Below are 144,179 nucleotides of genomic sequence, written 5' to 3'. Positions count from 1 at the left end.
TCTGGTCCTGGGCTTTTTTTAGTTGGGAGACTATTAATGACTGCTTCTATTTCTTTGGGGGATATAGGGCTGTTTAGATCATTAACCTGATCTTGATTCAACTTTGGTACCTGGTATCTGTCTAGGAACTTCTCCATTTCATCCAGGTTCTCCAGTTTTGTTGAGTATAGCCTTTGGTAGAAGGATCTAATGGTGTTTTGGATGTCTTCAGGATCTGTTGTTATGTCTCCTTTTTCATTTCTGATTTTGTTAATTAGGATGCTTTCCCTGTGCCCTCTAGTGAGTCTGGCTAAGGGTTTATCTATCTTGTTGATTTTCTCAAAGAACCAGCTCCTTGATTGGTTGATTCTTTGAATAGTTTTTCTTGTTTCCACTTGGTTGATTTCACCCCTGAGTTTGATTATTTCCTGCCGTCTACTCCTCTTGGGTGAATTTGCTTCCTTTTGTTCTAGTGCTTTTAGGTGTGTTGTCAAGCTGCTAATGTGTGCTCTCTCTAGTTTCCTTTTGGAGGCACTCAGAGCTATGAGTTTTCCTCTTAGAAATGCTTTCATTGCGTCCCATAAGTTTGGGTATGTTGTGGCTTCATTTTCATTGAACTCTAAAAAGTCCTTAATTTCTTTCTTTATTCCTTCCTTGACCAAGGTATCATTGAGAAGAGTGTTGTTCAGTTTCCACGTGAAGGTTGGCTTTCTATTATTTATTTTGTTATTGAAGATCAGCCTTAGTCCATGGTGATCTGATAGGATTCATGGGACAATTTCAATATTTTTGTATCTGTTGAGGCCTGCTTTGTGACCAATTATGTGATCAATTTTGGAGAAGGTACCATGAGGTGCTGAGAAGAAGGTATATCCTTTTGTTTTAGGATAGAATGTTCTGTAGATATCTGCCAGATCCATTTGATTCATAATTTCTGTTAGTTTCACTGTGTCCCTGTTTAGTTTCTGTTTCCATGATCTGTCCATTGGTGAAAGTGGTGTGTTGAAGTCTCCCACTATTATTGTATGAGGTGCAATGTGTGCTTTGAGATTTACTAAAGTTTCTTTAATGAATGTGGCTGCCTTTGTATTTGGAGCATAGATATTCAGGATTGATAGTTCCTCTTGGAGGATTTTACCTTTGATGAGTATGAAGTGTCCCTCCCTGTCTTTTTTAATGACTTTGGGTTGGAAGTCAATCTTATCAGATATTAGAATGGCTACTCCAGCTTGTTTCTTCGTGCCATTTGCTTGGAAAATTGTTTTCCAGCCTTTCATTCTGAGGTAGTGTCTATCCTTTTCTCTGAGATGAGTTTCCTGTAAGCAGCAAAATGTTGGGTCTTGTTTGTGTAGCCAGTTTGTTAGTCTATGTCTTTTTATCGGGGAGTTGAGTCCATTGATATTAAGAGATATTAAGGAAAAGTAATTGTTGTTTCCTGTTATTATTGTTGTTAAAGTTGGCATTTTGTTCTTGTGGCTGTCTTCTTTTAGGTTTGTTGAGGGATTACCTTCTTGTTGTTTCTAGGGCGTGGTTCCTGTCCTTGTATTGGTTTTTTTCTGTTATTATCCTTTGAAGGGCTGGATTCGTGGAGAGATAATGTGTGAATTTGGTTTTGTCGTGGAATACTTTGGTTTCTCCATCTATGTTAATTGAGAGTTTGGCTGGGTATAGTAGCCTGGGCTGGAATTTGTGTTCTTTTAGTGTCTGTATAACATCCGTCCAGGATCTTCTGGCCTTCATAGTCTCTGGTGAAAAATCTGGTGTAATTCTGATAGGCTTGCCTTTATATGTTACTTGGCCTTTTTCTCTTACTGCTTTTAGTATTCTATCTTTATTTAGAGTATTTGTTGTTCTGATTATAATGTGTCGGGAGGTATTTCTTTTCTGGTCCAGTCTATTTGGAGTTCTGTAGGCTTCTTGTATGTTCATTGGCATCTCTTTCTTTAGATTTGGGAAGTTTTCTTCTATAATTTTGTTGAAGATGTTTGCTGGTCCTTTGAGTTGAAAATCTTCATTCTCATCCACTCCTATTATCCGTAGGTTTGGTCTTCTCATTGGGTCCTGTATTTCTTGGCTGTTTTGAGTTAGGATCTTTTTGCATTTTACATTTTCCTTGATTGTTGTGCCGATGTTCTCTATGGAATCTTCTGCACCTGAGATTCTCTCTTCCACCTCTTGTATTCTGTTGCTGATGCTCGTATCTATGGTTCCAGATTTCTTTCCTAGGGTTTCTATCTCCAGTGTTGCCTCCTTTTGGGTTTTCTTTATTGTGTCTACTTCCCTTTTTAGGTCTAGTATGGTTTTGTTCATTTCCATCATCTGTTTGGATGTGTTTTCCTGTTTTTCTGTAAGGACTTCTACCTGTTTGATTATGTTATCCTGTTTTTCTTTAAGGATTTGTAACTCTTTAGCAGTGTTCTCCTGCAATTCTTTAAGGGATTTTTGTGCTTCCTCTTTATTGTCTTCTGCCTGTTTAGCAGTGTTCTCCTGCATTTCTTTAAGTGTGTTATTAAAGTCCTTCTTGAAGTCCTCTATCATCATCAGGAGATATGCTTTTAAATCCGTGTCTAGCTTTTCCGGTGTGTTTGGGTGCCCTGGACTGGGCGAAGTGGGGGTGCTGGGTTCTGATGATGGTGAGTGGTCTTGGTCTCTGTTTGTAAGATTATTATGTTTACCTTTCGCCATCTGGTAATCTCTGGGGTTAGTTGTTATCGTTGTCACTGTTTAAAGATTGGAGCAGAAGCTGTGTTCCACTCACCAGCAGTCCCAAAATCCTGCGGCGGGGGTCGTGGGTAGCTGGCGGGTGTCAGGCAACCCTGCTCTCCCGCTACCCCGGCGCTGATCCGGCCGGATGAGGCCTAGGGCCCTACTCAGGCTAGTTTCTGCTTCCCTAACTAATGCAGTCTCAGGTCCCACGCAATTGGATTGGAGCAGAAGCTGTGCTCCACTCACCAGAAGTCTTAAGATCCTGTGGCAGGTGTTGTGGGTAGCTGGCGAGTGTCAGCGGACCCTGCGCCCCAGCTGCCCCGGTGCTTTTCTGACCGGAAGAGGGTTGTGGCCCTATGTAGTTCGGATTTCTCTCTCCCCAACCAGAGCAGTCTCAGGTCCCGCGTGATTGGACTGGAGCAGAAGCTGTGTTCCACTCACCAGCAGTCCCAAAATCCTGCGGCGGGGGTCGTGGGTAGCTGGCGGGTGTCAGGCAACCCTGGGCTCCCGCTACCCTGGCGCTGATCCGGCCGGATGAGGCCTGTGGCCCTACTCAGGCCGGTTTCTGCTTCCCTAACTAATGCAGTCTCAGGTCCCGAGCACTTGGATTGGAGCAGAAGCTGTGCTCCACTCACCAGAAGTCTTAAGCTCCTGTTGCGGGTGTTGTGGGTAGCTGGCGAGTGTCAGCCGACCCTGCGCCCCAGCTGCCCCGGTGCTTTTCTGACCGGAAGAGGGTTGTGGCCCTATGTAGGCCGGATTTCTCTCTCCCCAACCAGAGCAGTCTCAGGTCCCGCGTGATTGGACTGGAGCAGAAGCTGTGTTCCACTCACCAGCAGTCCCAAAATCCTGTGGCGGGGGTCGGGTTTGGGTTTTGTCAAATGCTTTTCTCTGCATCTAACGAGATGATCATGTGGTTTTTGTCCTTGAGTTTGTTTATATACTGGATTACGTTGATGGATTTCCGTATATTGAACCATCCCTGCATCCCTAGAATTAAACCTATTTGGTCATGATGGATGATTGTTTTGTTGTGTTCTTGGATTTGGTCACCGAGAACTTTATTGAGGATTTTTGCATCGATATTCATAAGGGAAAGTGGTCTGAAATACTCTATCTTTTTGGGTCTTTCTGTGGTTTAGGTATCAGAGTAATTGTGGCTTCATAGAATGAATTGGGTAGAGTACCTTCTGCTTCTATTTTGTGGAATAGTTTGTGAAGAACTGGTATTATATCTCCTTTGAAGGTCTGATAGAACTCTGCACTAAACCCATCTGGTCCTGGGCTTTTTTTGGTTGGGAGACTATTATTGACTGCTTCTATTTCTTTAGGGGATATAGGACTGTTTAGAACATTAACCTGATCCTGATTCAACTTTGGTACCTGGTATCTGTCTAGAAACTTGTCCATTTCATCCAGGTTCTCCAGTTTTGATGAGTATAGCCTTTTGTAGAAGGATCTGATGGTGTTTTGGATTTCTTCAGGATCTGTTGTTATGTCTCACTTTTCATTTCTGATTTTGTTAATTAGGATGCTGTCCCTATGCCCTCTAGTGAGTTTGGCTAAGGGTTTATCTATCTTGTTGATTTTCTCAACGAACCAGCTCCTCGATTGGTTGATTCTTTGAATAGTTCTTCTTGTTTCCACTTTGTTGATTTCACCCCTGAGTTTGATTATTTCCTGGGGTCTACTCCTTTTCGTGAATTTGCTTCCTTTTTTTTCTAGAGCTTTTAGGTGTGTTGTCAAGCTGGTAGTGTGTGCTCTCTCTAGCTTCTTTTTGGAGGCACTCAGAGCTATGAGTTTTCCTCTTAGAAATGCTTTCATTGTGTCCCATAAGTTTGGGTTTGTTGCGGCTTCATTTTCATTAAACTCTAAAATGTCTTTAACTTCTTTCTTTATTCCTTCCTTGACCAAGGTATCATTGAGAAGAGTGTTGTTCAGTTTCCACATGAATGTTGGCTTTCTATTATTTATGTTGTTATTGAAGATCAGCCTTAGTCCATGGTGATCTGATAGGATGCATGGGACAATTTCAATATTTTTGTATGTGTGGAGGCTTGTTTTGTGAACAATTATGTGGTCAGTTTTGGAGAAGGTACCATGAGGTGCTGAGAAGAAAGTATATCCTTTTGTTTTTGGATAAAATGTTCTGTAGATATCTGTTAGATCCATTTGTTTCATAACTTTTGTTAGTTTCACTGTGTCCCTGTTTAATTTCTGTTTCCAAGATCTGTCTATTGATGAAGGTGGTGTGTCGAAGTCTCCCACTATTACTGTGTGAGGTGCAATGTGTGCTTTGAGCTTTACTTAAGTTTCTTTAATGAATGTGGCTGCCCTTGCATTTGGAGCATAGATATTTAGAATTGAGAGTTCCTCTTGGAATATTTTACCTTTGATGAGTTTGAAGTGTCCCTCCTTGTCTTTTTTTTGATAACTTTGGGTTGGAAGTCGATTTTATTAGATAAAAGAATGGCTACTCCAGCTTGTTTTTTGGGACCATTTGTTTGGAAAATTGTTTTCCAGCCTTTCACTCTGAGGTAGTGTCTGTCTTTTCCCCTGAGATGGGTTTCCTGTAAGCAGCAAAACGTTGGGTCCTGTTTGTGTAGCCAGACTGTTAGTCTATGTGTTTTTATTGGGGAATTGAGTCCACTGATATTAAGAGATATTAAGGAAAAGTAATTGTTGCTTCCTATTATTTTTGTTGTTAGAGTTGGCATTCTGTTCTTTTGGCTGTCTTCTTTTAGGTTTGTTGAAGGATTACTTTCTTGCTTTTTCTAGGGCGTGGTTTCCATCCGTGTATTTTTTTTTTCTTCTGTTATTATCCTTTGAAGGGCTGACTTCGTGGAAAGATAATGTGTGAATTTGGAATGTATGATAATTGAGAGTTTCACTGGGTATAGTAGCCTGGGCTGGCATTTGTGTTCTCCTACTGTCTGTATAACATCTGTCCAGGATCTTCTGGCTTTCATAGTCTCTAGTCAAAAGTCTGGTGTAATTCTGATAGGCCTGCTTTTATATGTTACTTGACCCTTTTCCCTTACTGCTTTTAATATTCTATCTTTATTAGTGCATTTGTTGTTCTGATTATTATGTGTTGGGAGGAATTTCTTTTCCTGTCCAGTCTATTTGGAGTTCTGTAGGCTTCTTGTATGTTCACGGGCATCTCTTTCTTTAGGTTTGGGAAGTTTTCTTCTATAATTTTGTTGAAGATATTTGCTGGCCCTTTGAGTTGAAAATCTTCATTCTCATCTACTCCTATTATCCGTAGGTATGGTCTTCTCATTGTTTCCTGGATTTCCTGGATGTTTTGAGTTAGGATCTTTTTGCATTTTTTTGATTGTTGTGTTCTATTGAATCTTCTGCACCTGAGATTCTCTCTTCCATCTCTTGTATTCTGTAGCTGATGTTCTTGCATCTATGTTTCCTGATTTCTTTCCTAGTGTTTCTAACTCCAGAGTTGTCTCTCTTTGGGTTTTCTTTATTGGTTCTACTTCCCTTTTTAGGTCTTGGATGGTTTTGTTCAATTCCATCACCTGTTTGGTTGTGTTTTCCTGTAATTCTTTAAGGACTTCTACCTCTTTAGCAGTGTTCTCCTGTATTTCTTTAAGTGAATTATTAAAGTCCTCTATCAGCACTATGAGTTATGATTTTAAATCTGAGTCTTGCTTTTTGGGTGTGTTGGGGTATCCAGGACTCACTGAAGTGGGAGTGCTGGGTTCAGATGATGGTGAGTGGTCTTGGTTTCTGTTAGTAAGATTTTTATGTTTACCTTGCCTTTAGCCATCTGGTAATCTCTGGAGTTAGTTGTTATAGTTTTCTCTGGCTGGAGCTTGTTCCTCTTGTGATTCTGTTAGTCTCTGTCAGTAGTCCTGGGAGTCCAGCTCTCTCCTGAGTCTCAGTGGTCAGAGTACTCTCTGCAGGCAAGCTCTCCTCTTGTATGGAAGGTGCACAGATGTCTGGCATTCAGACCTGCCTCCTGGATGAAGATGAGTGCCTGAAACAGTGCCTGTCCCAGAAGGTGTTGTTGCCTCTGCAGTCTGTGAGCTGACCTGCGCAGACTGGTCTCTGAGGGACCCAGGGCACAAGATGGCTCCTGCACCTGCTCCTGGCATTCAGAGCCCTCCAGGTCTGACACCTCTCCTCTGGTGGGGAAGGTGCCTGGATGTTTGGAGTACAAAACGGGGGTCAGTCCCAGAAGCTGTGTTGCTTCTGTCTGTTCCAGAAGCTGTGTCACTTCTGCAGACCGCACCCTCACCTGCACAGACTGGTCTCTGAGGGACTGGGGGCACAAGATTTGATGCAGTTTTAAAAATTATAATCAATAATTTGGATTCTTATTAATGTTACAAGTTTATAATCATCTTTATATGATTTATTCTTCCTGAATGAGAATTTTATTTGAAATTTTTTCCCAAGGGAGTGGATTTGTTCACAGACTTAATCTCATTTTTATTCTACAGAGGACAACAAAAGATCTGTAAAAGTTTTGATGTTTATTGTTCTCTTTTAAAACTTTTAAAACTTGTTTTTGTTGTTGTTTTTTAGGACAATTTTTTATTAGATATTTTCTTCATTTACATTTCAAATGCTATCCCCTTTCCTAGTTTTCTCTCTGAAATAAAACTTTTAAACTTTTAAAACTTTTAAACTTTTAAAACTAGTGCTTTCAAATGTAGCAGGAGGCACAGAGTTTTACACTGGGAACACACAGTTTAACAGCTGTAGTCATGTGACCAGAAGATAGTCATGACAAATTCTGCAGGTTGCCTTTCAACTCTATTTGACCTGTCCCTCCATACACCTTCCCTATGAATAGGTGATGATCACACAGAGAATGCAGTTTAACTGCAGCCACCATGATTCACAAGCTCACAGACTCAGCTGTTCATAACCCTAGCACTAGGTACACAGTAAACACAGATGATGTGTTATATTGTGGTGTGTTTGTGTTTAGTTAACTGCAATCTTTTACTGCTCAATAGTTGATTATTCCAAGGTGACTGCTTTTAGCATACAGGTACTTCTAATAATGTTGCCCCACAACCTTACTGTATTATCCTACTAGGTCCTTCCAGTGATGTCTTCTAAAGTCCTTATTTTGATGTCCTCCCAGGTACTTGTGGAAAACTTGTTGAAATTCACTGCTTGATGAGGCTCTGCATAGTTCATTTCTCCTGGTCTGGACTTCAGAATCTCAAGAAAGCCATGTAAATAGGGTCTGTACATTATAAGCCAATTCTGTGTGACAATGTCTAAGGGTGTTGGTGTGACACCCCATTCCAATGGCAAACTTCCTAGTGAGTGGACTTGCAAAAGGAAGTGAGAGTAACCTATGTCACTACAGGCAGAATTGAAATATTGTTGAAGTGTTACTAAGTACAGTCAGGAGTGTGCCTCATTGAGTTTTACATTGACATTGTTGGACACAGTTTTGACCCTGCTGGTGTGTTTTAGAAAGGGCTTCATTTTCATGGAGACTCATAGGATTCCAAACAGAGGCTGACTCCTCATGTCCAATCTCTCCCGTGTTCTTGATGTCTTTTGTTGGGGGATAACAAACTTTCCTAGTGTAAGGCTCTGACATCCCTTGAAGGAATCAAATGAAGTTACACATTTTCAAAACTTCCCTGTCTCAAACATAGGCAAGTGTGTTTTCTCCTCTAAAGTATGTTCTTAATAATAACAATAAAAAGATCCAGGAACTATTTCTTGAGAAAATAATTAAAATAGAAATGAAAGGGTGTTAATTTTGGAAAAAGATCTAGAGGCCAGTTTTAAATAGTACTTACATGCTGGAAGTAAAGAGACTAGATTGGGAGGTCTGGGGCAAGATGCTTCTCTGTTCTCATACTTCTTTGTCCGTGTTCCACCATAGTGGTCTTTTAGCAACATGCAGTGTTGTTCTTAAAAATTGTGCTGGAGTTTGTGATGGCTACAAATTAGAGCACTGCCCTCTGTGGCAATCTTGTTAGAAGCAGAAGAACTTCATATCTGAAACACTTAAATGAGCATTGTGATACAGACAATAAACCCTATAGGCTTAAAGGGGACAGACCACTCCATAATAGAAGTGGGGATTAGGATTTGGGAGTTGAAATGGGTAGACCAATGAGCTAGAAATCAGCTAAGACTCATAGGAAAAGCAAGTATCAAGAAATCCATCCCCAGGACAACTGGAAATCTCATGTCCAACTGAGCAACACGCTATATCTTCCTGCACAGAGAAAGCCTTTTCCAAAATGAAAATTCGAAGTAGCATGAATAGTTGGGATGAAATGTAGTTTTCAGAACAGAGCACCCAGTGTGTTTGCAGTGATTATGCATGGACATTCAGGGCAATGGCAGAGGTCTTCAGAGGTGGCAGCAGTGGTGGGCTTGGGCCAGGGGCAGGGATACTACTATAAAGAATAGGAGGCTCTTCAAGTGAAAGCCATGTTGATTGCTATGGTGTATGTCCTTAAAGGTACTGTGTCCTTTAAGTCCAGATAGAAAAAGTAAGATTTGTTTCCTGACATTGAGGAGTGACTATGACATCACTAAGACAAGATACATACAGAGCAGGTAAGCATCAGTCAAGTCAGTTTTGAATTGGTTGACCTGTGGCTGGACACTTTGTTGGCAGGAACAAAGTAGGTAGCTAAGGAGCCATTTGAGAGAAGATTTCAAATTTACCATTTGAGAGAAGATTCTCACATTACCTTGTAGCATCTTGGGTATATGTAAAAGAGGGAGAGTTCAAGAAGGAGGTAACGACAGAAATTTGGATGAGATGACCTCTGGGAGACAGTCTGGTTTAAGCCATCTGTAGGGAATGATTGGGAGACTGTGTGAGAGAAATTCTTTGAGAATTTACAGAGAGTCAATGGGTCGGGTCAGAGTTGCAATGGATAACACATCTGACTACAGATCAGACGAATTTATAGACAACTAGAGCTGATCCTGTGCTGGGGTTGAGATGCAAGGACCTGGCTGTTTGGAGAGGGATTTGTTCAGACATGATGGCAGGGAGGTATGTCTGAGAGTAAATTGTCTTAGAGAGGGATGCTGAGGAAAGACTTGGAACTGTTGGCATAATATGCTGCAGTAGTCACAGCCAGGTGGGGAAATGTATATGTGGCTAGCTTGAGCTCTGCTTTTTAAATACCCAGGAAGATTGTGTGTGATGGTTTGTATATTCTTGGACCAGGGAGTGGCACCATTTGGAGGTGTGGCCTTGTTGGAATATGTGTGACCTGGTTGGAGTAGGTATGTCACTGTGGGTGTGGTCTTAAGACCCTCACCCTTGTTGCCTGGAAATTAGTCTTCCACTAGCAGCCTTTGGATGAAGATGTAGAACTCTCAGCTCTACCTGTGTGATGTCTTCCTGGATGCTGCCGTGCTCCCATCTTGATGATAATGGACTGAACTTCTGAACCTACCTGTAAGCCAGCCCCAAATTTGTTTTTAAATAAGACTTGCCTTGGTCATGGTGTCTGCTCACAGCAGTAAAACCCTAACTAAGACATTGTGTATCCTTCATGGTGTATACAATGTGTGGATAATAAATTCAGCAACTCCTCCCAAGGGAAATAACAGGGCATTCACACTTGGCCTCATGTGTAGAAGGGACAGGCTCTTGTTGAAGCATGAGGAAGACCAGATGGAGTGGGCAGAGAAGAAAACTGGAGAAGGAAACACAGAAACCAGAACTGAGCTGGCTCCAGTTTGGAGCTATTATGACAGGTTCCTGAGATTAAAGTGTGGAAAGATGGCAGAATAAACAGATGAGAAGCAGCAAGTGCTTGGTGGTTAAGAAAACCAGATGGATATGCTTGTCCAGTGAATAGGAGACTGACAGCTAAAACCATAGCAAGCTGGAATGATCAAGTCAGTTAGCATGTTTGCCAGGTAGCAGTGTGGGACTGTACACAAACACACACACAGACATACACAGACACACACACACAGACCAACACACAGCACACGCAGACAGACAGACAGACAGACAGACACATGTGTGCACACACAGGCTTTGGTAATGATAGTTTGCATGAAATATAACTCTCTTCACTGAGCTTGGGTATGTGTAAAGCTACATACCTCTCATGATAAGACTTAGAACCCTTCCATTGTCTCAAATTCTCCCCTGTTCCTCTGCAGTCAGCTGTAGCAGTAGTTCATTTCTTTATTGCTGAGGGACATTTCATTGCACTGTGGATGATATTTGTTTATTTATCAGCTGACAGACACTTGGGTTCTTTCCAGTTTGGAGCTATTATGAAAAATGCTATATGAGCACTCACATAACTATTTTCATGTGGACATATTTCCTCATTTTTCTTGGGTACATGCCTGGAAGTGGAATTGATGAGTCTGTTGGTAAGTGTGTGTATAACTTAATAAGAAATTGCCAAAATGGCTTCCATTTCCTACATACAACAGTGATGCATTCTTCACTTAGGTGAGCTTTAGGTCTATAAATTTTATCAATCCATAAAGAGCAATTTTGTGGCTCCATTGGGTTTTATCTATTGGTTGCCCATGACCCACTCCACTGGCTTCTGTACTAAATTATCTTTTTCCTTTTTACATTGTCTTTTCTTATATTCTAAAAGCAGATTCTGTATTATCAACCACTGACTTTCTTCTTTTTTCTTTTTAAAGTTTTTTTTTTTTACTTTATTAAACAAAAGTTTTAATTTATTCTTCTCTCATGCATTGCATCCATAAGGTAGGTTTCCCTCCCTCTGCCCCTCTCAGTTCATCCCTCTCCATCCACTCCTTTTCCATTTCTCTTTAGAAAAGGGCAGGTCTCCCATGGGTATCAACCAAACATGCCATGTTAAGTTGCAGTAAGACTAGGCAGTAACCCTCGTATTAAGGTGGTAAGAGGCAAAGCACTCAGAGGAAACTGGTCCCAAAAGTAGTCGAGAGTCAGAGATAGCCTCTGCCACTACTAGGAGTCCCATAAGAGGACAAATGTGCACAACAATAACATACATGCAGAGGTCAGACCCATGCAGGCACCTGATTGTTGGTTCAGTTTCTGTGAGCCTAGAGGTAGTTGGTTCTGTGGGCCTGTATTGTTGTCCTTGACCTCTCTGAATCCTACAATCCATCCTCTTTTGTAGAATTCCCATGTCATTAAAGAGGCTGGGTGAAGCCCCTCTAATGATGATCGTATGAGGCTCCTGTCTATGAGTATAGCAGAATATTTGGGATCATTTCATGGACTTTTTTTGTGCTGGCCATGTTTGGTTCTATCCTAGGTGTCGGTGCTAGAGTGTTCCTGGCCCTCTAGGTAGTGTCAGGTGTAGGTTTCCTCTCATGGCATGGATCTCAAACTGAACCAGCCATTGGTTGGCCACTCCCATAATTTCTGTGCCACTCTTAACCCAGAACATCTTGTAGGGAGGAGAGATTGTAGGTTGAAGGTTTTGTGGTTTGGTTGGTGTCCCCATCCCTCCACTGGAAGTCCTGCATGGTTATTGGAGATGACAGGTTCAGGCTCATATCCCTTCACCCCCAGACCCCCCACTATAAGGAATCTAAGCTAGGGTCACTCTCACGGTTTCTATTGTACTACATTTCTAGCTTGTCTCTGAGATGTCCCCCAATTTCAGTTGTCTTTCTCAGTATTTTCTCATTTCATACTTTTCTCACCTGACACCCCCTGTTCTTGTCCCCACCCAACCCAAGTCCACTGGCAACATCTATTCTATTTTGTCATCCCAGAGACATTCATGAGTCTCCCTTTGAGCCCTTTTTGTTATTCAGCTTCTCTGGGTCTGTGAATCATAGCATGGTTGTCCTGTACTTTATGGCTACTCTCCACTTATAAATGAGTACACACCATGTGTGTCTTTCTGGGTCTAGGTTATCTCACTGAGGATGTTTGTTTGTTTATTTGTTTGTTTTTAACATCCATTTGCCTGAAAATTTCATGATGCTAATTGTTTTTAATAGCTGAGTAATACTCCACTGTATACATGTACCATATTTTATTTATAAATTCTTTGGTTGAGGGATATCTAAGTTGTTTCCAGTTTATGGCTATTACAGCTGTAGGAGATCTTTGGTGGAATCTTTGGAGTCACTTATGTATACTCCATGTCTTCTACAAATAACAGTACTTTGACTCTTAGACTTCTTCCTTTCCAATTTATATCACCCCCCCCCAATTTCCGTCAGTTGTTTTATTGTTCTAGCTAAAACTTCAAGTACTATATTGAATAGATATGGAGAGAGTGGAGTACCATGTCTTCTTCCTGATTTTAGTGGAAATACTTTGACTTTCTCCCTATTTACTTTGATGTTGGCTATAGGCTTTATTTATGTTGTCTTTATTATATTTAGGTATGTCCCTGTATCCCCCATCTCTTCAAGACTTTTATCATGAAGAAGTGTTGAATTTTGTCAAAGACCTTTTCAGCATTTAATGAGATGATCATGCGGTTTCTCTTTCAGTTTGTGTGTATATTGGATTACCTTGACAGATTTTCATAACGTGGTAGATTACCTGCAGCTCTTGGATGAAGCCCACTTGATTATGGTAGACAATCTTTTTTACTGTGTTTTTTTAATATAGTTTGTGAGTATTTTATTGAGTAATTTTTGCATTAATGTTCATGAGGGAAATTGGTCTGTAATTCTCTTTCTTTGTTGAGTCTTTCTGTGGTTTGGCATTAGGCTGACTGTAGGCCTGTGAAATGAATCTGGCAATGTTTCTTCAGTTTTTGTTTCTATTTTGTGTAATAATTTGAAGGGTATTGGTATTAGGTCTTTGATAGTCTCTACATTAAACCATCTGGCCCTGGGCTTTTGTTGTTGTTGTCGTTGGGAGATTTTTGATGACTTCTTCTATTTTCTTAGGGGCTATAGGACTATTTAGCTTGTTTATCTGATCTTGATTTAACTTTGGTAAGTGATTTTTATCAAGACAATTTTACATTTCTTTTAGATTTTCAAATTTTGTGGAGTAGAGGTGTTGTGGTAAATCTCCTCCAATATGCTCCCAGCAATGAAAACACAACACAGTTAATATGATTACATGCTGTGTGCCTAGATTGGGCAGATCTACCTCTACAGATCTTCCACAGCTTATGAGGCCTCTTAGAACCTGCAGTTTCTCCAGGCCATGTGTTTCTGCTCTACTTTTCTTCATCTTACACCTCCTCTGCATCCTCTCCCTCTTCCATTTTCTCCTCCTTCTCTCTCCTTTACCTTCTGCTCCAACTTTCCTTTTATCTGCCCAATCATCAGCTCTCTCTTTTTTTTTTTTTTAACAAATTAAGGTGGGAAGCAGGTTTACAGTGCTGACTCATTCCTTGTTTGAAGCCACTCACAGGAGAAAGGAATTAACATCAAATAAAATTAGCCCCAGAGCTATCCACAACATAGAGGTTTTTGAAATATGACCTAATGAGTCCTTGGATTTCCTCAGTGTCTGTTGTGTCCCCCTTTTCATCTCTGATTTGGATAATTTGGATATTTCCTTTATGTCTTTTAGTTAGCTTGGGTAAGTGTTTGTCTACCTTGTTGATTTTCTCAAAGAACCAACTCGTTTCATTGATTCATTTTATTGTTCTCTTAATCTCTAGTTTATTGATTTCAACCCTCAGTTTGACTATTTTCAGCTGTCTACTTCTCTTGGGTGTGTTTGCTTCTTTTTGCTCTAGAGTTTTCAGATGTGCTTTAAGTTGCTAGTAGGAGGTCCTTCTATTTTCTTTATGAAGGCATTTAGTGCTATGAATTTTCCTCTTGGCACTGCTTTCATTGTATCCCAAAGGAATGTTTGTGTCTCAGGTATGTACCTTCATTTTCATTGAGTTTTAGGAAGGTTTTCATTTCTTTCTTCATTTCTGCCTTGACCCAGTGGTCATTCTGTAGAAAGTTGTTCAGTTTCCCCAAGTTGGTAAGCTTTCTGTTTTTATTAAAATCTTCCTTTCATCCATGTTGTCTGACATGATGTGGATGGTCCTTTCAGTTTTCTTGAATCCATTGAGACTTGCTTTGTGACTGAATATGTGGACAGTTTGGAGAAAGTTGTGTGAAGTGCTGAAGAGAAGGTATATTCCTTTATGTTTGGGCAGAATGTACTGTAGATTTCTCTTAGGTCCATTTGGGTCATAATGCCTGCTAGATCCATTATATCTTTGTTTAGTTTTTGTCTGGATGACCTTTCCATTGATGATAGTGGAGTGTTATTAATGTATGGGGTTCAACGTATGATTATTTAAACTTTAGTAATGTTTGACAATTGTGCGTGCTTTTGCTTGGGGCATAGATGTTTAGAAGTGAAACATCATCTTGGTGGATTTTTCCTTTGATGAGTATGAAGCATCCTTCTCCAGCTTTTGTTGTTAATTTTGATTGGAAGTCTACCTTGTTAATATTAGAATGGTTACTCCGGATTACTTCTTTCATCCATTTGTTTGGAAAAATCTTTTCCAATCCTTTACTCTGAAGTATTATTTATCTTTAATGTTGAGATGTGTTTCTTGTATACAGCAGAATAATGGATACTATTTTCACATCCATTCTGTTAGCCATTATCTTTTTATTGGGGAGTTGAATCTGTTGATATTGAGAGATACTAATGACCAATGATTGTTAATTTCTCTGGGTTTGTTTTTATTTATTTATTTTTTTGGTGTGTGTGTGTGTGTGCACACACACACACACACACACATGCTCTCTCTCTCTCTCTCTCTCCTTTTTTTGGTTTTGCTGGTGTGAGACTATTTCCTGTGTTTTCATATATGTAGTTAAGCTTTCTTGAGATGGAGTTTTCATTCTAGTACTTTCTGTAAGGGTGAATTTGTGAATAGATATTGTTTAAATTTGTTTTGTCACGGAATATTTTTTTCTATTCATCTATAGTGATTGAAACTTTTGCTGGGTATAGTAGACTATAGGGGGGCATCTGTGGTCTCTTAGACTCTTCAAGCCATATGACCATGCTTTTCTGGCTTTTAGAGTCTCCATTGACAAGTCAGGTGTAATTCTAGTAGGGTTGCCTTTATGTTATTTAGCCCTTTCCATAGCAGTCGCCCCGCCCCCACCAGGGGTATTCTTTACTTTTAAATTCTCTTTATTTTGTTTTTTGTTTTGGGACAGTATTTTGTTTTATTTTTTTCCAATTTTTTATTAGGTATTTTCTTCATTTACATTCCAAATGATATCCTGAAAGTTTCCTATACACTCCCCCAAACCTCCTCCCCACTCCCCTACACACCCACTCCCACTTCTTGGCCCTGGTGGTCCCCTATACTGGAACATATAAAGTTTGCAAGACCAAGGGGCCTTTCTTCCCAATGATGGCCGACTAGGCCATCTTCTGCTACATATGCAGCTAGAGACACGAGCTCTGGGGGGTACTGGTTAGTTCATATTGTTGTTCCACCTATAGGGTTGCAGACCCCTTCAGCTCCTTGGGTACTTTCTCTAGCTCCTCCATGGGGGGGCCCTGTGTTCCATCCAATAGATGACTGTGAGCATCGGCTTCTGTATTTGCCAGGCACTGGCATAACCTCACTCAAGACAGCTATATCAGGGTCCTTTCAGCAAAATCTTGCTGGCATATGCAATAGTGTCTGGGTTTGGTGGCTGATTATGGGATGGATCCCTGGGTGTGGCAGTCTCTGGATGGTCCATCCTTTTGTCTCAGCTTCAAACTTTGTCTCTGTAACTCCTTCCAGGGGTGTTTTGTTTCCAATTCTAAGAAGGGGTGAAGTGTCCACACTTTGGACTTCTTTCTTCTTGAGTTTCATGTGTTTTTCAAATTGTATCTTGGGTATTCTAAGTTTCTGGGCTAATATCCACTTATTGGTGAGTGCATATCATGTGAGTTCTTTTGTGATTGGGTTACCTCCCTCAGGATGATACCCTCCAGATCCATCCATTTGCCTAAGAATTTCATAAATTCATTGTTTTTAATAGCTGAGTAGTACCCCATTGTGTAAATGTACCACATTTTCTGTATCCATTACTCTGTTGAGGGACATCTGGGTTCTTTCCAGCTTCTGCCTATTATAAATAAGGCTGCTATGAACATAGTGGAGCATGTGTTTCATTAGCAGTTGGAACATCTTCTGGGTATATGCCCAGAAGAGGTATTGCTAGATCCTCTGGTAGTACTATGGCAAATTTTCTGAGGAACCACCGGACTCATTTCCAGAGTGGTTGTACAAGCTTGTAATCCCACCAACAATGGAGGAGTGTTCCTCTTTCTCCACATCCTCACCAGCATTTGCTGTCACCTGAATTTTTGATCTTAGCCATTCTGACTGGTGTGAGGTGGAATCTCAAGGTTGTTTTGATTTACATTTCCCTGATGATTAAGGATGTTGAACATTTTTTCAGGTGCTTCTCAGCCATTCAATATTCCTCAGCTGAGAATTCTTTGTTTAGCTCTGTGCTCCATTCTTTAATGGGGTTATTTGATTTTCTGGAGTCCATCTTCTTGAGTTATACACACACACACACACACACATATATGATATTATTCCCCTATCTGATTTAGGATAGGTAAAGATCCTTTCCCAATCGGTTGGCGGCCTTTTTGTCTTATTGACAGCATCTTTTGCCTTAGAGAAGCTTTGCAATTTTATGAGGTCCCATTTGTCAATTTTCGATCTTACAGCACAAGCCATTGCTGTTCTATTCAGGAATTTCCCCCCTGTGCCAATATCTTCTGACCTAAAGCTGTACTACATAGGAATTATAATAAAAACTGCATGGTACTGGTATAGTGACAGACAGGAAGACCAATGGAATAGAATTAAAGACTCAGAAATGCACCCACACACCTATGGTCACTTGATCTTTGACAAAGGATCTAAAACCATCCAGTGGAAAAATGACAGCATTTTCAACAAATGGTGCTGGCACAACTGGCAGTTATCATGTAGAAGAGTGTGAATTGATCCATTCTTATCTCCTTGTACTAAGGTCAAGTCTAAGTGGATCAAGGAACTCCACATAAAACCAGAGACACTGAAACTTATAGAGGAGAAAGTGGGGAAAAGCCTCCATAGCAGCGTTTTAATATTCTTTCTTTGTTCTGTATATTTAGTGTTTTTATTATGATGTGGTGGGGAGATTTTCTTTTCTGGTCCAATCTATTTGGTGTTCTATAGGTGTATTAGTCAGGATTCTCTAGAGTCACAGAATTTATAGATAGATTCTATATAGTAAAGGGATTTATTGATGACTTAACATTCTGCAGTCCAATTCCCAACAATGGTTCGGAAGTAGCTGTTAATGGAAGTCCAAGGATCTAGCGGTTGCTCAGTCCCACAGGGTAAGCAGGCAAAAGAGCGAGAGTGAGACTCCCTTCTTCCAATGTCCTTATATGGTCTCCAGCAGAAAGTGTAGCCCAGATTAAAGGTGTGTGCCACCACACTTTTAATCCCAGATGACCTTAAACTTGAAAAATCTCCTTGTCTTAATCTTCTGGAATCCATAGTCACTATGCCTCAAGATCTCCATACCAAGATCCAAGTCAGAAACTTTTATCTCCCAGCCTCCAGATAAGGGTCACTGGTGAGCCTTCCAATTATGGATTGTAGTTCATTCCAAATATAGTCAAGTTGACAACCAGGAATAGCCAGTACAATAGGTCTCTTGGACCTTTATATTTATGTCTTTAAGACTAGGAAATTTTGTCCTGTGATTTTGTTACTAATGTTTTCTGAATTTTTGAGGTAGGATTCTCCTCCTTCTTCAATTCCTGTTATTCTTTGGTTTGGTCTTTTCATGATGTCCGTGATTTCCTGGATGTTTTGTGTTAGGAATTTTTAGATTTAACATTATCTTTGACCAATATGTCAGTTTCTTCTATCATATCTTCTATTCCTGAGATGTGCTCTTCCATCTCTTGTATTATTTTGGTGACACTTGCACTCATAGTTTCTGTTTACTTACCTAGATTTTCCATCTACAGAATTCCTTCAATTAGTATTTTCTTTATTGCTTCTATTTTCATTTCCAGGTCTTAAACAGTTTTATTCTTTTTTGTTGCCTGTTTGCTTTTTCTTGGGTTTGTTTATTTATTTATTTAGGGATTTATTAATTTCCTCCCATTGTCTATTTGTTTTTTCCTGGATTACTTTAAGAGATTTATTCATTTTTCTCTTTGAGAACCTCTACCATCTTCATAAATTTGGTTTGAAGGTTGCCTTTTTGTGCCTCAGCTGTGTTGGAATATTCAGAGGCTTTTGTAGTAGGATAGTGGGTCTCTGGTGGTGCCATTTTGCCCTGCCTGTTGTTTATTGTGTTTTATGCTGTCATCTATGCATCTGGGTTTGGAATAATTATAAGTCTAGGTGCAGATTTCTGAGTTTATCTTTGTTGGATGGATTTTTCCCCCATAACTGATCATCTGGTCTGAGTAGCCTCTGGTTCTGGTGACCCAAGAGTCCTCAGGTCCTGTAGGTGTCCCCACTGGGGTTTTGGGTGCCAGTATTGCCTCTTGGATTCTGAAGTTCTGTATACCTTTGTAGCTTTCAGTAGAGCAGGGGACTTCTGCAAGAACTATGAGTTGGGATTTGGAGGTGGGCAGTGCTGGTGGGTATGCTAGGCAGGCTCTAATGGGTATGGGGCTGTGGGCAAGGTCTCCTGGGGTTCCAGGTACAGGTATGGTCTTTTGTAGAGCAGTGGGCTCTGCCAGAGTTGTGGGCAATGTCCCACTTTTTAATGTAAGTTCTTAGTGGTGAGTTTCTCTCTGAATACCCCCTTAGCTGTATCTTACATGTTTTGCTCTGTTGTGTTTCCATTTTCACTTGGTTTAGGGTATATTTTTCTTAGGACTCATCCTTTCACTCCTGCTCATTTATATTGCATGATGTTCAAATATTTTCCCCTTTTCAATTCAAAAACAGATTCTACTGTGGTTAGAGAATATACTTTTAATCATTTCAGTCTTCTGAATATAGTGAAACTTAATTTATGTGCTACCATGAGGCTCATTCTACTGAACACTCTGCGTGTGTTTGAGAAGAATGTGGATTTTCTATTGTCTGTAGATCACAAGCTGTTTTTCTTTTTCCTTTTTCTTTCTTGTGGTTCTTGTGATAGAACCCGATCTTCTCCTATGCCAGGAAAGCCCTGAGCAGGGAGCTCCCCTTCCCACCAGCTCTGGTAGCCCTGTTTAAGTCTTCTACATCCTCACTGGTTTTCTGTTAGCTCAGTTTATAAATCATGCAGTAAAGAACTGTGAAGTATCTGCCTATAATTCTTTGTCTATTTCTTCTTGTATTTGACTGTCTGAGGTTATATATGTGTGTGTCTAATTTATTGTTTGTGTTAATAGTGCTATATCACTATATTTGTCTTGGGTGTTCTTGAACATGATGGCACTATGCAGCATACCTCTTTCTCTGGAATAATACTGCTCATTTCAACACTCTTTGCTTTTCATAGAGCCCTTTCAAGTCTTCCATTGTACTTAGTCTGTATATCCTTTCACCATGTTCTCTCTTTTTTTTTGTATCTTTGAATTTATGATGCAGTGTACATACTTATGAAGACAACATAGAATAAGATCTTTATTTTACATCCAGTCTAGAAACCTCTGCCTTCTGAATGGAGTGGCTAGTAAGTCAGTATTTACTGTATTTACTGACGTGGCTGAATCCACATCTGCCACTCTTCTCTGCAGTTCTCACCAGTTTTTGTGTTAAATATTTAAGAAGAACATTTTACCACTGGTTTTTATGCTATTTATTTGTCTGTTATTCTGTGGTTATTATAGGGCTCAAATAGGTTATTCCCAACATATCACAATATTTTGAAAATTAATGTCAAAATTCTGCGGGTAAAAATAAGCACTTTATATGAGTAGAACTTCATTTTGTCTTCCTTCCTCTATGTTAGTGTTGACATATAAATGTACATACTCATCAAGTATCCTTTGTCTGTGTTTAACCTCTACATGTATGTAACACTGGAGTTGAATGTATGTTCACTTCATGTAAATACAAAAAAAACATGTCATTCATGATCACATACTCTAAAATTTTCTAATATTTACTTTCAATGCTGTTTTAAAGGAGTTAAGAGAGAAAATACATGGCCATATATATTATATACCTACTTCCCATTTCTAGTTTATTTTTAATTTTTCTGTGGATATAACTCATTCTCCTTAAGCCTGAGCCATCCCCTTACCATGATCCACAGTGAAGCTCCAGCTCCAGAAAGCTGTATCAGCCTTATCCAACTCTGTGACTGAATGGTATGTTAGCTGGAAATAGAAATGCTAAGCTACTGTTTTTCACCAAATTTGAGAAGTTTAATATATCATTTCTTTAAGTATTGTCCCTTTTTTTGCACTCTGCCTCCCTGTTGCATGCTTACCTGTGTTTAGTCTTTTTCTGTCCTCTGTGTGGACTATTCCCCCTTGATGTGTCTTCAAGTCCCCTGATGAAGTTCTTCTGCCGCCTGCTGTCATCTGTGAGCTCACCTAGTGAACTGAGTGTTTATTTCACTCACTGTACTTTCAGCCCTAGCGTTTCTGCTTGGTTCTATTGATAATTTTCCACTTTTGCCTGTTTCCTGTTTATTCTCTTAAGCATGGCACATTTTTTTCCTGTATTACTTTGAACCTGTGCCTATTTCAGTTTTTTAAATGTTGTCTGTAAAATTTTATTTCTTGTCCCTTGTGACTCCTTTTATCTTGATTATTTTTTAAGTTTCCCTAAGGGTAAGCTATATTTTATTTTATTTCTACATATGTTATAATTTGAATTTGAAAAATAGACAACCTAGACAATACAGTGAAAGAACTGGGGTCTGGTTTATTCTTCTGAGTGCAAAATGAACTTTTCTGAAATCAGTCTACACAGTATCTCTCTTTACTGCATGGTAACTAATTATTTCTGTTTAGGGTTTTGCCTTTTGCTTTTGGTCTGGATTCCTGACCTCTCAGTATCTGTGTGGTTTGAAAATGGACTAAAAATCTGGGTGGATCTTACGCTGTGATTGGTAAGGCTTCTGCCCTCTATTACATGGAGTGTGTGAGCTGAACTCAAGGACACAGCAGCTTCACAAGCTCTCATGCTTGATGCTTTCACAAGCCTTGGATTTCGCACATGCCATTTACCACCAGCCACTGATCTGGTGTTTTCTGGACATATCCTGAAGGTATGCCTACTTTTCTGGCTGAGGAGGCTGGTGTTATGGCAGTGTGGTGGCACTCCTACTCACGACAAAGCTTACTTTCCATGTTTGAAAGAGAAGAGGGAGAATATGGGTTCATTTTTACAAACCTATAGGTTTCTAGTCTAATTGCAAATCCTAACCTAAATCTATACATCATTTTTGCCATTTTTAAGGAAATATGAAAATGAACTCTGGTGCAACTTGATTTAGAGTGAGGCTGCATCTTATAAACTCCTGAGAAGTTAAACATATCATAGGTTAAAATGCATCTGGTTTTCCTAAGCTACTGAGGACCATAGCTTAACCCCACAATGTACTGGGAGCTGCATCTGATTGTCACTGTCCAGCAGTTTCAGAGTATCTGTTATGGTTAGGATCTTATATTTCCACTCATAGCTTATGTGTTAATGGCTTGACCTCCAGCTGATGGTAGTTTAGGATATGGAGCCCAGTAGAAAACATTAGACCAGTGGCGCTGTGCACTTGCTCTACTGTTTCTCGGCTACCTTGAGGTGAGCAGTCTCCTCCAATATGTGCTCTTACCATCATGCCCTAAGTTCTCACAGGCCCACAAGCAAAGAGGTATGGAAACCTCTGAAACAATGAGCCAAAATTAATCCTTTCTCCTGATCAGTTGATCTCCTCAGGAGCTTTGTCACCATGACTACCGTAAATTTGAATCATTGTACTTTGGAACGCTGTATGGGGAAAGGAGATGCCTTAACAAATACCAGTGCCTTCCTTAATCTTCTGTTTTGGTTGCCATTGTAATGAAAACAAAGTTGTATTATAAAAAAATCCTGTCAATTTAATATGAGAGAAGTTTTCCTCTATCTGTACAAATAACAACAACAATAACAACAAAAACCTGCCTTGTGGTGGTTTGAATGAAAATGTTGAATGCTGTTGAAGCCTCTGAGCTGGCCACCTACAGCTGCCTCCTGCCCTCTGCTCTGTCTTCTGTGCATTCACAGTTAATCTTATTACAGGGTTCTTTCAGTTGCACAACCATAAATCCCCTTGAACTAGCTTAATTTAAGGAAGAGGGACATTTTAAGGATCAATGCCAAAGACAGGAAATGAGAGAGATCTGAGACTCCTGTGAGCCGGAAGTGGGGTCAAGTGGTCAAAAGTCTGAGTGATGCCTGGCTGAGCTGTTACGTCTTTATCACATCCTCTCTTTTGACAGACTGGTTTCTCTGCTTAAGGCTGAAGGTCTGTCTCTAGGATCTGGCTCTAGCACCATCACAGTGGCTGGTTTCTTTCTGGAGTCATTGGCTCAAGTTTCTAAGCACTAATGTGGCTCAAGACAAGTCCTGTGCAACAGGTAATCCTTTAGGTGTACTGGAAGGTGGGGATGACAGAATCTGTTGTTTCATGGTACCATATATGAAAGAGCCTCAGACCAAAGCAATGGGCTGATGGTTATGGTCATCTCTAATACACACCCAGGACTTATATGGTGGTAGCATTCATTCCCATGTATATACTATGGTGTGCCCATGCTGTCTCCAATATCATTTCATATACTATATACATATACTATATACATATACTATGATGTACTCATGGTGTCTCTAATGTAATATGCTACTTCCCCTCTGTACTCCATCCATGTAGCCTAGTCTCTTTTGACTATTTCAGGACACTAGCATTTATTACCAGTAGTTCAGCTGTCTGCATGTATCAGCCCTTTGCCTCCTTCAGATCTTCCCTTAAAGATGATATTCCTTAAGACCCACCTCAAGGATCCTATCCCATATACAATGTAGGGGAAGAAAAGGGCATATTCACACTTCAGGGCCAATTTTTCCCCAAATGCATAGGTGCAATCTGACTTTCTGACTACAGGAACAGGGTCAGACAAAGTCCTAGTGAGGAACACTTGGTGTTGTCAAAAGTTTCAAGGCCAGTTAGGACTGAGGTTCATAAACTAGAGGGACAATGAAGAATCAATGACACAAGAACAGGTGAGAATAAGATATTGGTGGAGAAACTAGGAAATCTAAATGGAGCCCAGAGTTTTCCTGAAAGAGTTGGTACACTGGATCCTTAGTAGCACAAATGTGCCATCTTATAACATCTTATAAGTTGTTAAACACAGGGGATGCTGAGGAAAGCTTCTCCATGCCATCTGGTGGCTTTTCTATAAATGTCAAATATTTTGTGCAATAAAGAAAAAGCAGGCTTCCATCCCCTTCACATTCCCTCAGCAACTCCTTGATTAGTTGTTCTCCATTCCATTCATCACAGTCTGGAACACTAGAATATTTAGACCATATAGTAGGGTCTTGTTTGGTTTGCTGGGTCCCTGGACCGGGATCTATAGCACTTGGTAAGCACAGGTGATCGGGAGTTAGTCAAGAGTCCAGTCCGTAAGTGATGGAATAGTTAGTCTTAATTGCCAATCTGACTAGATTTACATTCACCATGGAAACACACCTCTGAGAATGTCTGTCAGGGTGCTTCCGAAGAAGTTTAACTTGTGAAAGAAAACCCTCCTTTAGTGTGGATAGCACCATCTGTGGTCCAGGTCTTAGACTGAATAAAGCTAGCTGAACACTGGCACTTATGTTCTGTGCATCCTGATTGTGAATGTACCTGTGCTGTGATCTGAAACAGAGACCCCATCCTTCTTGTGACTTTCTTCAGGTATTTTGCCATAGCAATAAGAAGGTAATATAGTTGACATCAAGGCTTTTGGCTTGCACACTTCTGTCTAGCAGTGTATTCTCCTGGCCTGTGCCAGGGAAGAAGCTGCCATCAGCCCTGTGAAGTCTGGGCTGACTGCTTGGCATGGTCAAGTGTAGCCACCTACACCTCCCTCCTCACATGCATATTCAGTTCCATCTCCTTTGGCTTCCAGATGAGACATGGCCTCCATATGACCCTACTCCCCAAACAAAGATAGTTTCTATTCTATGTACTCCCTGGTGTCCAGGCCTATGCCTCTGCGAGCTCCTAAAAAATATTATTCTCAGGTTGGCGCAATATTTCTTGTTTTCAGAAATGATGTGATGAGAGGCACCCTGTGATTGCTCACCAGCAATGGCTCATCCAGTATGGATGAGGTCAGAGGATGACTACAAATGGAAAGAGTAAGAGTAAGAAGAACCTGATTGCAAAGTCGCTTACCCCATTGTGAGCCCTTGTGTAGGCTTCAGAGACTGTGTGTGGAAGACTGAGGTCATCTCGTCAAGTGGCTTGGATGTTCTGGATGTTAAAAGTTAAAAACAAAAAGTTAATTACACAGTAAAAACAGGTGAAGACAGAAGAATCTAGAAGAACATTTTGAAGACAGGAGACACACTGTGAAAGAACTGGGATACTGTTACCCAAAGCAGAGTCACTAGGTAAAAGAAATGTCTTAGATAGAGTGCTTCTTTCAACAAGAATCCATGGATTGTTAGCCCTCCTTCCAAAGGCAGCAGAAAGGAAGCTGGCTGGAAGCAACAGAACTTGCAGTCCTGCACTGAGGTCCTGACTATGTGGTCAAGTCTTCCCAGAGCATCACATTCTTGCAGTAGGCCTACCATGACAGTATATGGCTTATTCCTTCATTATAAGAGTTATTCCAGAACTCAAGAGTCCTGCCAGGAGTTCTCATGAGCAGCAGAGGTGAGGACATTCTCTTGCTCAATCATGTCAAATCTTGAATGGACCCCAGGGATCTGAGGTTTTGGGCTCTGGCCTATGCTCTCTTGAGCCCAGGAGAAAGCACTGGAGAAAGAACCTGCCATTTGAACTTCTCATAAGCCGTGGACTACTGGTGTTGAAAGGGCACAGAAACTGCATATGGGCAATTGAAGCTGAGAAGGTCAAGTGAACGCCACACCTTAGCTTCCCAGTTCTTGGTACACGCCCCCCCCCCCCCCCCCGCCCAAACGAATCTTTGAGCATAGCATTCTTTGGGCTGTTTGATCATGATAGTTTAGGAAGTCTGCAGGCTCACAGACCCTTCTGGCAAGATAGCAGTAGCCAGAAGACTCAGTTTTATGTAATATGTTATATTTGAGTGTGAAGGCTGACATGTATGGAGATGATGGTGGGGAATGGTGTGGAGAGAAAAGAAGGGCTAGAAAGAGCAGTGGTGAAAATTGTATAAATGGTTCCCCAAGAGACAGAAACGAAGGACTTCTAGGGTATTTGGGGGAGGAGCCTAAGAGCAGCTTGAGCCCTGTGGTTGAATGTTTGCCATTCTCTGCTTTCTCATGGAGTAGTCACTTTCGAGAACATCTGCTGCTTTACATCTTGGAGAAGATTCTTCCCAGAGTCCTAAACTCCTAGTTTGTCTCTGTTGGTCTCAGGCATTATCAGCACTGCTAACTTCCCTGTAGCAGCAATCAACTCCAGCCTGATCCTGCTTACTGATTTTCAAGTTGAAGGCCATACCTGGAAAATGAGGTGGTCTGAATAGATCTGACACAATGGCTCATGATCTCATCTCAAACCATCGTTACATGAAGGTTACATTTGAGATCATTGGTGGAAGCCAGCTTTGTGTCTTCTTGTTTGTTGCTTGTGATTCACTTAGAGTCTTTTGAAGTCACAGCCTATAGAGAACCATCCAGGGGGTGTCCATGGATGTGGAGTGCAGATATCAAGCAGCTGGACTTTGTCACCAGAAGTGGTATGTGATGTGGTTATTATCACAAGGAATGTCTTTGTGATGAATGTGGGAATTCTCAAGTAGAAAAATGTATAGAATTGTCCACTACCCTCCTCCCAATTGAAACCTGCTTCAGGGGTAATCTCCTTTCCATAGAACTGTTTTTCAAAAACATTCTTCCTTGTGCAAAGCTCACTGTCCACACTGCTGATGGACAAGTATGTGCTGGCAGAGCCATTTCTATTAAAGTAGTAGGAACACAGGTAGAGGAGAATCACTCAGAATTGTGTGGTGTGGAGTGTGGGCTGCCTCATTTGAGCCACCAAGCTCTTTAAGGATGAGGAAACTGCACCACGGAACTCTCACTTGCCTGAAACAGACCAGTTGGAGTATTCTTTTGAGTGCTCTCTGCCTCTTTAAAAAGCAAAAACAAAAAACAAAAAACCAACCCAGCAGAAGTTTAGATGGTTAGGACTTGGAGAAGATACGTGTCCATCGGGGTATGTGTCTGTGTGTATATTTGTGAATGAGTGCCTAGTCTCTACTTTCTCTGTGTTGTATCTGTGTGTAACCATGTGTACCTTTGTGTATCTTTGTATGTACAGTATCTGGGTGTGTGTCTGAGTCACTGAGTCTGTGTTTGTGACTTTGCTGGAGTGCATTTCTATGTGTATATCCAACTACGAGTTTGTATGTACTCTGTCTGGTTTGTGTGTCTGTGTATTTGTATCTTGTCTGTCTACACTTCTATGTGTAGGTGTGTGTATATTTCATGTACAACTGTATGTTCTTGTGTGCACCTCTATGTGTGCCTTTGGGGGGTATATTTGTGTGCTTCTCTGTGTCTGATTTGTGTGTCTGTCTCTGTGTGCGTCTCAACACTTTTCTTCCTAGACATTTGGCAGTCACTCTCTGAGAAGACTCACTCTCTGGTAAGTGTGTCGCAGACAGATCCACCTGCTGCGGGGGTGTTTTTGTAAAGGGAGTTCAGCTTACCTCTTGGTTTTCCTTTGCTTAATTGCAGGTGATGATTCAAAAAAGGCTTCACCTGCTTTTGCCTGGCTTTCATCTTTGCAGACAAAGCAGGCTGGGTTGGGCCTTGATCAGGGCGTGCTCAGGACCGGTATTAAAGGGGCTGGATCAGCCTCAGGCTTTTAAGGGTTTTGGGTTAAACTGATGAGCATGTATAATAAATTGAAGCTTTGTTGTTTGGCAGATTTTTTTGTATTTGTTATTCTTTTATCAGCTCAGAGACTCAGGGTTGGGGGAGGTCCTCTCTTCCCACATTCAGTTTTGCTGTGGATTTGTCATTGACTGGGAGAGGCTCTGATAGTACAAACACCTTTGTTATGCTACCGTTTCTTACAAAAGAGCCCTAAATCCTAGGATCTAAGTATTTTGATCTCCAGAGTTTAAAGTAACAGCAGAGTACACAGAGCAAGCTGGACTAAGGATGCATCTCCCAGTGGCCACTAGGGCTCAGTCTTGCCAATGGCATTTCCTATGGCTTGGGGGTGATACTGGTAACTGCTTTGTATTGGACATGAGGTAGAGGGTATTTATTTATTTCTGCCTAGAATATTCTCTTGTGGGTTTGTCTCCTTGGAAATCTTTTCTACTCAGAGTAAACCAAAGAATTTATGAAGATTGTACACTGTTCCTGAACCATATGCCCTGGAAACAAACACCTTAGAAAAAGTAAAATAGATACTATCATTGAAATGTCATACAACTCAGTTGATGACACTCTACTTCTGCTCTGTGGCAATGGGGCATCCAGAATATGAAGTTATGTTTTATGTGTTGTTTGTGTGCTAGAGAGAGAGAGTGTGTGTGTGTGTGGGGGGTCCATGTGAGTATTGATTACTCATTTCATGTGGAAGGAAGAGGTGTTTTATTAATTCTTTTTCTCTGTCCGATAGGTATTCTGCTAGGGTACAAAGGAAGTCACCGAGCATACAGGAAGGTTGTGTTGACTGTTCTCAGCCTTTACTCCTGTATGGGAGGAGGTGATTGGACTCTGCCTGTACACGCTAAAAATGCCCTACTCTGTTTAATTCTTTGTAAACACATTGGTGCTCCCCTCTCCTTGAAGGGCTCCCTCCCACAGTTTCATTCACTGCTGTGCCCAGGCTAATCACATCTCTTGGAAATAATACGAGAAAGTTATGCTGTTTTACTCCATCAGATTTAATAAGTCTGGATGCTTTCCAAGGACTAGGCATTAATCACATTTAAACCCAGGCCTTGATAGTTCATCCACCCAGAGTATTCGTGTCAGAAACATAAAACAATCTGCTTTAATGCCCACCATCCTCTTCAAATTGAACACTTGTCTCAGGTTAATAAAACCTGCTTTGTACCCAGGCTGGGGGTGGGGATTTTTTTTTTACACCATCTAAAACATTTCATGAGGATTTTTTTCCTTTCCTTTCCTACCTCAGTTTTAAAGCTTCATAGTAGTTTATAAAATATTACGCAATAGGATAAGCTTAGGATAGGAAGGAATTAATTATACAGTGGAGATATTCTCTCAGAGATTGGCTTGTATTGAGAAGGTGGAGAGAGCATGGTCCTGACCCAATAGAGTTCTTTGTCTCAGTGTTTCCATTCCTGAGAACAGTACAGTGGCCCACTTTCCAGTAGGCAGATGTTTTGTGATTGGTTGTATACCTTGCCATGATCAGCAGTTCCAGTCAGAGGGAGGTAGACAACAACAGAAGCAGAAAAACAGATCTGTGTGCCTTTTGGGATCTGAAATAGCTCCTTAAAAGGAGACTGGGCTGCTTCTCCATCCCAGGAGTCTCTGTCTGTCTGTCTGTCTGTCTCTCTCTCTCCCTTGTTTTTCTTGTTATTGTCATTTGTTTGGATGTCTTCTTGTAGTAGAGTTACTTTAATATTTAATGAAAGTGATAAAAGCTTTCATTTGTTGGCATTTAGCTAGAGGCTTCTGTGTTATGAAGACAAGATTACTTACTCAGGTAGATAGGAGACAGCAAAAAACATGCCCATGTAGATGATGACCATGGGATTGGCACTGACTGCTAAATTGCTCCAGATTCATGGCATTGAATATGGTCACTGCAGGTGCCTGCCAGGGGCCAAGACAGAGCTGCTGCTACTCTGTGTATCAGGCTCTAACTTCTCTGGGCAACAGAGGAAAAATTCTGCCAGTCATTCCTGACACAGGGGGTTTGAACTTCAGACTTTAGAATGTGGCTCATGTTAGGGAGTAAGCCATACGAAGTGCAGAGCAGAACTGTCCCATGATACATTGCAGATAGTGAATCCAAAGGAGTTCTGGGAGTCACAATGATGGGCTGAGGATCCCAGGCATTGGAGAATGAACAAGGGAGAAAAAGCTGGCCCTTACCCATCTGACTCCAAAGTCTCTGCCTTTCCACTCTGGTTCTCTTGATTCTTTATAGCCTCATTCAATGTTGAATACAAGGACTGAAAAACACACAAACACACACACACACACAGACACACACACACACATACATATTAAAACAACACAATGCACAAACATGGAAAAATACAACAGGAAAAAGGCAGGTCTTAGATTCAGTCTGCATGTGCTTACATTTGTACAAATTCAGTGCTTACCTAGCACAGTCCTCCTAGTCAGCAAACTAGTAGAGCCTTAGTAGCATGACTCACAGGCTGAGTTAATGTTGGAAGAGAGGACTGTGTTTCCTGGGTCATTCACTGTTTTGTAGGGGAAGTACAGTCTTTCCTGGAAAAGGTCTTAATTCACATGACATCAGACTATGAAGTAAGTGGCATTGTGTGATTCATTCCTCAAGCATTAACTCAAGAAGTGCTCCAGGAATTCCTGCTCTGAGCAACCAGTTTTGCAGATAAGTAGACTGAAGGGTGAGCACACAAGTTTGCATTCTCACAGAGTTTGCCTTCCGCCATGAGGTGGGAAGGTAGCAACCTCTAGTTTAGAGATAGTAGTTACCACTGACAGGTGCTGGGATGGAATGCCGACAGGAGTGCAGATACAGGCAGGGTGGGTAGAAGGCTGCTATAAGTCTGAAAAGACCCCATTGATACAGAACATTCTAGCAGAGACTTGAATGCATTGAGCAAGGATATCTTGAGGTACCCGAGGAAATGAACATTACAAAAGAATCAGGAAATGGAGCAATAGTGTGTATCCAGAGAACATCTAAATGTTTTCCTTCAGCATAGATACACACCTACACATACACTCTGTGTTTGTGTGTGTGTGCTTTTTCTGTATTAACTGAACGTATGCACACCATTTGCATGCACTGTCCTTAGAGGCTAGAGAAGAGTAATGAAGAAGCTGTTGTGAGCCTTCATGGGTACTCGGAACTGAATCTGGATCATCTGGAAGAGCAGCCAGTGATTTTAACCACTGTGCCATCTCTCCAGTCCTCCTAAATATTTTGATATGGTCAAAATTTTCATGAGTAAATAAATTTCTTTCCAAGCCAGATATATAACAGTAGGGATTGGGATTTTCCCTTTGCTGTATCTATTTCGTTTAGTCCATGTTGAACTTGTATCCGGTGCCCGACAGATACATGTGAAATTCAATAGAATCGATGATTTAAAATATTAAATGAATATTAACTGTAATGTAATGGCTATGCAGCTGGCATAGGGCATTTTCCAAGGGCAGGGAAGACTTTTTGACTGGTTCCATTTTTCCTTTCTGCTGCTTCTCTAATAATATTTTATATAGTCTCATCAGCTCAAATTAATAATCGAACAGTAGCCAGGAAATGGTCTAATACTAGATATTTAATGGAATTTTTCCTAACTATAGTATGTCTAAAAGATAAAAGTCCTTTTCTTTGAGATTCTACAGCTAAATAGAATCAGGTGGGTAATTACAGCTTCAAACAGTGCATAGAGGCACACTCAGCATTCTTAGTTCAAGTTCATTGTCATGTTTTACAATTGTCTCACCAAATATATATGTAGCAAAACATCACGTTATATACATTAAGTATAACAGTTTTTAATTTATAAATTATACTTAAAAGCTAAAAGGGAAAAAAGAAAGAGGAAGGTATATTTTGTTTTGGACTAGAGGGCTCTGAGAAGGATAGATGATTGGGCTGAGTGAGCAGCCCTTCGTGCACCTGAGAAGTCTGAGGACAGAGACCTCTGCAAGTTAGATTAAAGCTGAGCCCTTTGGGAAGACTCAACCTTATTTGCACAGACATCAGAGCATGTATATGACTCTGTCTGTAATATATTACAGCATTTTACAGAGGCTTAAAGTACCAGAATGAACTAAGGGCCAAGGTCCTGCGGTGTAAGACCTCCTGCTAGAGAGCACTTCATTGAGCTGTCATAGCACGAGTTATCTACAACCTCTGTTCATCCACACTGGACTTTGGCTGATGGACAGGACAAAGACTTAAAGAACGTCATACCGTTAGCATACCCTGCAAATTTGTCGATGACTGATGCAGGTGGGTGCAGGGTATGTTTTCTAATGATTGAATTTGAGTTTCTCCAATGTAACCTTCAGACAATGGTTGGGATGCAGGTGGTTTACAGAGAACCCAGATTTAAAGAGAACCCAGATAAACTCATGAGAGAGGATACCCATAAATGGCCAGTAAGGCCCAGTGAGACTGAAAGTTCTGACTCCTTGTTCACAGATGGCTGAAAGTTTCAAACACTGCAGGAGAGCATAGAGGCCTGCAGGGGCTGCAGGGGCTTTGATGGTAAGGCCACAGAGTAGCTGTATCAGGGGAGAGCATTTGTATGGACATCGCTGATGGACACTTAGGCTTCCCTCCTGGGAATGCTGTGTGGAACAACTCAGAATACACTTTTAGGGGCTTTTAAGTCCCTCCCTCCTGAACTGAGGCTATCTTGGGACTCTACCCATCTTTTCATGTCTGGATGTCTCTGTATTCCTAAGTCGAGTATGTTCCAGGGTTACAGAATATTTCAGAAAGACAGACTGACTCAGGAAGGATTCATGTTGTGGACTGTTTGTGGTGACCTCCAGGGTAGACTGAGACACCTGCCTTAGACAGTGTTCTGCTCAATGCTGTGAAGAAGCCCCACTGGTATAGATATGAAGAAATGAAGTTCAGGAGAAAAATAAGGAAACACAAGCAAGATCAAGATCTAATAAGGCATACACACCTATAGCACACCATCCCTGGCATGGCAGGGACATGGGCAGCTCTGTCCCCACCACAACACATGTTGCCTTTCTCTTGAACCAGTTCCACTTTGTTCTCACAGCTTTTCTCAGTAGGTTTTCCACAATTCCAGTATTTCTAACATCCTAGAATCTCAATTTGCAACTTATAGTTCCCTTTCAAAGCTTCCTGCACACCTCATTCAGAGGCTTCCAGCAGGGAATCTGACCCTGGTATTTATTGCCTGGCCAGCCAGGCTTTTCTCTGAAACCTTGGTGCAAGTCAACGTGATCTAGTGCCTCTTGCATTCTGCAAGCCCCAAAAGCTAGCACAGGAATGATACCAAGGTATTCCAATGTGAAAAGCAGTTCTTTCCCAGTCCTGCCCCAGATCATGCTGCAGGAGGCCCTAAGCACCTGTGCAGGTGAGCGTTGTACACTTCTCTGAGGGAACCTTTCAGCATTACACACCAGCAACATCATTTCGGGCACCCTCTTTTAAATACGTTTGCAGTTTTACATGCTGGAGTCTTCAGTGTTTGAAGTTTTACCCATAAGGCATGTTTCTTATTCTGCCAATGTGAAATGCATGGCTTACCTTTTTTTTTTTCAATTTTTTATTAGATATTTTCTTCATTTACATTTCAAGAAGATCTCAGAAGATGGAAAGATCTCCTATGCTCATGGACTGGCAGGATTAATATAGTCAAAATGGCTATCTTGCAAAAAGCAATCTACAGATTCAATGCAATTCCCATCAAAATTCCAACTCAATTTTTCACTGAGTTAGAAAGGGCACTTTTCGAATTCATCTGGAATAACAAAAATCCTAGGATAGCAAAAACTCTTCTCAACAATAAAAGAACCTATGGGGGAATTACCATGCTTGACCTCAAGCTGTACTACAGAGAATTGTAATAAAAACTGCACGGTACTGGTACAGTAACAGACAGGTAGATCAATGGAATAGAATTGAAGACCCAGAAACGAATCCATACACCTATGGTCACTTGATCTTTGACAAAGGAGCTAAAAACCATTCAGTGGAAAAAAGACAGCATTTTCAACAAATGGTGCTGGCACAACTGGCAGTAATCATGTAGAAGAATGAGAATTGATCCATTCTTATCTCCTTGTACAAAGCTCAAGTCTAAGTGGACCAAAGACCTCTACACATAACCAGAGACACTGATATTTATAGAGGAGAAAGTAGGGAAAAGCCTCAAAGATCTAGGCACAAGGGAAGAATTGCTAAACAGAACAGCAATGGCTTGTGCTGTAAGATCAAGAATTGACAAATGGAACCTCATAAAATTGCAAAGCTTCTGTAAGGCAAAAGACACTAACTGTCAATAAGACAAAAAGGCCACCAACATATTGGGAAAGGATTTTTACCAATCCTAAATCTGATAGGGGACTAATATCCAATATATATAAAGAGCTCAAGAAGCTGTACTCCAGAAAATCAAATGACCCTATTAAAAATGGGGTACAGAGCTAAACAAAGAATTCTCAACTGAGAAATACTGAAAAACACCTGAAAAAATGTTCAACATCCTTAATCATCAGGAAAATGCAAATCAAAACCACCCTGAGATTCCACCTCACACCAGTCAGAATGGCTAAGATCAAAAGTTCAGGTGACAGCCGATGCTGGGGAGGATGTGGACAAAGAGGGACACTCCTCCATTGGTAGTGGGATTGCAAGCTTGTACAATCACTCTGGAAATTAGTCTGCCAGTTCCTCGGAAAATTGGACATAGTTCTACCGGAAGATCCAGCAATTCCTCTCCTGGGTATATACCCAGAAGATGTTCCAACCTGTAATAAGGACACATGCTCAACTATGTTCATATCAGACTCATTTATAATAGCCAGAAGCTGGAAAGAACCCAGATGTCCCTCAACAGAGGAATGGATACAGAAAATGTGGTACATTTACACAATGGAGTACTACTCAGCAATTAAAAACAATGAATTCATGAAATTCTTGGGCAAATGGATAAATTTGGAGGATATCATCCTGAGCGAGATAACCCAATCACAAAAGAACACACATGATATGCACTCACTGATAAGTGGATATTAGCCCAGAAACTTAGAATATCTAAGACACAATTTGCAAAACACATGAAACTCAAGAAGAAGGAAGACCAAAGTGTGCATACTTTGCTTCTTCTTAGAATGAGGAACAAAATACCCATGGAAGGAGATACAGAGACAAAGTTTGGAGCTGAGATGGAAGGAAAGACCATCCAGAGAATGCCCCACCTTGGAATCCATTCCATAATCAGCCACCAAATGCAGACACTATTGCATATGCCAGAAAGATTTTGCTGACAGGACCCTGACATAGATCTCTCTTGTGAGGCTATGCCAGTGCCTGGCAAATACAGAAGTGGATGCTCACAGTCATCTATAGGATGGAACACAGGGACCCTAATGAAGGAGCTAGAGAAAGTATCCAAGGAGCTAAAGGGGCATGCAACCATATAGGAGGAACAACACTATGAACTAACCAGTACCCCCAGAGCTGTGTGTCTAGTTACATATGTAGCAGAGGTCCTACCATGCCATGAAAATTGCTTCCTTCATCTCTCAACCTTTTGTTTAAAGAAGAGGAAAGGGGCAAGCATGAACCACAGTGAGCTGCACCCCAGGGCCAGCCTGCCTGCCAGCACACCCGTGCCTGAGGAAGGAGAGGAGCATTTCAGGATCTTCTTCTGTGCTTCAGCTCCAGATAAAAAGTTCTAATCAAGAAGGTATTTGCAACTGACACCTGCTCAGAAAGAAGAAATCCATTTTCTCCAGTGGAGTAGCCACACTTCAGGGTCGGCTCTATGTGCATACCATGTGTTCTTTTGTGATTGGGTTATCTCACTCAGGATGATATCCTCCAGATGTATCCATTTGCCTAAGAATTTCATGAATTCATTGTTTTAAATTGCTGAGTAGTACTCCATTGTGTAAATGTACCACATTTTCTGTATCCATATATGATGGCCTAGTCGGCCATCAAAGGAAAGAGAAGCCCTTGGTATTGTTCCAGTACAGGGGAATGCCAGAGCCAGAAAGTGGGAGTGGCTGGGTAGGGGAGTAGGACTGGGGAGGGTATAAGGGGCTTTGGGGATAGCATTTGAAATGTAAATGAAGAAAACATCTAATAAAAAATTACAAAACAAAAATGAAAATAACCCCTAAGCCCCAAAAGACAAAAAAAAAAAAATACTAAAACAAAATAAAAAGCTCCCCCTCAACCCAGAAAACCAAACCAAAATCAAAACCAAAAAACCAAAGCAAAAGCATGGGGTCTGCTTTGTTTTGACCAACTTTTCCTGGGCACAGAGCCGACCCTTCTTATTGATAGCTGTGACGTGCCTCAAGCTCCTGCCCCATGACCTTTCAGCCACAATGGACTATATATCCTTAAACTGTGTGCCAAAATAAGACTCTTTTCTTTAAGTTGCTATTGTTGGAGTATCTTATCACTGTAGTGATGGGAAGCCATTAAGAGCATGTGTGGCTTTGGCTTAAGACTTAGGCTGTGGCTCCAATCCTAGGGACTAACTATTTTTTTTTTTAATATTTATTCATTATATGTAAGTACACTGTAGCTGTTTTCAGACACACCAGGAGAGGGCGTCAGATCTCATTATGGATGGTTGTGAGCCACCATGTGGTTGCTGGGATTTGAACTCAGGACCTCTGGAAGAGCAGTCAGTGCTCTTAACCGCTGAGCCATCTCTCCAGCCCAGGGACTAACTCTTTTAAACACAGATTACTTTTGTGTCACTTTGACCAACATAACTGACAGCCTAAGGGAAGAAAAGTTTGTTTTTTCTCATGGTTTTCAACTTCAGTCCATCATGGTAGCAATGTCCTGGTATTATAGAGCATGGGTATGTAATCATGTGGCAGAGGTCCTCACATTATGGGAGGCCTAGGAAGGAGAGAGCAGCCCAAGCTCTCGGCTGACCTATATGCCCTTCAAAGGGCATATCCCTACTGATCTACTAGCCTCCAGAACAGCACCACTATCTGGAAACAGCTCCCAAAGCCTGAAGGTGTGTGAGATGCTTCAGATTCAAACCTTGTAACAGTGATATGCTGAAAGCTGCTATTTTGAAATGTAGCCCCTAATTAGTATCTGCTTTGGTTCAATTCTCTCTCTCTCTCTCTCTCTCTCTCTCTCTCTCTCTCTCTCTCTCTCTCTCTCTCTCTCTGTGTGTGTGTTTTAGGAAGCTTCTACATAGTAGATTTTTATATGGAATTTTCAAGCATTTTGCTTCTATAATGATTTATTTTTATTATTCTAATCAAGTATAGTTGTATGTGTTTTCATGTGGATATGTGCATATGAATTTAGATGCCCACAGAGGCTAGAGGCATTAGACCCACCAGAGCTGAAGTTACAGATGGTTGTGAGTTGTTTAACGAAGATGCTGGGACCCAAACTCAAGTCTTCTAGAAGAACAGCAAGTGCTCTTAATTGTGGAGCCACTTTTTCCAGATGCTTTCAGTGTTTTTTTTTCCCAATTTTTTATTAGATATTTTCTTCATTTACATTTCAAATGCTATCCTGAAAGTCCCCCATACCCTCCCCTGCCTACTCTCCTACCCACCCACTCCCAATTCTTGGCCCTGGTGTTCCCCTGTACTGGGACATATAAAGTTTGCAAGACCAAGGGGTCTCTCTTCCCATTGATGGCCAACTAGGCCATCTTCTGCTACATATGCAGTTAGAGACACGAGCACTGGGGGTACTGGTAAGTTCATATTGATGTTCCTCCTATGGGGTTGCAGACCCCTTCAGCTCCTTGGGTACTTTCTCTAGCTCCTCCATTGGGGGCTGTGTATATCAGGGTCCTTTCAGCAAAATCTTGCTGGCATATGCAATAGTGTCTGGGTTTGGTGGCTGATTATGGGATGGATCTATGAATGGGGCAGTCTCTGGATGGTCTATCCTTTCGTCTTAGCTCCAAACTTTGTCTCTGTAACTCCTTCCATGGGTATTTTGTTCCTTATTCTAAGGAGGAATGAAGTATCCATGCTTTGGTCTTTCTTCTTGTTTTTCTTGTGTTTTGCAAATTGGATCTTGGATAGTCTAAGTTTCTGGGATAATATCCACTTATCAGTGAGTGAATATCAAGTGACTTCTTTTGTGATTGGGTTACCTCACTTAGGATGATATCCTCCAGATGCATCCATTTGCCCAAGAATTTCATAAATTCATTGTTTTTAATAGCTGAGTAGTACTCCATTATGTAAATGTACCACATTTTCTGTATTCATTTCTCTGTTGAGGGACGTCTGGGTTCTTTCCAACTTCTGGCTATTATAAGTAAGAATGCTATGAACAAAATGGAGCATGTGTCCTTTCATAAATTGAAGCATCCTCTGGGTATATGCCCAGGAGAGGTATTGCTGGATCCTCCGGTAGTACTATGTCCAATTTTCTGAGGAACTTCCAGACTGATTTCCAGAGTGGTTGTACCAGCTTGCAATACCACCAACAATGGAGGAGTGTTCCTCTTTCTCCACATCCTTGAATTTTTGATCTTAGCTATTCTGACTGGTGTTAGGTAGAATCTCAGGGTTGTTTTGATTTGCATTTCCCTGATGATTAAGGATGTTGAACATGTTTTTAGGTGATTCTCAGCCATTCGGCATTCCTCAGTTGAGAATTCTTTGTTTAGTTCTGTACTCCATTTTTAATAGGGTGATTTAGTTTTCTGGAGTCCCACTTCTTGAGTTCTTTATATATATATTGGATGATAGCCACATCAAATTTAGGATTAGTAAAGATCTTTCCCCAATCTGTTGGTTGCCCTTTTGTCTTATTGACAATGTACTTTGCCTTACAGAAGCTTTGTAATTTTATGAGGGCCCATTTGTTGATTCTTGATGTTACAGCACAAGCCATTGGAATTCTGTTCAGGAATCTTTCCCCTGTGCCCATATCCTTCCAGGCTCTTTCCCATCTTTGTCCTCTATATTATTCAGTGTCTCTGGTATTATGTGGAGTTCTTTGATCCACTTAGACTTGAGATTTGTGCAAAGAGATAAGAATGGATCAATTCACATTCTTCTACATGCTGACCGCCAGTTGAGCCAGCACCATTTGTGGAAGATGCTGTCTTCTTTCCACTGGATGGTTTTAGATCCTTTGTCAAAGATCAAGTGGCCACAGGTGTGTGGGTTCATTTCTTCAATTCTGTTCTACTGATCTACCTGTCTGTCCCTGTACCAGTACCATGCAGTTTTTATCAAAATTGCTCTGTAGTACAGCTTGAGGTTGGGGATTGTGATTCCACCAGAGGTTCTTTTATTGTGGAGAATAGTTTTTGCTATCCTAGGATTTTTGTTATTCCAGATGAATTTGCAAATTGCCTTTTCTAATTTGTTGAAGAATTGAGTTGGAATTTTGATGGCGATTGCATTGAACCTGTCGATTTCTTTTGGCAAGATAGCCATTTTTTACTATATTGATCCTGCCAATCCATGACCATGGGAGATCTTTCCAATTTCTGAGATCTTCTTTAATTTCTTTCTTCAGAGACTTGAAGTTCTTATCATACAGATCTTTCACTTCCTTAGTTAGAGTCACACCAAGGTATTTTATATTATTTGTGACTATTGTGAAGGGTGTTGTTTTCCTAATTTCTTTCTCAGCCTCCTTATCCTTTCTGTAGAGAAAGGCCATTGACTTGTTTGAGTTAATTTTATATCCAGCTACTATACTGAAGCTGTTTATCAGGTTTAGGAGTTCTTTGATGGAATTTTTAGAATCACTTATATATAGTATCATATCATCTGCAAATAGTGATATTTTGACTTCTTTCTTTCCAATTTGTATTCCCTTGACCTCCTTTTGTTGTCTAATTGCTCTGGCTAGGACTTCAAGTACTATATTGAATAGGTATGGAGAAAGTGGGCAGCCTTGTCTAGTCCCTGATTTTAGTGGGATTGCTTCCAGCTTCTCTCCATTTACTTTGATATTAGCTACTGGTTTGCTGTATATTTCTTTTATTATGTTTAGGTATGGGCCTTGAATTTCTGATCTTTTCAAGACTTTTATCATGAATGGGTGTTGGATTTTGTCAAATGCTTTTTCAGCATCTAATGAGATGATCATGTGGTTTTTGTCTTTGAGTTTGTTCATATACTGGATTACGTTGATGGATTTCTATATATTAAACCATCCCTGCATCCCTGGAATGAAGCCTACTCCATCATGATGGATGATTGTTTTGATGTGTTCTTAGATTCGGTTAGCGAAAATTTTATTGAGTATTTTTGTACAATATTCATAAGGTTAATTGGTCTGAAGTTCTCTTTCTTTGTTGGGTCTTTTTGTGGTGTAGGTATCAGAGTAATTGTGGCTTCATAGAATGAGTTGGGTAGAGTACCTTCTGTTTCTATTTTGTGGAATAGTTTGAGGAGAACTGGAATTAGGTCCTCTTTGAAGGTCTGATAGAATTCTGCACTAAACCTATCTGGTCCTGGGTTTTTTTTTTGTTTTTTTTTTTTTTGGTTTGGAGACTATTAATTACTGCTTCTATTTCTTTAGGGGATATGGGGCTGTTTAGGTCATTAATCTGATCCTGATTTAACTAGAAATTTGTCCATTTCATCCAGATTTTCCAGTTTTGTTGAGTATAGCCTTTTGTAGTAGGATCTGATGGTGGTTTGAATTTACTCAGGACCTGTTGTTATGTGTCCCTTTTCATTTCTGATTTTGCTATTTAGGATACTTTCTCTATGCCCTCTAGTGAGTCTGGCTAAGGGTTTTTCTATCTTGTTGATTTTTCTCAAAGAACCAGTTTTGGTTTGGTTAATTCTTTGAATAGTTGGTTTTTTTTGTTTTGTTTTGTTTTGTTTTTGTTTTGTTTTCACTAGGTTGATTTCAGCCCTGAGTTTAATTATTTCTACTCCTCTTGGGTGAATTTGCTTTCTTTTGTTCTAGAGCTTTTATGAGTGCTGTCAAGCTACTAGTGTATGCTCTCTCTAGTTGCTTTTGTAGGTACTCAGAGCTATGAATTTTCCTCTTAGGAATGCTTTCATTGTGTCCCATTTGTTTGGGTATGTTGTGGCTTCATTTTCATTAAACTCCAAAAAGTCTTTAATTTCTTTCTTTATTCCTTTCTTGACCAAGGTATCATTGAGGAGAGTGTTGTTTAGCTTCCATGTGAATGTTGACTTTCTATTATTTATGTTTTTATTGAAGATCAGCCATAGTTCGTGATGATCTGATAGGATGCATGGGATTATTTCAATATTTTTGTATCTGTTCAGGCCTGTTTTGTGACCGATTATATGGTCAATTTTTGTGAAGGTACCATGAGTTGATGAGAAGAAGGTATATCTTTTTATTTTAGTATAAAATATTCTGTAGATATCTGTTAAATCCATTTGTTTCATAACTTCTATTAGTTTCCATGTGTCTCTGTTTAGTTTCTGTTTCTAGGATCTGTCCATTGATGAGAGTTGGGTGCTGAAGTCTCCCACTATTATTGTGTGAGGTGCAATGTGTGCTTTGAGCTTTACTATAGTTTTTTTTAATGAATGTGGCTGCCCTTGCATTTGGAGCATAGTTATTAAGAATTGAGAGTTCATCTTGGAAGATTTTACCTTTGATGAGTATGATGTGCCCCTCCTTTTCTTTTTTGATAACTTTGGGTTGGAAGTCGATTTTATTAGATATTAGAATGACTACTCCAGCTTGTTTCTTTGGACCATTTGCTTGGAAAATTGTTTTCCAGCCTTTTACTCTGTGGTAGTGTCTGTCTCTTTCACTGAGGTGGGTGTCCTGTATTCAGCAAAATGTTGGGTCCTGTTTGTGTAGCCAGTCTGTTAGTCTATGTCTTTTTATTGGGGAATTGGGTCCATTGATATTAAGAAATATTGAGGAAATGTAATTGTTGCTTCCTGTTATTTTTGTTGTTAGACTTGGGACTCTGTTGTTGTGGCTGTCTTCTTTTAGGTTTGTTGAAGGATTACTTTCTTGCTTTTTCTAGGGCGTCATTTCCATCCTTGTATTGGAGTTTTCCCTTTATTATCCTTTGATGAGCTGTATTCATGGAAAGATATTGTGTGAATTTGGTTTTGTCATGGAATACTTTCTTTTCTCCATCTATGGTGATTGAGTGTTTTTTCTGGGTATAGTAGCCTGGGCTAGCCTTTTTGTTTTCTTAGGGTCTGTATAATATCTGTCCAGGATCTTCTGGCTTTCATAGTCTCTGGGGAGAATTCACTTGTAATCTGATAGGTCTGCCTTTATATGTTACTTGACCTTTTTCCCTTACTGCTTTTAGTATTCTTTCTTTGTTTTGTGCATTTGATGTTTTTATTATCATGTGACAGGAGGAATTTCTTTTCTGATCCAATCTATTTGGAGTTCTGTAGGTTCTTGTATGTTCATGGGCATTTCTTTCTTTAGGTTGGGGAAGTTTTCTTTAATAATTTTGTTGAAGATATTTATTGGTCCTTTAATCGGAAATCTTCCTTCTTTTTTTTTTTTTTAAGATTTATTTATTTATTATATGTAAGTACACTGTAGCTGTCTTCAGACACTCCAGAAGAGGGCGCCAGATCTCGTTATGGATGGTTGTGAGCCACCATGTGGTTGCTGGGATTTGAACTCTGGACCTTTCAGAAGAGCAGTCGGGTGCTCTTACCCACTGAGCCATCTCTCCAGCCCGGAAATCTTCCTTCTTATCCATACCTATTACCCTTAGGTTTGGTCTTCTCATTGTGTCCTGGATTTCTTGGGTGTTTTGTGTTAGGATCATTTTCATTTCACATTTTCTTGTGTCAATATTTTCTGTGGTATATTTTGCACCTGACAGTCTCTCTTCCATCTCTTGTTTTCTGTTTGTCACGCTTGCATCTATTGCTTCTGACTCCTTCCCTAGGGTTTCTGTCTCCAGAGTGTTCTCTCTTTGTGATTTCTTTATTTTTTCTACTTTCATTTTTAGATCCTGGATGGTTTTGTTCAATTCTTCCCCTGTTTGGATGAATTCTTCTGTATTTCTTTAAGGGAGTTAATTATGTCCTTCCTATAGTCCTACATCATCATCATGAGAAGTTACTTTAGATCCATATCTTGCTTTTCTGGTGTGATGGTGTATTCAGGAATTGCTATGGTGGGAGAGTTTGGTTCTGGTGATGCCAAGTAACCTTGGTTTCTGTTGCTTGTGTTCTTATTCTTGCCTCCTGCCCATACACCATTTCTTAAATTATGTAACCTGTTTCCTGAGGGCTGAGAATGAAGACAATCAGTCAAGAATAATAGCTTTGGCTGTCGCAGGAAATCTGTATCCAAAAATCGTGCCTACCACTCATTCCTTGGTGCAGCAGAACTGTCAACTTTTAGCTTAGCTACTATGGAGGTAAAATCCTTTGGTGATGTGAGGGGCATTCAAGTACAGCCTTATTACAATGAACTCCAGTGTCCAAAAACTGTTCTTTTTTTGTGTTTGTCCCACAGTAAGAGCCAAGATTTTAAGCTCTACAAAAGTCAAAACAAACAAGCAAAAAGGCTTTATGTTCAAAAAAAAAAACCTAATTGTGATATATTATTTTAAAATATACAGTTAATATGTTTGGAGTTAATTAATATTTATATTGAGAAAATCGTATGTATTTTCAGTATTGCGGTAGACAAACATCTATATAAGACTGTTCAATTGATTGTTGTTTTATATCAAACAACTTTTATCATACTCATTTTTATTGTTACAATATTTTATAAATTTAAAAGAATATGATAAAAAATGAAAAGTGTTGCAGGTTTGGGGGGCTCTCCGGGTGGAGTTGGGGTACAAAAGGGAAAGAAGAATGTGATGTAAGTCTGTTTACTCAAAATATGTTTTTAAGTATCAACAAATTCAGATAAATTGAAATTACGTATCATTTCTCATCATAATGCAGTAAAACTTAAAGAAAAAAAAGAAGACAATACAGTTAACCAAATACAAGAAAACATTTTCTCCACCACTGCACTAAGTGTTAGGCTTCTTAATATATTGGTTCCATAAGCAACTTCCAGGTTTTTCACCTAATTTTTACTATAATGTAAATATCAATGTGTACACATACTCATATGAACATATATTCACACACATATTTATAAAGTGCAAATACTGTTGTGTAAAATTTTTTTGTTAATGTGCTATTAGAACTTTTCTATATTAACACATCTTTTTCTATAACATTAGATTTTGCTCCAAGGGGTGTTTTTGCTTTGGATGTTGTTGTTTGTGACAGGATGTCACTGTAAATCCCTGGTGGGTCTGCCTGCCTTAGTTTACCAGGTGCTGGGATAAAAGTGTGCACTCTTTTCTCTCTCCATTTTTTCCTTCTTTCTTTATTGGTTCTCAGTTCAGGCTCCAAAATAGATTTTTTTTTTTAGATTGTTGCAAATCCCTGACTGTGCCTTAGCTCAATTAAAGCAGACTGTCTTGGGGACAGGCTTCTGGCCTCAGCATTTAAATAGCCCTGTGTGGTGATGCTAATCAGAAGCTGGGCCTGGGGACCCTGGTCTGTTCCTCTCCTTTATTAATCTGTGTTATAACAAAATTGGCTGCATTCTGAGATTTGGTGAAAGAAATGATAGCACTTAGTTGTCATTAGATTGAAAATGTTTAACTATAAAAGTGTCACCTACCAATCTGAATCATTAGTCTAGTACATGAAGGGTTAAATATTTTTGTTATACCTTGAAAATGTGAATGTATGCTCCATATTTGTGAATCTTTTCTTGTTAGCTCTTATGTGACTTTTCCTGAACAAGCTGTTCACTCCAGATAGGGCACCTGAAACTGACCAAGGAAATGACTGAGTTTGCTGAGGTTACTTACAAAGCATGGGTGAGAGGTTACTTACAGGAGATAGGTGACTTAAAGCTGCTGTATCATGGGGATGGTCTCCCCAGCATGGGTAACCACTCTCGAAACTTGTGTCCTTGAAGCCCTGTGCACAACTTGAATGCACCTCCACAGAAGGCTCTTCTTGCTGGCCGATGTTCACTGTTTTATAAGTTTGGTGAGACATTTTGTGAGTAATGTAACCTCTGAGTTTCTTGAGCCTTGTCTTTAGCCTCCTAAATATTCTGTGCTTTCCCACTGGAGGGAGTTTTACTAGGATGAAATAGCTGCACACTCACGTAGCTCTTCTTTTTCTTAGCTGCAGAGCAATCTCCCAGTTGTCTCCTAACAACTAATTTACAGTTATGTTTAGCATCCCTTTGCCTATGCATAGATTCCTGTGGAATGTGGAGAGTGTTCTATTTTGTTGGCTAGGAATGTCTTACTTCTCAGGCAAGATTTATCACAACCTAAAAACTTGTGCCATCTGGACCTAATATTACATGATTAATATGTCTTTGCTGCCAATCCAGTGGACTTTTAAAATCAGTTGCCCAATATTGATGGCTGTCGTGGAAGTGGGCAGGCAGGTGAGTACTGTGGACCTGTTGGGAGCTGCAGCTCTGAGAAGGACCCTAGGTGGCACCTGAATGGGCTATGGATTCAGTAATTGAAGACCTTGTAAATGAGGGAGATTAAGGGACTTGTCCACGAATCAGCCAGTTGTCTGTCTGAGAGTGGATATGATGTACCAAAGGACGGGGATTTGGAGTTAAACTAAAATGATGTTCTGGATGCCCTATTGATTGTAGATCTCTTGTCTGTCTTCTTGCTGCTGGGTGGTTGTGGTCTGGGTTTTACCTAATTAAGCTTCTTTTTGAAATGCCTTACTTGGCACAGATAGAAATGGTAGAATGGGTAATGAGTTCATAACAATGAATTTTGGGTTGTCCATGGATTGAAATGTGATTTTGAACTTGTGTGTCCCTTACCCAGCAGGCTATTTCTGAGTCATAACTACTGTCTGGTGCTCTAGTTCAACAGTTCTCAACCTGTAGGTCCTGAGCCCTTTGAGGTCACATATCAGACTGTGATTACATTACAGGAAGACTCATAACAGTAGCAAAATTACAGTTATGTAGCAAAGACATAATTTTATGGATGGGGTCACCACAACACGGGGAAATAGATTAGAGTCATGGCATTAGGAAGGTTGAGAATCCCTTCTCTAGTTTAAAACTTCATTTTGGAGTATTTTGGTGAATTAGAAATTATAGATCTGAGAATGAGAACCAAACAAGATGGGGCAGTGACTTACAAGTCACTTAATAACCCGGGGATTTCTAGCATGGAAGAAATTCAGTTGTTATTCATGCAAGAAAAGCAATTCTTGCTCTCAGGAAGTGAAGGCAGGATGATCAGGAGTTTAAGGCCAATCCTCAGCCACATAATGAGTTTGACTCCTGCCTGTCTCATTTTTAAGAGACAAAAAAAAAAAAAAAAGCATGTGAAAAGCAACACTGGACTTTTCTGCTTGCCTCTTAAACTGGGATTCTTTGTATTTTAGAACTTGGAGAAAAGAAAGTAGGAAGCTGTCATCCAGTGCCTAATTGCAGGCTTTGGCTCAGTTCAGTGGCTCCATTCAGTCTTCTGATGGCATGGGTGAGATTCTCATTGAGTCTGGACCTCTCCTATGCAGGTGCTTCTGTCAGCATGATGATTTAAATTATGCTGTGGTCATCTCTCACTCTCCCATTTTCTATGCCTGGTCTGCATCACTTGACTAGGGAAACTCAGTCAGTGCCTGAGATGCATACAGCAAACCTTTCACTATCTACCACCAGCTATCCTTTAGATGATGTTCATCCATCTGCTCTGAAGTCAACCATTCAGGCCATGCTGATTTCCTCTTTTATGAGTCAGATGCTTCTATCTCAAAGTTCTTTGTGAAATGAGGAGAGTTGTCACTTCTGCAGAGAGCCACTGTGCTCACAGGAGTGGCTGTGTATATTCAACAGCACCACACAGCAGCTGCCTTCTTAGGGGGTGTCCTGTCACCCATGGCCATGACTACTGGCTTTGTAAACCTGAGTCCTTGAAAGAAGCCTGACTCTGCTCCTGCATTGAGTATAAAAGATCTTAGGCCTCAGTTCACAGAGAGCTGCTTTCTAGTAAGGTCAAATGTCTATATGTTTAGTGTGTTTTCTGTGAGTTCAATGATGTCCTTTGTATCACTCATTGAAGTTTGCTTCCTCCTTCCTAATCCATTGGATTTTACATGGCCTGACTATGCTGTTTCAAATCTTGGGACAAAAAGTGAGGTCACAGAGTAGTACCCTGGGATGCTCTGGGTCTAAGATGTAGCTACCAGGATTTTCTGTGAAAGATGCCCACATGGTTTGCTAGTTTGGAGAAGGTTCTTTCTCATTCAGACTTGAATGGTCCTTGGCTTTGTGGTACACCAAAATCAGTATACCAATCTTTTAAATATGTGGACTTGGTGAATGAAGTTCTTCAATTTTCTTTTTTTTTTTTTTTTAATATTTTTATTACATATTTTCCTCAATTACATTTCCAATACTATCCCAAAAGTCCCCCATAGCGCCCCCCACTTCCCTACCCACCCATTCCCATTCTTTTGGCCCTGGCATTCCCCTATATTGGGGCATATAAAGTTTGCAAGTCCAATGGGCCTCTCTTTCCATTGATGGCCGACTAGGCCATCTTTCCATACATATGCAGCTAGAGACAAGAGCTCCAGGGTTCTGGTTAGTACATCATGTTGTTCCAACAATAGGGTTGCAGATCCCTTTAGCTCCTTGGGTACTTTCTCTAGCTTCTCCATTGGGAGCCCTGTGATACATCCAATAGCTGACTGTGAACATCCACTCCTGTGTTTGCTAGGCCCCGGCATCGTCTCACAAGAGACAGCTATATTTGGGTCCTTTCAGCAAGATCTTACTAGTGTATGCAATGGTGTCAGCGTTTAGAAGCTGATTATGGGACGGATCCCTGGATACAGCAGTCTCTAAATGGTCCATCCTTTCATCACAGCTACGAACTTTGTCTCTGTAACTCCTTCCCTGGGTGTTTTGTTCCCAATTCTAAGAAGGTGCACAATGTCCACACTTTGGTCTTCATTCTTCTTGAGTTTCATGCGTTTATCAAATTGTATCTTATATCTTGGGTATCCTAAGTTTTGGGCTAATATCCACTTATCAATGAATACATATTGTGTGAGATCTTTTGTGATTGTGTTACTTCACTCAAGATGATGCCCTCCAGGTCCATCCATTTGGCTAGGAATTTCATAAATTCATTCTTTTTAATAGCTGAGTAGTACTCCATTGTGTAAATGTACCATAATTTCTGTATCCATTCCTCTGTTGAGGGACATCTGGGTTCTTTCCAGCTTCTGGCTATTATAAATAGGGCTGCTATGAACATAGTGGAGCATGTGTCCTTTTTACCGGTTGGGACATCTTCTGGATATATGCCCAGGAGAGGTATTGCTGGATCCTCCGGTAGTACTATGTCCAATTTTCTGAGGAACCGCCAGACTGATTTCCAGAGTGGTTGTACAAGCTTGCAATCCCACCAACAATGGAGGAGTGTTCCACTTTCTCCACATCCTCGCCAGCATCTGCTGTCACCTGAATTTTTGATCTTAGCCATTCTGACTGGTGTGAGGTGGAATCTCAGGGTTGTTTTGATTTGCATTTCCCTGATGATTAAGGATGTTGAACATTTTTTCAGGTGCTTCTCTGCCATTCGGTATTCCTCAGGTGAGAATTCTTTGTTCAGTTCTGAGCCCCATTTTTTAATGGGGTTATTTGACTTTCTGGAGTCCACCTTCTTGAGTTCTTTATATATATTGGATATTAGTCCCTTATCTGATTTAGGATAGGTGAAGATCCTTTCCCAATCTGTTGGTGGTTTTTTTGTCTTATTGATGGTGTCTTTAGCCTTGCAGAAGCTTTGTAGTTTCATGAGGTCCCACTTGTCAATTCTCGATCTTACAGCACAAGCCATTACTGTTCGATTCAGGAATTTTTCCCCTGTGCCCATATCTTCAAGGCTTTTCCCCACTTTCTCCTCTATAAGTTTCAGTGTCTCTGGTTTTATGTGAAGTTCCTTGATCCACTTAGACTTGACCTTAGTACAAGGAGATAGGAATGGATCGATTCGCATTCTTCTACATGTTAACAACCAGTTGTGCCAGCACCATTTGTTGAAAATGCTGTCTTTCTTCCACTGGATGTTTTTAGCTCCCTTGTCGAAGATCAAGTGACCATAGGTGTGTGGATTCATTTCTGGGTCTTCAATTCTATTCCATTGGTCTATTTGTCTGTCACTATACCAGTACCATGCAGTTTTTATCACAATTGCTCTGTAGTAGAGCTTTAGGTCCGGCATGGTGATTCCACCAGAGGTTCTTTTATCCTTGAGGAGAGTTTTTGCTATCCTAGGTTTTTTGTTATTCCAGATGAATTTGCAGATTGCACTTTCTAATTCGTTGAAGAATTGAGTTGGAATTTTGATGGGGATTGCATTGAATCTGTAGATTGCTTTTGGCAAGATAGCCATTTTTACAATGTTGATCCTGCCAATCCATGAGCATGGGAGATCTTTCCATCTTCTGAGATCTTCTATAATTTCTTTCTTCAGAGACTTGAAGTTTTTATTATACAGATCTTTCACTTCCTTAGTTAGAGTCACGCCAAGATATTTTATATTATTTGTGACTATTGAGAAGGGTGTTGTTTCCCTAATTTCTTTCTCAGCCTGTTTATTCTTTGTGTAGAGAAAGGCCATTGATTTGTTTGAGTTAATTTTATATCCAGCTACTTCACCGAAGCTGTTTATCAGGCTTAGGAGTTCTCTGGTGGAATTTTTAGGGTCACTTATATATACTATCATATCATCTGCAAAAAGTGATATTTTGACTTCATCTTTTCCAATTTGTATCCCTTTGATCTCCTTTTGTTGTCGAATTGCTCTGGCTAGGACTTCAAGTACAATGTTGAATAGGTATGGAGAAAGTGGACAGCCTTGTCTAGTCCCTGATTTTAGAGGGATTGCTTCAAGCTTCTGACCATTTACTTTGATGTTGGCTACTGGTTTGCTGTAGATTGCTTTTATCATGTTTAGGTATGGGCCTTGAATTCCTGATCTTTCCAAGACTTTTATCATGAATGGGTGTTGGATCTTGTCAAATGCTTTTTCCGCATCTAAGGAGATCACCATGTGGTTTTTGTCTTTGAGTTTGTTTATATACTGGATTACGTTGATGGATTTCCGTATATTGAACCATCCCTGCATCCCTGGGATGAAACCTACTTGGTCAGGATGGATGATTGTTTTGATGTGTTCTTGGATTCGGTTAGCAAGAACTTTATTGAGGATTTTTGCATCAATATTCATAAGGGATATTGGTCTGAAGTTTTCTATCTTTGTTGGGTCTTTTTGTGGTTTAGGTATCAGAGTAATTGTGGCTTCATAGAATGAGTTGGGTAGAGTACCTTCTGTTTCTATTTTGTGGAATAGTTTGTGAAGAACTGGGATTAGATCTTCTTTGAAGGTCTGATAGAACTCTGCACTAAACCCATCTGGTCCTGGGCTTTTTTTAGTTGGGAGACTATTAATGACTGCTTCTATTTCTTTGGGGGATATAGGGCTGTTTAGATCATTAACCTGATCTTGATTCAGCTTTGGTACCTGGTATCTGTCTAGGAACTTGTCCATTTCATCCAGGTTCTCCAGTTTTGTTGAGTATAGCCTTTGGTAGAAGGATCTGATGGTGTTTTGGATGTCTTCAGGATCTGTTGTTATGTCTCCTTTTTCATTTCTGATTTTGTTAATTAGGATGCTTTCCCTGTGCCCTCTAGTGAGTCTGGCTAAGGGTTTATCTATCTTGTTGATTTTCTCAAAGAACCAGCTCCTTGATTGGTTGATTCTTTGAATAGTTTTTCTTGTTTCCACTTGGTTGATTTCACCCCTGAGTTTGATTATTTCCTGCCGTCTACTCCTCTTGGGTGAATTTGCTTCCTTTTGTTCTAGTGCTTTTAGGTGTGTTGTCAAGCTGCTAATGTGTGCTCTCTCTAGTTTCCTTTTGGAGGCACTCAGAGCTATGAGTTTTCCTCTTAAAAATGCTTTCATTGCGTCCCATAAGTTTGGGTATGTTGTGGCTTCATTTTCATTGAACTCTAAAAAGTCCTTAATTTCTTTCTTTATTCCTTCCTTGACCAAGGTATCATTGAGAAGAGTGTTGTTCAGTTTCCACGTGAAGGTTGGCTTTCTATTATTTATTTTGTTATTGAAGATCAGCCTTAGTCCATGGTGATCTGATAGGATGCATGGGACAATTTCAATATTTTTATATCTGTTGAGGCCTGTTTTGTGACCAATTATGTGGTCAATTTTGGAGAAGGTACCATGAGGTGCTGAGAAGAAGGTATATCCTTTTGTTTTAGGATAGAATGTTCTGTAGATATCTGCCAGATCCATTTGATTCATAATTTCTGTTAGTTTCACTGTGTCCCTGTTTAGTTTCTGTTTCCATGATCTGTCCATTGGTGAAAGTGGTGTGTTGAAGTCTCCCACTATTATTGTATGAGGTGCAATGTGTGCTTTGAGCTTTACTAAAGTTTCTTTAATGAATGTGGCTGCCTTTGTATTTGGAGCATAGATATTCAGGATTGATAGTTCCTCTTGGAGGATTTTACCTTTGATGAGTATGAAGTGTCCCTCCCTGTCTTTTTTAATGACTTTGGATTGGAAGTCAATCTTATCAGATATTAGAATGGCTACTCCAGCTTGTTTCTTCATGCCATTTGCTTGGAAAATTGTTTTCCAGCCTTTCATTCTGAGGTAGTGTCTATCCTTTTCTCTGAGATGAGTTTCCTGTAAGCAGCAAAATGTTGGGTCTTGTTTGTGTAGCCAGTTTGTTAGTCTATGTCTTTTTATCGGGGAGTTGAGTCCATTGATATTAAGAGATATTAAGGAAAAGTAATTGTTGTTTCCTGTTATTTTTGATGTTAAAGTTGGCATTTTGTTCTTGTGGCTGTCTTCTTTTAGGTTTGTTGAGGGATTACCTTCTTGTTGTTTCTAGGGCGTGGTTCCTGTCCTTGTATTGGTTTTTTTCTGTTATTATCCTTTGAAGGGCTGGATTCGTGGAGAGATAATGTGTGAATTTGGTTTTGTCGTGGAATACTTTGGTTTCTCCATCTATGTTAATTGAGAGTTTGGCTGGGTATAGTAGCCTGGGCTGGAATTTGTGTTCTTTTAGTGTCTGTATAACATCCGTCCAGGATCTTCTGGCTTTCATAGTCTCTGGTGAAAAGTCTGGTGTAATTCTGATAGGCTTGCCTTTATATGTTACTTGGCCTTTTTCTCTTACTGCTTTTAGTATTCTATCTTTATTTAGAGCATTTGTTGCTCTGATTATTATGTGTCGGGAGGTATTTCTTTTCTGGTCCAGTCTATTTGGAGTTCTGTAGGCTTCTTGTATGTTCATGGGCATCTCTTTCTTTAGATTTGGGAAGTTTTCTTCTATAATTTTGTTGAAGATGTTTGCTGGTCCTTTGAGTTGAAAATCTTCATTCTCATCCACTCCTATTATCCGTAGGTTTGGTCTTCTCATTATGTCCTGTATTTCTTGTATGTTTTGAGTTAGGATCTTTTTGCATTTTACATTTTCCTTGATTGTTGTGCCGATGTTCTCTATGGAATCTTCTGCACCTGAGATTCTCTCTTCCATCTCTTGTATTCTGTTGCTGATGCTCGTATCTATGGTTCCAGATTTCTTTCCTAGGGTTTCTATCTCCAGTGTTGCCTCATTTTGGGTTTTCTTTATTGTGTCTACTTCCCTTTTTAGGTCTAGTATGGTTTTGTTCATTTCCATCATCTGTTTGGATGTGTTTTCCTGTTTTTCTGTAAGGACTTCTACCTGTTTGATTATGTTATCATGTTTTTCTTTAAGGATTTGTAACTCTTTAGCAGTGTTCTCCTGCAATTCTTTAAGGGATTTTTGTGTTTCCTCTTTATTGTCTTCTGCCTTTTTATCAGTGTTCTCCTGCATTTCTTTAAGTGTGTTATTAAAGTCCTTCTTGAAGTCCTCTATCATCATCAGGAGATATGCTTTTAAATCCGTGTCTAGCTTTTCCGGTGTGTTGGGGTGCCCTGGACTGGGCGAAGTGGGGGTGCTGGGTTCTGATGATGGTGAGTGGTCTTGGTTCCTGTTAGTAAGATTATTACGTTTACCTTTCGCCATCTGGTAATCTCTGGGGTTAGTTGTTATCGTTGTCACTATTTAAAGATTGGAGCAGAAGCTGTGTTCCACTCACCAGCAGTCTCTAAATCCTGCGGCGGGTGTCGTGGGTAGCTGACGGTACCCCGGTGCTGGTCCAGCCGGAAGAGGCCTGTGGTCCTACTCAGGCCGTTTTTCTGCTTCCCTAACTAATGCAGTCTCTGGTCTCGCGTGCAATTGGATTGGAGCAGAAGCTGTGTTCCACTCTCCAGAAGTCTTAAGATCCTGTGGTGGGTGTTGTGGGTAGCTGGTGAGTGTCAGCTGACCCTGCGCCCCAGCTGCACAGGTGCTTTTCTGACCGGAAGAGGGTTGTGGCCCTATGTAGGCCGGATTTCTCTCTCCCCAACCAGAGCAGTCTCAGGTCCCGCGTGATTGGACTGGAGCAGAAGCTGTGTTCCACTCAACAGCAGTCACAAAATCCTGCGGCGGGGGTCTTGGGTAGCTGGCAGGTGTCAGGCAACCCTGCGCTCCCGCTACCCTGGCGCTGATCCGGCCGGGTGAGGCCTGTGGCCCTACTCAGGCCGGTTTCTGCTTCCCTAACTAATGCAGTCTCAGGTCCCGCGCAATTGGATTGGAGCAGAAGCTGTGTTCCACTCACCAGCAGTCCCAAAATCCTGCGGCGGGGGTCGTGGGTAGCTGGCGGGTGTCAGGCAACCCTGCGCTCCCGCTACCCCGGCGCTGATCCAGCCGGATGAGGCCTGTGGTCCTACTCAGGCCGGTTTCTGCTTCCCTAACTAATGCAGTCTCAGGTCCCGCGCAATTGGATTGGAGCAGAAGCTGTGCTCCACTCACCAGAAGTCTTAAGATCCTGTGGCGGGTGTTGTGGGTAGCTGGCGAGTGTCAGCAGACCCTGTGCCCCAGCTGCCCAGGTGCTTTTCTGACCGGAAGAGGGTTGTGGCCCTATGTAGGCCGGATTTCTCTCTCCCCAACCAGAGCAGTCTCAGGTCCCGCGTGATTGGACTGGAGCAGAAGCTGTGTTCCACTCACCAGCAGTCCCAAAATCCTGTGGCGGGGGTCGTGGGTAGCTGGCGGGTGTCAGGCAACCCTGCGCTCCCGCTACCCTGGCGCTGATCCGGCCGGGTGAGGCCTGTGGCCTTACTCAGGCCGGTTTCTGCTTCCCTAACTAATGCAGTCTCAGGTCCCGCGCAATTGGATTGGAGCAGAAGCTGTGCTCCACTCACCAGAAGTCTTAAGATCCTGTGGCGGGTGTTGTGGGTAGCTGGTGAGTGTCAGCAGACCCTGCGCCCCAGCTGCCCAGGTGCTTTTCTGACCGGAAGAGGGTTGTGGCCCTATGTAGGCCGGATTTCTCTCTCCCCAACCAGAGCAGTCTCAGGTCCCGCGTGATTGGACTGGAGCAGAAGCTGTGTTCCACTCACCAGCAGTCCCAAAATCCTGCGGCGGGGGTCGTGGGTAGCTGGCGGGTGTCAGGCAACCCTGTGCTCCCGCTACCCTGGCGCTGATCCGGCCGGGTGAGGCCTGTGGCCCTACTCAGGCCGGTTTCTGCTTCCCTAACTAATGCAGTCTCAGGTCCCGCGCAATTGGGTTGGAGCAGAAGCTGTGCTCCACTCACCAGAAGTCTTAAGATCCTGTGGCGGGTGTTGTGGGTAGCTGGCGAGTGTCAGCAGACCCTGCGCCCCAGCTGCCCAGGTGCTTTTCTGACCGGAAGAGGGTTGTGGCCCTATGTAGGCCGGATTTCTCTCTCCCCAACCAGAGCAGTCTCAGGTCCCGCGTGATTGGACTGGAGCAGAAGCTGTGTTCCACTCACCAGCAGTCCCAAAATCCTGCGGCGGGGGTCGTGGGTAGCTGGCGGGTGTCAGGCAACCCTGCGCTCCCGCTACCCCGGCGCTGATCCGGCCGGATGAGGCCTGTGGTCCTACTCAGGCCGGTTTCTGCTTCCCTAACTCTTCAATTTTCAAATTTGAGAATGCCCTTGCACCTCTGAAAGACCCCAAACCTGGCCCCAGGGAATTGTATTTTCTTACTAGCTGCTATGGAATTTGCTGATATTTTATTTAGGACCAAGGGTGGACTTGTCTAAACTGGGCACCAAATCTGAAATGGCTTCCTGGCTAAGAGCAGGGCATGTTTTCTCTCATTCTCTAGGACAGAAAGATGGTGAAAGATCAGAAGTGTCTGTTTCATCTAACTCTGTTTGTGGTTAAAATTTTTTTTCTTTCTGGAAAATTTTCTTATTATTGCTCTGGTTGCTTTAATAATAAAGAGGTTATTCTGGAATCCAAGGTACACACTCAACACAACCAAACATCCAACTATATATTCACATACCATCATCTAGACACATCCCCTCATCAAGGCACACACTCAGCACATTGAAACCTAATACCCTATACTGTTCCCCCACACACACTTATACTTATTCATCATCACTACCACACACTCCCAAGCACCCCCCAAACATACATATATTGTCTTAGCAAGGATTTCATTGCTGTGAAGAGACACCATCACCAATGTAAATCTGATAAAGGCAAGCATTTAGTCAAGACTGCCTTATAGTTTCAGAGGTTCAGTCCATTATCATCATGGTGGCAAGCATGGCATCATACAGGTAGTCTTGGTGCTGGAGGAGCTGAGAGTTCTACTTCTTGGTCCGAAGGCAGCAAAGAGGAGATTCTTTTTCAGGCAGGTAGGAGGACAGTCTCTTCCACACTGGGTGGAGCTTGAGCATAGGACCTAAAAGACCACACCCACTTCAACATTGTCACCCCTCCTAATAGTGCCACTTTCTGGGCCAACCATGTTCAAACCACCATACAAACACTCCCCCATACACACACATTCTTATCCAAACACATACTCACTTCTGAACACATTAATACCTAAACATATACTTATGTATGACTCATGTCCAAACACACACCTCATACATTTATCCAAATACTTATGGTCACCCAAATGCAAACTTACCCCTCACTCCATATTCACAGATATTGAAACATACTGATCATTTGTTGAACTTATATGCATTAGGTTTTCCTCTTTTGTAACTATTGACTGAGCAGTAGAGGTTTGAATTACATCAGCAATGCCTTTGATCATCTATGACCTGGTAGTCAAGCATACTGCTTATTCAGCCACCAGACTCTGTTCTGTTGGAGGGGTGCCTTGAAGGGGTGGGGTTGGTGCCAATTCAATATCTTTTGTTGCTCTGATATTGGGGAACTATTATCTTTAGATCATGGGAAAGCCCAAGCATTGAGACAAGACAATTTACAGACTACACAGTGAGCTCCCAGGCCAGCAGAAAGCACCATGTATACTTAAGGATTTTCTGCATCATAGTGAGTCATCTGCATCAAGGAAAGAACTTTGGTCATTATCCATGGGGAAAGGAAGCTTTCCCACCCAGAGTTCAACATGTGGTGAGTCCTAGAAGTGTAAGGAGGCACATACACGTGTTTTCGCAAGCTCCCACTGCTTTGAAACAGCAAGTGTGACTCTTCTGCCACTATTCCCAGGTTCCCACAGAAGAGGCTTCATACCTGTATATCTCACACTTTAAGACTGCTGGGAGGTTCTTGGCAGGTGGGCAGAACTGTTTTCATTGTGGCTCCTTACTCTGTACTTGTTTATGGGACTGACAATTCCATCATATCCTTTGCAGGAGGTGTCTTAGTTAGGGTTTTACTGCTGTGAACAGACACCATGACCAAGGCAAGTATTATAAAAAAACAACAACAACATTTAATTGAGGGCTGGCTTACAGGGTCAGAAGTTCAGTCCATCATTATCAAAGTGGGAGTATGGCAGCATCCAGGTAGGCATGACAGTCTTCATCCAAAGGCTGCTAGTGGAAGACTGACTTCCAGTCAACTAAGGTGAGGGTCTTAAGCCCATACCCACAGTGACACACCTATTCCAACAAGGCCACACCTCCAAATGGTGTCATTCCCTGGTAACACTGACACCATTGCATATACTAGCAAGATTTTGCTGAAAGGACCCTGATATAGCTGTCTCTTGTGAGACTATGCAGGGGCCTAGCAAACACAGAAGTGGGGACTGCCCATAACAAAGATGGTGGATAGTCATGGGACTGCTCTTAGTTAAGATGGCACTGAAATGGCAGCTCAGCCCAGAGGGAAGTCACATGCTTGTTATATCTTAGAATGGAAAGGCAGGAGTAGTTAAGTATCTTAGAATGGAACAGCAGAAGCGAGACAGAGACAAACATAAAGATGAATATAAGTGGTGCAGTGTGAGGAGTGTGGCAGTGGGAGGTAGTAGAGGGTGTGCTGAGAACACAATGGCAGAGGTAGAGTCAAGAGGGGAGTCAGGAGTGGAGAGCAAACAGCAAGAGAATCAGGGGGCAGGGGAAAAGCCTACAGGTCACTGGCAAGAGAGATGTAAAAGTTTTCCTTTTAAAGTGCTAGTAAGTAGCCATTTAGAGTTATTGAGCTGTGGATTATGGGGCCAAATTTAGTCTGTGAATTAGATTGGGAGGCATGGTGAGGAAGATAATTCCCTTCTGGGTAAGAATAGAAACTAGCAACTTGACAGCTAGGACAGCCAGGTTCTCATGAGGTGAACTTGGGGGCTGAGCACTGGGCCAATGCCCTGAGTGATGTGGGAGAACTGTTCACCCCGGCCTGGGGTTTCCCAGCAATGAAAAAAGGAACTGACTCAGAGAAGAAGAAAAGGTCTTACCCAACAGAAAATGTCCTAGAATGAGGAGTCAGTAAGGAGACCAGTCATATAGACTATGAATTCCTCTGCTCTCAAGGACTCTAAGGTGGCTGTGAACCATCCCTTGGGACCAAGGGACATTTATGCTGACTACTGGGAAAACAGAGCTTACCAATTTGCCAGTCTTTAGATGGATAGATCTAGTGAGCAATCTGATATGGGTAGAGTTCCATGTGGCAGTGCAAGATGTGAACCTGCGAGTTTCTACTCCAAGTCTCACAGACAAATGTTGTATTATATCAAAAGAAGAAGAAAAGTGCCAGGATATATTTTATGGAGAGAGGTATGAGGGTTGCTTCAGTGGGACCATGCTGAGGCATCCCTTCTCCCTGAGGTACCAGCCATACAACAAGTATAGTATGAAATAAGTTTATTTAGGACATGGGAAGGGGAGTTGGGAAGGGAGGAGGGAGAGAGAGAGAGAGAGAGAGAGAGAGAGAGAGAGAGAGAGAGAGAGAGAGAGAGAGAGAGAGAGGAAGAAGGAGGAGAGGGAGAGGGAGAGGGGGGAAGAGGGGGAGGGGGAGAGGGGAGAGGGGAGAGGGGAGAGGGGAGAGGGGAGAGGGGAGAGGGAGAGGGAGAGGAGGCCAACTAGCAACACATGGAAAGAGAGGGAGGAGATGGGGAGAGAGGTAGAAAGAGGTCAGGGAGAGAAGAGAGTAAGAGAGGAAGGAGGGGGCAAATAACCCCTTTTGTAGTAAGCCAGGCCTACCTGGATGTTCCCAGTCAACTGCTAGGTGGAGCTAAGAAGGAATGCTAACACTTGTGACATGGGAATGGCCTGAAGGAAGTGCTCTTAGTTTGACTACACTTCTTAATTCTACAACAATAGAGACAAGAAAAGGTCCAATTATGTTTATCCCTAATAAATTTCAAAGTAAATATAACTTATCTTTTATAATGAGGTGAAATTTACACAACTAATTAAGCACTCAGTGACTAATAGTGGTTGAACTTTTAACAGTGGACTGTCTCATGGCATGTGGTACATGTGCACTAACTACCAGCTCAGGCTCCTAAACCAATTTCATTGCCCCAATGGAAACATCTTCCCATTAAACTACTGATCCCCTTCCCTCTCCTCCAGGTTCTGATAACCCTTGATGTTCTCTATGTTTCTATGGGCTTACCCATTCTGAACATTTCTTATGAATGGGATTATACAAAATGTGATATTTTATATATGGATTTGTTTTTTTATTCTGTAGGATGTTTTTGAGATTCATTTACATGCATATAACACATGTAAATAAACCAGTGGGCTTCCAGTCTGCCATCTGAACCTGCAAGCTGAGGTTGTTCCACAGCCTGCTGTGCATGGGTCCCACCAGGAGAGACCTGTTCTCCCAGGAGTATTTTACTCCTGGGCTCAGAGGTGACAGCACTTTCTCTCAAACTGTGTGAAGTGGGGCTGGCAAGGAGCACACAGGGTGCAAGATCAATGGAGCAGCTGGGACTGGATCCTTCTGGTCTGCCATCTGCACCAGAGAGCTTGGGCTGTTCCAGAGCCCTTTGTATACAAGTTCAGTCAGGAGATAGTTGGTATCCCAGGAGTGCTGACACAGGCTTACAGACCCATAGGAGGAACAAGCTCCAGCCAGAGACAGCAAGAACATCTAACACCAGAGATTATCAGATGGCAAAAGGCAGACATAAGAATCTTACCAACAGAAAGCAAGATTACTTGGCACCATCAGAACCCAGTACTCCCACCACAGCAAATCATGGATTCCCCAACACACTGGAAATGCAAGATGTGGATTTAAAATGATACCTAATGATGTTGATAGAGGATTTTAAGAAGGACATAAATAACTCTCACAGGAGAACACAAGTAAACAGGTAGAAGCCCTTAGAGAGGAAACACAAAATCTCTTGAAGAATTGCAGGAAAACACATCCAAACAGGTAAAGGAATTGAGCAAAACCATACAGGATGTAAAAATGGAAGTAGAAAAAAATAAAGAAATCATAAAAGGAGACAACTCTGGAGATAGAAAGCCTAGTATCTTAGTCAGGGTTTCTATTCCTGCACAAAACATCATGACCAAGAAGCAAGTTGAGGAGAAAAGATTTATTTAGCTTATACCTCCAAACCGCAGTTCATCACTAAAGGAAGTCAGGACTAGAATTCAAGCAGGTCAGGAAGCAGGAGGTGATGCAGAGGACATGGAAGGATGTTTCTTACTGGCTTGCTTCCCCTGCCTTACCAGCCTGCTCTCTTATAGAACCCAAGACTACCAGCTCAGGGATGGCACCACCCACAGGGGACCCTGCCCCATTGATCACTAATTGAGAAAATGCCCCACAGCTGGATCTCATGGAGGCATTTCCTCAACTGAAGCTCCTTTCTCTTTGATACGTTCAGCCTGTATCAAGTTGACACACAAATTCAGCCAGTATACCTGGGAAAGAGACCAGGAGCCATAGATGCAAGTATCACCAACAGAATACAAGAAAGGGAAGAGAGAATGGCAGGTGCAGAAGATACTATAGAAAACAATGACATAACAATCAAAGAAAATGCAAAATGCAAAAAGATTCTAACTCAAAACATCTAGGAAATTCAGGATGCAATGAGAAGACCAAACCTAAGGATAATAGAAGAGAGTGAAGATTCCCAAATTAAGGGGCCAGTAAATATTTTTAACAAAATTATAGAAGAAAATTTCCTAACCTAAAGAAAGAGATGCCCATGAACATACAAGAAGCCTACAGAATTCGAAATAGATTGGATCAGAAAAGAAATTCCTTCTGTCACACAATAATCAAAACATAAAATGTACAAAACAAAGAAAGAATATTAAAAGTAATAAGGGAAAAAGGTCAAGTAACATATAAGCAGACCTATCAGGATTACACTAGACTTCTCACCAGAAACTATGAAAGCCAGAAGATCCTGGGGAAATGTCATACAGACCCTAAGAGAGCACAAATGCCAGCCCAGACTACTATACACAGAAAAACTCTCAATTACCATAGATGGAGAAACCAAGGTATTCCATGCCCAAAACAAATTTACACAATATCTCTCCACAAATCCAACACTTCAAAGGATAGGAATGGAAAACCAACACAAGGAGGAAAACTACACCCTAGAAAAAGCAAGAAAATAATCTTTTAACAAACCAAAAGAAGATAACCACAACAAAACAAAACAAAACATAATTCCACCTCAAACAAAAATAGCATGATGAAACAATGACTTTCCCTTAATATCTCTTAATATCAGTAGACTCGATTCCCCCAATAAAAAGACATAGACTAACAGACTGGCTACATAAACAGGACCCAATGTTTTGCTGCATACAGGAAACCAACCTCAGTGACAGAGACAGACACTACTTCAGAGTAAAAGTCTAGAAAACAATTTTCCAAGCAAATGGTCCCAAGAAACAAGGTGGCCTAGCCATTCTAATATCAGATAAAATTGACTTTCAACCTAAAGTTCTCAAAAAAGATAAGGAGGGATACTTTATACTCATAAAGAAAAATTTACCAAGAAAAACTCTATTCTGATATGTATGCTCCTAATGCAAAGACACCCACATTCATAAAAGAAACTTTACTAAAGCTCAAAGCACACATTACACCTCACACAATAATAGTGGGAAACTTCAACTCCACACTCTCAGCAACTCCACACTCTCAGATCACGGAAACAGAATCTAAACAGAGACACAGTGAAACTGACAAGTTATGAAACAAATGGATTTAACAGGTATATATAGAACATTTTATCCTAAAACAAAATAATATACCTTCTTCTCAGCACCTCATGGCACCTTCTCCGAAATTGACCATATAATTGGTCACAAAACAGTCCTCAACAGATACAAGAATATTGAAATCATCCCATGTATCCTATCAGATCACCATGGACTAAGTTTAGTCTTCAATCACAACATAAATAAGAGAAAGCTTATATACATGTGGAAGCTGAAAAACATTCTACTCAATGATAATTTGGTCAAGGAAGAAATGAAGAAAGAAATTAAAGACTTTTTAGAGTTTAATGAAAATGAAGCCACAACATGTCCAAACTTATGGGACACAATGAAAGCAGTGCTAAGAGGAAAACTCATAGCTCTGAGTTCCTCAAAAAAAAAAAAAAAAAAAAAAAAACTGGAGAAAGCATACATGAGCAGCTTGACAGCACACCAGAAACCTCTAGAACAAAAGAAAGCAAATTCACCCAAGAGGAGTAGACAGCAGGAAATAATCAAACTCAGGGCTGAAATCAACCAAGAGGAAACAAAAAGAACTATTCAAAAAATCAACCAAACCAGGAGCTGGTTCTTTGAGAAAGTCAACAAAATAGATAAACCCTTAGCCAAACTAACTAGAAGGCACAGAGACAGTATCCTAATTAACAAAATCAGAAATGAAAAGGGAGATATAACAATAGAATCTGAGGAAATACAAAACATCATCAGATCCTACTACAAAAGCCTATACTCAACAAAACTGGAGAACCTGGATGAAATGGACAATTTTCTAGACAGATACCAGGTACCAAAGTTAAATCAGGATAAGATTAATGATCTAAACAGTCCCATATCCCCTAAAGAAATAGAAACAGTCAATAATAGTCTCCCAACAAAAAAAATGCCCAGGACCAGATAGATGATATTTCTATCAGACCTTCAAAGAATACATAATACCAATACTCCTCAAATTATTTCCCAAAATAGAAACAGAAGGTACTCTACCCAATTTGTTTTATAAAGTCACACTTACTCTGATACCTAAACCACATAAAGATCCAACAAAGAAAGAGAACTTCAAACCCATTGTCCTTATGAATATGGCTGCAAAAATACTCAATAAAATTCTCACAAACTGAATCCAAAAACACATCAAGAGATCATCCATCATGATCAAGTATGCTTCATCCCAGGGATGCAGGGATGGTTCATCATATGGAAATCAATCAATGTAATCCACTATATAAACAAACTCAAAGACAAAAACCACATGATCATCTTATTAGATGCTGACAAAGCATTTGACAAAATCCAACATCCGTTCATGATAAAAGACTTGAAAAGATCAGGAATTCAAGGCCCATACCTAAACATAGTAAAAGCAATCTACAGCAAACCAGTAGCCAACATAAAAGTAAATGGAGAGAAGCTGGAAGCAATCCCACTAAAATCAGGGACTAGACAAGGCTGCCCACTCTCTCCCTACCTATTCAATATAGTACTTGAAGTCCTAGCCAGTGCAATTAGACAACAAAAGGAGTTCAAAGGATAAAAATTGGAAAGAAAAAGGTCAAAACATCACTATTTGAAGATGATATGATAATATGTATAAGTGACCCTCCCCCCCAAATTCCACCAGGGAACTCCTAAACCTGACAAATAACTTCATCAAAGTAGATGGATATAAAATTAACTCAAACAAATCAGTGGCCTTTCTCTACACAAAGGATAAACAGGCTGAGAAAGAAATTAGGGAAACAACACCCTTCACAATAGTCACAAATAATATAAAATACCTTGGTGTGACTCTAAATAAGGAAGTGAAAGATCTGTATGATAAGAACTTCAAGTCTCTGAAGAAAGAAATTAAAGAGGATCTCAGAAGATGGAAAGATCTCCTATGCTCATGGATTGGCAGGATTAATATAGTAAAAATGGCTATCTTGCCGAAAGAAATCTACAGATTGAATGCAATCCCCATCAAAATCCCAACTCAATTCTTCACAGAGTTAGAAAGGGCAATTTGCAAATTCATCTGAAATAACAAAAAACTTAGAATAGCAAAAAATGTTCTCAAAAATAAAACAACTTCTGGTGGAATCACTATCAATGACCTCAAGATGTACTACAGAGCAATTGTGATTAAAAAAAAAAAAAGCATGGTACTGGTACAGTGACAGTCAGGTAGATCAATGGAATATAATTGAAGACCCAGAAATGAACCCACACACCTATGGTTACTTGATATTTAACTTAGAAGCTAAAACCATCCAGTGGATTAAAGACAACATTTTCAACAAATGGCGTTGGCTCAACCGGTGGTTATCATGTAGAAGAATGTGAATTGATCCATTCTTATCTCCTTGTACAAAGCTGAAGTCTAAGTGGATGAAAAAACTCCACATAAAACCAGATACGCTGAAATTTATAGAGGAGAAAGTGGTGAAGAGTCTTGAAGATATGGGCACAGGGGAAAAATTCCTGAACAGAATAACAATGGCTTGTGCTATAAGATCAATAATTGACAAGTGGGACCTCATAAAATTACAAAGCTTTAGTAAGGCAAAGGACACTGTCAATAAGACAAATAGGCAACCAACAGATTGAGAAAATATATTTACCAATTCTAAATCCAATGGAGGGCTAATATCCAATATATACAAAGAACTCAAGAAGTTAGACTCCAGGAACCAAATAGTCCTATTATAAAATGGAGCACAGAGCTAAACAAAGAATTCAAAACTGAGGAATGGCTGAGAAGCACCTCAATTTTTTTTCAACATCCTTAGTTATCAGGGAAATGCAAATCAAAACAATCCTGAGATTCCATTTCACACCGGTCAGAATGGCCAAGATCCAAAATTCAGGTGAAAGCAGATGCTGGCGAGGATGTGGAGAAAGAGGAACACTCCTCTGATGCTGGTGGGATTGCAAGCTGGTCCAACCACCCTGGAAATCAGCTTGGTTGTTCCTCGGAAAATTGGACATAGTACTAATGGAGGATCCAGCACAACCACTTCTGGGCATATACCCAGAAGATGCTCCAACATGTAATAAGAATACCTGCTTGACTATATTCATAGATGCCTTATTTATAATATCCAGTAGCTGGAAATAACCTATAACAGAGGAATGGATAGAGAAAATGTGATATATTTACACAATAGAGTACTATGCAGGTATTAACAACAATGAATTCATGAAATTCTTAAGCTAATGGATGGATCTGGAGGATATCATCCTGAGTGAGGTAACCCAGTCACAAAAGAACACACATGATATGCACTCATTGATAAGTGGATATTAGCTCAGAAGCTCAGAATACCCAAGATACAATGCTCAAAACAAATGAAACTCAAGAAGTAGGAAGAGTGAAGTGTGGATACTTTGATCCTTCTTAGAAGGGGGAACAAAATACCCATGGAAGGAGTTACAGAGACAAATTCTGGAGCAGAGACTGAAAGAATGACCATCCAGAAACTGCTCCACCTGGGATATCCATCTCAAATACAACTGCCAAACCCAGACACTGTTGCAGATGCCAACAAGAGCTTGCTGACAGGAGCCTGATATAGCTGTCTCATGACATGCTCTGCCAGTACCTGACAAATACAGAAGTGGATGCTCACAGCCATCTATTGGATGGAGCACAGGGTCCCTAATGAAGGAACTACAGAAAGTACCCAAAGAGCTGAAGGCGTTTGCAGCCCCATAGGAGGAAGAACAATATGAACTAAGCAGTACTCCCAGAGCTCTCTGGGACTAAAACACCAACCAAAGAATACACATGGTGGGGCTCATGGCTCTAGTTGCATATTTAGCAGATGATGGCCTAGTCTGTTATCAATCAGAGGAGAGGCCCTTGGTCCTGTGTAAGGAGCCGTCCTCACTTTCGCCATTACAAGATGGCGCTGATGGCACTGACACCCGTGTTCTAAGTAGTAAACAAGCAAGCTGCGCATGTGCCGGGGTAGCTTTCCACCCCATGTGCTCTCCCTTCCCGTGACGACAACTCCGGCCGATGGGCTGCAGCCAATCAGGGAGCGACACGTCTGAGGCGGAGGACAGTCCTCCATAAAAGGGACGGTTTCCGCCATTCTCTCTCTCTCTCTCTCTCTGGCTCTCTCTCTGGCTCTCTTCCCCACTGGCTCCTGATGGGGTAAGCAATAAAGCTTGTGCTGCAGAAGATTCCGGTTGCCCTGAGCGTGTTCTTACCAGGGGGAACAAAAGCGCGGGCAATAGTCCTGTGAAGGCTCTATGCCCCAGTATAGGTGAATGCCAGGGCCAGGAAGCTGGATTGGGTGGGTTGGGAGCAGTGGGAGTGGGGAGGTGATAATGGGTTTTCAAAGGGGAAACTAGGAAAAGGATTAACATTTGAAATGTAAAGAAAGAAAGTATCTAATAAAAAAATAACAAAAACAACAACAACAACAAAACCAAAATAAGACCACATCTCATAATGATGAGGGAGTATTGTAAAAAGGACATAAATATCTCCATTAAAAAAATACAGAACACAGGTTAACAGGTAGAAGCCATTAAAGAAGAAACACAAAAATTCCTTAAGGAATTACAAAGAAACATGACCAGTTGAAGGAATTGATCAAAACTATCCAGGATCTAAAAGTGGAATTAAAAACAGTAAACACTTCCCAAAGGGATACAACTCTGGAGATAGAAAACCTAAGAAAGAGATCAGGAGTCATAGATGGAAGCATTGCCAACAGAATACAAGAGATAGAAGAGAGAATCTGAGATTCAGAAGATACCATAGAAAACATTGACACAACAATCAAAGAAAATGCAAAATACAAAAGTTTCTAGCCCAAAACATCCAGGAAATACAGGACACAATGAGAAGATCAAACCTAAGGATAATAAGTAGAGAAGTGCGTGAAGATTCCTATCTTAAAGGGCCAAGTAAACATCTTCAACAAAATTATAGAAGAAAACTTCCCTAACCTAAAGAAAGAGATGCCCATAACATATAAGAAGCTTACTCCAAATAGATTGGACCAGAAAACAAATTCCTCCTCTCACATAATGCACAAAACAAAGAAAGAATAGTAAAAGCATTAAGGGAAAAAGGTCAAGTAACATATAAAGGCAGAACTATCAGAATTACACCAGACATCTCACCAGAGACTACAAAAGTTAGAGGATCCTGGGCAGATCTCATACAGACCCTAAGAGAACACAAATGCCAGCCCAGGCTACTATACCCAGCAAAACTCTCAAGTACCATCGATAGAGAAACAAAGTTATTCCACAACAAAACCATATTTACACAATATCTCTCCACAAATCCAGCCCTACAAAAGATAATAGATGGAAAACTCCAAAACAAGGAGGGGAACTATACCCTAGAAAAAGCAAGAAAGTAATCTCTCAACAAACCCAAAAAAGATACCCACACTAACATAAACCACCTCAAACAACAAAAATAAGAGGAAGCAACAATCACTAGTTCTTCATATCTCTTAACATCAATGGACTCAATTTCCCAAAAAACATAAACTAACAGACTGGATATTTAAATAGGACCCAGCATTTTGCTACATACAGGAAATACACCTCAAGGACAAAGACAGACACTACCCCAGAGTAAAAGGCTGGAAACATTTTTCTAAGCAAAGAGTTCCAATAAAAATGCTAGAGTAGCCATTCTAATATCGAATAAAATCAACCAAATGTTATCAAAAGGGATAAGGAGGGACATTTTATACTCATCAAAGGAAAAAAATCTACCAAGAAGAGCTCTCAAATTTGAACATTTATGCTCCAAATGGAAGAGTACCTACATTCATAAAAGAAATTTTTTTTCTAAAGCTCAAAGCACACATTGAATCTCACACAATAATAGTGGAAGACTTCAACACCCCACTCTCAACAATAGACAGATCATGGAAACAGAAACTAAACAGAGACACAGTGAAACTAAAAAGTTATGAAACAAATGGATTTAACAGATATCTATAGGATATTTATTTTATCCTAAAACAAAATAATATACCTTCTCCTCAGCACCTCATGGTACCATCTCTAAAATTGACCATATAATCATTCACAAAACAGGCTTCAACAGAAGAAGAAGATTGAAATAATTCCATGCATCCTGTCAGATCACCATGGACTAAGCCTGATCTTCAATATCAACCAAAACACCATAAAGCCCATATACACATGGAAGCTGAATAATGCCCTACTTAATGATAACTTGGTCTAGGAAGAAATAAAGTAAGAAATTAAAAACTCTTTTAAGAGTTTCATGAAAATGAAGCTATAACACACCCAATCTTATGGGAAACAGTGTAAGCAGTGCTAAGAGGAAAACTCATAGCTCTGAGTATCTCCAAAAAGAAACTGGAGAGTGCATATACTAGCAACTTGACAGCACACCTGAAAGCTCTAGAATAAAAGGAAGACAATATACCCAAGAGGAGTAGACAGGAAGAAATAATCAAACTCAGAGATGAAATCAACCAATTAGAAACAAAAAGAACTATACAAAGAATCAACCAAACCAGGAGCTGTTGGTTTGTTTTTTGTTTGTTTGTTTTTGTTTTTGTTTTTGTTTTTTTTTGAGAATCAACAAGAAAGATAAACCCTTAGCTAGACTAACCAGATAAAACAGAACAGAAACGGTATCCAAATTAACAAAATCAGAAATAAAAATAAGATATAACAATAGAAACTGGGGAAATTAAAAAGTTCATTGATCTTACTACAAAAGCCTATGCTCAACAAAACTGGAAAATCTGGATTAAATGGACAAGTTTCTAGACAGGTACAAGGTAGCAAAGTGAAATCAGGATCAGACAAACCATCTAAACACTCTTATAACCCCTAAAAAAATAGAAGCAGTCATTAAAAGTTTACCAACCCCCAAGGAGCTAAAGGGATCTGCAATACTATAGGTGGAACAACAATATGAACTAACCAGTACCCCCCGGAGCTCATGTCTCTAGCTGCATATGTATCAGAAGATGACCTAGTCAGCCATCAGTGGAAAGAGAGGCCCATTGGTCTTGCAAACTTTATATGCCCCAGTACAGGGGAACACCAGGGCCAAAAAGTGGGAGTGGGTGGGTAGGGTAGTGAGGGGGGGAGGGCATGGGGGACTTTTGGGATAGCATTGGAAATGTAAATGAAGAAAATACCTAATTAAAAAAAAAAGTTTCCCAACCAAAACAAACCCAGGCCCAGATGGTTTTAGTGCAGAATTCTATCAGATCTTCAAAGAAGACATAATACCAATACTCTCCAAAGTATTCCATAAAATAGATACAGAAGGAGCACTACCCAATTCATTCTATGAAGCCACAGTTATGCTGATACCAAAACCACACAAAGACCCAACAAATAAAGAGAACTCTTATGAGTATTGATGCAAAAATACTCAATAAAATTCTCACAAACTGAATCCAAGATTACCACAAAATAAATGATCTTTCACCCGATCAAGTAGGCTTCTTCCCAGGAATACAGGGATTGTTCAATATAAGGAAATCCATCAGTGTAACCCACTAGATAAACAAACTCAAAGGAAAAAAATATGCTCATTTCATTAGATGCTGAAAAAAGCATTTGACAAAATTCAGCATCCCTTCATGTTAAAAGTCTTAGAAAGATCTGAAATTCAAGGCCCATATCTAAAACTGTTAAAAGAAATATACAGTAAACTAGTAGCCAACATCAAACTAAATGGAGAGAAACTGAAGCAATCCTACTAAAATCAGGGACTAGACAAGGCTGCCCACTCTCTCCTTATCTATTCAATATAGTACTTGAAGTTCTAGCCAGAGCAATTAGACAACAAAAGGAGGTCAAAGGAATACAAATTGGAAAGGAAGCAAGTCAAATATCATTATTTTTAGGTGACATGATAGAATAATTAAGTGACCCTAAAAAAATCCATCAGAGAACTCCTCCTGCTGATAAACAACTTCAGCTGGATATAAAATTAGCTCAACCAAATTATAAACAGGCTGAGAAAGAAATTAGGGAAGCAACACCCTTCACAATAGTCACAAGTAATATAGACTATCTTGGTGTGACTCTAACCAAACAAGTGAATGATCTGTACAACAAGAACTTCAAGTTTCTGAAGAAAGAAATCAAAGAAAACCTCAAAAGATGGAAAGATCTCCCACGCTCATGGATTGGCAGGATTAATATAGGAAAAATGGTCATCTTGCCGAAAGCAGCCTACAGATTCAATGCAATCCCCATCAAAACTCTAAGTCAGTTCTTCATAGAGTTAGAAAGAGCAAGTCTCAAACTCATTTGGAATAACAAAAAAACCCAGGATAGCAAAAACTATTCTCAACAATAAAAGAACTTCTGGGGGAATCGGCATCCCTGACCTCAAGCTGTACTACAGAGCAATGGTGATAAAAATTGTATGATACTGGTACAGAGACATACAGGTAGAACAATGCAATAGAGTTGAAGACCCAGAAATGAACCCACACACCTATGCTCATTTAATCTTGACAAACAGCTAAAAACCATCCAGTGGAAAAAAGACAGCATTTTTAACAAATGGTGCTGTCTAAACTGTTGGTTAGCATGTAGAAGAATGCAAATTGATCCATTCTTTTTTAAATTTTGATTTTTTATTAGGTATTTTCTTTATTTACATTTCAAATGCTATCCCAAAAGTTCCCTATACCCTCCCTCCGCCCTGCTCCCCTACCCACCCACTCCCAATTCTTGGCCCTGGTGTTCCCCTGTACTGGGGCATATAAAGTTTGCAAGACCAAGGGGCCTCTCTTCCCAATGATAGCCAACTAGGCCATCTTCTGCTACATATGCAGCTAGAGACATGAGCTCTAGGGGTACTGGTTAGTTCATATTGTTTCACCTATAGGGTTGCAGACCCCTTCAGCTCCTTGGGTGCTTTCTCTAGCTCCTCCATTGGGGATTCTGTGTTACATACTATAGATGACTGTGAGCATTCACTTCTGTATTTGCCAGGCACTGGCATAGCCTCATACGAGACAGCTATATCAGGATCCCTTCAGCAAAATCTTGCTGTCATATGCAATAGTGTCTGGGTTTGGTGGCTGATTATGGGATGGATCCCTGGGTGGGGTAGTCTCTGGATAGTCCATCCTTTTCTCTTAGCTCCAAACTTTTTCTCTGTAACTCCTTAAATTGATCCATTCTTATCCCTCTATACAAAGCTCAAGTTCAAGTAGATCAAGGACCTCCACATAAAACCAGATACACTTAATCTAATGGAAGAGAAAGTGGAGAAAAGCCTCGAAGATATGGGCACAGGGGAAAGTTTCCTGAACACCAATGGCTTATGCTCTGAGATCAAGAATTGACAAATGGGATCGCATAAAATTACAAAGCTTCTTTTTGGTTTTTTGTTTGTTTGTTTGTTTGTTTGTTTTTTTCTGAGACAGGGTTTCTCTGTATAGCCCTGGCTGTCCTGGAACTCACTTTGTAGACCAGGCTGGCTTCAAACTCAGAAATCCGCCTGCCTCTGCTTCCCAAGTGCTGGGATTAAAGGCGTGTGCCACCACTGCTCAGCACAAAGCTTCTTTAAGGCAAAAACTCTGTCAATAGGACAAAACATTTTGGACAAAAGTATTTACCAGTCTTAAATCTGATAGAGGGCTAATATCCAAAAATATACATAGAACTCAAGAAGTGAGATTCCAGAGAACCAAATAATCCTATCAAAAAATGGAGAACATTTAAATAGAGAATTCTCAACTGAGGAAACCTGAATGGCCGGGAAGGACTTAATGAAATGTTCAACATCCTTAGTCATCAGGGAAATGCAACTTAAAATGACATTGAGATTCTACCTTACATCAGTCAAAATGACTAAGTTCAAAAACTCAAGTGACAGCAGATGGTGGTGAGGATGTGGGGAAAGAGGAACAATCTTTCATTGTTGGTGGGATTGCAAACTGGTATAACAACTTTGGAAATCAATCTTTCAGTTCCTCAGAAATTTTGACATAGTACTACCTTATTACATGTAGGAGCATCTTCTTGGTATATGCCCAGAAGTGGTATATCTGGGTCCTAAGGACACATGTTCCACTATGTTCATAGCAGTCATATTTATAATAGCCAGAAGCTGGAAACAATCCAGATGTCCCTCAACAGAGGAATGGATACAGAAAATGTGGCATATTTACACAATGGAGTACTACTCAGCTATTAAAAACAATGACTTCATGAAATTTTCAGGCAAATGGATGGATCTAGAAAATATCTTGATTGAGGTAATCCAGTCACAAAAGAACATACATGGTATGTTCTCACTGATAAGTAGATATTAGGCAAAGAGCGTGGAATACCCACAATACAACGCATAGACCACATAAAGCTCAAGAGGAAGGAAGACCGAAGAGTGTATGCTTCAGTCCTACATAGAAGGGGGAACAATATAATCAAGGGGAGAAGAGGGTGGGAGGGACTTTGGAGGAAGAAAGGAGAGGGAGGTAAAAAAAAAGTTGTGCAGAATTGGCTATGGGAGGAGATGTAGGAGATGTACAGAGGTGTATAGCAATGGTGGGTGGGGAACTGGGGGGTAGAAACCAGAAAGTCCCACATTCCAGGAAAGCAAGAGCATCCTAGGACTCCATGGGGATGACATTAGCTGAAATACCCCACAAAGGGGAGGGAGAACCTGTCAAGACTATATTCAGAGTTTAGGCATGCCCCCACCCTCAGTTGAGGAATGGGGCCACCAACCCATCTCCAAAATTTTATCTCAGAATTGCTTCTGTCTAAAGGAAATACAGGGAGAAAGAGTGAAACAGAGACTGAAGGAAAGGCTATCCAGAGACTGCCCTAGCTGGGGATCCATCCCACATGCAGACACCAAACCCAGACACTATTGCTGATGACAAGAAGTACTTGCTGATAGGAGCCTGATACAGCTGTCTCCTGCGAGTCTCTGCCAGATCCTGACCAATACAGATGAGGATGCTCACAGCCAACCATCGAACTGAACAAAGGGACCCCAATGGAGGAGTTAGGGGAAGAACTGAAGATGCTGAAGGGGCCTTATCTGGCATCAATGGGAGGGGAAGCCCTTGGTCCTGTGAAGGCTTTACGCTCCAGTGTATAGGAATGCTAGCTCTGTGAGGCAGGAGTGGGTGGATGGGCAGGGGAGCACTCTCATAGAAGCAGTTTAAGGGGGAATGGGATAGGGGGCTTGCAGAGGGGAAACCAGGAAAGGGGATTACATTTGAAATGTAAACAAATAAAAATATCCAATTAAAAAAAAAAGAAATTAAAGGGAAGACTGGCTAGGTAACCCTCTATACCACTCACAGCTCCATCCATGCAGCAACTGGCCTCCCTCCATGGTGTCAGTGTGGTCAGATATGGTGGTTATTGTCTTAGACCAGGGACACCTGCAAGGGCAGATTTCCTTCCCGTGCTGCATGTAGACAGTTACACACTGTAAGGATGCTCCTATCTTGGGGAAGCAAACGTATATTCTGGTCTTGAATGTTTTCAGTTTTATTTTCTTAACTACTTTGAAGGATTAACTTCCCTTCAAAAAAGGAAAGCTAATTTGAGGGGTGGGGATTAACCGTGAAGAATTAACTTTTAATTCTTCAAATCAACTTTAGATATATGACTCTATGGGACATACTCTGTGGCTTTGGTAAAGTACTTGTATCTAGTGTTTTGGTGACAAGGAGTTAGCAGCACTTCCACTTGGGGAGCAAACAGGAAGGATCAGTGGGAGTTACTGTGCTTGGGGGCCCAGGGTTGACAGCAGTAGAACCTTAAGAGTCACACTCAGTTCACCTGCTGGTAAGAACCAACAGTTTCCATGGTTATCTTCTGGTTGGGTTTGTTGTTTGTGATTTAATGTGTTGAAGGGCATGTAGGGCATGCAAGTGCACGTGCGAGCGAGTGAGCGAGCGTGAGTGTGTGTGTGTGTGTGTGTGTGTGTGTGTGTGTGTGTGTTTGATGTTCTGCTTCTCAGGTAACAAAGACTTAGTTTTAGTTTCAGTACTTCAAGTTGCCTAAATCAGTTCTCTGTGGGCACCAGAGGGCGCCAACGTAGGTTCTTTTACTTGTGCTAGCACATTTAAAAAAAATGAATTTAGGGTTAAGACTGCTGGCGTTCTGGGAATTTGTTTTACTGTTCAGTTTGCGAACAAGATGTTCAGCGCCTGTGCTGATGCTCTGTTCTCATCTGTGGCTCTATGTTCAGGGAAAGTGGTAGGGAAGCAACGCTCCCCGAGGCTGTATGCTGCGAAGCTTGGATGCCTTTGATCCCCTTATAACTTAAAAAAAGTTATTTCTTGTAACCTGTTGAAAAGTGATTTCCTAAGAGCTATTTGTATTAGAATGTTAGTGGCTATTTTACTGGAGGAATAAATAATGATGTTTATATAAATGATTGGGTTGCTGACAGAGCCTTGGCTATTGGTGACAAACCAGTGAAGAAAAACTTGATTTACATCTATAGGCACATAGGGAGGCATGTCCGTAATCCTGGCATTGGAGGTGGACAGGACAATCACTGAGAGTTTGAGGCCAGCCTAGTCCACAGAGTGGACCTAAAAGAACATCTTAGAGGAATATAACAAGGGCCTGGTAGATGGCTTAGGAGCACTCTTATACTGAGCCGGATGACTGGAGTTTGATCCTTGGTAGGGTGAAAGGAGAGAACTATCTCCTACAAATTATATTCTGTTTTCCAAACATGTGCTATGACATACATACTCAAGTACACATTCACATGTGCCTGTACATGCTCGCTCACGCACATACACACACACACAAATAAATAAACAATCTAGAACCCCAAATCAAAACAGAACACCTCATTTGCATTTACTTAGGGCTACCAGTGTTCTTTGTGTCTGTGCAGATAGCCATTGGATGGGCTGAATATGATTTATCAAATTTGGCTTTCCTTGAGTGCATAAGAGTATTACAATTAAGAATGGTCATCATGAGCTTACAATTAACAGTGAAGTTCTTTGGAACGTTGATTTGAACTCTGTGCAGTGTGAAGCAAAGGGACAGGGTGTGATGTGCACATGCATGCAGTCCTTCTAGACTTGATGCACTCCAGTTTGAAAGCATTGTTTACTCTTTTAGCTAGCGCAGAATAATACACCACAGGTGTGCCAGGCAATCAGGCCAGCTTCTTTGTTGAAAGTACAGCTTGGGTTGTGCATTCTTTCAGCTGACCCTTTATTTTTACCAAAATACCTCTCCTGCTGAATTTCTATTTTGAGGTTAAGAGGAGTCTTTTCTTTCTTGGGCAAGACTGCACATCCCTCTGTTCATAAGACAAAGGGTGCTGTAGGGAGGTGAAAGGCAGCTGTTTGGGCAGAGTGGCAAAGAGGAGCTCGGGTAGCTCTCTTAAAGCCTGCTGCAGGGCATCTATGATGGGGTAGTCAATTGACTGAGGAAGGCAAACTCCTCTGTGAAAGGATGGATAGCTGAGAGGGGAGGTGGAGGAACAAGGCCAGATGGGCACTGGAAATAAAATTTGTAGGATGAGGTCTGTAGGGCTGTGGGCCAATGTAGTCCTTGAGCTTAAAATCCTTGAGAATGATCAGATGGGTTGGGAGCACGTGCAGCATGTCTTTTTGCCCACCCTCTTCATTCCCTTTGTTTAATTTTCCCCATTTCAGGTTTTTGTAGCATGATCGTGAGAAAGTGCTCCAGGCTTCTTGTACCCAAACTCCTTATCTGCGGTGATCCTCCTTCCAGGGTTGAACAACCTCTTAATTTGCACACTACCACCCAAGTGAATAATCAAGAAAGATGAACACCATGTACTAGTGACAGGTTTCCTGATGGGAGAATGATATAAACTCACTTGCATATTAATTATGTTCCTTGGAGGCCATGCCTTCACCCTGACCATGCTGTAAAGAATTAATAACTGTCCCTTGCAATCTCATTACAGTGGAATGGAGACCTACATCTTTCAGCCTGGAAGGGAAGTGTGCCCTTTATTGTATCATCTGACATTTATTCACTCCATCAATTATCCAGCAAGTGTTGTTTAAGTGTGTTCTAGGGTTGTCTTGGGCTGGGACTTCTACTCCATCATACAGACTTTGTCCTTGAGAGATCTGCTAAGCTATGCCTCTTGCCAGTTCTGTGCTGCCTGCTGGTTCTATACCCTTGGATGCTTTCTGAGCTCTGCATAACCTATAAAGAATTGCATGTAGTCTCTGGCATGTGGAAGGAAACTCATTAATGAGGTTTATAGTCACAAAATTTAGGTGTTGAGAATGAGCTGAGGAGGAATAAGTTATGGAACCATTTCTTGTTTCATATATATGATCCTACACCACAAGACGAATGTGTGACTTTGGTCTAGGCAGGAGTTGTGAGTCTTGCCTAAAAACAGCAGAACAGCATGAAGCTAGGTAAGAGCCCACCTCTTTTACCTCTTGAGCTGAGACCAAGCTCAAGAAGGCAGCCAGAGCTGCTAAGATGGTCAGGAACAGTGAGTGCTCAGCAGGAACTCAAGAGACCTCCCAGAACAGTGCCCAGTGGCACAGGAAGCTGGATGAAAGACTGGTGGAAAGGAGTTTCTGCCACCTGTGGGTGAGAGGACAATTTCCCTCATTTTCCAACCTCTCCCTCCGCCCCTCAGTCATCCACTATGGACTATGGCTGGCTTTCTGGTTGGGTCAAACTAGTGATAATGAGTTAGAGGTCCCTATAACCAAGTGCCCACTCAAAGATTTTGGGGACCTTCTTATCCCAACTCTTCCTGTGCAATGGCATTCATATGTGGCCACCATGTGCACACTTCTGATGGGAATGTGAGTTACTGACTAAGTGGATGCTCTCTAAGCTGCTGGTCCATGCACCCCACTGAAGGCTGCAGGCTTCATCCCTGGGCTTCCTGCTCAGGGAAGGCCTGGGGCCTGCAGTTCTGTTGCTGTATCTCACTACCCACATCCTGGAGAATGGGAGTCAGCAAGAATACCTGATCTTGGCAGGAAGTGCAATCTGTTGTTGTGCAAGCCAGACAGGACCATAGAGTTGATGACTGTCGCTGACTGGACTGGGGAGCTTTTCTTTCCTGTCATCCACAACTCATGACTTCAGCTCTTCTCTACGTCAAGAATTCCAACCATTCAAGGCAGGAAAACCACTTCAACTCTTAAGTGACAAAAAGCAGTGCCAACTAGGAAGGGGACCAGTGACCGACGGGTACTGTCCTTTTCTCCCCTCACACAAAGCATTCATCTAATTAGCTGTTTACTGTGGGGCAGGGCTGGCCACTTGCCTCTGTCTTATAGAGCAGGAATGTGGATTTGGCAGCTTATTTGTCATGACCAATCCATTGTGAGATAATTTGTAGAGTTTCTATATTTTGTTGTTTCAGATATAAGGCTCAGTCCATACGCTGAGTCAAAGTCTAAATGGGTTCAGGTAACATAGCAGCAGTAGCTTTTTTCTCAAAGACATTGGAAGAACAATAAAACATAGTCACTACTAAATTATGCTGTGGGCTGAAGAAGATTTTTGCCATTAATTGGATCTAGGCCCTCTGACCTTCCTACAGGAAGCAAACTAAAGGTATAATAATTTTTATAAAGATGAGCTTTCTGTACTTCCAGTAATTTTAAAAAGAGCACTGAAATAATTTCTGGACTCTGAAAGAAGTCTGACTTGACTGTTGTTGAGATAGATAGAGCTCTGATTTCCAAGATTTCCCCTTTCTTCTCTCCCCAACCCCCAGCCAAGTGAGGCTGACACAGGCAGTGACCTGAATGATAGCTCACATTCAGGAACAAAAGTCTAACGGGGCACATGTATACATCTGCTGATAAAGTTTTACAATCTCCTGAAAATGTAGTTACACAGAAGTAACATGCACACCTGTCAGCCACAGTGCATGTGGGCAGTGATGTTCCCTCCTTAGAGATTTACAAAACTCTGAGGCTACAGTGTGGGAAGGGCAGGAGCATCCCAAAGATTTTCCAGGTCACCTGGCTTGATGAGAGAGGAGGTCACATAGCTTTGGGTTTTTCACTGAGTTCTTGTGCAATTTTGCTTTTGAGTTCTGGCTGTTTTACATGCCCTTTGTTCCCTATGCTGTCTGAGTCACTGTTAGTCTAACTCACTCTGCTGAACCCAGTCAGTTGGCTCAAGATTCTTATCATTTTCTAACTGGTATTTATCGTTGGCTGATAGGACTGAGTTAGGGCTCACAATGTCACTAACATTATAAAAAGACCAAGTCATTTTAGCGCAGTTAACAGTAGAGACCTGATCAGTGCCAGGTCTGTGTGTGGCCCATGGTGGACATCTGGTGGTAGCTCATCTGCTAATGGAGACCTGCATACAACTTTGAGGTGCATCATGTGCTGTTGGAACAGGTTTGGCCATGAGTCAATTATCTTTCTGTAGTATAAACTACCAAATAATTCAACATTCAGATGTAAGCTTGTGGCTTGAAGAAAGCTGCATAGATCTCTCACTTAAGGGAACTTGTGGGAAAACATGAACCAATCATTTTGTTCAGCAATTATTGTAATATACAAAAATCTGTCTCTGTGCACACACTTTTATACATTTGTTTCTATAAAATGATTAAAAAACATAGATGCGTCTTTTCATGTGCCTTCTTTGTGCAGCTGTGGAAAGATAATTAACTATATCCATGAAGCAGTTTAAAGTAAAGACATGAAATAAGCAATTATTCGTTCGTCTGTCAGGGTTGTTTGTAAGTGAGGTCAAAAAGATGTTGACTACATGGCTGAATGCTTTGTTTGAAATAAGGATGTGTGATTTTTTGAGTGAAGTTATTAATGATGTGACAAAAATCTTGAAAACCACTCATTCCAGTGGCAAACTCTAACAAAAGACTGGTAATAACAAGTCAGTTGCAGGGACATGGACTTAGCATACACAGTATGGCTTCTCCACCATATTTTTTGAGGCTGGGTTTCTCACTGAACCTAGAGCTTGGCATTTCAGCTAGACTGGCTAGCCACTGAGCCCTCAAGATCTTCCTGTCTGCACTCCCTGGTATTGGAGTTAAAAATGCAGGTGGCTGGTTGTGGCTGGATTCTGCGTAAGTATGAGGGATCTGAACACACGTTCTTATACTTGCACAGTAAGCAGTTTACTCACAGGGCCTTCTTCCTAGCCCAACCTGTGGATTTGTTTTGTTTCAATAATACTGAATAAGACAATCCATGGTGGTGTTTGCTCCACCACTCCAACTACACAAGGCAAGGGGTTATTAGGTAAGAGGTATGATCCAGCAGGCATGGCTGTGTGAGCTGGGCTATCTGCACAGATGAAGGCAGGCTGGGAATGGAGAGGATGCTTCATTTAGAGATTTCTCCGTTCATGAATCACTTGGGTAGACTGCATTTAGAGTCCATTTCTTCAGGTAAAGGAAGGGCTCTCCCACATGTTACTCCTGCACCCCAGTAGCAAAGCTGGGGTAACTGCTGTGCTGTACAAAGGAGAGAGACAGTGTCAGGATAGGTCTGTCTGGTCTTGGGGCCCATGGCACCAACTGAGAAGGGATATTCCTCTGTTCTACTGTCATCAGAATTTCCAGGTAACAGAAACTGTAGCCTTTTTGAAAATAACTTGAGAGAAGTAATTTTTTAAAACAGAAAACTGGAATAAATTCTTCTCCTGATTTTTGTTGTTGTTGTTGTTGTTTTTTAAAATAGGTTAGGTAGAGGAACCACTTAGTACTTTAATGAAGCCTGATTGAGCTCAGAGCCTTAGGTAAGTGTTTCACTTTCTAGTTCTGAATTTATTTGGCTTCCCAGGTGTTTGCCTGTGTTCCTCAGAGCGCATGAAATATTTTTCTTATTTCTATCCACTTAGAAGACAAAATCCAACTTACTACCCCACTGAGCTTCCACTGATGGCCAGAAATGATTCCCTTCTGGCCAAAAGGCTCCATCTCTGTCTTTTTGTCTGTCTGTCTGTCTGTCTGTCTGTCTGTCTGTCTGTGTCTCTCTCTCTGTGTACGTGTCTGTGTGTATGTCTCTGTGTATTTGTGTGTGTACTGTGTTCCTTGAAGCTACATACAGTTTTCCTCTTGTCATGTGATAGCTGTACCTGTGTCTCACATGTGTTTTATTGTCTCTAAGATTGGAGCTGCTTTTCCAAGGCCAGGAGGAAAGGGGCCAGCCCGATCCTTCACTATGCTCCGTTTCAGACTGTTAGCGTTATGAAAACATCAATCTTGGTTTGAAAGGAGATAATCAGAGCTTATTCTGATTAAAAGGAAGCAAAGTATTTTAAGTGGCTGGTGGGTGAGGGGAAGGCGTGTAGCAGTGGCGTCTGATAGGTGGGATCTTAGCTGGTGTTGACAGCTGAGGTTTAGAGAAAATGCTGAGAGCAAAGAATGTTATTCTTTTCCAAAACATCCAGCTATTTGTTTGAATATTGTGGGCATTTCTCAAGAGGAGTTCTCAAACCTGTTTGGACCTTAAAACACTCAGTTCCTCAGTTCAGGGTTTTGAAGCCTGTGAAGTTTCGTAGCAGTGATAGTGGTACTTATTATAAAGTCCCCTTCGAGTAAGCGGCTGCTGCTGCTCTTAGCAGCTTTCTCAGCCTAGGCTTTAAGCTGTGCCTGCTAAAGCTCTTTATTATTCATCCATAGGTTTGCTTGTGAACTTTCGAACTAATGTTCATGACATAGTAATTTATAGAGAGCCTGATAAACCAGTCATTCCCCGCTTATTAGGATATCTTATTCTCTGTACACACCTGTCATGTAGATCTTTTTAAAAGATAGATAGAAAGGAACAACAAAAATTAGAGACCAACTTCCTCTTCTCTCAAATAAGCTTGACTCATTCATTCTTTCATTCACTCACAGGGTGGTTATGGGAGGAAAGGTCCACCTTCTATGCCAGATGAGGTTTGGGTGTTTTCTGTTATAGCAAATATAGAAAGACCAGACGTAGCTTTTATAGAATTGGCTTTCTCTTAAGATGAGACTGCAGTAGATAAGCAAGTGATCATATCACACATCTGGTCAGAGGGTGAGGTTAGTGTCATGACAAATGCCTTGCAGCAGGTATGTGGGTAAGGTGGAGCCCTAAGCACTCTTAACACACAAAGATGTCCATGGCAGCAAGGATATGTGCCACCAAGGGAGGCTGATGGCAGGGGCCTGGGATCAGGGGGATGGATGGACTCATAGAGTGAGTGGGGTCTCCAAACATGCCTTCTGTAAGGAGATGGTAGCCTTTCTGTGCTACTCTGGGGAGGAGAATGGTCAGCTTTATGATTAAAAATCATTGCCCTGGTTTCCTTTGTTTTGATTTTGGCAAAGCAAACATAGCATAGTCTCTACCATGCTACCATCTCCAGTGTACAGTGCAGTGACATTAGGGTATTTGTTTGGTTGGGCAGTCACTATATTGCCATCTCACATTCTCAAACTCAATCTCTGTCCCCATGTCACTGATGCTACTTTCTACTTTCTATGAACCACTCTAGGCACCTTACAGAGGTGGATTCATGCAGTATTTGTCCTTTGTGATTGGCTTATTTATCTGGGCACAATATAGTCAAGATTCTTGTATGTTGTAGCATGTGACCAAAGATCCCTAATTTCAGGGATGGAAACATATTGTAATAATAGATCCTTTTTGGTTTACTCATGTGGCTATGGCTTCCTGAATAGCTTCTACTTCTGGCCTGTCATGAGTATTTCTACAACATTAGTTGGAGTCCCTGTTTTTCTCTTTAAGACTAGCATCACAAGCAGAGAACAGAGGTCCTGTCCCTGTGACAAGGGGGCAGTGCTCAACAGTGTTAATACATACATACAAACATACATACACACACACACACACACATATATGTTATATATATATATATATATATATATATATATATATATATATATATATAAACACCTTTTTTGAGGCTATATATTTTGCTTCTAGATACTGGAGACAGAAGGAGAAGGGACAAAAAGGAGTTCAACATGTTCAGTGTAAGGCACTGGAAGCCATTTCCTTTGTAGAGATGGGTCTAGGATTTGCAGGTGGGGACAGAAAGCCAAAGACCTAGGTTTGGACCTAGATGTCCAGGTTGGGGAGTCAGCAAGCAGACACATGAAGGCTAGTCTCTAGAAGCTTCTGGATGTGAATACAGGCAAGCATGTGACAAATTATCATCACTTGGATATAAGACCAGAAGGCAGCTATATACCTAGGGGCATTAGAGCAGGTCCTGGCCTTCAGATGCAGCTAAGTACGTGGGAAGTACCTGGTAAGATGTAGTGCAGAAAGGAGAACTTGTTGCTCAATAGCAACAGAGTAGCTCTTCCACTCGTCCACCACTGATGTTGATGCTTTACTGTTTTCTTCTGTCTCTTGAGGCTGTGCTTTGCTTCCCTGTCCATTTCTTCCTGCCTCAGGAAAGCTGCTCCTGAGGACCAGTAGCTCTCACTCATGACATCTTTAGCAATTTCTGTTTTCCAGTCCAATCAGGAGCCATGACACATGATGATCCACATACTTCAGCTTAAGACCAAAAAATAAATTCTTATCCTGTGAAGACACATATTCTATTTAATTTATAGGAGGCTTCGGGCATCTCTCATATGAGGGTGACAGAACACCACAACTGGCATAGTGTCCTCAAGATGAACCCTCTTATGGCTGGAGTAATCTCCCAGACCCAAGAAGTAGCCTCTGCCTCTATTCAGTAGTCAGATCAGCTTTTGCCTGTTTTATTTGTAAATATTTAATTGTAGTGTGTGTGTGTGTGTGTGTGTGTGTGTGTGTGTGTACCTGAGTAGTACCCAAGGATGCCAGAAGAGGACATCAGAGTTACAGTTTAGTCAATGTGGGTGCTGGAAAGGAACAGTGTTCTGGCTAGTTTTATGTCAACATAACACAAGCTACAGGATTCTTTTAGAAGACAGAGCTTCAGTTAAGAATACATCCCCACCAGATTAGCCTGTGAACAAGCCTTTGATGCATTTTCTTGATTGATAATTGACATGGGAGCATCCAGCTTACCGTGTCTGGAGCCATCTCTGGGATGTTGGTCCTGAGTGCTACAAGAAAGAAGGTTGAGCAAACCATGAGGAGCAAGCCAGTAAGCAGTACTCTTCCATGGCCTCTGCATCAGTTTCTGGCTCCAGGGTCCTGTCCTGAATATAAACAGAAATTTAAAATAAACTCTTTTCTCTCCAAGTATTTGTTTTATCACAAATATTTATTACAAGAATTTTATTTTATTAGAGCAAGATAAACCCTAATTAAGATAAGCTGTAAGTGTTCTTAATGATGGAGCTGTCTCTCCAGCCCCTCTTTTTCCTTTTTCCTGTTTTAGATGACACCATAGCAACCAGTACGTCTGACCTGTTTTAGCTAGAACCCCTCAATCTAAGTCTTCACTCTTTCCAGGGCAGTCCAGGATCAGCTCTTTGTGGGACCTCTTCTTAACCACTGCAACCTGTGTACACTTCCTTTCTAGGAAAGCTCACAGCATCTTGGGACACCATTAAGCCACTTGGAAATAGAATTTTGCAACTTTATAGTAATAATTTGCTTGTCAGCTCAGATGATAAGGACATCTGTGGCAAGGAGAAGTTCCTGATGTGTTTGGTCCTCCACTCCACTTTCTAGCCTAGTAGTAGGTAGATGAGAGGGAGTGTCTGTGGAGAGGTTATAGTTTGCATTTTGTACATCTTATATACTGCAGTGTCTCATGTGCATGGTTTGTATTAAGAGAAACAAAGAGCTCTGGGGAGCGCAACCAATCATTTTGACTACTGTGGTCTATCTTGGTGCAAGTAGTGACCCCTGATGGGTGCTCAAGTGTAAAGACGCGAGCTCCTGCAGACTCCCATGTGAGTATGGACTCATGTGGCAATCTAGCTATGGACTGGTACTGGGGCTCCAGAGCTGTTCATTAAGGACTATATACTAAATGGAGAAGAACTCTACCCCTACTCCAGGCCCACTTGTGAGCTTCTCCAGTGTCAAATGGTAATAGACTAGGGGCATTGGTAAGTTGGAGGAACTTGGTTTTAGTTGGCTCAAGTAATACTGAGCAGCATCTGAGAAATATGTGTGCATTCTGTTAGTCTGGAGCAAATGTGTAGGCTTCTGGATGTCTGGTAGAGAACTATGGGGTGCAAGTGCAGAGGCCGGGCCCTCGTTCATATTGCACTGAATGTGCCTGTTGTCCTGGGCCTTGCCATGGCCTTGTTGGGTGGTACCCTAGGCTTCTCCAGGAATCAAGGTCTTATTTCTTCAGCTCTATGCACCATGCAATGACCCTGTGAGGTGACATCCCAGATTTTAGGAATGGAGGATTTACTCTGTTATTAAGTGCATTAGCAGATGACTCTTGTTAGCCTTGTCCCTCTTCCTTGTAGAAATGATATCCACAAACTGATGGAGCAGGTATACAGAGAACCGGCACTGTGCCCACTAGGGAGACTTCTATAGAGATGGCCTGGCTCTGAGCTCATGGTGACTTCTTGTCTCTCTGGGCTTTGATCCAAAGTTCTTTTGCACATGTCCAACAGGTAATCTTCGTCTCAGAGTTTGCTTCCCGAATGGGTTTGTTCAGACAGTCCCAAAGGCATCTCCTGATCTACTGGCTACACCTTTGTGTTTGTCAGCATGTATCTGATAAGCTGACACTTTGTCCCACCAGCCTATTTTCCACCAGGAATAGTCACAGAGATAGCCAAATTGTACTAAATTATAATCCAATCTAGATGTAGCAGATGGTATAAATGAAGTAAACCAGACACTGCACTGTGTGTTCATAGGTGTTTGGACACACCCATGTGGCCCTGTCAGTGGTCAGTCTTCAGGAAGAGGCTGTGCTTGACTCTCTAGCACTCATGCTTTACAATACACAGTGTGAGCCACTTGAGCTCTCTCTGTGCCAGAATGCTGCAAGAGGCCCAGAGTGCTGTGCCAACCAGCCATGGGACTGGCTCCACACTATGGCGTTTATTCTCCAAGTTTTAGTTCATGCTTTTCTTATTTGATCTCAGAGCCCATCCACTAGAAAAAGTTACAGCCGAGTGGTAGAGGCAGAATTAATGGTAAACTCCGTGGAGGCAGAACAGGGGTTTAAAAGGATGCTTTTGTAAGCTTTAGTGTTTTCTAAAACCTTGCCTGGTTGATAACAGGCATCTTGCATACATCTTCAAAGAATTATTAGGAAGCTGGTCCAGCCTGAGTCTCAAGCTTGAGCTGGGCAGGCCTTAAATGGTTGTTACCAAGGAAAGGTAGGTATTGGCAAGAATCTCTTTCAAGACTTTTGGTCTCCTGGGAATTCTATACCTGCACAGTAACCTAGCAGGGATCAGATTGCAAGGCACAAGTCATCATCTGAAGGTGAATAGAGTTCTTAAAGTTTTATTTAGTAACCTCCCTTTACAAAGCTAATTTTTTTTTCTCCAAGTGAGAAACAAAACCAGAATTCTACCTGGAGTTAACCCTAAGCAAACAGTGGTGTGCACAATGGATTATGGCAGCTGAAACCTGAGCAGGCCCCACCCTTAGGAAAGGGCCAAGCAGCCAAGTTTGCCTTTGATGCCCTTGTCTCTTGCTGGCTGGCTCCACCTGCACCACGATCACTCTCCCTGAGGTTGTCTCCATGAACTTCAAAGCTGGGACTCCACCCACAGAGCAGCTCCACCTAGCCAGAGATGCAGGCAGAACCTTTCAAGGAGCCAAATTAGCAGCTTCAAGAATCAGCATTAGCTTCTTCTTCTGCTGGCTGACTTTGAACTCTCTATCACAGTTTTCTTTCTGCCATTGGCTTTGAACTTCAATGCTTCAGTGCTTGAATTATCTTGTTATAACTGTATCGACACCTGCCAGATAGCTTCTGGAATACTAGTTACTTCCTTGCCCAAGAGAAGCACACGTCCATCCTTCCTATCTTTAAGTTATCTTATTAATACTAGGCTGCTGGGAGTTGTGGAGAGAGAGCTCGGAGATAAAGATCACTGGTTGTTCTTGCAGAGGTTTCAGGCTGAGATTCTAGCACAACTGTAACTCTTGTTCTAGGAGGTCTGATGCCTTCTTCTGGCCTTCAGGGGTGTTAGGCATCATAGCCTCATATTTACATTCTAGCAAAACACCCATATGTGTAAAGTAATTAGTAAATAAAATTTAACAGCATGACTGATAAAGGCTGGAAATATTGTTCAGTGTTGTAGCACCTTCCCGATGTGCTTAATCCAGAGAAGGAAAGAGGAAAAGGCAGAAGGAGTGGGAGAGGGGGAGGGGGAGGGGGAGGGGGAGGGGAGGGGGAGAGGAGAGGAGGGGGGATGGGGGAGAGGAGAGGGGAGGAGAGGGGAGAGGTAGAGGGAGAAAATGAGATAGAGAGAACAAGAACCTGAACCTTTGGGCTGGAGATGTAGCACAAAAGCAAACCCATAAAAACAAAACAAGAGTTTAGGTTGCAGGAGCATATTGTCCTCTGAGAGGCTCCACCCCACAGCTGACTCAGACAGCTCTGCAGACACCCACAGTTAAACAGTGGATGGAGTTTGGGGACTCCTATAGGAGGAAGGATTGAGGGCCTTGAAGGGGATGAGAACTCCACAGGAAGACCAACAGAGTCAACTAACCTGGACCCTTTGGACTATCAGAGTCTGAGCCACCAACCAAAGAACATACATGGACTGAACTTGGTCTTCATGTAGGTCCCAAACAACTGGAATGGGGGCTATCTCCAAGCATGTAGGTGGGATATGTTCTTCTAGCTGGGCTGTCTTGTCAGGACTCAGTGGGAGAGGAAGCACCTAGCCTCTTAGAGACTTGAAATGCCAGGGCAGGGGTAAAACCTGGGGTGGGCTGGACGTGCTCAGAGGAGAAGGGGATGGGGGATGGGGAAAGGATGTGGGAGGGTGTGAAGGGAGGGGGTCTGTGTTTGGGATGTAAGATGAATAAGCAAAAGAATAAAAACAAAATTAAATTTTTTTTTTTAAAAGAGTTTAGGTTGTAGGGACAGCAATAGGAAAAAATAGACTGAGGAAAGCCAGACTTGTCCTTAAGGCTTGCCTGGGATTGGAGCTTTTCTTCTTCACCAGGTCACTGAGGGAGAAATAGCCCCCACCTTTCTTGAACCCTGGAGGGCCTTCTACCTCACCAAGTTCTCTTTTTGATGGTAGCCTGATAGTCATATGCATGCCATCTCGTTACACTTTCAGTGAGTGAGTTCCCAGTGCTTGTTTTCATGGGGATTTAGGAAGGAAATGATTCTGGCAGTTTGATGTTCTTTCCACAAGTCACAAGTACTTGCTACTCTTTCAGTGTGACTTTCGAGGTCAGACCCAAGTACACAGGGGCTGTGCACACACACACCCCTGAGCATTTCACTTGCCAAGTGGGGAGAACACAGTCGCTGTTTACCAGTGAAACAAAAATGAACAGTTACCTAAACTCTGTTCTTGTTGAGTGCAGAAATGTTTGAAAGGCAACAAGGAACTCCCACATAGAGTTCTTGAGTTTGGCTGTCCTTGTCTCCTGGATGTGGACTACCAACCAAAAAAAAAAAAAAAAAAAAGTGAGGCTCTGCAGGGGGTAAGCAGGGTTCTGTGGGTGAGTCTGCAGCTACTGTAACTGACTTCCTGTACATAGAACGTGATAGAAAAGGGACCAAACTCTCCAGAAATATCTGGGTTTGTCCTGATTCAATAATGGCATTGGGTGGGTTAATTGTTCTTACTGAAAAATTCTTAATCCATTCCAAATTTTCAAACATTATTCCATTCTCAAAGGCTCAGCTCAGATTTTCCTTAGTAAATGTTTTTTGGAGATTCTCCCTCTGGTCCCATGATGAAGTTGTGTTACAGTGAAGGGTAGGAGTGACGTCAGTATGACTACAGTGTAGAAGCACTCAACGTCTTGTGTCACTTGTTTAATCCCTGTCGGGACAGAGCTAGGTAAATGTGTCTCCTCCTTTGGACCTGGCTTCGAGTCATTGGATCTCATTGAATAGATGCTTTGCCTGTGGGGCGTGTGGGAACTGTGCTAGGATTCAAGAGAGGCACAGGGATGGATTCAATGACCAGGAAGAAAGCAGGATGACTCTGGAGGCCACAGTGCAAAGCCATTTCAATGCCGAGGGCTGGCAGATTTCAGCATTTGGAGATTTTTTTTTTCTACAGAAACTGTGAAGAGCAGTGTGTCAGGCTGGGAATGGGTGTGGTAGGGAGTTAAGTCACCCTAGTTGTAGGACAGGAACCTGAGATGGTGAGACAGACAGATCATTATATTAATAGCTTTCAGATTCTTGTTTCTTAATATTGTAATTTCAATCCTAATGACTTCAGCCACAATTTCTTCCCCAGTAATTAAAAAAAAATCTAGAAAGTTCTTGGCCCTCAGATTAAAATCTCTTCTGCACAGAGTTTCCTCATGTCTGGGCTCTTCTCTGTTCTCATCTCTCAGGCCTACCAGGTTATGTCTCTCCTTAGCCCTGGCTGATGATATGGTCCTGTGACACTTGTTATTGAACATGCAGCCCATTTGCTCTCATTCTCCATGTGGGGGCATCAATGTGATCTTCTCTGAGATCTCACTTCTCTCCTGTTGATGCTACACTGTTCTGTGATTGACTGCTTTCCCAGGGAGACTGCCCTCCCCACTTACCCTGCCGGTGCAGAGAACTGGGCCTCCACTGTCCCTCCTTTAAGTGTCTTTTCCTCCTCCCTAAGTCTTCAGAGGCCAGGCTGAAGTCACTGTTTTCCACACATGTTTTGTTTATGTTTATGCTTCTCACACAGATCCAGGGTAGCTCCAATGGCCCCCACTCCACTTAAGCCCTCCTCTTGAAGTGACATCTCTTTTAGGGCAGAGTCCATAGCTTTTCATTTGCATTGTTGGCTTAGAGGAAACCTGACTTGTACTGCACAGGGGCCCACTTAAAAGGAAGGCTGCACTTTCTCTGTAAAATAGATGATAATTGATAGCTTCACCTCCTCAGGGCAAAGGTGTGAGTGGAGAAGACAGTGCTTCTATTTGAGATGGATTGGCCATTCCCCCACGGAATCTGCCTGCCGTGTACTTGGCTCTGTTCTGCAGCTCGTCTGTGCTCTTCCTTCAGACACAGCCATCTCTCCGTCTCATCCTGCCATGCACTTCAGACTCAGAGCAGCAGCTCCCACTTCCCTTACAGTTTATCTTGGCCTCTTGTTTAACTATCTGTGTCTTTTGTGGCTCTGCTCTCTAAGCCCTCACTGTCAGCTGTGTCATAGCTTTGAAGCATGGCAGTCTACATCTGTTAAAAGCAGACTGGACAGCATTCAGCTATTAAAGAAACTACATTGTGGCTGATGGCCTTAACCCATGAGGGCCTTGAAGTCACGCCCTGGCAACAAACCAGGCATGAATTCTGATGGCTTGGGTGGGAATAGAGAGTGGACTTAGATGAACTGAAGACTGGGTGAGAAAGGAACGCTCTTGATGTGATCTTGTCTGGCAGGCAGTGGCGTCTTTTGGTATCTGATGTGTTACTGTGCTCTTTCTCAGCTGGAATTTAGTGTCATAAATGCGGGAGCATGCGCTTTCCCCAGGTAAGTCTGTGGGCATCAGCTAGGCTTACTGGGGGGCGTTCCTCTTCTGCCACATTTTTCTTTCTTTGTCTTTAAAATGCATGTATGTATGTATCTATGTATGTATGTGTGTATGTATGTATGTATTATTAGGATATTGGGCTGAAGAAAACTTCCAACACCAAATGTGGTTCAATTACACTGCACTTTAATGTGACCAAAAGTATAGGAGATGAAAGCATGAGCCTTCCTTCCTTCATGTTTATTTGATAACTGTGGGCCATTAAGAAGTTAGATTTGTTTTAAGCCTCTGAGCCCATAAGCATATCCTCAGCCTCTGCCTGCCACCCTGTTGGTAACAGGAGCAAGGTCACTGCTGTCAGGCAATGCACTACTGGCTGAATGGAACACAGACCCGCAATCCTGAGAGTTTTTACTTATTCTCATCTATGTCATTAGCTTGCTCGTTGCCTTTGGGGAAGTTTCTTAACCTTGATGAGCCTCAGTTTCCTCATCTGTAAAAAGGGACTAATAGCTATGATCCACCCATAGGATCTGTGGGACTCATAAGATAACACATCTAATGGTGTTTGGGAAAGGATTACAGTGAAGTCATGTCATATTTACACCTGACTTATGTAAATTTGACCATATGGGTCTGGGAGAGAAACAGAGTTTATATTGGATCCAAACCCAGGCTTTTCTCAGTCCCTCCTCTGGAGCCAACCATGTGACCTCAGGTATGGGTCTACCTAGCACCATGTAGATCAGCCTCTTGCTGGGCCAAGTGTACTGAGTGGGATTTTCTGCATTACAACTTCTTTGTATGGCTGTGAACTGCCTGAAGTGATCATGTGCAAGTTGGTAGACTTTGTAAAGAGACTGTAAAAAGAAACCCATCCCTTCATTTGTGAGATCTATGCCAATTATCCTGAGCTTATGCTTTCAAAGCCATAGCAACTTTGGATTACTGAGGAATCCTATTAGAATTGCCAAAATGAGCTTGTACTGTGGTCACCTCTCCAGTGGAGCTAAGTGGTCAGTCAGATCATTAAAGCTTCAAGGACACTTCTATCAGTGTCCCCTCACCTGCTCATGGAGAGTCGTCACAGTAAGTGACCTCTTCCATCCAGTTCCTGCCACCACAAAGGTGCTGGGACAACAACAAAAGAGGAGCTCAGAAGCATGAAATGAAAGGCTGTCTTGGAAGTACAGTTCTCGTGTGTGTGTGTGTGTGTGTGTGTGTGTGTGTGTGTGTGTGTGTGTAAAACAGAAGTTATTCCTCAGGAGCAGTCTACCTTATTTTCTGAAACAGTGTCTAAATCTGAACCTGGGGCTCAGCAAGTAGGCAAGGCTGGATGACTAGTAAACTCCAGGATCCCCCATATCTACACCCCCAGCACTGCAATTACAGGTGGCATATCACCACATCCAGCTTTTTATGTGCATGTTGAGAGACAAACTTAGGTCTGTGTGCTTGCAGGACAAGCTATTTACTCATTGAGCTATCTTCCCAGTCCCCAAGTTTTTATGTAAGCTAAACAAAGCAAAATGAACTAACAAACAAAAACAAAAACAAAAGCAAAATAACCCAAAAAGCAAAATAAAACAGAAAATCCAAAGCCACCACCACCAACAATAAAATCAAGGAAACAACCCAGAGTTCTTCTTGGGTGTTGTGTGAAATGATTATGCTTTTTGTTGGTTTAGATATGGGAGGAACCACAATGTTTGGGGAAGGCCAGGTCTCCAGAGCTCTTCATTAAGTGTTGATTTAATAATATATATAGAAGTTTAAGTGATCCCATCTTTAGAATCAGAACACAGGAGAGAGAAACTTACAGAAGAACGGTCATTAGAGCTCTCATCTTAAGATAGCATGGGATGCTCGAAAGTATAGGGCATTACAGTAGATGCTGCAGTCAGGATCAGACAGAGAAGAGAACAGGTGTGCAGGGAGGACATCACCCAGCACAGACCGGTGTCACTTAGCTTCTTGTCTTGTGTATGAGGACAGAAGAGGACACGTTCTGCACACATGTGACAAGTTCAACCAAGGACAATGTGGAATTTTCACTCTGAGTGAATTAATGATATACTTCCTAAAATCACAAGAAGTTGTAGAACTTAAAAAACATCCACAGTGGCCTGAGTTAGAGTTCATTCTCGCCTTTAAAAGATGGTACCATCTGTTGTTCGGTACACAAATAACATAGCCCAAGCCATAAGGACAGACACAATGTGCTGGGTGAGGGAAGAAGAAATCACTTGCACTCGTGTGGTTTAAAGGCTACAAGCATTTTAACACAGCCTTGTGTCTGTGGGAAACACAAAATATGGGAAAGAGAGACACATTCCAAATGGCATGAGGTGATTCACTGTTACTGAGTAAGTTAGAAATGAATGCTAGTGACTATATTAACAGCACAGATTCTTAGGTCCTTAGAATCCTGGAAACCAGTCCATTTGGGCAGTGAGTCAGGGCACTGTACCCCTCCTAGGGAGGGTATTCAGTTGTTTGAAGACCTCCTAGCTAGGAGTCTCTAAATAAAGGTCCATGCTAGAAATGGTCAAATGCTTGCTGGCTTTCATTCAGCTCCTCTAAGAGTTATGTATAGAAGATAAGAGCTATCTGCTTCAGGGTTTATACTGCCCCATTCAGAACCCTCCCACCCCACAGGAGAACCCCCTGTGGTCACTTAACTTTGGCATTTCTTTCCCAACTCTGACATGGGGCTGAGGTGCTCAGATATTGTGTAAACTCATGCACTAGAATAGGTTCATATTCACAAACCAAAGTGATCAGGTGCCATGGTCATAAAGATAGATGACGTACAAAGCACCCAGAGGCTTATTCAAACCACAACACAGCATAGATGTAGACCCTGAGGGAAGACTTCTTTCCTCTCAGGGAGTGGGATGAGATTGAACCAGTCTGCCTACTCTTCCCAGTGTCGGCTCTGACCTGAAAAGAGCAGTCTACTCCTCTCTCATCATCAGAGTCTCCTGCCTACAGGAGGCTGCTTGGCTGTTCTATGTGCTTCTTGGCAACTGCAGGTCTCTGGTTCTCCTCCTTTAACTTAGGATACCCAAGATATAAGATACAATTTACTAAACGCATGAAACTCAAGAAGAATGAAGACCAAAGTGTGGACACTGTGCCCCTTCTTAGAATTGGGAACAAAACACCCAGGGAAGGAGTTACAGAGACAAAGTTCGTAGCTGTGATGAAAGGATGGACCATTTAGAGACTGCCGTATCCAGGGATCCTTCCCATAAGCAGCTTCTAAACGCTGACACCATTGCATACACTAGCAAGATTTTGCTGAAAGGACCCAAATATAGCTGTCTCTTGTGAGACGATGCTGGGGCCTAGCAAACACAGGAGTGGATGTTCACAGTCAGCTATTGGATGCATCACAGGGCTCCCAATGGAGAAGCTAGAGAAAGTACCCAAGGAGCTAAAGGGATCTGAAACCCTATTGTCGGAACAACATGATGTACTAACCAGAACCCCGGAGCTCTTGTCTCTAGCTGCATATGTATCGAAAGATGGCCTAGTCGGCCATCATTGGAAAGAGAGGCCCATTGGACTTGCAAACTTTATATGCCCCAATATAGGGGAATGCCAGGGCCAAAAGAATGGGAATGGGTGGGTAGGGAAGTGGGGGGCGCTATGGGGGACTTTTGGGATAGCATTGGAAATGTAACAGGAAAATATGTAATAAAAATATTAAAAATTAAAAAAAAAATGACCATGGTGGTTCTTTTGTTGTGCTTTTTCCTGTTGTGGAAGATAAAAAAGAAGCCTGCTATGTCACACAAACTCAGGAACATTCGGGGTTTGATTCTATATCTCTGTTGAAGTTCTGGTGGGTTTGCGCATGCAGTCAGATTTAGAGGTGTTTACTAGGTGCTTGGATTTGGGAGTATCTTCCAAGATGTATCAGTGATTCATGCCAGAATCAGCTGCTTTAGGAAACCTAAGCCCGAGTCTACACACAGCATGACTCTGAGTCCCTGTGATTGATTTTAGGTGATTGTAAGTGTCTTTAGTGTGGTATAATTTGTGCTTTGTACCACTTACAATGTCTGCACATGGTGTCATCACTGTCTCCTTTGTTCCAAAGGTGTGATGTCTCAAATGAGTACAACAGGAAGAAAGGAAGATAAATGATCAGCTTACACAAGATTGGATGCTGGGTTCCCTATACCCAAGTCGCAAAGTACCAATATAAGAATAGGAACAGGGCACAGCGTTGGGTGGCCAAAGTGGGCCTTCAGAGGATGGGACATGGAGATGAAAGCTGAATGTCCAGCAGGACCCGTACCTATGAAACAGAAAATACCAAGGCAGAAAATACGAGGCAGAAGGGCCAAGTTCAAGCATCTTTTTATGAGCATAACAGAAATGAAAGATACACTACTGTATACAAAAGCCATTTGAGAGAACTCAGCAACCCAACATTGTCAGAAGTGAAATTGGGGTGATGACTCAGCGAGTAAAGCACTCACTCTGTGAGTGTAGGGCCCAGACTTAGTGCTCCCAGGACCCACACAAGTGTCACGTGGGCATGGCAGCCTTCCTGCAACCCCAGAGCTCAAGATATGAGGACAGGAAATACCTGGGGAAAGCTGCTAGCCAGACTAGTCAAACTGGTGAACTGTGGGTCCAAATGAGAGACCTACTTTAATATACTAAGGTGGAGAGCAACTGAGGAAGACACCTGGCATAAACCTCTGGCCTCTACACATAGAAGAACCAAGCTATCTTGGAGCTGAAGGGATGGCTTAGCAGTTGAGAGCATTTGCTATTCTTTTCGAGGCTCTAGGTTTGATTCCTACCTTCTACATGACTGCTTGCACTCATCCATAACTCCAGTTTCAGGGATGCTGACACTTTTATTTAACTCTGGGGGCAGTGCATGCACGTGGGCACATACATGCATGCACATGGGCAAAGCCTGTACACATAATACAAATAGATTTAAAATTTGTTCAAAAACATCTTATAAAGGAACCAATGAAAATGTTGTAGGATATCTTTGAGGTTGAAGACTTTTTGGGAATACCACAGCTGTAAGGTAGAGAATATTTGGAGGTGTTTCCTTCCAGCCCAGGATGTCTCTTCAGGGAAGGAACATCAGAAATCCTTCAAGTTGGCATAAAAGGCAGTAGTGTGGTTAGGGAGTTATCTGTAACTCCTAAGCTGGCATATGTTAAAAACACATATGCAAATTAACTAGGAAACATAAGAACTCAAATAGGAAAAGCAGGCAAATGATATGTTAGGGATTTCTTAGGAGAAAATTTACAAATGGTTAGAAGGTCTTATTGGTGGTGGCCTAGACTTAATGAGCAACTTAAATGACTTAAAAAAGGTTTCCAAACCTTTTCACCCTAGGTTCCTTTTCATGGATGATGCACATGTCTCAGTTGCTGGGGTTTTCAGCTTCTTCCTTTACTGGACTCTACCCACAGAGAGAAGGAATAGTCTGGCCTCGGACACGCCTTCTTTTAGTTCATACGAGGCCACAAGGCCCAGCCTACCTGCTGTCTTGGACAACTTTGAAGCCTTAGCATTGCCATGTTGCTGGTTTGCTTCTTTTTCTGCACAATCATATCACTTCCATGTACATCTGAGGAGAACATCCCAGAATTGCTCTGAGCTCTGCAGACATTATGGGAAATTGTCTCAAAGGGCTGTGGGGCTCAACAAGTCCCACCATCTGTTATGGACAAGCTGAAGTTGTAGAAAAACCAGTGATACAATACAATTCCAGTCTGAACCTGACAGATTGAGAACCAGGGAGCAAGCAGTGCAAATCACAGACCGAGGCTGAGAGAAGACTCAGTGCATCTGAAAGCAGAAGGGAAAAATCCTTCCTCCCTCCCTCCCTCCCTCCCTCCCTCCCTCCCTCCCTCCCTCCCTCCCTCCCTCCCTCCCTCCCTCCCTCCCTCTTCCCTCCTTACCCCATTTTTCCTTTCCTTCCTCCCCATTTCTCCTTCTTTCTTTTCTTCCTCTTTCTCTCCTTCTGCCTATCTTCCCTTCTTTCTTCTCTCACAGTGCTGAGCCTGGGCTGTGAGGTCAGGGTGCTGTGTGGTCAGGCTTTGGTGAGGATGCTTGCCACCTGCTCCCCGTGTCTCCACATGGAGAAAACAGAGCTAATGAGCTCCCTTGTAAGGTCAGTAATCCCATTCATGAGTCTCTATCCTTATAATCTGATATTATGCAAAAAGTTATACATCTTAATACTGTTCTCTTATGGTGGGATTTCCATATAGGGATTTGGAGGGGGAAAGGATTTGATCCGTTGGAAAGTCCCACCCACAGGGTTAAAAACTTAAGAGTTGATCATTGCATGTAAAGTTTTTTCCTTCCCTTTGAACCATGAAGCCCAGAGGTTATATCCTCACATGGTGTCCAGACAGGCAGTATTATGGGTGTTCAACAGGTGCATTCTAAGCAAGATATGGAGGGAGACACAACCTTGATCATTGGCTTGCTTCTTCCAATGGTGAACTAAGTTTAGTGTAGCAAATTACAAGTGAAAGCATCTGCTTCTGAGACAGGAGGGGAATACGAGTTGTATGACAGAAGTATTCCATATTGCAAGGAATGTTACATTGTGCTTACAATGAACGGATGGGTGTCTAACTGTCTGTCTATCAAAATCCTGCAGTTGGGTGAGCAGGCATGGAGGACAAAGGCCTCTGTCATACCACTTACCAGCTAGGATGGGCCAGGCATTCTGTTAGCAATCTGCACTTACACAGTAAAGGTAAATATTCATAGACATCATGTCCTTTGTGTTCACATATTTCATGACATAGTAACCCCACTTCAGGGTGAGCCCCGGAGAATGTCTATGGGCTAATGGTTTTATATTTGTTTTGTTAAATGTGGTCAGAGTACCCATAAAAGGGGAAATAAATGGCTAAGTCATACATGGCTAGGGGATCCTGTAGAATGTGTGGTAGAAGTAGATGGTGGCACTGAGTGTCATCTAGCCCTGAAAGACAACAGCAACACAACAGTAAGAGATGGAATAAGAGCTAGTTTATTATTATCTGTATACATTAATGCCCCCTCTCCTGGCATTGCCTACTGAGTGCCTTCCTTAACTCGTTCCTCCTAAGAGAATATAGGCCCCCAACTCTTACTAACATATTTCCCACCCAATTTTAAAAACTAATTTTATGTTTAGGATTCTAAATCTTCATACAACATCTAAAACAAAGCTACACCACAATCTAAGTACATTACTGTCATCATAGCCCATGCAGCTATTTGCTGAAGAAGACTGTCTGTTAGGAGCTGTGCAGAACACAATTCCTCCTCGTGTGGTGGATGGCTTCACGTGAAGATTCTGGTTTGGAGTTTTTGGCTAAATATTACTTAGAAATAGTGGATTAGAGGCTCCTATTTAACATTTTCATAGTTTAAAAATGAGTAATGTGCTTAGTAGAGATGTAGCCATGAGAGAATAATATATATTATATATACCACATTAAAATGAGTGTCTGTGTAGGAGAGGATCAGAGTAGAGTAGGATGAAGAATCTAGAGGAGAAAGGGTGTTTGCTCAGAGTGATGACAGTATTCATCTCTCACTAACGACCCTTTAGTTTATGAAAAAAGGAGCTATCCCTGCTGTCTCCTTTACTATTGCCTCTTCCACTACCACCACCATGATCTCCATCTTCAAAATAACCTGTACCTCTGCCATAACTACTTACCATCACAACCACTACCAGAAGTGGCATTGTCTTCCCCATCACCTCCACCATCACTGCCTTTGCTGTTCCCTCTACCACATCACACATATTCCACAGCATAGCCACCAACACTTCCACCACTGTGACCCTCTTTCCATCTACTACCTGTACCTCCATGATCATCACCATTACAGTGGCTGCTCCCATTACCTCTCTCTTTTTTTAATTGGGTATTTACTTCATTTACATTTCCAATGCTATCCCAAAAGTCCCCCATACCCCCCCCACTCCCCCATCCACCCACTCCCAATTCTTGGCCCTGTTCTTCCCCTGTACTGAGGCATATAAAGTTTGCAAGACCAATGGGCCTCTCTTTCCACTGATGGCCAAATAGGCCATTTTCTGATTCATATGCAGCTAGAGACACGAGCTCCAGGGGGGTACTGGTTAGTTCATATTGTTGTTCCACATATACGGCTGCAGATCCCTTTAGCTCCTTAGGTACTTTCTCTAGCTCCTCCATTGGAGGCCCTGTGATCCATCCAATAGCTGACTGTGAGCATCCACTTCTGTGTTTGCTAGGCCCCGGCATAGCCTCACAAAAGACAGCTCTATCTGGGTCCTTTCAGCAAAATCTTTCTAGTGTATGCAAAGGTGTCAGCGTTTGGAAGCTGATTATAGGATGGATCCCCGGATATGGCAGTCTCTAGATGGTCCATCCTTTCGTCACAGCTCCAAACTGTCTCTGTAACTCCTTCCATGGGTGTTTTGTTCCCAATTCTAGGAAGGGGCAAAGTGTCCACACTTTGGTCTTCGTTCTTCTTGAGTTTCATGTGTTTAGCAAATTGTATCTTATATCTTGGGTATCCTAAGTTTCTGGGCTAATATCCACTTATCAGTGAGTACATATCATGTGAGTTCCTTTGTGATTGGGTTACCTCACTCAGGATGATGCCCTCCAGGTCCATCCATTTGGTTAGGAATTTCATAAATTCATTCTTTTTAATAGCTGAGTAGTACTACATTGTGTAAATGTACCACATTTTCTGTATCCATTCCTCTGTTGAGGGGCATCTGGGTTCTTTCCAGCTTCTGGCTATTATAAAAAAGGCTGCTATGAACATAGTGGAGCATGTGTCCTTCTTACCAGTTGGAACATCTTCTGGATATATGCCCAGGAGAGGTATTGCGGGATCCTCCGGTAGTACTATGTCCAATTTTCTGAGGAACCGCCAGACTGATTTCCAGAGTGATTGTACAAGCTTGCAATCCCACCAACAATGGAGGAGTGTTCCTCTTTTTCCACATCCTCACCAGCATCTGCAGTCACCTGAATTTTTGATCTTAGCCATTCTGACTGGTGTGAGGTGGAATCTCAGGGATGTTTTGATTTGCATTTCTCTGATGATTAAGGATACTGAACATTTTTTTCAGGTGCTTCTTAGCCATTCGGTATTCCTCAGGTGAGAATTCTTTGTTCAGCTCTGAGCCCCATTTTTTAATGGGGTTAATTGATTTTCTGGAGTCCACCTTCTTGAGATATATATATATATTGGATATTAGTCCCTTATCTGATTTAGGATAGGTAAAGATCCTTTCCCAAACTGTTGGTGGTCTTTTTGTCTTATTGACTGTGTCTTTTGCCTTGCAGAAGCTTTGCAACTTTATGAGGTCCCATTTATGGATTCTCAATCTTACAGCACAAGCCTTTGCTGTTCTATTCAGGAATTTTCCCCCTGTACCCATATCTTCGAGGCTTTTCCCTACTATTTCCTCTATAAGTTTCAGTGTCTCTGGTTTTATGTGGAGTTCCTTAATCCACTTAGATTTGACCTTAGTACAAGGAGATAGGAATGGATCAATTCACATTCTTCTACATGATAACTGCCAGTTGTGCCAGCACCATTTGTTGAAAATGCTGTCTTTTTTCCACTGGATGGTTTTAGCTCCCTTGTCAAAGATCAAGTGACCATAGGTGTGTGGGTTCATCTCTGGATCTTCAATTCTATTCCATTGATCTACTTGTCTGTCACTATACCAGTACCATGCAGTTTTTATCACAATTGCTCTGTAGTAAAGCTTTAGGTCAGGCATGGTGATCCTACCAGAGGTTCTTTTATCCTTGAGAAGAGTTTTTACTATCCTAGGTTTTTTGTTATTCCAGATGAATCTGCTGATTGCTCTTTCTAATTCATTGAAGAATTGAGTTGGAATTTTGATGGGGATTGCATTGAATCTGTAGACTGCTTTTGGCAAGATAGCCATTTTTACTGTATTGATCCTGCCAATCCGTGAGCATGGGAGATCTTTCCATCTTCTGAGATCTTCTTTAATTTCTTTCTTCAGAGACTTGAAGTTCTTATCATAGAGATCTTTCACTTCCTTAGAGTTACGCCAAGATATTTTATATTATTTGTGACTATTGAGAAGGGTGTTGTTTCCCAAATTTCTTTCTCAGCCTGTTTATCCTTTGTGTACAGAAAGGACATTGACTTGTTTGAGTTAACTTTATATCCAGCTACTTCTCTGAAGCTGTTTATCAGGCTTAGGAGTTCTCTGGTGGAATTTTTAGCGTCACTTATATATACTATCATATCATCTGCAAAAAGTGATATTTTGACTTCTTCCTTTCCAATTTTTATCCCCTTGATCTCCTTTTGTTGTTGAATTGCTTTGGCTAGGAATTCAAGTACAATGTTGAATAGGTAGGGAGAGAGTGGGCAGCCTTGTCTAGTCCCTGATATTAGTGGGATTGCTTACAGCTTCTCACCATTTACTTTGATGTTGGTTACTGGTTTGCTGTAGATTGCTTTTATTATGTTTAGGTATGGGCCTTGAATTCCTGATCTTTCCAAGAAGTTTATCATGATTGGGTGTTGGATTTTGTCAAATGCTTTCTGCGCATCTAACAAGATGATCATGTGATTTTTTTCTTTGAGTTTGTTTATATTCTGGACTACGTTGATGGATTTCCATATATTGAACCATCCCTGCATCCCTGGGATGAAACCTACTTGGTCAGGATGGATGATTGTTTTGATGTGTTCTTGGATTCGGTTAGCGAGAACTTTATTGAGGATTTTTGCATTGATATTCATAAGGGAAATTGGTCTGCAGTTCTCTATCTTTGTTGGGTCTTTTTGTGGTTTAGGTATCAGAGTAATTGTAGCTTCATAGAATGAGTTGGGTAGAGTACCTTCTGTTTCTATTTTGTGGAATAGTTTGTGAAGAACTGGGATTAGATTTTCTTTGAAGGTCTGATAGAACTCTGCACTAAACCCATCTGGTCCTGGGCTTTTTTTTGGCTGGGAGACTATTAATGACTGCTTCTATTTCTTGAGGGGATATAGGACTGTTTAGATCATTGACATGATCTTGATTTAACTTTGGTACCTGGTAACTGTCTAGAAACTTGTCCATTTCACCCAGGTTCTCCAGTTTTGTTGAGTATAGCCTTTGTAGAAGGATCTGATGGTGTTTTGGATTTCTTCAGGATCTGTTGTTGTTTCCCTTTTCATTTCTAATTTTGTTAATTAGGGTGCTTTCCCTGTGCCCTCTAGTGAGTCTGGCTAAGGGTTCATCTATCTTGTTGATTTTCTCAAAGAACCAGCTCCTCCTTTGGTTGATTCTTTGAATAGTTCTTCTTGTTTCCACTTGGTTGATTTGGCCCCTGAGTTTGATTACTTCCTGTCGTCTACTCCTCTTGGGTGAATTTGCTTCCTTTTGTTCTAGAGCTTTTAGGTGTGTTGTCAAGCTGCTAAGGTGTGCTCTCTCTAGTTTCTTTTTGGAGGCACTCAGAGCTATGAGTTTTCCTCTTAGAAATGCTTTCATTGTGTCCCATAAGTTTGGGTATCTTGTGGCATCATTTTCATTAAACTCCAAAAAGTTCTTAATTTCTTTTTTTATTCCTTCCTTGACCAAGGTATCATTGAGAAGAGTGTTGTTCAGTTTCCACGTGAAGGTTGGCTTTCTATTATTTATTTTGTTATTGAAGATCAGCCTTAGTCCATGGTGATCTGATAGGATGCATGGGACAATTTCAATATTTTTGTATCTGTTGAGGTTTGTTTTCTGACCAATTATGTGGTCAGTTTTGGAGAAGGTACCACGAGGTGCTGAGAAGAAGGTATATCCTTTTGTTTTAGGATAAAATGTTCTGTAGATATCTGTTAGATCCATTTGTTTCATAACTTCTGTTAGTTTCACTGTGTCCCTGTTTAGTTTCTGTTTCCATGATCTGTCCATTTTTGAAAGTGGTGTGTTGAAGTCTCCCACTATTATTGTGTGAGGTGCAATGTATGCTTTGAGCTTTAATAAAGTTTCTTTAATGAATGTGGCTGCCTTTGTATTTGGAGCATAGATATACAGAATTGAGAATTCCTCTTGGAAGATTTTACCTTTGATGAATATGAAGTGTCCCTCCTTGTCTTTTTTTGATGACTTTGGGTTGGAAGTCGATTTTATTAGATATTAGAATGGCTACTCCAGCTTGTTTCTTCATACCATTCGCTTGGAAAATTGTGTTCTAGCCTTTCATTCTGAGGTAGTGTCTATCTTTTTCCCTGAGATGAGTTTCCTGTAAGCAGCAATACGTTGGGTCCTGTTTGTGTAGCCAGTCTGTTAGTCTATGTATTTTTATTGGGGAGTTGAGTCCATTGATATTAAGAGATATTAAGGAAAAGTAATTGTTGCTTCCTATTATTTTTGTTGTTAAAGTTGGCATTCTGTTCTTGTGGCTGTCTTCTTTTAGGTTTGTTGAGGGATTACCTTCTTACTTTTTCTAGGACATGGTTTCCATCCTTGTATTGTTATTATCCTTGGAAGGGCAGGATTCATGGAAAGATAATGTGTGAATTTGATTCTGTTGTGGAATACTTTCGTTTCTCCATCTAAGGTAATTGAAAATTTGGCTGGGCATAGTAGCCTGGGCTGGCATTTGTGTTCTCTTAGTGTCTGTATAACATCTGTCCAGGCTCTTCTGGCTTTCATAGTCTCTGGTGAAAAGTCTGGTGTAATTCTGATAGGCCTGCCTTGATATGTTACTTGACCTTTTTCCCTTACTGCTTTTAGTATTCTATCTTTATTTAGTGCATTTGTTGTTCTGATTATTATGTGTCTGGAGGAATTTCTTTTCTGGTCCAGTCTTTTTGGAGTTCTCTAGGCTTCTTGTATGTTCATGGGCATCTCCTTCTTTAGGTTTGGGAAGTTTACTTCTATAATTTTGTTGAAGATTTTTGCCAGTCCTTTGAGTTGAAAATCTTCATTCTCATCTACTCCTATTATCCATAGGTTTGCTCTCTCATTGTGTCCTAGATTTCCTGGATGTTTTGAGTTAGGATCCTTTTGCATTTTGTATTTTCTTTGATTTTTGTGCTGATGTTCTCTATGGAATATTTTCTACCTGAGGTTCTTTCTTCCATCTCTTGTATTCTGTTGCTGATGCTTGCATCTATGGTTCCAGATTTCTTTCCTAGGGTTTCTATCTCCAGCGTTGTCTCACTTTGGGTTTTCTTTATTGTGTCTACTTCCCTTTTTAGGTCTTGGATGGTTTTATTCAATTTTGTTACCTATTTGGTCGTGTTTTTCTGCAATTCTTTAAGGAATTTTTGTGTTTCCTCTTTAAGGTCTTCTACCTGTTTCGCAGTGTTTTCCTGTATTTCTTTAAGTGAGTTATTAAAGTACTTCTTGATGTCCTCTACCATCATCATGAGATATGCTCTTAAATCCGGGTCTAGCTTTTTGTGTGTTTTGGGGTGCCCTGGACTGGGAAGTGGGAGTGTTGGGTTCTCATGATGGTGAGTGGTCTTGGTTTCTGTTAGTAAGATTCTTATGTTTACCTTTCGCCATCTGGTAATCTCTGGAGTTAGTTGTTATAGTTGTCTCTGGTTAGAGATGGTTCCTCTGGTGATTCTGCTAGCCTCTATCAGCAGACATGGGAGACTAGCTCTCTCCTCTGAGTTTCAGTGGTCAGAGCACTCTCTGCAGGCAAGCTCTCCTCTTACAGGGAAGGTGCACAGATATCTGGTGTTTGGACCTCCCTCCTGGCCGAAGATGAAGGCCTAAAACAGGACCTGTCCCTGAAGCTGTGTTGCTTTGGCCTGTCACAGAAGCTGTTAGCTTCTGTAGTCCACACTCTCACCTGTGCAGACTACTTTCGGTGGAGTCCTGGAACCAAGATGTCTCCCGCCGATGCTGAAGTAAAGCCCTCCCGGGCTGGTTGGACACCTATCCTCTGTCCGGGAAGTTGCCTGGATGTCTGGAGCCCGAAAAGGGGGCTGCCTCAGAAGCTCTGTGGCTCCCACCTGTCGCAGAAGCTGTTAGCTTCTGTATTGCACACTATCACCTGTGAAGACTACTTTTGTCAGAGTCCCGCATCCAAGATGGCTTCCGCCAATGCTTCCATTATCTCTTGATACTGCTCCTGCCACCCACATCTGCCACAGTCCAAAACCATCACCACCACACCCATATCCATTGTTACTACTGCCATCTCACCATAACCACTGTCTTTTCCACTATTACTACCTCTACCTCCATCACCATGGCCACCACTTCCAATATCAGCATCTCACCAACTTCACCATAGCTACCTCTGCCATCATTAGCACCACTGTCATCACTTTTACGTACACCATGACTTCTACCTCCACTGTCACAATCTCATCATTACCACCACCACACTCCCACAACATATCTTCCTGATTCAGTTATCATCACCACTTCTACCTCCACCACCTCCTCTTCCCTATCAGCAATGTCATCATGACCATCATCATACCAATTCCATTTCACCGACATCACCACCATCAGTACTATCTACACTACCTCTACTACCACTGCAAAACTGAACTACCAAGAGAATTGTCCAAAAGAAGTAGCAAACACATAAATTCATAAAACAGCCCATCTTGTCATTAGTGGTGGTAAGAACTGATGAGCCAGCATCATTCTCTGAGAGAAGTAAAATACAAGAGAGCAGCACGCTGAGGAAGGGAGGCAAGCTGGGAAGCAAACCACTGAGGCCCCATTCAACACTGGTGGACAGGGCTGGTCCCAAGGCTCTGCTTGGCTTCCCCCTACACTGCTGCACTAGGAAGAGGTGGGTCTGGTGAGGGCACATGGCATCTTTGCTGATCTCACGTAGGCCAGCCCACTGTCTGCCCAAATCCTGCTCTACTGCTCTGAACACAATCCATTGTTTCATAGGCAAAGAACAGCTTCAGCTTTCCTGCCATCTCTGTCTAAAAAGAGTCTCTCCTCCCTTTGAGAAGCTCAGCTCAAGATCTTTTCTCTCCAGCTCAGCCACAGGAGGAGCCAAGTATTCACCCCCATAGCTTTTAAGAGAGTTTACTGATGTTCATAAACTGAGACCTTTGCTTATGTAATCCTTTCTATCCTCACCACTCATACCTTTAAACATCCACTGATGTTCAGTGTGTCTTCACTTAGTAGGTGATTAGGAAGCCTGTACATATTTAATCTTCCTTCCTAAATCAACCCTGGAAACCAGCACCTTAATATTGTTGCTCCTGCTCATCTCTGAATCTCTTCCAAACCTACCTTCTTTGTATCGAGTGCTTGGCCCTCAAAGCTGGAGGCTCTGGGATAGGAGTCTAGATGCTGCACATCCTGCATCATGTGTGTTCTTCAGTCCAAGGTCCTCACATCCATTTCCTACCCATTTCCACTTGCATACAGAAGTTAGATTTCTGTGCTCTATAAATTTCATTTTTTTTCTTCCAGCATTGATGGCTGCTCTTCTTTCAACTTACTAGAGGCTAAATACTAGTGTGGAGGAGAGGTTTTGGTATAGGAAAGAAACTTTTGCAGAAGTCTTCCAAGGACTCAGTGTCTTCTTGTTCTCAATCCCAACAGTAATTGTATTTGACATGATACAGGATACAAGATGCTTTCCTAAGAGTCTGCATGTAAGATCATGACAGCAGCACTGCATACTAGGGATGCTGCCTCTAAGTGCCCCATTCTGTAGTTGCTATTATCTGAGGCTTGGAAAGAGGGATACCAATGGCCTAGGTCCAGAGCATTTGCTTCTGTTCTTGGTCCCATTTGCTCTCACTTAACCTCCCTTCACAGAGTGGCCATTTTTCCCCAACTGCATGAGTGTGTACTGTGAGCTTCTTTCTAGCTCACAAATCTGTTCTTACACTCTCTTCCTAAACTAATTCCTACAATACCCTAATAGGCACTCCCAGTTGGCCAACCTGTTCCCAGTTGGACAAAATGTTCTCATTTGTCCTCTCATCATGGCTTTCTGCTCACTACAATGTCTATGACTTATTTATATGCTGTAAATGTGAGCAGGAGTTTCAAGCAAGCAACATAACAGTCTGTCAAGCTCCACTCGGATTAGTTCTAATGTAGTGCTGGTGTTACTTTCTAGTCCCAAAATATCTGACTGACAAAGTTTGCATTTCATGTGAGGGGCTGGGGGTGGGGAGTGGGCATGAGTGTAAAGGCCAGGCCAGCCTGGCCCTGTGCCAGGGTTGGATGGCAGGAGCCATCTTTGCAGTTCTCAGTGCACAGGCTGTGCCTGGATAGCCAAACTACAGGAAGTAGAGAGCTGACATTGATAGCTTTCTGATAGCCCTTGTGTACAGACAAGAGCTCAGGGTGGCCTCTGAGGAGGTTCCAAAGCAGCCTCCATCGCCATTCTCAGCCTCAATGTCTATTTTCTGCTGCAATGTGTGTCTGCAAGTTCCCAGGACTGTATGTTTTTATAGCTTTTGCTTTGGGTTTTCTTCCATGCTTGCTTACCACAGACTGCTGCTTCTGATAGCTGGGTCCTTACACTGGGGTGCTGCCTCCTACTCATACTTTCAAACTTGAAGGTTAGTCATTGCCTGGTCTCTGGGAGTGATGGGACTTGAGCATTTCTCTGGTCACCAGCTGAGCTGTGAGGTCTTGGAGAACAGGCCCCTGCTTCCCCTCTCCATTCTCAGTGCTGGCCACTCAGTTTGCAGAATGAAAGACTGAAAGATAATAATTCTCTGGTTTAATTCTCTCTTATATCCCATACAAACTTATAGCATTCCAGTATCAAGGAAAATGGGATGGTCTAACCAGAAACTATTCCAAGAAGGGTTTATTTGCTGTAAAAGGAATTTGATGTCCACTTACACTTTAGGCTCCCAAATGTGCTTGCTTTATAACAATTAAACTAATTGCTTCTTCTTTTGATGAACTTGAACAGGTCAGAGGAGCACTGTTGTTGATGCTGCCAAAGAACTCATGGTTGTGTGAGGCTCACTGATAGACATGAAGGAGGTGGAAATAGAGGGATCCCCTGCCTTAAAGTTTACTTCTCAGAGCATGTGTGTTGGGATGAGTGGAGTTCCTACCTCAATGTACCTTCTGTGAGCTGGAACAGAACTAGGAGAAGGTTCTTTGTAGTTGAGATCACATAGGCTCTCAAGGCAGGATCCTGGATGAACAGTAATCCTGTAATATAAACAGATTAAAAGTCTTCTGTGAGATGATGGGTTTAGGGGCAGGGGCATCTGTAGCCAGAGAACATCAAATCTTGTTGGAAGTTGCCAGAAAGGGGAGGCAAGTATGGAGTTGATTCTCTCTTGGGTCACCTTACCCTCTGCTCTCCATCCTGAAGGTTAGGAAAGCATGCAATTTTACTGCTTCTAGTCTCTGAGTTTGGTGCCATTTGGTCTAGTAGTCATAGGTAATGAATACAGAGTGACTTTCTGATAGGCAGAGAGCAGGAGTCTGGGATCTTGACTCTCTTGAATGATTTACTCAAACATTCAGCTCCATGCTTAAGGTACCTCTGAAATCTTATTGGGGAGAGATGTGTCACATGTCTTTGGGACCATTGCCTGATTTGGTTGGTTTCTTGTCAGCAGCAGACAATTGGACTCTAGCCTGGTGTCCAAGTGGTTAAACCCCTGAGACCTTGATGAGAAATCTTCATTGTGCATGTGACTTCTCACCAGAGACTATGAAAGCCAGAAGATCCTGGACAGATGTTATACAGACACTAAGAGAACACAAATGCCAGCCTAGGCTACTATATCCAGCAAAACTCTCAATTACCATAGAGGGAGAAACCAAGATATTCCATGACAAAACCAAATTTACACAATATCTTTCCATGAATCCAGCCCTTCAAAGGATAATAAAAGGGATTTAAAAAAGAAAAGAAAAGAAAACCAGAAAATTAAAAGGACAGAAGCTTCCAGTGCACCATGTTGTTGTAACCGACTCCATGTTTTCTCTCCTGCTGGGTGATCAAACCTACCCTTTGCTAACTCAGTAGCACCAGGAAAAACAGACATGCAGAGCATCTCAGAAATGAGGTCATCTTTTCAAGTGTGTATGTTAATGATCTCTTTCATTTGAAGCAATTGTAAAAGCAAGTAATTATTGTCATTCCTAATATCCCAATGCCAAATTGTCAACCCTAGTTGCTGGGGAGTAAGTGGGTGTCAGGCTTGCTGATCCCATGCATGGTGGAACACTGTTGATAAGATATATTAGCACCATTATATAATTTCACCAGGTAGCCAGGGAACATGTCAGCAACTTCATTACACTTATGTGCTTGTTTGCTCAGTGTCGGGAAAAGAAGAGCAATTTGGAGAAATGCATGTGGCTCAGTAGCTGTGGAGCAGCTTTGCCTGTGAACACCTCAGGCGTTCTGGAACACTCTGGCACAGGAGGCTAGTATCAGAGGTTTCTCCCTGCAGCCAATGGGGCTGCATATCTGTCTCACAGCTCTAGAAATGCTAAGCAGGTAATTAACAAGTCATAAGGTACAGGTGTGCCAGGTGAAGTTTGGTAAATTGCTTTTGATCTAAATTGAGATGCTTTGGGGATTTAACTTCTTAGACAAAAAGGGCATAAATAAATGATCAGGATTTTAAGGTTGGAACTTGCAAGCAAACTCTAAAATGTCTTAATGCACTGAAGGAGGTGGAGCAGGGAAGCAGGTGGAGGCTGGTGTTGTGTTGGTTCTGCTAAATAGCTCCTTGCTGTACTATGGTGAATGCCACATGGTGGTCTGGAAGCCAAATGTTTCCTAAGGGGCAGGCATGGTATGCTCTTGATGCCTCTAGTTCCATTTTTTATATCCTAAGAGGTAATAAGTAAGGAGAAGTAGTCAGTCATACTCACTGGAACTGAACTCTGCGTCATCCAGGTATGGCTCGTCAATCAACAGGGTGAAAGGCCCTAGGAGTTGCTATGAGACCCAGCATCCAGGATCCCTTTGTGGGACACATGAGCTCTAGCTGCTTATCTGAATCTAGTATATAATCCTCTACAGAGAACAAGCCATTTATTCCAGCCTCCTGCCCCCTCCCCCCCCCCCAAAAAAAAACAGATCCCCTCTGTCTTGGAAGTGGGTCTCTTCCATTGCCATTCAGTCCCTATGATGGTGTGTTGGTTGTGCTCTTTTGGTTTCCACCTTTGGCCCTTGCTTATGGTAAGACTTGAGCAAGTGACCACAAGGCTGAGGAGGGAATTGGTATTTGGGTCTCCAGCTGCTTCTCTGTTAGGTCGGTAGGTCATAGCTTCTGTTAAAACCATCAGGGGTACAACAGCTCACTCCTGTGCATCTGTAGCTGCCTGCCTGTGCTCTGCAGTGGTCCTGCTGCTTGGAGTGTGTTCTGGCCAATGTTGTCTGTGGGAAGCCCTGATCCTGTCTTCCCAGCATGGGTTGAGAAGTGCTCAGACTTCTGAAGGAACTCATCTCCTGGGTCTTGTGTGTGTAGAAGTTTATATGGTTTGAATCTTATCTTACTGATCCATTTAGTTAGCAGATGGTGGAGCCACACTAGGACCAGAAGACAAGAGTCAGGAGCTTGTCCTTGTCGTGAGAGAAACATAAGGCAAACCATCCTACATTACACCTCAGGTTTTGCAGCAATGCCCTGTGGAGGGTAAGCAGGGCACCTCCAGACCTTAGAGAGGCCTCACTGTGTAACTTTTTTAGGAGAAGGATGAAGTGATGTGAAGAGCATAGTGGGTAGTGTGTAAGTCTGGGTGTGAGCACACTGGATGGGAGGAAGGCAGGATGGCAGGGTCATAGTGCTGGGCAACTATGGATGCAATCAGAGAGGTTAGGAAGGGACTGGGTATTGATTTAGGGGATTCTGGAGAGCTATTGTAAGTAGGCATGGTGATGGTCTTAGATGCTTTGATGTCATTGACAATGGCTGGGGTGTCACAGCTCTTCCTGCTCTCCCATCCTAATGGGAGCTGTTAGGATGGCAGTGATGTTGGGGACAGTGAGGGGTACACACCAAGATGAGCCTGGGAATGGATCTGTCAGAGCCTGTGGCAGGTGAACTGGATCTAGGCATGATACTGAGGTGTGTCCAAGGAGTGGCACTGATATCTGGCCTATGTAACCACAGTGCATACAGTGTCTTTGAGGTGAGCTTAGAGCCAGAAGCTAGACCAGCTGTTGGAAGGAAGAGCTGGACATGCTTGTAAGTGGCATCACTAATCTCTGCATGCAATGAATGGGTTCTGGAATCTCACAGGGATTCAAAAGTGAAAATAATTAGATAGGAAGGAAATAGGCACCAGTTGTTAAAAATACCACCTACTTTCCTTCTAGCGAGCAGGAGGCTCCTTTCTCCTTCCTCCTTCCTCCTTCTCTTCTTGCCCTTTCTCTTCCTACTTCCTCTTTTTCATTCCCCTTTTCTTCCTCTGTCTTGTTCCTATTCCTACTTCATATCCTCTGTCCCTCTGTTCCTCTGTCCCCTTCCTCCCTCCCTCCTTCCCTCCCCCCTCCCTCCTGCCCTCCCTCCATTCCTTCTTTCCTTTTTCCCTTCCTTCCTATTTCCCTGTCCTCTTTCTCCCTCTTCATTCCTTGAGTAGAGGCAAGTGGGAGCACTTCACCAAGAGAGTCTGTGGGGAGGGTACCTAACTTCTTTAATAATTAACTGTCACAGCTAAGATCACACAGTCAAGTGACCCTAGAGTTCTTAGACAGACATTTCGATCAGCAAAGTGTTGGCGTTGTATTTACTTGCTCTCGATCCCTCTCCCTCCCACTCCCTTTTCTTTCTTAAGAAGAAGATGCATAAGGGGAAGGGTGGCTTCTCCTCAGCATGACTAGAGGGCATTTGGGGTTTCTGTGTTGTGCTATCTAAGTCTTCTCCTTATCCACCCTACCTATCCTTCTACACGGAGAGTTGTGTACTGAGGACCTAGCATGGTCACTTTTCATCTCAAAATAGCCTGTGACCTTATGAGTGAATGGCCAATCAGGAAAGGAGTGTGCCACATGCCTGTATGTTCATTGGAGTAGGCCTAGAGGGGCTCTGGGCTAGCAGTCTAGGTAGTCAGATAGGGAAAGGCCACTGCTGACTGCAAAGGTACAGGGGGAACAGGAGCCATCACCACCACCAGGGTCATCTCTTGGGGACAGAAATCCTCACACAGGGCTCCTGTTCCCACCAGGAAACTCAGTGTAAGTATTTACATGAGAATCTTTGCTTTTATATAAATGCTACTGGCCACATGCCTACTATGTCCCAACAAAGCCATAAAAAGTCTCTCTGTGAGTAACTAACGGGGCTGGAAAGATGGTTCAGCCTGTAAGTGTTTGCCAGGCAAGCATAAGGACCTGGGTTCAGTCTCCTAGACCTAATGTTAAACCATCAAAAGCCACAGCAGTAAACCAGGCACAGCAGCATAGGCAATGCACTTGTAACCAGTGCTGGGGAAATGGAGACAGAAGGATTCCAGACAGACAGCAAGCTCGGGTTCAATGAAAGAGCCTGTCTCAAAAAGGAAAGTACAGAGCAATTGGAGGAAGAGAGCCCTCACTGACCTCTGACCTCCACAAGCACACACACACACACACACACACAGCACAGCACAGCATGGCAGAAGCTTGCCCAGATGTGCACAGCCACCTACTGTTGAAACCCAGCTCTTTTCCACCCTTCCAGCTGTGCTTTCCTTAGGAAGTCCAGAAAGGCCTCAGGCTGCATATGGCATATGGCACTAAAAAACATGTGGAACTCTTTTAAAGATTCTTTTTTTCCCCAAAATGACCAGTATACCCTGAACACTGTTCTTCTTATACGTTATCAACGGGCATTTACAAGCCATAAACAAGAAAGTTGCACTTTTTTTTGCACAATTTCCAAGCTCAGTACTGAATTCAGTAGGCACAGGACAGAACTGTGATCTTCTCAAGGTGTCTGAAGGCATCTCACTAGCTTGCCTTGCCATTCATTCAAGAGGTTGCAGGCCTTGCTACAGGCTCTGCCAAGGCACACTTCACATCTCTAAGAACATTATTTCCTTACGTGTGTTTTTTTTTTCTAGACCACCCTTCTGGCTCTCAGCTGTGATTCCAGCTTGTAGATTAAGGTGCTTTGTTTTGGGAATTGTAGTACCTTATTTTTAAAGTTATTTCAGAAATTTCTACTAACTTCTAGAAGTCATTATGCATATTTTAAAGTGTTCTATTTTAGGACGTTCAGTGCAGCATCTGAATTTATATATCTCAGATGTGCTGCGTTTCCTGAGTTAACATCAATGAATCTCCCTGAGACAGAGGTGGAAATGTGCTGCCACCCATTACAGAGCACATTGCTACAATGGGACAGATCTCTCCCTCCCTCCCTCCCTCCCTCCCTCCCTCCCTCCCTCCCTCCCTCCCTCCCTCCCTCCCTCCTCCTCCCCTCCTCTCTTTGTCACCTAGGAAACTCAGCTCCATAACTCAGACATGGAACCTGCTGTTGATCACAGTCTACTTGACCTTAGAACAACAGGCTCATGTTCACTTCCTGATTCCCGAACAAAGCTTAAATCTAATAAGATGAAGGAAAATAACTGTAAGTAAAGTACTTCTCATTTAAGTAATGTTCTTGTTTGTGTTTTGTGATTTATAGAAGTGATGAATTCTTGCTGACTGGCATGCCACTGCTTAGAACTCCTCCCCACAGAGCACTCTGAGGACCTTATAAAACATCCTTGACACAGAAAAAATGAATTGTTATAAAATTTACTGGCCCACAAGCCTACCTCAGCCCCCAGGATGGAGCTTTCTCCCTAGTGGAGCCAGTGACACATTCATCTGCTGCTTGGCCATGGCCTAAGCAGCTACTTTTCAAAGTTTGACTCTCATGTTAGTTTGGAGTGGGCTTGAAAGGGAAAAATTTTTGTTTTTGATTTTTAATGTTTTACTGTTTCAGTCTTTCAGAAAAAGATGGTTCTGGGGCTGAAGAGATAGTTCATTTGATGAAGTGCTTGCCAAGAAAGCAAGAAGCTGTAGGTTCAATGTGGAGCAGGCTTGTGCGCACACTGGGAACACAGAACACACTGATAATCCCAGTGCTGAGGAAATAAGAGACAAGAGGATTTCGGGGGTCTCTGGCCAGTAGCAAAGAGACTCTGTTCAAAAATACAAGATGGATAGCACCTCTAGACAGCTCCTGAGGTTAACCTCTGACCTCTATCTGTATACACACACACACACACACACACACACACACACACACACACACACAAATAAAAAGCAGTATGGGACTCTGGGGAGCCTACCTCAGGCTGGTGCTCCAGGAACACATTCCTCTGTTCCACACTGTCTTTTGAAGGATCCTCTAAAGCTTCTATGTTGAATTTAATTTCCATCATGAGGTATTAAGGGAATTTAATTTCACTGTCAGGTATAGTGGTGGGGTCCTTAGGAGCAATTAGGTAAGGTTATGGGTAGAGCTTCCTATTACAATCCAGGTAGCTTTCTAAGAAGAGGAAGACATAGGCCATGACTTTTGCCATGTGACATTCACCATAGCTGGGTCTCTGCCAACAAGGTCACTGCTAAAAGTGGCCTCTCCATCTTGGGCCAGAACTTGAGTTGATAAACCCCTTTTCTTCATATAATAGCCATTGTCAGGCATTTTGTTACAATCATGCAGACTGGCCTAGTGTAGGCATCTTACGCAGAGGCCCAAGGCTTACATCTGGCTCAATTTATAGCTCAGTCAAGCACCTTGAAACTAATTGTCTTCCTAAGCCTTTCTATAAGTGTTTATTTATTCATAACTTTAAAAATAGATTTCCATGATCTTGATTTTGTGGTAAGAAAGTCAAGTGTTACAGCAGGCTTGTGAAGAACAGCACCCAGGCCCAGGAGCCCCACTCAGACACAGAAGGAAGGAGCCCCACAAGTGCCTAGTTCAGGGTCAGAGCAATGGTGACCAGTGTTGGACAACTTCCAGTCTATCAACATATTAGTTATCTTTAATTTTTTGGTATGTAACTTTCTGATTCTTATTTGTCCTTCTTCCATCCATTCCCTTGAATTTCCACCATACAGTGAAATCAAAGGCACTTGGCCAGTGGAGGGCACTCAGCAGGGACTTGTAAATATCTGATAGTTGAATTAAGATCAAAAAATAAAATGTCACACTGCTGTCAGAGTCTCCCTGAGTTCTGCCTTCGGAGACATCTCATAATTAGGACAAAGGGATATTTGAGATTACGCCTTAAATAAACTGGGGCAGAACCACTTTAAGCCTCACCAATTATTTTTAGCTCTGAGGCAAAAAACACGATTTTAGCTTTGGCACAATGTAGGGAAATAAGGCTGGGAGACCTTCAACATTGGGGCCTCAGGGCCCATGTTGGAAGAGAAGCCTCTGGGATCACACTGCAACCCTAAGGCCAGGCTAGAGCTGTGTACAACAGGGAACAGGGTGAGGTGCACTCTTACCTTGTGCTGTTTGTTTTTTCTTAGATATCTCATGAGCTATTAGCCCCAGAGAAATGACAGCAGACCACAGAAATAATCTCACCTATTTATCTGGTGAAATATAGTTTATTGGGGTTACCTGCTGGGATGTGTGTGACTAAAAGCCCATCTCAGCTTGGGTGACCAGTCAGAAAAACAGCATTTGTAGCGTCTTCTCACAACTTGCATATCTGCTCTGGTCTCCTCCCCAGCAACTGCTACTTCTTGTATACTCCTGGGGTAGGTGGGGGTCTTGTGAGTCTTGTAAGTTTCTGTATTTCCTGAGCCTTGTCAGTTGTCTTAGATGCTCTGGTGCCTAGAAGAAGGAATGTGTCCGTTTTGAGAAAGTGGCTACACAGCTGGTCAGAGATGAGCTCTCAATGGGTTCCTTTTCAGCATGCTCATGCCTTTCCATGGCAAGGTGAATTAGAGGCCTGGGCTCCTGTAGGGAAAGAAGAGTGAGGGGTAAGGAACTCTCATAACCAGATGTGCTGGTGTTTACAGCAATCTTGATGGAAGAACTTTCTAGTCTTATCTCCACGAATTCTACCTGTGAGAACCAAGGTGCTGAAGGCTGAATGTGGGGATTGTGGCAACAGGGACATGACTTCATCCTCTTTCTGGGTCTTGCCAGCAAAACCTTCCCACAGAAAAACAAGACAAACTAGGCAGACAGCATCTTATGGGATGCCAACTTGGATTTCTCTTGAAGACAACAACTAGGTCTGAGCAATATGTGCATTGTGCCTAAACCATAAAGGCTGATCTAGGAAAACCCAACAAAATCTGATGAAGAAAGGGCAGAGCTAAAAGAATTAAGATTCAGAATTTTCCTTCATTTCAACAACATACTTTTGGTTCATAAGGCAGTAGTAGTCTTCATTACTTACTAGTTTTGTGTTCTGGAATAAACAGAACATCTGCCTTGATTCCTGGACTCCTTGTCTATGAGGAAGGGTACTGACATCCATGTTCTAGGCTGCTCTGAGGACTTGATGATTGGGGGAGGAGGGTGTCACTACCCAGTACAGAACGGTGGCTGTGTGATACATTCATGGAAGGATAATTCCCAGCTGTCCTTGACATAATGCTTAATCAAAGGAACTGCAGCCTGTATACCATGGTGACACATCTCCAGAGAATAGGGTGACTGATGGTGACTGGTGTGTGTGTCTCTGGCTCAGTGATGCTCTGCATCTGGCCAGGGCCTTCTCCCTAGGCTCTCCTCTAATGAAGGCATGAGAGGATGAGAGAAGCAGGTCAAAACTATTTCATAATAACCCCTCCAGCAACAGGGCATGAGTGATCCATGATGGCCTCATTGTACAGCCTACAGTCTAAACTGCTGCTTTGGGGATCCAGTTTCCAGCATGTGAACTTTGGGGATACACAAAAATCACAGCAGTCTTGACCTAACCTCTTTTATTCATCTTTGAAAGAAGGTGACAAGGATTTTTTTTTGATGACATAGTTTTAATTAGATGCAATTATTTTATTGTGTATACAACATATTGGCTTCCTGATCCTCCTTACTCCACCTCCAGGTATGCACCACCAGGCTCATCTATAGTCATTCATCTTTAGTTGGTGTTTTCTCTGAAATGTTACTTTCTTCTTGTCTTGAAGGTTAAATTTGTGTTGAGCTGTAAATGGCTGCTTAACCAGTTAATTGTGTATGGTTAAAATGAAAAGGCATTCAGGCACAGTGGGTCTGGACTCTGTTGCTGTGATAAAACACCATAACAAAAAGCAAATTATGGGAGTGTTTATCTAGGCTATAGTTGAAAACGGGTAAGAGTTAATCATGGTGATCATATATTTAACTGCAAGAATGAAGAAGAAAGATAGATTAAATAGACTAGATGATAGATAGACAGATAAATAGATAGATAACTAAAAGTAGGACCAGGCTAAAGCTCTCACAACTTGTCCGCAGTAACATACATCCTACAATAAAACCACACTTTCTAAACCTCCCCAAACTCTTTCCCTTACCTTCCTCCAGTTCCCTACATTTATGGTCTTTGCATGGATCACTGCCCTCTTACAGAAAGGCTCTGTTCAACCCTTTTCCATTGGATCCTTGAACTGTTAGTCAGACTATTAGACTTTTATGGCTCAGTTAAAATGCACCAACTTTATAGAAATGGCCAGCATCCCCACAATCAGACCTTTCCTTCCTCTTTAAGTGACAGGACACAACCTGTAGTATTTTCAAGGACACAGACCCTCTGCCTTTTTCCTTCTAGGATGGTAGGTGCTCTGAAGAAAGTAATTGTCTCCTTCAGGTTTAGAGTATTATCTTGGTGTATAAATGAATGTTGAAATTCAACACATGTGTTTATGTTTATTTTCCAATTTAATAATTGTGAGGAGGCACAAGTCCCTTCCAGTTGGCACCAGCACTGGGTCACATTGGGTGCAGAATCAGATGACACCCCCACGGTCCCTAGAGGACTCTCCACACGATCTTAGGTTCACTGGTGAGCAGAACACAACATCAGTTCCAATCCAATCGCGCAGGACCTGAGACAGCATTAAGGAAGCAGAAAACAGGCCTGACCAGGGGCACAAGTCCCTTCTGGTCAGCGCCAACACCAGGACACCTTGGGCTCAGGGTCAGCAGAAACCCCCATGGTCCCTAGATGACTCTCCACGCGATCTTAGGATAACTGGTGAGCAGAACACAACATCAGTTCCAATCCAATTGTGACGGGCCTGTGACAGCAGGAACAAGGACATTGGAGCCCTTCCTGACCCTTCCTTTTGATCAGTTCTGGTTTACCTTGGTTTTGAACAGACCAGACAGCTCCATGCTCCTCAAAGGAGACACTACTTCCAGGCACTGTAACATGCCCAGGATCTTAGGATAACAGGATCCCAGGATAACAGGAGCTGGATCACACCAGTATTTCAGGGTCTCAGAGGAGCTTGACTGCCAAGAACTCTGACACACTCAGAATCTCAGGTTCACAAGAGTCCACAATCAAAGGATCACAGAGAAAGCTGGACTCTGGGGAGTCCTGAATCAACTGGGATTATAGGAAGGACAGGCTGCAATCAGATATATTGAGGACAGCAAGCACTTGAGATAATCAGATGGCAGGAGACAAGTGTAATAACAGAAGCAACAGAAACCAACATCATCAGAAGCAAACTATCCCACCATACCAAGTCCTGGATACACCATCACACCAGAAAAGCAAGACATGGATCTAAAGTCACTTCTTGATGATGATGGAGGACTTTAAGAAGGAAATAGAGGAAAACACAGGTAAACAGCTAGAAGCCTTTAAAGAAGAAACACAAAAATCCCTTAGAGAGTTACAGGAAAACACTACCAAACAGGTGATGGAATTGAACAAAACCATCCAGGATCTAAAAATGGAAGTAGAAACAATAAAGAAAACCCAAAAGGGAGACAACTCTGGAGATAGAAACCCTAGGAAAGAAACCAGGAACCGTTGATACCAGCATCAGTGTCAAAATACAAGAGATGGAAGAGAGAATCTCAGGTGCAGAAGATTCCATAGGAAACATGGACACAGCAATCAAAGAAAATGCAAAATGCAAAAAGATCCTAACTCAAAACATCCAGGAAATCCAGGACACAATGAGAACACCAAACCTACAGATAATAGGATTAGGTGAGAATAAAGGTTTTTAACTTAAAGGGCCAGCAAATATCTTCAACAAAATTATAGAGGAAAACTTCCCTAACCTAAAGAAAGAGATGCCCAAGAACATACAAGAAGCCTAGAGAACTCCAAATAGACTGGACCAGAAAAGAAATTCCTCCAGACACATAATAGTCAGAACAACAAATGCACTAAATAAAGATAGAATATTAAAAACCGTAAGGGAAAAAGGCCAAGTAACATATAAAGGCAGGCCTATTAGATTTACTCCAGACTTCTCACCAGAGACTATGAAAGCCAGAAGAGCCTGGACAGATGTTCTACAGACACTAAGAGAACCCAAATGCCAGCCCAGCCTACTCTACCCCTTGGTTTTGCAAACTTTATATGCCCCAGTACAGAGGAATACTAGGGCCAAGAAGTTGGAGTGAGTGGGTAGGGGAGCAGGGCGGGCGGAGGGTATAGGGGACTTTCAGGATAGCATTTGAAATGTAAATAAAGAAAATACCTAATAAAAAGTTGGAAAAAGAAAATAAATAATTGTGAGGATACTGCTAATAGCACCTCTGGCAGATCTACTTTCATAGCATATACAGAGTGTATGTAGGTTTGGTCTCATTTTCCACAGCTAAGTGTGGCAGACTATGTGGGGTTGATGGGGAGACCTTATGGGAGTCTCTAGCTCATTACAGCCCACTCATCCACCTAGCACAACACAGGTGAACTTTCCAGAGTTACTCTATCAAAAGACAGGTGTCACTGCAGGACAAGCACTCCAAGCTTCTCTCCAAATTCAGCTGTATGGTTTGATTGAGAAACACCTGCCACAGGCTTGGCCATTTGAACAGCTGATTTCTAGTTTGTTGCAGTCTTTGGGGAGGTTTAGAAAATGTGATTTTACTGGAGGATGTATGTTACTGGGGACAACTTTTGAGAGTTTTATAGCCTGATACTCTTTTTAGTTATCTATCTATCTATCTATCTATCTATCTATCTATCTATCTATCTATCTATCTATCTAATCTATTTAATCTATTTTTCTTCTTCATTCTTGCAGTTAAATATATGATCACAATAATTAACTCTTACCCGTTTTCAACTATAGCCTAGATAAACACTTCCATAATTTGCTTTTTGTTATGGTGTTTTATCACAGCAACAGAAGCAACTAATACAGAAACTCCATGGGTTACAGTTTAGTTGCCTAGTAGTCAGCTTAGACAGCTGAGCACTGTCTTGTAGAAAAGAATGTGTCTGAGGTGTGTTGTTCTGGGATCAGCCCATAGTCCAGCAATGTGAAGATTCTAGGTCCACATTCTCAGACAGGATCTTAGACCTTCAGGTTTCCTCAGACATATGGAGCAAGTGGAGCCTAGAAGGTTACACACACAGAGCTATCCCATATGGCTCTGGCCAGGCTCCAAGTTCTGCTAGTCTGGCTCTGTGCTCAGCAATAGCTCAGAGCACCATTGAGGATTTAATTAATGTGCCATCTATTTTCATGTCCTTATTTCTGACACAGTGGACCTCAGCCTAGAGCACCTGGGAACATATTGCTGCCCTACATGGTAGCTTCACATCCCTGCATGCATGAGGGAAGAGCTGAGTTCTTAGGTTGGAGGGTTGTGATTTATTTGAGAAGGGAAAGATGGTGTGAAGTTGTCTAGATTGTGTTTGAGCTCCTGAGGAACAAGCTTGCATGTCTCCATTCATCTTGACTAAAGGGCAGGTATTTGGGGACAGACAGATTATTAAGGGTTTAGTCACAAGACATTATCTAAAGGAGAGGGGAAATTGTATCAGAAACTTGCAAGATTGTGCTATATACTCAGGAGCCTCATGTTTCTCGGGACTCTTATCATTTTGCTTTTTCTCCCCAAGGTGATGAAGTCCTACCCTCCATATATGCCTGAACTTCTCATATAACCACCTTTTCTACATGCTTTTATCAGATAACCTCAGCTCTCCATGGTTGTGCACTCTGTATGCTTAGACATTCTCTTGTGACCAACCAGAGTCACTCATCTATCCCCTGTGCTCCACCAAGGCTGCTTGGGCTGGAGAAATGGGTCATTAGCAAAGAGAACTTGTTGCTCTTACAGAGTTCCTTGGTTTGGTTCCTAGCATTCACATGACAGCTCACAACCACCTGTAAGTCCTGTTCAAGGAAATCTTATGCATCTTGGCCTCATCAGGCACCAGACATGCAAGTGGTATGCAGATATACGTGCATAAAGAATACTTGGATACAGGTTTTTTTTTTTTTTAAAGAAAGAGTTCAGACACTAGACTGGGAGTCAGATCAGTGTCTTGCTTAACCCTTATCAGAGAGGCTTATTCTTGCAGTAGATTGGTGTACTGGCTGGTTTTGTGTGTCAACTTGACACAGGCTGGAGTTATCACAGAGAAAGTAGTTTCAGTTGGGGAAATGCCTCCACGAGATCCAGCTGTGGGGCATTTTCTCAATTAGTGATCAAGGGGAGAGGTCCCCTTGTGGGTGGTGCCATCTCTGGGCTGGTAGTCTTGGGTTCTATAAGAGAGAAGGCTGAGCAAGCCAGGGGAAGCAAGCCAGTAAAGAACATCCCTCCATGGCCTCTGCATCAGCTCCTGCTTCCTGACCTGCTTGAGTTCCAGTCCTGACTTCCTTCAGAGATGAACAGCAAGCAATGTGGAAAGTGTAAGCTGAATAAACCCTTTCATCCCCAACTTGTTTCTTGGTCATGATGTTTGTGCAGGAATAGAAACCATGACTAAGACAATTGGAATTAACAGAATAATTCACAACTACACAATTTTCAGAGAGTGAGAAACTTTGGAACACTCAGTCTCAAATGAGGTATCTTCATTATAGCATTTCCCTTAATGCTCAGCAATCTATGCAGAAAAGGAAATGGAAGGATTGGAGGAGCCAGAGTGATGGGTGACTCCAAGGAAACTGTTTTCCAGACACAGTAGGACTGATGCACATATGAGCCCACAGAGACAGTGGCAGCAAGCATAGGGCCTTTACAGGTTCAAGCCAGAAGGGGTCCCGGAACTGAAAAGGGGAAGTGGACACAGAGCTCCAACCCTTATCACAAAGCTATTTGAAGTTGATAGCCACCAGTAAAGAGAAAACCAGTTGTTTCAATGGCGTATCCAGGACATGCTTTGTGCCTAGGAGTAGCTGCCCAACACAGAATAAACTTCATTTTTTTAAATATAAGCTTTTCTGTTGTGATTTTTGTCTTGTTTGTTTGTTTGTTTGTTTGTTTTGATTTTGGTTTTAGTCTTTTGGGAGAGAGAGAATATGAAGTTGTGTGAGGAGGAGATAGAAAGGGCCCAGGAGGAGCTGGGGGAGAGAAAAAACATGATCAAAATATATTGTGTAGCATTTTCTTTCTTTTTTTTAAATTTTTTTATTACATCTTTTCCTCAATTACATTACCAATGCTATCCCAAAAGTCCCCCATAACCTCCACCCACTTCCCTACCCACCCATTCCCAATTTTTTTGGCCCTGGCATTACCCTGTACTAGGGCATATAAAGTTTGCATGTCCAATGGGCCTCTTTTTCCAGTGATGGCCAACTAGGCCATCTTTTGATACATATGCAGCTAGAGTCAAGAGCTCCGGGGTACTGGTTAGTTCATAATGTTGTTCCACCCATAGGGTTGCAGATCCCTTCAGCTCCTTCGGTACTTTCTCCAGCTCCTCCATTGGGGGCCCTGTGATCCATTCACTAGCTGACTGTGAGCATCCACTTCTGTGTTTGCCAGGCCCCCGCATAGTCTCACAAGAGACAGCTATATTTGGGTCCTTTCAGCAAAATCTTGCTAGTGAATGCAATGGTGTCAGCGTTTAGATGCTGATCATGGGATGGATCTCTGGATATGGCAGTCTCTAGATGGTCCATCCTTTCGTCACAGCTCCAAACTTTGTCTCTGTAACTCCTTTCATGGGTGTTCTGTTCCCAATTCTAAGGAGGGGCATAGTGTCCACACTTCAGTCTTCATTCTTCTTGAGTTTCATGTGTTTAGCAAACTGTATCTTATATCTTGGGTATCCTAAGTTTTGGGCTAATATCCACTTATCAGTGAGTACATATTGTGTGAGTTCCTTTGTGATTGGGTTACCTCACTCAGGATGATGCCCTCCAGGTCCATCCATTTGGCTATGAATTTCATAAATTCATTCTTTTTAATAGCTGAGTACTACTCCATTGTGTAAATGTACCACATTTTCTGTATCCATTCCTCTGTTGAGGGGCATCTGGGTTCTTTCCAGCTTCTGGCTATTATAAATAAGGCTGCTATGAACATAGTGGAGCATGTGTCCTTCTTACCAGTTGGGACATCTTCTGGATATATGCCCAGGAGAGGTATTGCTGGATCGTCCGATAGTACTATGTCCAATTTTCTAAGGAACCACCAGACTGATTTCCAGAGTGGTTGTACAAGCTTGCAATCCCACCAACAATGGAGGAGTGTTCCTCTTTCTCCACATCCTCGCCAGCATCTGCTGTCACCTGAATTTTTGATCTTAGCCATTCTGACTGGTGTGAGGTGGAATCTCAGGGTTATTTTGATTTGCATTTCCCTGATGATTAAGGATGTTGAACATTTTTTCAGGTGCTTCTCTGCCATTCGGTATTCCTCAGGTGAGAATTCTTTGTTCAGTTCTGAGCCCCATTTTTTAATGGGGTTATTTGATTTTCTGGAGTCCACCTTCTTGAGTTCTTTATATATATTGGATATTTGTCCCTATCTGATTTAGGATAGGTAAAGATCCTTTCCCAACCTGTTGGTGGTCTTTTTGTCTTATTGAAGGTGTCTTTTGCCTTGCAGAAGCTTTGCAGTTTCATGAGGTCCCATTTGTCAATTCTCGATCTTACAGCACAAGCCATTGCTGTTCTATTCAGGAATCTTTTCCCTGTGCCCATATCTTCAAGGCTTTTCCCCACTTTCTCCTCTATAAGTTCCAGTGTCTCTGGTTTTATGTGAAGTTCCTTGATCCACTTAGATTTGACCTTAGTACAAGGAGATAGGAATGGATCGATTCACATTCTTCTACATGATAACAACCAGTTGTGCCAGCACCATTTGTTGAAAATGCTGCCTTTCTACCACTGGATGGTTTTAGCTCCCTTGTCAAAGATCAAGTGACCATAGGTGTGTGGGTTCATTTCTGGGTCTTCAATTCTATTCCATTGGTCTACTTGTCTGTCACTATACCCTTACCATGCAGTTTTTATCACAATTGCTCTGTAGTAAAGTTTTAGGTCAGGAATGGTGATTCCCCCAGAGGTTCTTTTATCCTTGAGAAGAGTTTTTGCTATCCTATGATTTTGTTATTCCAGATGAATTTGCAGATTGCTCTTTCTAATTTGTTGAAGAATTGAGTTGGAATTTTGATGGGGATTGCATTGAGTCTGTAGACTGCTTTTGGCAAGATAGCCATTTTTACTGTATTGATCCTGCCAATCCATGAGCATGGGAGATCTTTCCATCTTCTGAGATCTTCTTTAATTTCTTTCTTCAGAGACTTGAAGTTCTTATCATACAGATCTTTCACTTCCTTAGTTAGAGTCATGCCAAGATATTTTATATTATTTGTGACTATTGAGAAGGGTGTTGTTTCCGTAATTGCTTTCTCAGCCTGTTTATTCTTTGTGTAGAGAAAGGTCATTGACTTGTTTGAATTAATTTTATATCCATCTACTTCACCGAAGCTGTTTATCAGGTTTAGGAGTTCTCTGGTGGAATTTTTAGGGTCACTTATATATACTATCATATCATCTGCAAAAAGTGATATTTTGACTTCATCTTTTCCAATTTTTATCCCCTTGATCTCCTTTTGTTGTTGAATTGCTCTGGCTAGGACTTCAAGTACAATGTTGAATAGGTATGGGGAGAGTGGACAGCCTTGTCTGGTCCCTGATTTTAGTGGGATTGCTTCAAGCTTCTCACCATTTATTTTGATGTTGGCTACTGGTTTGCTGTAGATTGCTTTTATCATGTTTAGGAATGGGCCTTGAATTCCTGATCTTTCCAAGACTTTTATCATGAATGGGTGTTGGATCTTGTCGAATGCTTTTTCTGCATCTAACGAGATGATCATGTGGTTTTTGTCTTTGAGTTTGTTTATATACTGGATTACGTTGATGGATTTCCGTATATTAAACCATCCCTGCATCCCTGGAATATAACCTACATGGTCAGGATGGATGATTGCTTTAATGTGTTCTTGGATTCGGTTAGCGAGAATTTTATTGAGTATTTTTGCATCAATATTCATAAGGGAAATTGGTCTGAAGTTCTCTATCTTTTTTGGATCTTTCTGTGGGTTAGGTATCAGAGTAATAGTGGCTTCATAGAATGAGTTGGGTAGAGTTCTTTCTACTTCTATTTTGTGGAATAGTTTGTGCAGAACTGGAATTAGATCTTCTTTGAAGGTCTGGTACAACTCTGCACTAAACCCATCTGGTCCTGGGCTTTTTTGGCTGGGAAACTATTAATGACTGCTTCTATTTCTTTAGGGGATATGGGACCATTTAGCTCGTTAACTTGATCCTGATTTAATTTTGGTACCTGGTATCTGTCCAGAAATTTGTCCATTTCGTACAGGTTTTCAAGTTTTGTTGAGTATAGCCTTTTGTAGAAGGATCTAATGGTGTTTTGGATTTCTTCAGGATATGTTGTTATGTCTCCCTTTTCATTTCTGATTTTGTTAATTAGGATGTTGTCCCTGTGCCCTCTAGTGAGTCTAGCCAAGGGTTTATCTATCTTGTTGATTTTCTCAAAGAACCAACTCCTCGTTTGGTTAATTCTTTGAATAGTTCTTCTTGTTTCTACTTGGTTGATTTCACCCCTGAGTTTGATTATTTCCTGCCGTCTACTCCTCTTGGGTGAATTTTCTTCCTTTTTTCCTAGAGCTTTTAGATGTGTTGTCAAGCTGCTAGTGTGTGCTCTCTCTAGTTTCTCTTTGTAGGCACTCAGAGCTATGAGTTTCCCTCTTAGAAATGCTTCCTTTGTGTCCCATAGGTTTGGGTAAGTTGTGGCTTCATTTTCATTAAACTGTGAAAAGACTTTAATTTCTTTCTTTATTCCATCTTTGACCAAGGTATCATTGAGAAGAGTGTTGTTCATTTTCCATGTGAATGTTGGCTTTCCATTATTTATGTTGTTATTGAAGATCAGCCTTAGTCCATGGTGGTCTGATAGGATACACGGGACAATTTCAATATTTTTGTATGTGTTGAGGCCTGTTTTGTGACCAATTATATGGTCAGTTTTGGAGAATGTACCATGAGGTGCTGAGAAGAAGGTATATCCTTTTGTGTTAGGATAAAATGTTCTGTAGATGTCTGTTAGATCCATTTGTTTCATAACTTCTGTTAGTTTCACTGTGTCCCTGTTTAGTTTCTGTTTCCATGATCTGTCCATTTTTGAAAGTGGTGTGTTGAAGTCTCCCACTAATATTGTGTGAGGTGCAATGTGTGCTTTGAGCTTTACTAACGTGTCTTTAATGAATGTGGCTGCCCTTGCATTTGGGGCATAGTTATTCAGAATTGAGAGTTCCTCTTGGAGGATTTTACCTTTGATGAGTATGAAGTGTCCTTCCTTGTCTTTTTTGATAACTTTGGGTTGGAAGTCGATTTTATTCGATATCAGAATTGCTACTCCAGCTTGTTTCTTCAGACCATTTGCTCGCAAAATTATTTTTCAGCCTTTCACTCTGAGGTAGTGTCTGTCTTTTTTCCCTTAGATGGGTTTCCTGTAAGCAGCAGAATGTTGGGTCCTGTTTGTGTAGCCAGTCTGTTAGTCTATGTCTTTTTATAGGGGAATTGAGTCCTTTGATATTAAGAGATATTAAGGAAAAGCAATTGTTGCTTCTTTTTATTTTTGTTGTTAGAGTTGGCATTGTGTTCTTGTGGCAGTCTTCTTTTAGGTTCATTGAGGGATTACTTTCTTGCTTTTTCTAGGGCGTGATTTCCGTCCTTGTATTGGTTTTTTTTTTTTTTTTCTGTTATTATCCGTTGAAGAGCTGGATTCGTGTAAAGATAATGTGTGAATTTGGTTTTGTCGTGGAATACTTTGGTTTCTCCATCTATGGTAATTGAGAGTTTGGCCGGGTATAGTAACCTGGGCTGGCATTTGTGTTCTCTTAGTGTCTGTATAACATCTGTCCAGGCTCTTTTGGCTTTCATAGTCTCTGGTGAAAAGTCTGGTGTAATTCTGATAGGCCTGCCTTTATATGTTACTTGACCTTTCTCCCTTATTGCTTTTAATATTCTATCTTTATTTAGTGCATTTGTTGTTCTGATTATTATGTGTCGAGAGGAATTTCTTTTCTGGTCCAGTCTATTTGGAGTTCTGTAGGCTTCTTGTATGATCATGCGCATCTCTTTCTTTAGGATTGGGAAGTTTTCTTCTATTATTTTGTTGAAGATATTTCCTGGCCCTTTTAGTTGAAAATCTTCATTCTCATCAACTCCTATTATCCGTAGGTTTGGTGTTCTCATTGTGTCCTGGATTTCCTGGATGTTTTGAGTTAGGATCCTTTTGCATTTTGTATTTTCTTTGATTGTTGTGCCGATGTTCTCTATGGAATCTTCTGCACCTGAGATTCTCTCTTCCATCTCTTGTATTCTGTTGCTGATGCTTGCATCTATGGTTCCAGATTTCTTTCCTAGGGTTTCTATCTCCAGCGTTGCCTCACTTTGGGTTTTCTTTATTGTGTCTACTTCCCTTTTTAGGTCTAGTATGGTTTTCTTCATTTCCATCACCTGTTTGGATATGTTTTCCTGTTTTTCTTTAAGGACTTCTACCAGTTTGGTTGTGTTTTCCTGTTTTTCTTTAAGGACCTGTACCTCTTTAGCAGTGCTCTCCTGTATTTCTTTAAGTGAGTAATGAAAGTCCTTCTTGATGTCCTCTACCATCATCATGAGATATGCTTTTAAATCCGGGTCTAGATTTTCGGTTGTGTTGGGGTACCCAGGACTAGGTTGGTTGGGAGTGCTCGGTTCTGATGATAGTGAGTAGTCTTGATTTCTGTTAGTAGGATTCTTACCTTTGCCTTTCTCATCTGGTAATCTCTGAAGCTAGCTGTTATAGTTGTCTCTGGTTAGAGCTTGTTCCTCAGGTGACTCTGTTAGCCTCTATCAGCAGACCTGGGAGGCTGGCTCTCTCCTTAGTTTCAGTGGTCAGAGTATTCTCTGCAGACAAGCTCTATTCTTGCAGGGAAGGTGCCCAGATATCTGGTGTTCGAACCTGCCTCCTGGCAGAAGTTGTGTTCCACTCACCAGAAGTCTTAGGATCCCGTGGGGAATCCTGTGTGGGTCCTTGTGGGTGTCCGGAGACTCCACTGGCAAGGCACCCCAGTGCTCGAGTGGACCGGAAGGGAGTTGTGCCCCACTTCAGGCCGGGTTTTCTGCTTCCCTAGTTAATGCAGTCTCAGGTTCCGCAGGATTGGATTGGAGCAGACGCTGTGTTCCACTCACCAGAGGTCTTAGGATCCCATGGGGAGTCCTGTGCGGGTCCTTGCAGGTGTCCAGAGACTCCTCTGGCAAGGCAGCCCGTGTAGCATTTTCTTAATAACAAAAGAGGAAATAAAAATAATTGAAACTCAAAAGTCACTGGAAACTCCATTTCCTCCCTGCTCATACCATGTTTCTTTTTCCATATATATATATATATATATATATATATATATATATATATATACATATATATATATTCACTCATTCATTCATTCACTTTACATCCTGGCTGCAGCTCTTCCTCTTCCCAGTCTTTCCTCACACTGCCCCTTACCTCACCTCCTTCTCCTCTGATAAAGGTGGGAAGCCCCCTCCCCTGTGTATGAACCCACCCTGGCCCATCAAGTCATTGCAGGACTAGGAACATCCTCTCCCACTGAGGCCAGACAAGGCAGCCCAGTTAGGGGAACAGGACTCACAGGCAGGCAACAGAGACAGGGACAGCCTATCCTGCTCCAGTTGTTGGGGGATCCCCATGAAGAACAAGCTGCACATCTGCTACATGTGTCACCTCATTTTTCTTAGTGCACAGTTACCAAACTTGCCAAACCTTTTGGCTGCTTCAGTCCGTGGTCACCAGGCTTTGGTACTGAAGTCCCCCATCTAGGCACACAGTGTCTAATATTTTTAGTTATTATTTCATCTGGCACCCTGAGCTTCTCCTGAGGTATCCAGCTTCTCTTGCTCCCCACCTCATTGCAGCATCTGCATCCTGTGGAGGTGATTCTGTCCCTCTAGCTCTGAGGTTCCTTTGCCTCTGCTCTGCACTTTGTTCTTGCCTGTGCACAGGCCACCAGGCAGTGTGTGCCCCCACATTCATATACTGGCACTGGCACTCTGATCTCTCTCTCTCTCTCTCTCTCTCTCTCTCTCTCTCTCTCTCTCTCTCTCTCTCTCTCTCTCTCTCTCCTGGTCTCCCTCTTTACATCTCAATCTCTTGTCTTCTGACAGATGTTGGGGTATCCCATAGGTACCCCAAGCATATTCCCAAGTGAATGCATCAGTCTGAAGTCTGCCAGTTTAACTTTTCCTATTCTAATCATATACAGGTTTGTTTTCAACTTTTCTGATTCTCTGAGATTTCCCATTCTTTGTCCCTTCTCCCTCACCATCCCTGGCTAATATGCCCAGCCTTTGGGTCTTCCATCAGTCAGCCTCTTTCTGTCCTAGTAAGGTGTGATAACTGAGGACCAGCATTTAGATTTCCATACTGTCTTAGTTAGGGTTTTACTGCTGTGAACAGACACCATGACCAAGGCAATTCTTATAAGTACAACATTTAATTAGGGCTGGATTACAGGTTCAGTCCATTATCATCAAGGCCAGAGCATGGCAGCACCCAGGCCGGTATGGCACAGGAGGAATTGAGAGTTCAACATCTTGTTCTGAAGGCAAAGAAGAGAGAGAGAAAAAAACTGGGCTTCCAGGCAGCTAGGAAAAGGGTCTTAAAGCCCACACTTACAGTGGCACACTTCCTCTAACACAGCCATAACTATTCCACAAAGGCCACACCTCCTAATAATGCCACTCCCTGTGCCAAGCATATTCAAACAACCACATGTACCATGGTGCTGTGGCACTGCAAGAAGGTTGATTTTAATTTGTCTTTAGCCTCCCTGGGCTGGAAGCTTCCAGTGTATGTGCCATGGCTAGGCAAATGCAAGTTGAGCAAAAAAGCTAGAGTTCAAAATGGTAACACACTATAAACATTTTATGTGTGTATTTGTATATTTAAACATTTTTTTACCCAGGTATGATTAGCATGTATGATAGCAGGTATGAGAGCTGTGCATGGTTAACATATGCAACTTAATGCTTAGTATCTATTTATATGAAACCATCACTGCTATCAATGTCACTAACATCCAGTGGGTTTTGGAGCAGTGGCTTTCAGATTTGACGACTTGACAGACAAAAATTAGAGAAAAAATGTAAACTGGATTCAAATATCTAACTTTAAAATGTATAAGTTAAAAGATTAATTAAAATAATATTTATTTTTACTTGTGACAATGCCATGAAAGACAAAAGTTTTAAACCAAAGTAATAGGAAGGAATTATTTTATAATAAAAAACATTACCTTAAAGAAAACTCATTAGCTATGACCAGTCATGATTTTTCATTTTTTACCCTAAACACCTTTTTGTAGAGAGACAACTGTCTGTTCAGAGGTGGTTCACAGGCTGGAGAATCACTTTCTTCAAGAGCAGCATAAAATTTTGGGATGATGAAGGGTAGAGCTTTGAGCCATGGTTTGAAGGGACTGTAGGAGGTGGCATGTAAACTGGGTGCTAGTGAGGAGAGTATGGTAGCCAGAGTCGTCCAGAGATACAGCTAACTGGATGCATAGTAGACAGACAATGGGGAATGGCTGTATGTGGTTAAAGAGCTTGACTGGTCTGCGTTCTGTAGATGAGTTGGCAAATTGGAGACATAGGAGAGCCCATGGTGAGCTACTTCACTGAGTGGCCTCTTACAGCGAACTAAGAAGGCATTCAAATAATGTGTACAGAATGCATTTTTTATTACAATGAGCAGTTAGTTAATATATTTGACTCACATATGAGCTATGATTAATGCTTAGAAAGTCATCTCTGTCACTGGGGTCTGGAAGGTCTGACTAAGGCAAACAAAGCATCTATCTATATATACTTCCATCTATGTGTACTTCTATCTATGTGTAAATCTATCTATGTATACTTCTATCTATGTGTACTTCTATGTATAAATCTATCTATGTGTACTTCTATCCATGTGTAACTCTATCTATGTATACCTCTATCTATGTGTACATCGATCTGTGTGTACACAGTATAATGGCATCTCTGGATGGAGACTGTTGTCACTATGTTTTGGGCTTTTTCATTCTCTTCCATCATCCTGGTAATGCCATTTTTGTAATCAATAAATGCTATTACATATGGGGTACACCATGGTGCTTGAAAGTACAGTCTAACTTAGGTTTTGTTTCTCTGTAGCCCTGTACTTCTTGGAAATTATTAGTTGGTAGCAGTGACTGAAAGATAATGTTGGGACACAAGCACCCCTGAAAATACCTCAAGGTTCTATGGAGCCTTCTTTCTGTTCTTCCTTAACTCATACTCCAGCAATACATGCTTAGTCCATGCTGACGACTTACCCTCAATTCAGACCTTTGCCAGTCTTCTTGAGCAGCAGGCACATCTGAATCCATTGCCTGTGGTCAGTCCACATTTGGCCAAAGATAGGTATGAATATGACCCAACACAAAATTATAAACATCATGAAGGGCTTTGGTTTTTAGTCTATAGTTCTATTGTCAGTTCTGAAGTATGACCTCTGGCTGGTAACACCTCAGCTTCATGACCAAAGGTTGAACACACTTGCTAGCTGCAGTGCAAGGCATCGCACTCTTGCCATGCTAAGCTTGACCTCAGTATTCTGTACTCACTCCCCTGGCCTTCACCTTCTAGTTTACAGATTAGAGTTTGGGAAAGTTCAATGGCATGAAAGGGATCACTGTCTCCTTTCAATGACAGTGTTCCCAACAAAGGCTTCCCAGACTGAATCTTAGAAGGGACTCTGTAAAAGTCTGCTGGGTAAATGTTATGTTGGTGATTTGCACTTTTAAGTAGAGTGGGAAGACTCATCGACTTTACTGACATTCTTCTCTTTAGATACTGAGAACATAGGCTATCAAACTTGTCCAGGGATGTGTTATAACCTCCCTAGTTTTTTGTTAGAAACTTCTGTTATTCCTATAGCTATGTATTGCCAGAGATGGCAGCAAGCAGACAGTCACAGTGATAAAAAAACAAAAACAAACAAACAAACAAACAAACAAAAAAAACCCTGGTGGAACTATTGCTTCCTCAGAAGTCTGTCTATGCAAAGTACACCCTTGAAGTATAGGCAGCCACTTGTATTAATGGGTCCCAAGAGCTGGTATGTTGAATAACGGTATGTTGAATAACCAGCATTCTGTTGCCAGAGATGACACTTCTGAGGCTCCTAGATCAAGGCAAGACCTGATCTATACAAACTCCTGATCTGGCTCAGCTTAGCCTTTGTCTTTAACTAAACAATGATAACTGTTCTTAAACAGCCATCTCTCATAGCTGCAGCTTGGAAGCTCTGCTTTTGAGGTTGGGTAACTCAGTTTTGGATAAAGTTCAGAGTGTGGACTGCAAGCTGAGGACAGGGGCTTAGGTGGGGGTGTTCCTCAGCAAACGTAACCTCTGCCTCAACATCTCTGGCCCATGTCAGAGTCTATATCTCTTTCTTAATGTTAATTACTAAGAGGGCTAGAGGTGACAGATCTCTCAGAGATACCTCAAGTCTATCCCAACCCCACCTTAGCTACTTGGCCTTGTTGCCTGCCATGAGGATGCTACATGTAGGGAAGAGGGTTGGTTCTGTCTGAAGTCTGCAGGAAAGTAGCACAGAAGCACAGGCAGGAATGTGTAATGGGGGAAAAGAGTTGTACTTCTCCCTAATCTGAAAATGAGTGTCTTCAAATGCAAGATAAAAATGGGGATGAGGTGAAATCAAAGTCTTCTTTATGAGAAATGAAACAGGTTTTGGTTCTCAGATGGAAATTTAACTTAGATCTGGCTACAGATGACTCTCATTTTAGAGGCGTTTCTGTCTGTCCTCAAGGTCAAGTGCAGTGTCCTTGACAGATATGAGTACAGCAGGATACCTTTTAATGGGATATGTCCTCATCCATCCACAAGAGAAGGGACTAGGTGCTAATCAACAGCAGGGAAGATACCAGAGGGACCTAAGATTTTGAAACAGTTCTTGCAGGTCTAGAGTAGGACCAGAGGGCCAGAGTTCCAGAGAACATCCATAGGACCTTAGGATTCTCTTCCTGAGCTGTCGAGAGACTCTCTGCTCAGCAGATGGGGCAGTGTCACCCCAGCCATGGTTTGGGGGCACAGGATACAGCTTTAGCCCCTGCATAGAGGCTGGAGTACATATCTGAAACAACACTCATCTGGTTCTGATCCTTATGGTGCACAGAGTTCAAGAGCTGTTGGCCCCATGGTGGTTCCCACCTAGATTCCTAGGCACACTATAGACAGTCTGGGACCTAGCAGATACTAGTCACAGGGACCCTGTTGTAGATCCTTGTGGAAGGATCTTATGGACCCATAGGAGTGGCACTGAGAATGAAAATTATAAAGTTTGCTGAGGAAGCCCCCACCCACCCACCCATGGACTACCCCAGCCTGGAGATCCTCAGCAACAAGACTCCACTGGAAAGCTGACAGGGCTGAGCCTAGTGAGCTGAGGGATCTGGCAGGCTGCAGTCATGTGGCAGCATATGACTGAAAGGTCATCCTGGAATTTGAAGAGCTCACAGCTTCCGCTCTGTTAGGTTTTAGATAGGGCCTATGATTCTTCATTCTTGCTTATTTTCTCCTTTGGGAGTGTAAATGTCCTTCCTGTACCCACCTCACCATTGGGTTTGGGGCAAGTCTGGCTTGTATACTGTAGGATCACAGCATGGAGAAGCTATTTCAGGGCATAGCACATCTTAAAGCCATCAGCTTTTGTTAAAGTGAGACTCTGGACTTGGGCTTTTGAACTGATGCTGAAGTGAGTTAAGACTTTATGACTGTTGGTGGAGTGACTACATGTAAGAAGGACTTCTGTTTTAGATCCTAGGAGTGTGATGCTATGATTGAATGTGGTTTCCAAAGTTGACATGGGAAACTGTATTAATTTTTCTGTTGCTACAACAAATATCTGCAAAAGCGATCTAAAGAAGAAAGAGTGTAAGCTGGAGACATGGCTAGAGGTTAAGAAAACATAGTGCTTTTCTAGAAGACCCAGGTTCAGTTCTCAGTATTCATGACAAAGCAGCTCACAACCACCAGTAACTGTGGTGCACATACTCATGCAGACAGACACCTATACATAATTCAGAATAATACCAATAAATATATTTTTTAAAACAGGGAAGGGTGTTCTTAGTTTTCTCCTCTGGGACTGTTAAAAACAAACAAACAGACAGACAAAACCACTTTGACCAAATGCAATTTAAGAGAAAAAAACAGTTAATTTCCCTTTATAACTTCCAGTCATAGTCCATTTTTGAGAGTCCTAAGCTAGGTACTCAAACAGGAACTGGAGCAGAAACCACAGATAAATGCTACTTATATCATATTTACTGGCTCATTTTTATGTAGCTTTTCTTTTTATGTGGTGCAGGTTCACCTGCCTAGAGAGTATTGCTACCCACAATGGGCAGGGGCCAGTCATTCTGATATGGGCAGTACTTCAACTAAGGTTTTCTCTTCCCAGCTGATCTCAGCTGGGTTCTGCTAACAGTAAAACCTACCAATACAAAGAACTGACTTTGGCTCACAGTTTGAGGGCACGCCTCATCATGGTAGGGATGGGTGGCAGCAGGAATCTGAAGCAGGCCAATACCATCCTGCTTTGAGAAGCAAGTGCTGGTCCTTAGCTCATTTACTCTGTTTTCCCTTTGTGCTCAATCAGGAATGCTGACCCACAGGACAGTGTTAGCCACATTTGGAGTGGATAATTTCATCTCAGTAAAACCTCTTGAAAATGTTTTTAAGATAGCCCAGAGTTATGTTTCTGAGGGGATTCTAACCTGCCAAGTTGAAGATCAGTCATCACAGAAACTAAATTTTTTTATGATTTATTTATTTTATGTGGCAATTTTTGCTTGCATGAATTCTGTGTGAAGATGCCATATACCCTGGAACTGGAGTTATAGACAGTTGTGGGCTGCCATGTGGGTGCTGGGAATTGAACTCAGGTCCTCTGAAAGACCAGCCAGTGCTCATAACTGCTGATCTATCTCTTCAGCCCTGAAACAAAATCTTCAATGCAACCATGTTGAAAGGTGGTGCCTTCATGAGGTAGTTAATGCGGCTAGTTATCTTAGAGTTGGTTTATTAGGTACAGGTGTACCACCATTGTCTACTTCCTTCCTTTCCGATGTTCTCTGGCCCTTCCATCTTCTGCTGTTCCTTGGATGGTAGCACAAAGGCCTCATCAGATACTGGTCCCTTGATCTTGGACTTGCCAGCCTCCAGGACTGTGAGAAGAAAATCTGTTCTCCAGAGATTGCCCTGCCTGTGGCAGCCTTTGTGCAGCTCAGAGTGGGGTAAGACTCCCCTGAGAAGCGGAACCATCAGGATATGAAATAAGGACCAAGGATATGAAATAAGGACTCTGGTGACCTGCCTGGAACCAAGGAGTCGGTATGCTTTGGGCATGTGTGGTAGGAAGCACTTCTAACCATACCTACCTCACAGAGTGATATGTCTCTCAAAAACAACTGAATCTGAGAAGTATTCAAGTAATAATGAAATGCTGAAAACATTCAGTGCCTAATAACACTTATTGTCTGTGTTATGACATCACAAAGAAAGTAAAATGAATCTTAGAACTGCTCCTAAAGTGCATGAAAGGACAGAAGACATGTCATTCTTCTGTTGTAGTACCCAAGGCCACTGAGAGAACTTTTAATTGAATTCATTCCCCATCACTGCCAGTTGGTCATGGGAGTTTCCTTTTGGGCTGGTTGTTTCAATTCATGGCTATCTGGAGCCATCATTTGGTTAGGTGAGCAAAGCTTTGCATGGCAGTTAGGAAGAGGAAAGATTGAGAGCAAGATGGGACGTGTGGTGGTTTGAATATACTTGGCTAGGGAGTGGCACTCTCAGGAGGTGTGGCCTTGTTGGAGGAGGGTGTAGGCTTTAAGACCCTCATGTTAGATGCCCAGACATCAGTATTCTGTTTACCTCTGGAACAAGATGTAGAACTCTCAGCAACTCCTGCATCATGCCTGCTTGGATGCTGCCATGCTTCTGCCTTGATGGTAATGGATTGAACCTCTGAACCTGTCAGCGAGCCCCAATTAAATGTCCTTATAAGAGTTACCTTGGTCATGGTATCTTTTCACAGCAGTAAAACCCTAAGACACAAGTTGGTACCAGGGACTGGGGTATTGTTGTGATGGGCCTGACCATGCTTTTGTTTGGAAGAATGTGGATTTTGGGACTTTGGATTTGGAAAGCAGTGGAATCCTTTAAGAAGAGTTTAATGGGCCATCTTAGCAGGAACATGTAGAACAGTGGTTCTGCGGGTGATTTGAACTGTGTAGGCATGCTAGCCCAAGAGCTTTCAATGGAGAAGAATATTAGTATGTGACCTAGAGACTGTTTTTGGTGATATTTTGGTGAAGAACATGTTTGCTTTTTGCCATTGTCTGAAGAATGTGCCTGAGGCTAAGGTGAAGAGATTTAGATTAATTGCTTTCACAAAGCAAGTCTCAAAACAGCCTGGTATATATTCTTTTGTGTGCTTACTAAAGTTCACTCTTATAAAGAGCATTTTAGTGAAAAGGAGCAAGCTGAGAAAGGAAATATGTAAAATGTTCAAGTAATAATGAGGCACCAGGAAGTGGAATGGAGCTGAGTCTCCTTGAACTTAGATTCGAGGAGATAAACAGATTAAGGAAGTGGTGACTCTGGGGCAAGATCCCACCCAGTTTAGGTCCAAGCATATTTAATCCACCACACAGGAGAGGGAGGGGGGGAGGGAGGGAGAGAGAGACTGGGATCCCAGTATCACCTTCAGAGGCATACCTCTACCACTAGGCTCACCTCCTAAAGCTTCTACCACCTGTCATCACAGGCTAGAGATCAGGCCTTCAACACGGGCCTCTGGGGATGCTGAAAATCCCAACCACACTATCTTCTGAGCACATGTCTCAGGATATGTAGGCTCAAGTCATCAATGAGAATGATAGGATGTTGCCTACATGTTCCAGCTATTTCATTTTCTGCTTTGAAAATTTTGGATTATAACATTGTGTTTACAGAGCAAATGTTATGATCATGTTGAGATCCTTGCTGGCATATAAATTCACAAGAGCAGGTGGCTTGGGTCTTGCCTCACTCATCTCCGTACCCCAGAAGGAATACTTAAAGTGTGGCTAGAAACTGTTCCATATCTTTCTGCTGACTAGCACAAGAATGAATCCCAGTGGGTGTCTGAGAGTAAGACTGATGGGATATGTGATCACCTGATTGTCATAACTGTGGAGCCAGGATAATGAGGTTTAAACAAAACCAACCAACCAACCAACCAACCAAAACAAAAGCAAGTGGGAGGGTGGCAAAGGGTCAGCCATTAGACCCCTCCAGGGTTCCCTAGGCTATGCTCAGTTCTGCTACCAGACAATATTAGGAAAGTCACTCCCTAATTTGCTACATACAATCTTAATGTTTCTATATGTCTGAGAAAGACTTCCTTATAAAATGGAAGCTTTAAATTCCTGCTTGTAAAAATTGTTTTTAAACCCTTCAAGTGAGTCTTTGGGTGACAGGTAATTGGCTGTTTGCCTACTGTTTTGTATTGATTTAACTCTATGCCAATGGACACAGGTGTGCTGGCTGTCTCTTCTTAACTTCCAAGCACCAGTGTTTGGCAAAGACAAGAAACTGTTGCATAATAACTTTCCCCCAGCCCCCCCCCCCTTTCCAGGTTTAGCCTAAAGTCTTTTTAGTGGTTGAGTCTGAAACCTTTGTAGTGAGCCTTTCTGAGTTACATTTCAATTAGACTGCACTTACGTAAACACCAGCCCATAGGGAACCCCCAAGCCCCCAGCTCTCTCTCTCTCTCTCTCTCTCTCTCTCTCTCTGTCTCTCTGTGTGTGTGTGTGTTGTGTACTTGTATGCATATCTGTATGCACAGAAACAAACATGAACATACACAGAAGGCATGAATGGACTCAAAAGAAATGAGTCTTTACAAAATCAACAATTCTTCAGGTAAAGATGGCTGTCTTTCAAATTGCTTTTCATACCCTTGAAAAGGTTATAAAACTGTCTCAGTTCCATGCTAAAGCCAGTTTACAGAGCTGAGCTAATCCATGAATCTGGAAGGGTTTAATCCCCGCCCACCCCTCTCTCGGGAATTATCTCCTCCGCTGTAGACTTCAAATAGCAATCCATGTGTCTGAGCCACAGACTTGAAGCAGAAATTTCCTGAGATGTTAACTGCTACTTGGTGGGAAGCGCTTTGAGGTCTCCTGTGCTAGAACATTTGGCTAAACCCATGTAAATTGTAGGTCTTTCAAACATGTTACCATGCCACCATACACCCTGACACCAAAAAAAAAAAAAAAAAAAAAAAAAAGATAGTTTCTGCATCTAACTGATAGACTCCCAACTTCTCATTTCCTCTGGTCCCCCCATTGGCATCTCTCTGCACTGCAGCAATTATAGAGACACTTGTAAAAGTATTCATCTTCTTCCAGCCTTTCTCTGCATGCTCTTCCCGCCATGAAAGAGCATGTTGTTCCAGTGAGCTCCAAGAAGAGCCCTGTTCTATGACTTCCCTGCCACTCCACCCATGCTACCAGAAAGAATGATGGTTTGTGGGAAACAGTTCTGTGTTTGGAGAAAGTTCTCTTTCACTGTAACCAAAATGGACCCCCTTGGGCTAATTCTAACTCAGTTTCTGTAGGAGGACTCTGTCATTCGATTGACAGCCCCGCAGTCTGACAATCAGCAGCACCAGAGCTAGCCCATTTATGCTCGGCTTTCATTTCTTTTGTATCTTCCCTAGTTTATCTTAGCATGAAGTTAAGACCTTCCTATATTACACCTGCCTACCTTTCCTTGCAATACAATGGCAGGTGAAACTTTTTGTTACTTTGATCAGAAATAATAGTTCTGTGGTCAGCATTACCCCTCTGCTGACAGCTCAGCCCTGTGTGGTCACTTTGATTCTGTGTGGCCATCTTGTGTCTGTTTGGCCATCATTGACCATATAAGCTCAGCACTGACTCTGTGTGTGTCCAGCATTGACCCTCGGTGGCTAGCTTCTTCACATGTGTGATCAGAACTCTACCCACTCTGGTACCTCTGTGAAGTGAGCATTTTTGCTCCACCATACCCCTACTGCTGTGCTGGTCTATCTCCTCATCAAGTAACTATGCTCTGAAACCTCGGAAAGCATAAGCTCACCCCAAATCCTTCTACCTTTAAGTTGATTTGATCAGGCATTTTGTTGCAGCAATAAAAACCTATCACAGTTAATATACCTTATGATTTGTGCTAATAGACTGGTCAACTTACAGTAATAGTAATGGTCACTGATGCTATCATACATCAAAGGAATAGTGGCTACAACCACTGCTGTCGTGTGGGAGATGTCAGCACTCCAACCCAAACCTAGACTCATTTATGGACTTTCAGAAGAAATTAGAAACCTGTCAGTGTAATGTCCTCAGAAACTGGAAGTAGGGATGTGAGGGAGGGTTTCTACAAGAGACTCAGTTATTAGTGGAAAAGCCAAACCACAAAGGTAAAGTTTAGATACTTTCTAATTATAATTGAGCTGGAGAAATTAAAAGCCCTGTTCAAAGGGAAGAGGCACTATGTGTGCATTTCCAGCCTGAGAGCTAATTTTGGGAATAAACCCAGTGGAGATATGAAATTCAGAACACACCCCAGTCATTTCAGGGGCCTGTCAGGGTGCATGAGTTCAGGCAGGGCTGCAGTTCTGTCAGGCCTCAGTTCTCACACATTATGGATCTCAACCTGTGGGGCTAGCATCTGAGGGCATCTGTATTTTCTAATGACAAGTGTATAACTTTGCAGGGGGGCAGATTTAAAATGTCATTACTTTGCCTGGCTTGGGTATTTATATGGATTTAACAGAACACCCCCACCTTTTCAACCAGTTTTCAAGTTTATGTATTAAAAGAATTGGGGGGAGTGATTCACTGGGTGAATCCCTACTGAGTGACCATCCCTACGGAGATGAGACCCTTGGTAGGGACGAGCCTTCCTTAGCACAGTGGATGCCCCAGTGTGTTTTCCTGGGTTGTTTGGGTTTTATGGGGGGGGGTGGCATTGAGAATTACAAATGCACAGTTTGTTGAAATAGTATTACTTTCCTCTAAGACTGTATTATAGCTCTTAGAGATGACATCTGAGGTTTGTAAAAGCTGCTGCATTGGCAAATGCTCTTCTGGATGGATGCAAATGGATGGTGCAGGCCTGAGTGACAACTGCACTCAGACAACCTCAGTCTGGTCTGGTCTGGCATGTTTGGGGGAATCTTTTGTCACTCCTTACAACATGGAATGGATTCTGGCAGGAGCCAGAGTCATACAGGTGGACTTGTGATCAGCCAAAGTCATACAGGTATCATGTGATCTTGCCTTTGGTCCTCAACATTCCATTCTTCCATGAGTCAATGTGCCAATGGAGTGTAGAGGAGTGAAGTGGACAGCACATTGTTTGTAGTGTTCAAACTTGGCCTAGCTCTCCTTTTAGCTATGTATTTTCCTTATCTGCTCACTTGCACTTCCTCATCTGTAGGAAAGCTCTTCATTTGGAGTACTCCTGGGATTCCTACTGCAGTGACACAGAACTGAGAGGCCAGGAATCAATCCTGCTTCCATTCTGGTGCCAATCAGGCACCAGCGCTGTGTAAGGGCTCAGCTGGGAGTCTATAGAAAACAGCCATTTGGGCAGATTCCAGTGGAGGAACCTAGCATGTCAGGATGCAGAGAGAGGCTGCATGTAAAGATGCAGAGATGGGCTTGTCATCAACTCCTGAAACTCTCTGGGCGGGGCAGTTGTGGATAGGAGACAGCCAGTATTGTGACATTTTCCATTCTGTTGTTTCTTGCTGAGTATTGTGTGAGAGAATGAGGTTAACTTTTGATGTTTTGTGCCACTATAGTATACTTTCCCGTCAGTGTAACTCTAGTTAATTATTCTATAGTAGTTCTGTAGTAGGGTGTTTATATACTTAACAGCACAGAGTAATGCCAAGATATTTTCTTTTTTTTCTTCCAATTTTTTATTAGGTATTTTCTTCATTTACATTTCAAATGCTATCCAGAAAGTCCCCTATACCCTCCCCTCACCCTGCTCCCCTAACCACCCACTCCCACTTCTTGGCCCTTGTGTTCCCCTGTACTGGGGCATATAAAGTTTGCAAGACCAAGGGGCCTCTCTTCCCAATGATGGCTGACTAGGCCATCTTCTGCCACAAATGCAGCTATAGACATGAGCTCAGGGGGTACTGGTTAGTTCATATTGTTGTTCTACCTATGGGGTTGCAGACCCCTTCAGCTCCTTGGGTACTTTCTCTAGCTCCTCCATTGGGGGCCCTGTGTTCCATCCAACAGCTGACTGTAAGCATACACTTCTGTGTTTGTCAGGCACTGGCATAGCCTCACAAGAGACAGCTATATCAGGATCCATTCAGCTAAATCTTGCTGGTGTATGCAATAGTATCTGCGTTTGGTGGCTGATTATTGGATGGATACGGGGGGAGCAGTATCTGGATGGTCCATCCTTTCATCTCAGCTCCAAACTTTGTCTCTGTATCTCCTTCCATGGGTGTTTTGTTCCCAATTCTAAGAAGGGGCAAAGTGTCCACACTTCGGTCTTCGTTCTTCTTGAGTTTCATGGGTTTTGCAAATTATATCTTGGGTATTCTGTTTCTGGGCTAATATTCACTTATCAGTGAGTACATATCTTGTGAGTTCTTTTGTTATTGGGTTACCTCGCTCAGGATGATACCCTCCAGATCCATCCATTTGCCTAGGAATTTCATAAATTCATTGTTTTAATAGCCGATTAGTACTCCATTATGTAAATGTACCACATTTTCTGTATCCATTCCTCAGTTGAGGGACATCTGGGTTCTTTCCAGCTTCTGGCTATTATAAATAAGGCTGCTATGAACATAGTGGAGCATGTGTCCTTGCTATATGTTGGAGCATCTGTGCCCCATTTTTAATGGGATTATTTGATTTTCTGGAGTCCACCTTCTTGAGTTCTTTATATATATTGGATATTAGTCCCCTATCTGATTTAAGATTGGTAAAGATTTTTTCCCAATCTGTTGGTGGCCTTTTTGTCTTATTGACGGTGTCTTTTGCCTTACAGAAGCTTTGCATTTTTATGAGGTCCCATTTGTTGATTCTCGATCTTACTGCACAAGCCATTGCTGTTCTATTCAGGAATTTTCCCCCTGTGCCCTTATCTTCGTGGCTTTTCCCCACTTTCTCCTCTATAAGTTTCAGGGTCTCTGGTTTTATGTGGAGTTCCTTGATCCACTTAGACTTGACCTTAGTACAAGGAGATAAGGATGGATCAATTCGCACTCTTCTACATGATAACCACCAGTTGTGCCAGCACCATTTGTTGAAAATGCTGTCTTTTTTCCACTGGGTGGTTTTAGCTCCCTTGTCAAAGATCAAGTGACCATAGGTGTGTGGGTTCATCTCTGGGTCTTCAATTCTATTCCATTGGTCTACCTGTCTGTCCCTATACCAGTACCATGCAGTTTTTATCACAATTGCTCTGTAGTACAGCTTTAGGTCAGGCATGGTGATAAGATATTTTCCAGAATTGAGTGTGACTGCTTTCATAAATACCAGCAGTGACATTTATTTATCTTTCTCAGACATATAGCAATATCTAGCTTCCTTTTTGACTGTCAGAGTTAAAATATTAATCATTTTGCTCATTTTACATCTATATAGCCCTATACAGGAAAAGAACCTTGAGGTTAGGCACAGCCTGGGCCTCCTCCCTCCAGGGCCAGTTGCCTTATGACATGTGAAAAAGATTTCCTTTCCTTTTCTATGTCCAGATTCCTGTAAAACTAAAGTTACAACTTGAAAACAGAAGAGCTTGAACCAAGCAGCTGCTGTCATTCCAGCAGGGGAGGGCCTGAGAGCCAGAGGTACTGCTTGAAGACTTCTGGATCCTCAGCGGTATTCTCCACAAATTAGCTTTAGGAGGGAATGTGATATCAACATGAGCTTCATAATGCTGTGCATGACAGGTAGTGACTATATACAAGGAAGTAACAGTGGCACAGGAAGTGACTGTGTCTATGGGAGATGTGTGGCCATGGGAGATGACTGTGTTCATGTCTTTCAGGAGGTATCAGTGCTATAGAAGGTGACTGTGCCTATGAGAATTGACTGCATACACAATAAATATGTCCACAAGTGATGTCCAATTTCATTTCTGTTGTTTTAATAAAATGCCCTAAACAAAAAATCAACTTAGAAGAGAAAAAGACTTATTTGGCTTACATTTCCAAGTTATATATAGTTTATCATTCTGGGGAAGTCAACAGGAGCTCAAGCAACTAGTCATATTATATCCATAGTAAAGAACAAAGAGAAAACAAACATATTTTTGTTTGCTAGCTTATTCTCAGCTGGATCTTCCTTCACCAACTAACAGTTAAGACAACCCCTCAGATATGCACACAGGTCAACATGATCTAAATAATTCTTTATTAAGACTCTCTTGGCAGATAATTCTAGGTTGTCTCAAGTTGACACTTAAAACTAACCATTGCAAGCGGTGACTGTGTCCACAGGAAGTGACCATATACACAGGAAGTTACTGTTTCATGGGAAGTGTATCTTTCTGAGGAGCAGTGTGATTAGCTGGGGTGGGTTCTCTGATGATGCTTTTCATTTCATTGCCCTTCAGTTGAGATGCATGGAGTCAATCTGATCTGACACTAGTCCTCTCTGAATATTGTGAGAATTTCTAATGGGAAAAACAAAGAGAAATATCTGATGCTAGTTCTGATCATTATCAGACACATGTGGTTTCTACCTTTGTTGGAAGCAGGACAGTCCATCAAAAGCAGATGTTAAGGTTTATGGCAACAACATCAGGTTAGCTGAACAACCTCCACCAGGGACTATCACAACACTTAGAAAAATCACAGCAGCATGCTTTGAAGCCCGTGAGAGCCTTCCAACAGTTAGAAACTAGTAGACATCCACCTAAACACAGGTACCCAACTTTATGAAAATGTCTCAGAACTCTTTACAGTCATGACTTAACACAGGAGAAACAAACAGGTTTCCTGGGTTGAAATGAAGGGAATTTGAAGTTGGTAGATCATCTGAAAAAAGATCTGACCAGAAGAAGAGCCAAATTCTACATGCATAATCTCCTCAAATCAGTGTCTAAACCCTGCACTATATCTTGGTTTTAAGAGCTGGGAGATGCTATGGAAGACCTCATCTAGAAGTTGCTGCCCACTCCAGAATATTTGGGTCAAGACCCAAGTCAACTGCCTGCTGAAAGAAAAGTCTTTCAGAGATGCAAGAGTCCAGGATCCCCCCAGCGGTTCATTCATAGTGATTTGTGCCTATTGACAGTAGTAACAAATAATTAGTTGCAAGAGAAATAGGAACACATTCATCCTTTTCAGGAAAGAAGCAGCTGAGAGCAACAGCAGAAGCTGAGAGGAGCAGTCATAAAGGAGCAGTCTTAGAGGAGCAGTGCACATATGTAAATTCAGCACACACGAAAGCAGTTCCCAATGGAAAACTGGACAGAACCATCCTTTAGAAGTGAGCTGTGGACCTGGGGAAAAGGAGGCACTGGGAGGATTAGAGGGAGGGGAAACTCCGATAGAAAGTTAATGTATGAGAGAAGAATAAAAAAATGAACTGTAGTTTATATGAAGTGATACAATATTGAAAAGACAGTGTAGCATATTGTAGGTATATATCTTAATCCTTAGAGAAGCCACCAGATTTTAAAATTATATATCTAAAAATGTAGTACAGGGATAACAGGAATACACCCAAAGTCTTTGCTTATCCCAAAGAGACAAGATGGGAGAGAGAGAGAAATAAGAAGCAAAATGATGGTAGCACCTGAACTCTGCCTTATTAATGACTAGAGGAAACATAAAAGGATTAACACATCAATTAGAATTGGCTGCACATGTCTACACATAGCTGATCAAGCAGTTGGGCTAGGGTGTGGCTGGTGGGAGAGTATTTCCTGGCATGTGGGAAGCTCTGGATTTAATTGTGGCATCAAACCCAAAGCAAAACAAGTATCAAATGAGCAAAAAATCAGGACAACAAGAAGACAAACAAAATATTAGACAAAGTGGACTTTGTGATGAAGCATTCTGGCAAAGGGAAAGATAGAACACCCCATTCAGTAGGATGTAAGATGTGTCAGCTTAGTAACAATTACATAAGCCAACAATGAGGGAAGAGATAGACAGATATACACTACACTATACTCAAAAATCTTAGTCTCAATACTTGATATAAAACAGCAATACAAAAAATCAGTAAGCACATGATAATCTAAATTGTAATTGATATACATACATACATATGTATGTATATATGAATGTAAAGTTAAAAACTAGTCTCAATTCCAGAATTTGAATGGTTTAGCTGGTAGTCACGGGAATGTGCATCCTTACAAGCCTCCACAAGTCTGAGACCTTCTGGGCAGAACCCCTGAGGGATCCAGGAAAAGCCCCAATCAGTTTTCATGTTTATGAACTTCTGTAAGTCACATATATCAAAGAAGAACTATTAATGAAAAAAACCAAGTAAGTTAAACTGAGTGAACATGAAAATAGACATAAAATTTTATGACTGAAGTCATGTTTTGATGAAAGTATTTAGTTCTGAAATGCTAATTTTATATGATTTAAAGCAAGGACCTGATCTTGCACTTTAAGAAATGTCAAGCAGATGAGCACAGTAGATGCACAGGAAGTTGCAGGAAGGCTAAGGAGATCACAGTAGAGATGCAGAAGATAGGAGACAACACAAGCAAGGAAGGACAAATAACACCCAGCATGGCCTTTTGAGAACAGTCACAGCCCATCTCAGCATTTCCCCAAAAATAACTCAGAGGAAACATAGAAAACAAAACTAACAGTGCTGCAAAGAGGGGATTGTTTTAGATTGGACCGGCATCAAAATATGAAGAAATATGAACATCCACACTTATTTATTGGTAATTTTCTGGTAAATGACAGGTGAACATAGAAACAAACCTTAAAAAAATTTTTCACTTGCAAAAGAAATGATTC

This window comes from Mus caroli, unplaced genomic scaffold (assembly GCF_978045245.1).
Source record: "Mus caroli unplaced genomic scaffold, Mus_caroli_1 scaffold_4, whole genome shotgun sequence".
NCBI lineage: Eukaryota > Metazoa > Chordata > Mammalia > Rodentia > Muridae > Mus > Mus caroli.
Note: the sequence above shows the minus strand (reverse complement) of the source record.